At 43.1% G+C, this 144,179-nt stretch overlaps 7 protein-coding genes across 8 annotated transcripts in view; 5 read left to right on the forward strand and 2 right to left on the reverse strand.

Annotated features, from left to right (window-relative positions):
- LOC134321477 (zinc finger protein 420-like) overlaps positions 1-4,662 on the forward strand; it is an 8,559-nt gene extending 3,897 nt beyond the window's left edge. The window contains exons 3-4 of the mRNA XM_063003248.1: positions 773-972; positions 2,405-4,662. Coding sequence (XP_062859318.1) covers positions 773-972; positions 2,405-3,246 — 1,042 coding nt within the window. The 3' untranslated portion in view covers positions 3,247-4,662. The remainder of the gene's footprint in view (positions 1-772; positions 973-2,404) is intronic.
- A 2,885-nt stretch (positions 4,663-7,547) lies between these two features.
- On the forward strand, positions 7,548-15,360 carry LOC134322001 (sesquipedalian-1-like). Its single transcript, XM_063003867.1, has 4 exons — positions 7,548-7,591; positions 10,156-10,328; positions 11,966-12,284; positions 14,335-15,360. Exons 2-4 carry the CDS (start codon positions 10,248-10,250, stop codon positions 14,700-14,702), a joined length of 768 nt encoding a protein of 255 aa, XP_062859937.1. The 5' UTR covers positions 7,548-7,591; positions 10,156-10,247; the 3' UTR covers positions 14,703-15,360.
- A 13,035-nt stretch (positions 15,361-28,395) lies between these two features.
- Positions 28,396-34,933, forward strand: mylpfb (myosin light chain, phosphorylatable, fast skeletal muscle b). Of its 2 annotated transcripts, XM_063003868.1 has the most exons (6): positions 28,396-28,463; positions 30,043-30,138; positions 34,014-34,194; positions 34,300-34,378; positions 34,485-34,533; positions 34,628-34,933. In XM_063003868.1, the coding sequence occupies exons 1-6, from the start codon at positions 28,461-28,463 to the stop codon at positions 34,727-34,729; spliced, it is 510 nt and encodes a 169-aa protein (XP_062859938.1). In that variant the 5' UTR covers positions 28,396-28,460; the 3' UTR covers positions 34,730-34,933. The 2 variants fall into 2 exon arrangements, with proteins under 2 accessions (XP_062859938.1, XP_062859941.1); XM_063003871.1 differs by lacking the exons at positions 28,396-28,463; positions 30,043-30,138 and adding an exon at positions 33,085-33,144.
- Positions 34,934-38,875: 3,942 nt separating this feature from the next.
- pgap3 (post-GPI attachment to proteins phospholipase 3) lies at positions 38,876-50,582 on the forward strand. The gene is made up of 8 exons (XM_063003872.1): positions 38,876-39,174; positions 41,282-41,379; positions 42,965-43,117; positions 43,916-43,978; positions 45,436-45,497; positions 45,689-45,825; positions 47,704-47,908; positions 50,116-50,582. The coding sequence occupies exons 1-8, from the start codon at positions 38,964-38,966 to the stop codon at positions 50,177-50,179; spliced, it is 993 nt and encodes a 330-aa protein (XP_062859942.1). The 5' UTR covers positions 38,876-38,963; the 3' UTR covers positions 50,180-50,582.
- A 10,717-nt stretch (positions 50,583-61,299) lies between these two features.
- erbb2 (erb-b2 receptor tyrosine kinase 2) lies at positions 61,300-115,722 on the forward strand. Its single transcript, XM_063003250.1, has 27 exons — positions 61,300-61,539; positions 73,277-73,428; positions 76,645-76,813; positions 77,069-77,209; positions 78,930-78,998; positions 79,099-79,214; positions 79,707-79,848; positions 85,132-85,257; positions 85,553-85,679; positions 86,933-87,006; positions 88,128-88,218; positions 92,045-92,247; positions 92,430-92,562; positions 96,289-96,379; positions 97,034-97,188; positions 97,988-98,032; positions 98,364-98,502; positions 100,206-100,328; positions 101,422-101,520; positions 101,659-101,844; positions 103,679-103,834; positions 103,914-103,989; positions 104,875-105,021; positions 106,573-106,670; positions 107,093-107,251; positions 109,851-110,202; positions 111,528-115,722. The coding sequence occupies exons 1-27, from the start codon at positions 61,470-61,472 to the stop codon at positions 111,827-111,829; spliced, it is 3,741 nt and encodes a 1,246-aa protein (XP_062859320.1). The 5' UTR covers positions 61,300-61,469; the 3' UTR covers positions 111,830-115,722.
- A 3,603-nt stretch (positions 115,723-119,325) lies between these two features.
- On the reverse strand, positions 119,326-130,169 carry kcnh6b (potassium voltage-gated channel, subfamily H (eag-related), member 6b). The gene is made up of 11 exons (XM_063003981.1): positions 130,014-130,169; positions 124,525-124,986; positions 124,039-124,435; positions 122,672-122,871; positions 122,340-122,592; positions 122,015-122,208; positions 121,490-121,595; positions 121,137-121,406; positions 120,860-121,034; positions 119,695-119,893; positions 119,326-119,616 (listed from the first exon to the last, which is right to left on the reverse strand). The coding sequence occupies exons 1-11, from the start codon at positions 130,167-130,169 to the stop codon at positions 119,326-119,328; spliced, it is 2,703 nt and encodes a 900-aa protein (XP_062860051.1).
- Positions 130,170-134,747: 4,578 nt separating this feature from the next.
- LOC134322004 (translational activator of cytochrome c oxidase 1) lies at positions 134,748-143,787 on the reverse strand. The gene is made up of 6 exons (XM_063003873.1): positions 143,550-143,787; positions 142,337-142,608; positions 140,378-140,484; positions 136,036-136,169; positions 135,792-135,954; positions 134,748-135,133 (listed from the first exon to the last, which is right to left on the reverse strand). The coding sequence occupies exons 2-6, from the start codon at positions 142,602-142,604 to the stop codon at positions 134,924-134,926; spliced, it is 882 nt and encodes a 293-aa protein (XP_062859943.1). The 5' UTR covers positions 142,605-142,608; positions 143,550-143,787; the 3' UTR covers positions 134,748-134,923.
- Between the last annotated feature and the right edge of the window lie 392 nt (positions 143,788-144,179).

The raw sequence follows: 144,179 nt of genomic DNA on the forward strand, positions 1-144,179 counted from the left end.
AAGTCAGATAAGATTGAAATAAGATTTAGGGGTTTAATCTGCTGTAAATTCTATTGGTGGGTCATTTTTGACCCTTAAGTCAGCACAAGGGTTGAGCCACGTTAAGCTTTTTCTTTATAATAAAAGGTGTAAATGGAAAGAAAAATGCTTCATGTAAAAATTATTACTTTCCTTTTGGACAACAGCTTCATCATAGTAGTAACTGAAATCAGTTTGGTGTTCCTAGGTCGTTTCAGTACATTTACCCACATTAAGCATTTTTTCCATGTTAAGCATCTTCCTCTACACTTAATCACCCAGAATGATGAAGCGAAACATCAAAATCTGTATATTTTATTCACAAAAGTATTCAGATCACTTGTGTGTGTTTAAAATCCCAGTAGATCAGCAGATATGGGACAGTGGTAGCCTAGTGGGTACATCTTCGGGTTGGATTGTGGGTTCAAATTCCAGATCTGCCAAGCAGCCACTGTTGGGCCCTTGAACAAGGCTTTTAACTGTCTGGGCTTTAGGGGCGTCACCCTACAGTGGCTGACCCTGCACTCTGAATTCAGCTTCCAAAGAATCTGGGATATGCAGAAGAAGAATTTAAATGTACTGTACATGTGCAAATGATTAGATTAGATTAGAATGATAGATTACATTGTTAGTTGTTGATAAAGTGGTTTATTGGTGCATATTTGGCCTCATGTTAAAGTTTGGACACCTGTGATTTTACAAAGTGGAAGTAAGTTATAAAAACATCAGTAAATTGTTGCTTGTCTTGTTGAAGGAGCAGCAGCGTTTCCAAGCTGGAGCGTCTGAACTCTCGAGTGGTGAAGCTGCTGGAGGCGGCGGTGCAGGAGGTGCTGGAGGCGGTGAAGGAGACGGTGACGGAGTATCAGGAGAAAACGGCTCGGACTCACCGGGAAAACGTCCGACTGCGTCTGAGGTTACAGGACGCGCTGCACAAACTGGAGAAAGAGAGAGAAGGTGAGATCAGAGCTGCAGTGAGAATCTTATATTAAGAAGCGTCAGTCAAACACAATGTGGCCAAAAGTATGTGGACATCTAACCACTGGGCATTTAAAGAGACCATGAGCTTTAGAGCTTTATTATACACCAACTAGGCATAACATTATGAGCACTGACAGGTGAAGTGAATAACACTGATTATCTCTTCATCACGGCACCTGTTAGTGGGGGGGGGGGATATTATATTAGGCAGCAAGTGAACATTTTATCCTCAACGTTGATGTTAGAAGCAGGAAAAATGGGCGAGCGTGAGGATCTGAGCGAGTTTGACGAGGACCAAATTGTGATGGCTAGACGACTGGGTCAGAGCATCTCCAAAACTGCAGCTCTTATGGGGCGTGTCCCGGTCTGCAGTGGTCAGTATCTATCAAAAGTGGTCCAAGGAAGGAACAGTGGTAAACCGGCGACAGGGTCATGGGCGGCCAAGGCTCATTGATGCACATGGGGAGCGAAGGCTACTGACGAGCTGCTGTAGCTCAAAGTGCTGAAGAAGTTAATGCTGGTTCTGATAGAAAGGTGTCAGAATACACAGAGCAGCACAGTTGCAGGGCTGTTTTGGCAGCAAAAGATTCATAATGTTATGCCTGATCAGTGTAAGTAGTTGTCCTGACTCCTTTGGGAAGAATTGGAACATCGATTACGAGCTCTCGTCTAACATTAGTGTCAGATCTCACAACTGCTAATTTGACTGAATGGACACACATTCCTACAGACACATTCCAAAATCTTGTGAAGAGCATTCTGAGCAAAATGGACACGGTCTATTTTGGACACGTGATCTCTCTACACAGACGCATTTTACATCATCCTACACTCCCGAGAAGAGGGCGTGTCTAAATTCCTAAATCCCTTAAAATGCTCCTACTGAGACGCCTTGATTCTGAGTGATGATCTGACTGAATAACGAGGGAGCGTCCGACACTTCCTCAGCTCTGGAGGCAATCCCAGCATTCAGTGCGGCACGACTTTTCTCACAAAAAATGACAAACATAGTGGACGAATATAATGCGGAGCAACCAACGGAGTTCTGTTCACATGTAAATAAATTCTTACTGATGTTTAATCTGTATAAAGGTGTAATTATACAAGTGTCGTTTATTTGTAAATTCGGGCTCGTCTGGGACAGTTTAACCGTTTTCGGTACACGGAGGGAGGCGTTAGCTGGCGTGCTAGCGGGTTGTGCCGCCTCAGCCTGTTGGTTTGAATCTCCTGAGGCTACCTGTGTTAGCTTAGTAAGCTAAAACTGTGCGTCTAAATAATCTGCCTTATAAGTTCCATGTCTTATTAGAATCCTCTGTACTGAGGCAGCTGATCAGGGAGGCAGTAGGCAGCGAGGCAGCTCACCAGGTTTTCAGTATCAGTTACGTGATTTGTTTTCTTTATCTTGCAGTATCCAGCCTCGCCTCTGTCTCCCTGTCCGCCGGTCGTCCGTCCTCTCAGCCCGCGCCGACGCCCGAACCCCAGGACGTCCCCTGTTTGAGTCTGGAATCCGCCGAGGTTCAGACCGACCGTCCGCCTGTCAAACCCGATGAGGAAGAGGAGGAGATGTGTGACCTGAAGGTTGCGGTGACGCTCGCTGCTGCGTTTCCTCCAAAACCTGATCGAGTACAGGGTGCGGATTCAGATACTTCAGCTGCAACCCGTACAGCAAACCTGGACGTCAAAACAGAACCCGTTACCCCCGAGTGCTCGTCCAGACAGCAACAACCACCTCCACTTCCACAACAACAGCAGCAGCAGGAAGCACATCCGATCCCACAAGGAGTGGTTACCATCCCAAGCACCCTAACAAACCAACCAGCCAGGCAGGGGGACGTCGACACCAACCTGTACGCCCGGTCGAACCCCACTGCGCTCAGCAGGTCCCCGGGAAGCGGATGGGGTGTGGCGTCGGGATTCCTCAGACAGCAGCAGAGTCAGGAGGCGGAGGAGAACCACATCTGCCTCGTCTGTGGGAAGAGCTTCAGCCGCATCGGGAACCTGCGGACGCACCAGCGCTGTCACACCGGGGAGAAGCCGTACCGCTGCGTGGTCTGCGGCCGAGGCTTCACCCAGGGCGGAGATCTGAAGAAGCACAAGCGCGTTCACACGGGCGAGAAGCCGTACTGCTGCGTGGTGTGCGGCAAGAGCTTCAGCCGGGGCGAGAACCTCAAACGGCACCAGAAGATCCACATGGGAGAGAGGCTGTTCCGACTAGTGGAGGGAGACTCGTGGAATAGCCAGCTGATCTGATCCAGCCGGTTCGTTTTCTGTGACTGTAGAACGTTCTAGAATGTCATTAAACCTTGTAGCACGGCCTCCTAAAATCAATCCAAAGTACATGGAACAGTGGCCTATTTGCCAAGGTCTTATATAAAACCCAGACTGTCATCCTATGCTGAGAGGAAATTTTGAGTGGAGTTTGCATGTTCTCCGCGTGTCTGTATGGGATTCCTTCTGGAGCTCCTGTTTCCTCCCACAGTCCAAAAACATGCAGTCAGGTTAATTGGAGACACTGAGTTGCCCTATAAGTGAATGTGTGTGTGTGTCTGTGTGTGTGTGTGTGTGTGTGTGTGTGTGTGTGTGTGTCTGCCCTGTGATAGACTGGCGTCCCGTCCAGGGTGTTACTGTGTGCCTTGCGCCCATTGAAAAGCTGGGTAGGCTCCGGCACCCCACTGCGACCCTAATTGGATAAGCGGATAAGACAATGAATGAATGAATGAACATTGCTGGACACTGTCCACAGTCAAGCAAGCTCTTTTTTTCTCTGTAGACTTAGAGGCTGCTGTGGAAGAAATAAGCTCCTGCTCTTCTGATCTTCATCAGTGTGGTCACTGGTCAGCAACGACTTTAGTGGATCTTCAAGGAGCTTCTCGTTTGCCCGGTTGCTTCTAAGCTCATGACTGTGTAAAGCTTGCTTGACTGTGGACGATGAGCTCTGGGTTTAAGTAGCTTTTCATTCATTCATTCGTTCCTGTTTGCTGGTTCTTGGATATAATCCGACCAACATTCGCCACAAGGTGAAGGTTTGGGCTGTCTGGCGAACAAACTTGGCAAAGAGACCACTGTTCCATGTACCATTCAAATTAAAGCAGTCAATCCAGCCGTATTTATATGGACACTGACAAAACTCAACCGTAACCACTAATGATGGGTTAAGAGGACACAGATCTTTGGAAAAACTCAGTCAGTCATTGATTCATTCTGTACGTAAACACACGTATTCGATAAACTGACCTTTTTATAAACGCTAATTTGCGAATGTTTGTGGACTATGTTTGTTGATTACAGTTTTTGAGTAGCTTTTTATACAGTGTAAATGCAACCTGACCAAATACTTTTGATTTGCTGCATTACCAGAACACTTTACTTTTTTTTAGTCATATCCGATTCCACATTGCACTTGAGACCTCCGCCTTGTGTAAGACACCCATGCTCCTCCTCCACCACCTGTGCAGCCTCCAACCGCTTCTTTTCACCAGACAGCGAGGGCAGTAGGAGTCGCTTCATTCTCCGGACCTGGTTATTTGTGTCTGCAGGGTGGCCGACCGCGCTGGTGCCACCACAGAGACTCGAACCCAGGTCTCTGCACTGGAGGAAGAGTATAGTCAGTATTTTGTTTATCTAATAAAGTCACTTCCTAATAAAAGTAACATGTTGATCAGGTGATTTTGAGTTTATTTGTGTTGGATTTTAGGGTGCGTTACTACACATCGTTAGAACTGATTAAAGTAACTAATTGTGGTCAGTTTGATAACTGACTGCATTTCGGTGCTGAGATTTGGGTGTGAGGAAAAGTTTGGGGACATTTATGTGATTAGCATGAGATGTTGTGGGTGACCGATGTACAATGTATGAGGGATCTTTAAAAAGTTTCCTCACTTTTATATTTTGATTATAAGCGGTGAGGAATGAGAGGAGGAGTAATCGGTCGTGTCTGAGAGACGCTTGTTGGTATGGGCCGCTCAGGTGGCGCATCGGTAAAAACACACGCTGGAATCTCGAATACATCGTATCAGGTCTCGGCTCTGCCTGCTGGCTAAGGCTGAGCGTTGTTCAGATAAGGGTGGTATTAAGCCGGATAGGGTCTCTGTCTCATAACTGATGCAATTACGACCTCTGCTGGCTGATTGATGGCGCCTGCACAGAGACGAGAAAAGAGTGCTGTCAGGGTGTGTCTCTCCGTACACAACGCTGAGCTGCACTGCATTCGTAGATACTTCACCAGCTTGTTGGACATTGTATTTAAAATCCATCAGCTTTAATATGGAGTCGCCCAGCCATCATGTTTCATGAGATAGTTCAGTTAGAACGTGTCAGTTCAGATAAATGAATACAGTAGACCCTTGACTTACGAATTTAATTGGTTCTGAAGGGCTGTTCTTAAGTCAAAATGTTCGTTAGTTAAACCTATTTTTCCCATAAGAAATAATGTAAATATAATTAATCCGTGCCAGACCTCCCAAACCCCCCCCCCCCCACCTAACCTCTCTTTTTTGTTATATATACAAGTATGTTTTCCATTAAATCGTACATTATACGTAGAATAGACATTCCTGTAATAAACAATAATAAACAACAATACACAAAGTAGTACTGTACATAAACACACACATCACATTTCAGTACAGTACGTGTGCTGTATCATACACCATAATACATTTCCTTCTTTTTTTATAAAATGTATCTAACAGAAACAACAATCTCATATTTCTCTATTATTTCCTTCTTTATTTCAGTAGTGTTGTATTTCGTAGGTGTAATTTCACGAAAGAAAGAATACTTCACTGTCCCCTCTGTCTGATACACAGTGACACCTACTGGCAGGAATAATTATACAACAACGAATAGTAATTTTTTCATTTTCTCACCACTACGCTTCCTCTGCACCTTCTTTGGCTACATTTTAATATAGAATTTTTTCAAAATATAAAGAAAACACCGGAAAAACACCGTCCGCTGTCCGAATGTTCGCTCATTGTATATATATATATATAGAGAGAGAGAGAGAGGGACGCTCGGAGTGAACTTGTTCGTGACGTCACGCGTTTCACGAATTTCTGTTCGTAAACCGAAATTTCTTCGTACATTAAGTTGAAAAAGATTGCTCATAACGCGAAATGTTTATATGGTAAACCGTTCGTAACTCAAGGGTCGACTCTATTTGTACGGTGTTGTTGGATGGGAAGACCTGTCTCACAGGTAGTTCAACATTCCAATTCATCCCAAAGGTATTCAGTGGGGTTGAGGTCCTCCACACCAAACTCCTCAATCATGTCTTATGAAGCTCCATTCTTTGAGCTCCCTTTGTTGGACAGTCATACTGGAACTTGAAAGAACCGTCCATGTTTACAAAGCTGAAGCCAGTGATTTTTAATGTCATTAATACCTGTTAGCAGTACGTGTAACTGAAACACCTGAACTTAATTACTGGGAGGGGTGTGGCCCAGAGTAATCGGGGATTTTGTGTTGCCAGGTTTTTGTTGTTGAAGCAGTGTGTCCATAAAATTGTGACAAACGACCAAGTAGAAGCTGCACTAACCAATGAACGGACTCTCTGTCACCTTAAGTTTTTATTTCCTCTCAGTAAAAATAAACGGACTCGGGTCGAGCTGATTAAAATAACTGAACTTCCTCGTTTTCTTTCAGTGCAGATCAGATAAACCCTCAGACTCGTCTCTTCCTGCAACCTTTACACAAATAATAAACTAACAACTAATCTACATTATATGACATTACAGTAAAGTAGAATATATCTGAATAAATAAATAAATTCACTTATTCACTCATGCATTTACTCAATAACTCATTATTCATTCATTCATTTATCTACAGTAATGAATTCATCCTGCTCTCACTCACACATTCATTCACTTATTCACTCATTTACTCGCTCATTTACTTCCTCATTCACTCACTTACTTATTCACTAACTTATTTACTAATTCATTAATTAATTTACTCACTTATTTACTCATTTATTTATTTACTCATGCATTTACTCGCTCATTTATTCACTTATTCACTCACTTATTTACTCACTTATTTACTCACTTATTTACTTACTTATTCACTCACTTATTTACTCACTTATTTACTCACTTATTTACTCATTTACTTACTTATTCACTCACTCACTTATTTACTCCTTCATTCACTCACTTATTTACTCACACATTAATTCACTCACTTATTCTCTGACTTATTCACTCACTACTCATTTACACACTTAACTCACACATTCATTCACACATTCACTCACTTATTTACTCCCTCATTCACTCACTTATTTACTCCCTCATTTATTCACTTATTTACTTACTTATTCACTCACTACTTATTTACACACTCACACATTCATTCACACATTCACTTGATCATGTAGTCACTTATTCATTTATTTATTTACTTATTGAATTGCTTATATACTGATTTATTCACTCACTTATTCATTTACTCACTTATTTACTTACTCATTCACTCCCTTATTTACACCCTTACTTACTCAGACTGTGGGGGGTCGTGGTGGGCGTGGTTCCGGAACAGTTTACGGAAGTGAAAGTTGGACTCGGGCTGGTGTGGATTGAACTTTTACACGGTAAGTTATAAACACAACGGTTTTAAAACTCTGCTAAACTTTATATTTATTATAACACCAGATTTTATGGTACAATTTACAAAACCTGTCCTGTCATGATCTGATAATCAAAGTGTCTCTTACCGCGGTCTGAATCAGAAACCATTCAGTATCGGTTTAACTGCTGTTTTATCTGTTTAAATTATATACATGTCTTTATATTCATGATTATATTCATGTTGTTAAGTTTTAGTGAGTGTTTACATACCGCGGTGTGTTTATTCAATACTAACATGTTTACACAGGTCAGGATTTGTTGTTATTTATGGCGCGTGTAAATATTTATAAATACCTTAAAATATTAGATCTTATAAACATCATAAACACCTGTAAATATTTATAAATACTGTATAATACTAGATCTTTATAAACACCATAAACACCTGTAAATATTTATAAATACTGTATAATACTACATCTGTATAAACACCATAAACACCTGTAAGTATTTATAAATACTCTATAACACTAGATCTTTATAAACACCATAAACACCTGTAAATATTTATAAATACTGTATAATACTACATCTGTATAAACACCATAAACACCTGTAAGTATTTATAAATACTCTATAACACTAGATCTTTATAAACACCATAAACACCTGTAAATATTTATAAATACTGTATAATACTACATCTTTATAAACACCATAAACACCTGTAAATATTTATAAATACTGTATAATACTACATCTTTATAAACACCATAAACACCTGTAAATATTTATAAATACTGTATAATACTAGATCTTTATAAACGCCATAAACACCTGTAAATATTTTTAAATACTGTATAATACTAGATCTTTATAAACGCCATAAACACCTGTAAATATTTTTAAATACTGTATAATACTAGATCTTTATAAACACCATAAACACCTGTAAATATTTATAAATACTGTATAATACTAGATCTTTATAAACGCCATAAACACCTGTAAATATTTTTAAATACTGTATAATACTAGATCTTTATAAACACCATAAACACCTGTAAATATTTATAAATACTGTATAATACTAGATCTTTATAAACACCATAAACACCTGTAAATGTTTATAAATACTATAATACTACATCTTTATAAACGCCATAAACACCTGTAAATATTTATAAATACTGTATAATACTAGATCTTTATAAACGCCATAAACACCTGTAAATATTTTTAAATACTGTATAATACTAGATCTTTATAAACACCATAAACACCTGTAAATATTTATAAATACTGTATAATACTAGATCTTTATAAACGCCATAAACACCTGTAAATATTTATAAATACTGTATAATACTAGATCTTTATAAACGCCATAAACACCTGTAAATATTTATAAATACTGTATAATACTAGATCTTTATAAACACCATAAACACCTGTAAATATTTATAAATACTGTATAATACTACATCTTTATAAACATCATAAATACCTGTAAATATTTATAAATACTCTATAACACTAGATCTTTATAAACATCATAAATACCTGTAAATATTTATAAATACTATATAATACTAGATCTTTATAAACATCATAAATACCTGTAAATTTTTATAAATAAAATAGATCTTTATAAACATCATAAATACCTGTAAATATTTATAAATACTCTATAATACTAGATCTTTATAAACATCATAAATACCTGTAAATATTTATAAATAAAATATAATACTAGATCTTTATAAACATCATAAATACCTGTAAATATTTATAAATAAAATATAATACTAGATCTTTATAAACATCATAAACACCTGTAAATATTTATAAATACTGTATAATACTAGATCTTTATAAACATCATAAACACCTGTACATATTTATAAATACTATATAATACTACATCTTTATAAACACCATAAACACCTGTAAATATTTATAAATAAAATATAATACTAGATCTTTATAAACATCATAAATACCTGTGAATATTTATAAATACTGTATAATACTAGATCTTTATAAACGCCATAAACACCTGTAAATATTTATAAATACTGTATAATACTAGATCTTTATAAACATCATAAACACCTGTACATATTTATAAATACTATATAATACTACATCTTTATAAACACCATAAACACCTGTAAATATTTATAAATAAAATATAATACTAGATCTTTATAAACATCATAAATACCTGTGAATATTTATAAATACTGTATAATACTAGATCTTTATAAACATCATAACACTTTTATCCAAAGTGACACTTTTATCCAAAGTGACTTACAATTATGATTGAACACGATTTTAAGCAATTTAGGGTTAAGGGCCTAGCTCAGGGGCCCAACAGTGGCAACCTGGTGGCGGTGGGGCTTGAACCGGCAACTGTCTGACTTTTAGTCCAGTACCAATGGCAGGTTTTTGTGGTGTAAAATTCAGACCAATTTAAATCGTAGATGAGTAAAAGACGTGTAAAAATCAAACCTACAACACAATAAAGTGAGCAGTGATCAGTGTGTTTATAAATCCGATGTTGTTGTTTATGTCTCTCCAGGTTTTTTCAGACACACACACACACACACACACACACACACACACACACACACACATGGTGCGGTGCTGGTGTGAACTTGATGTGACCCAGTGATGAAGATCCATGGTAAAATTCTGCAGCATTACCTCGTCTCCTCTGGTGCACCTGATAAAGAAGGTTACCTCTACAAAAAGGTAACAGCACATACACATGTGGTCTGATGCAAAAGTTCTCACACCCCTGGTCAAAATACATGTGCTTCCCATTCATTCCACTGTAAAATAAAGTCTATAGTCGTTGTATTGTGCCTGTAAATATTAATAATAATATAAATAATTAAATAATACAAGGGATCAATAGTTTCTGCACTTTGATATTTTGGTTATAAGCGGTGAGGGTGGAGGAGGAGTAATCTGTCGTGTCTGAGAGACTGAGAGTCTGATTTTCACCTTTTTGGACCCCAAGGAAGCTTTAAGGGGAAGAACATTTTTATGTGATGATGATGTGAAAGCAGTGGTATTAAGAATATTAAGAATAAAATATTGATGTTAATAATAGGAAATTAACATTTTATCATTATTAAAAATTTTATTATTGGGCGCCCAGGTGGCGCTGCAGGATAATCCGCTAGCACACCAGCGCCGAGATTCTGAACTCCCGAGTTTGAACCTCATCTCTGCTACCAATTGGCTGGGCTCCCTCTAGCGTGCATCATTGGCAATGTCTGCAACAGACAAAATTGGCTATTTAAACTCTGCCGGGTGGGCAAAAAGACCTGACAAAAGTGGGCGGGGTCTATGACTCTGTGTAAGGAACCTGGTTAGTAGCCCTGTACAGGAAGTGGAGGAGCCCGGAGATCAGTGTGTGACTCTCCACGCGCAAATACTGGCCTCATGCTCAAATTTACCGAATGTGTGGTGAAGTAAGAAGGGTTGGTGTACTGTGCATGTGTTGGAGGGAGCGTGAGACAGGCAGAAATACCCTCCTTGGACACGACCGGAGTCTCCAGCAGTGGAAGATGAATTGACTACACTAAACTGGGATAAAAGAGGAGAAAAATGCATAAATAAAATAGCAAAAAAAAAAATATTTTTATTATTAATTTTTTATACATTTTTAAAAATAATTTATTTATTTATTTCACCAATTTCACTATCACCACCATTATAATTACTACATAACTTTTATTTATATACTCCTAGAGTTGGCAAGACGTTACCTGAATTTTTATCGGCACGTTTCAATAATTGGATGAGACAAAAATAAAGTGTTTTGACATCAAACACTCAAGGTTTCAGAAGTACTTTTATGATTGTTTGTTTGTTTGTTTGTTTGTTTATTAGGATTTTAACGTCATGTTTTACACTTTGGTTACATTCATGACAGGAACGGTAGTTACTCATTACACAAGGTTCATCAGTTCACAAGTTTATATCGTACACAGTCATGGATAATTTAGTGTCTCCAATTCACCTCACTTGCACGTCTTTGGACTGTGGGAGGAAACCGGAGCACCCGGAGTAAACCCACGCAGACACAGGGAGAACATGCAAACTCCACACAGAAAGGACCCGGACCGCCCAACCTGGGGATTGAACCCAGGGCCTTCTTGCTGTGAGGCGACAGTGCTACCCACTTAGCCACCGTGCCGCCCACTTTTAATTGGTACTTTCAACCTGGCCAGGCGCTCAACAGATACAATCGGCCGTGTCTAAGTAGAGGAAGGTTGGATAGGGTTTGGATAGTGATTTCTGCTGTCTGGTCAAGGCTCCAGGACAAGTAGTGGAGGAACCTCATGGTGAAAATCCGCATGGTGTATTTTGTTTTGCAGGGTGAGGTGAATAAATCGTACCAGAAGCGCTGGTTCACCCTGAAGGGAAACCTGCTGTTCTACCGGGAGCGCCGGAGCGAGCGCGAGGTCCTGGGCGTCATCGTACTGGAACGCTGCACCGTCCAGCTCTGCGACTCCGACGAGGATTTCGCCTTCTCCATTTCTTTCTACAGTGACTCGGAGGAAGCGGCCGACCTGCGGACGTACAAGTTCGCGGCCGAGGACCAGGCGAGTCAGGAGAGCTGGGTCAAAGCTTTACACTCGGCCCACCACGGCTTCCTAGCCCTGCTCGTCCAAGACCTGCACCAACAATACCTCGGTACGTCCACTTCTGAACCTTTCTAGTGTCGGTCAAAGCTCGGGTGAGCATATAAGGAGAGGACACTTGTGGTAAGATGGCAGCATTGGGCAAACTGACACCTGCACTGTGTGGGGGTTTGATTTTTTGGGGGGGGCGTTGACAATAACCTCTATCTTGGTAAGCGCATTTGGAAATGTTTATGCTGTTTCAGAATGAGGGTGAGACGTTTTAACAAGGCAGACGTGCTGCAGTCCAGTGATCTGTAGCTGTTGTGATGCTTCGTGGTGTAAAATGCAAAAACTCCCTCTGCAGCAGTAACATCTTCTGTTCTATCAGCTCTTTACCTGACCAACTCTCTTCTTTAGCTGCAGTTCTGTGTTTTGCTGAACTGGCACCTTTATTTGACACCTTGCAGGTCGTGCATTCTGCTTCTCAATGATTTTGACCAAGACAAAGACGCAGATTTTTTTCTGTAATTTGTCTGTAAATTTTACACCGATCAGGCATAACATTATAGTCACTGACAGGTGAAGTGAATAACACTGATTATCTCTTCATCACGGCACCTGTTAGTGGGGGGGATATATTATATTAGGCAGCACGTGAACATTTTATCCTCAAAGTTGATGTTAGAAGCAGGAAAAATGGATTGTGATGGCTAGACGACTGGGTCAGAGCATCTCCAAAACTGCAGCTCTTGTGGGGTGTGTCCCAGTCTGCAGTGGTCAGTATCTATCAAAAGTGGTCCAAGGAAGGAACAGTGGTAAACCGGCAGGGTCATGGGCGGCCAAGAATCATTGATGCACGTGGGGAGCGAAGGCTGTAGCTCAAACTGCTGAAGAAGTTAATGCTGGTTCTGATAGAAAGGTGTCAGAATACACAGAGCAGCACAGTTTGTTGCTTGTGGGGCAGCAAAAGGGGGACCAACACAATATTAGGAAGGTGGTCATAATGTTACGCCTGATTGGTGAATATTTGCGCTTTAGCATTTCTAAGAGAAGTGCGAGAAAGCGGGACCTAAAGAGGAAGGTGAAATCAAAGCAAAAACACACAAAGAATAGCGAGTGCAGACTACAAAAGCCGAATCCCAAACGATTTTGATGATTTTGGCATTTTTTTAGGTCCAAAAAAGAGGACATGTCCAGGAAAAAGAGGACGTATGGTCACCCTAGTCAAAGCCAGATTAGTCCAAAAACATTTTAGTGTATAATAAAAGCATTTTTAGAGAATCATGTGATCTCTTATAAGCTTTACATTTTGTCTTTGGGTCTGTTTGCATTCTGCTTCTTGACAGAAGAAAATTTTGTATATACACTGTATGGACAAAAGTATGTGGACACTTCACTGTGAGCTTGTTGGACAGCCCATTTAAAACCATAACAGCGTCCACTCTTAATGCAAGGTTTTCCACAAGATTCCTGTGGGAATTTGTACCCGTTTAATAAAAAAAATTTGTAAGGTTTGTTTTCAGTTTGACTAAGAAAGCTTCACTCACAGTCAGGGTTACAGTTCATCCCAGAGGTGCTTACTGAGACTGAGGTCAATGGCACAGTCATGCAGGAACAGGACAGGGCCTTCCGCAAACTGTTGGAAGTTTATAATTTATTTGATATAAGTGATTTTATACACCTGTTAAAACAAAGTCAATAATTAGAAGCAAAATTCCGCTAGCACACCAGTGCTGAGATTCTGAACTCCCCGGTTGGCAGTGTCTGCGGCAGACAAAATTGGCCACCGAGTCTGTTGGGTGAGAAGAGACCGGACTAAGTGGGCAGGGTCTTCAAACGCTGTGCAAGGACCCTGGTTAGTAGCCCGAGGTACCTGTGCAGAAGTGAAGGAACCTCATGTGTGAATCCACCGAAGCACGAGCAAAAAAGAAGGGGTCGAGAGACAGGCGAATATACCCTCCTCTAACACAGGTGGGATCCACAGCAGCGGAAGACTAATTGGCTACGCTACATTGGGAGAAAATGCATCAATAAATAGGAAAAATAAAATAATAATCAAATCTACCACTGTCGCTGCTTTTTAAATTTTGAAACAGCGATGATGTGTTTTATTTTTCTAGACGCAGCCGTGAGAGCTGGAGTCGACCCGGTGGACCGCTTGTCATCCACAGACACCGTCCATCACGTCCAGAGTGCTCAGAAATGTCCAGGTACAAGCTCGGTCTTCTACACGCAGTCCGACACTAACCGGGAGCTTCTGGCCTCGCCTCCCGTCGGCAGGCAGATGGGCAGACGGTCGCCCATACCCCGGCTCAGACGCCACGCCCACAACCCGACCCCGCAACCCGGGGAGTGGGCGGAGCCTCTGGAGGACTTCAGCCAAATGCACGAGCACTTCGGGCAGGAGGTGAGACAAATGGTGGCTGAATGGCGGAGGAGGAGAGCGGAGAACACGCCGACGGTGGAGGATCTGATCGATCTGGGATGAGCGGGGCGTGGTAGCGCTGGTTCTGTATGTGTAGCGCTGATCTAGTCTTTATATTTATGACGTGTTGTAGAGAAGATATTCGTCCCCTTTCTGATTTGCTCTGTTTCTGCATTTTTGTTGCACTGAAAGATTTCAGATCACTAAACAAAACTCTCGATGTTTCATGAGACTTTATTTCATTTAAAGAACTAAGTCAGCCAACTCCTATATAACCCTTGTGAAAAAGTAATTGCACCCGCCTGTGTTTTGTTTAAGTGTTGTTTTTTACCAGAAGTACATCGATGATCAATCAATCAAATAAAATGTAAAAAACAAGCACAGGCCAACATACTGCTCACTCTTTTCTTAAAGACCCACCAACACACCTCTCAGCAGTGGTCAGTTTATCTGAATGAAAGATTTTTAATGGTTTCACTAGAAAGGAGGGTTTTTAAATTTAAGCGCACTAATACGTCTGCAACTGCAGCAGCGTTCATAAACAGCCTACCCTACCGGAATCATCAATTCTGCCCCCATCAGAGCCTAAAGAGCTCGATCAGGCAACTCTACATTGTACAAGGAATTTCTCTTGCAGGTGCAGGTGTCAACATATATACATCCAATTACAAGCCCAAATCAGAAAAAGTTGGGACAGCATGGAAAATGGAAATAAAACAAAAACACAGAGTTTCTTACATTGACTTTGACTTTTATTTGATGTCAGACAGGATGAACCTGAGATATTTCATGTTTTATCTGCTCAACTTCATTTCATTTATTAATAAACATCCATTCCTGTATTTCAGACCTGCAACACATTCCAAAAAAGTTGGGACAGTAAAGCATTTACCACTTTGTAATGTTGCCGTTCCTTTTCACCACTTAAAAGACGTTTTGGCACCGAGAAGATCAAGTGATTTAGTGTTTCAGCTTTTATTTTGTCTCGTTCTTCCTGCAAACACGTCTTAAGATGTACAACAGTACGGGGTCGTCGTTGTCGCATTTTTCCTTTCAAAATTTTACACACATTCTCTATTGGGGACGGGTCAGGACTGCAGGCAGGCCAGTCCAGTACCCGTACCCTCTTCTTCTGCAGCCACGTCTTTGTAATGTGTGCAGCAGGTGGTTTTGCATCGTCTTGTTGAAAAATGTTGGACGTCCCTGGAAAAGACGACGTCTTGAAGGCAGCACATGTTGCTCTAAGATCTCAATGTACTTTTCTGTATTAATGCTGCATCACAGAGTGTAAATGACCTTTACCAAGGGTACTGACACACCCCCATACCATGACAGACCCTGGCACTGACACACCCCATACCATGACAGACCCTGGCACTGACACAGATCCATACCATGACAGACCCTGGCACTGACACACCCCATACCATGACAGACCCTGGTACTGACACATCCCATACCATGACAGACCCTGGTACTGACACACCCCCATACCATGACAGACCCTGGTCCTGACACACCCCATACCATGACAGACCCTGGTACTGACACACCCCCATACCATGACAGACCCTGGTACTGACACACCCCCATACCATGACAGACCCTGGTACTGACACACCCCATACCATGACAGACCCTGGTACTGACACACCCCCATACCATGACAGACCCTGGTACTGACACATCCCATACCATGACAGACCCTGGTACTGACACACCCCCATACCATGACAGACCCTGGTCCTGACACACCCCATACCATGACAGACCCTGGTACTGACACACCCCATACCATGACAGACCCTGGTACTGACACACCCCCATACCATGACAGACCCTGGTACTGACACACCCCCATACCATGACAGACCCTGGTCCTGACACACCCCATACCATGACAGACCCTGGTACTGACACACCCCATACCATGACAGACCCTGGTACTGACACACCCCCATACCATGACAGACCCTGGTACTGACACACCCCCATACCATGACAGACCCTGGTCCTGACACACCCCATACCATGACAGACCCTGGTACTGACACACCCCCATACCATGACAGACCCTGGCACTGACACACCCCATACCATGACAGACCCTGGCACTGACACAGATCCATACCATGACAGACCCTGGCACTGACACACCCCATACCATGACAGACCCTGGTACTGACACATCCCATACCATGACAGACCCTGGTCCTGACACACCCCATACCATGACAGACCCTGGTACTGACACACCCCCATACCATGACAGACCCTGGCACTGACACAGATCCATACCATGACAGACCCTGGTACTGACACACCCCATACCATGACAGACCCTGGTACTGACACACCCCCATACCATGACAGACCCTGGCACTGACACACCCCATACCATGACAGACCCTGGTACTGACACACCCCATACCATGATAGACCCTGGTACTGACACACCCCCATACCATGACAGACCCTGGTACTGACACACCCCCATACCATGATAGACCCTGGTACTGACACACCCCCATACCATGACAGACCCTGGCACTGACACAGATCCATACCATGACAGACCCTGGTACTGACACACCCCATACCATGACAGACCCTGGTACTGACACATCCCATACCATGACAGACCCTGGTACTGACACACCCCCATACCATGACAGACCCTGGTACTGACACAGCCCCATACCATGACAGACCCTGGCACTGACACAGATCCATACCATGACAGACCCTGGTACTGACACACCCCATACCATGACAGACCCTGGTACTGACACATCCCATACCATGACAGACCCTGGTACTGACACACCCCCATACCATGACAGACCCTGGTCCTGACACACCCCATACCATGACAGACCCTGGTACTGACACACCCCCATACCATGACAGACCCTGGCACTGACACAGATCCATACCATGACAGACCCTGGTACTGACACACCCCATACCATGACAGACCCTGGTACTGACACACCCCCATACCATGACAGACCCTGGTACTGACACACCCCCATACCATGACAGACCCTGGTCCTGACACACCCCATACCATGACAGACCCTGGTACTGACACACCCCCATACCATGACAGACCCTGGCACTGACACAGATCCATACCATGACAGACCCTGGTACTGACACGCCCCATACCATGACAGACCATGGTACTGACACAGCCCCATACCATGACAGACCCTGGCACTGACACAGATCCATACCATGACAGACCCTGGTACTGACACACCCCATACCATGACAGACCCTGGTACTGACACATCCCATACCATGACAGACCCTGGTACTGACACACCCCCATACCATGACAGACCCTGGCACTGACACACCCCATACCATGACAGACCCTGGTACTGACACACCCCATACCATGACAGACCCTGGCACTGACACAGATCCATACCATGACAGACCCTGGTACTGACACACCCCATACCATGACAGACCCTGGCACTGACACACCCCATACCATGACAGACCCTGGTACTGACACACCCCATACCATGACAGACCCTGGCACTGACACAGATCCATACCATGACAGACCCTGGTACTGACACGCCCCCATACCATGACAGACCCTGGTACTGACACGCCCCCATACCATGACAGACCCTGGCACTGACACACCCCATACCATGACAGACCCTGGTACTGACACGCCCCCATACCATGACAGATCCTGGCTTTTGGACTTGTTGCTGATAACAGTCTGGATGGTCCTTTTCGTCTTTGGCGTCCTTTTTTTTTTTTTTTTCAAAAAAGACCTGGAATGCTGATTCATCTGACCACAATACACGTTTCCACTGTGTGATGGTCCATCCTAGATACCTCCAAGCCCAGAGAAGTTGACGCCGCTTCTGGACATGGTTAACATAAGGCTTCTTTTCTGCACAGTAAAGTTTTAAGTATCATTTGTGCAGTAACTCTGTATTGTAGAGCTTGATAAAGGTTTGATAAACTAATCCCTCACCCATGTGGTTATATCAGCTAGTGTTGAGTGGTGGTTCTTGATGCCGTCTGAGGGATGGAAGATCACGGGGGTTCAGATTAAGCTTGCACCCTTGGCCTTTACGCACTGAAAATCCTCCCGATTCCTTGAATGGTTTAATGATATTCTGCACTGTAGCGGGAGAAATATGCAAAACCATTCAAATCTTTCTTTCAGGTACCTTGTTTTTATTTTATTTATTTATTTGTGAAAGGCTTATATATTGAGTCCTGAATTTAGTACAGTGAATCGAATCGTATTGAATCATGAGCTGAATGAACTGTTCCTTCTATAGTTAATAATACTGACTGTGGAGACCTCGGTGGGTGTAAACAGGTGGAATTGTATTACCCCTCAAACAAGGAGTGCTCAAGAGGATCAGAGGTCTCGGGGTCAAAGGGCAAATTGGGTTTTCAGTGTTAGGCAAAGGAGTGAAGTAATAAACTATATATGAAACCTGAGGGACACAATTCCTCAAACTCTTCCTATTCTGTAACTAAATGATTGGAACCAATTCATTCTTTGTCCCAAAAAGTAAAGTAAAGTAAAGTCTACTGGGTCATAAATACATGTACAACTTTATGAATGATTCATTTGTTGGTGTAAAGAGTTACAGAGTCATTATTCCTTATTATTTACTGTGATTTACTACAGCTGTTGACGTATCTGTTAATATAAACAGGGCTAGTATTACTGCATAAACCAGATAAAACATCAAATATGAAATAAAAGTCACAGTTTTATTTACGTTTTAATACCCTTCCAACTGTTTCTGATGTGTGGTTGTATTATAAAGCTTGTAGGTTGGGGAATGAACCTGGACCTACGATAAAGAGAGATGATGCTGCTATAACTAGTTACTTACTAGTTATTTACGTACTTACTTACTTTACTTAATTACTTACTTTACTTATTTTACTTACTTACTGACTTTAATTACTTACTGACTGACTTACTTACTTAATTTACTTACTTACAAACTTACTTTAATTACTTACTTTACCGACCTACTACTTACTGACTGACTTACTTTACTTACTTACTTTACTTACTTACATACTTACCTTAATTACTTACTTTACTTACTTATGTACTTACTTTACTTACTTACTTTACTTACTTACATACTTACTTTAATTACTTACTTTACTTACTTTAATTACTTACTATACTGACTTACTTACTGAATGAATTACTTTACTTACTTACTTTACTTACTTACATACTTTAATTACTTTAATTACTTACTTTACTTACTTTACTTACTTACTTTACTTACTTACATACTTTAATTACTTTAATTACTTACTTTACTTACTTTACTTACTTACTTTACTTACTTAAATAGTTACTTACTTTAATTACTTACTTTAATTACTTACTTTACTGACTTACTTACTGACTGACTTACTTTACTTACTTACATACTTACTTTAATTACTTACTTTACTTACTTTAATTACTTACTTTACTTACTTACATACTTACTTTAATTACTTACTTTACTTACTTTAATTACTTACTTTACTGACTTACTTACTGACTGACTTACTTTACTTACTTACTTTACTTACTTTAATTACTTACTTTACTGACTTACTTTACTTACTTTACTTACTTACTTTACTTACTTATGTACTTACTTTAATTACTTACTTTACTGACTTACTTACTTACTGACTGACTTTACTTACTGACTTACTTACTTACTGACTGACTTTACTTACTTACTTTACTTATGTACTTACTTTAATTACTTACTTTACTGACTGACTGACTTACTTTACTTACTGACTGACTGATTGACTTACTTTACTTACTTACATACTTTAATTACTTACTTTACTTACATACTTTTACTTACTTACTTTAATTACTTACTTTACTGACTTACTGACTGACTTACTTTACTTACTTACATACTTACTTTAATTACTTACTTTACTGACTTACTTTACTTACTTACTTTACTTAATTACATACTTACTTTACTTAATTACATACTTACTTTACTTACATACTTTTAATTACTTTAATTACTTACTTACTTTACTTACTTACATTACCGACTTACTTTACTTACAGTGGGGCCAAAAAGTATTTAGTCAGCCACTGATTGTGCAGGTTCTCCTACTTAGAAAGATGAGAGAGGTCTGTAATTTTCATCATAGGTACACTTCAACTATGAGAGACAAAATGAGAAAAAAAAAATCCAGGAAATCACATTGTAGGATTTTTAAAGAATTTATTTGTAAATTATGGTGGAAAATAAGTATTTGGTCAATAACAAAAGTTCAACTCAATACTTTGTAACATAACCTTTGTTGGCAATGACAGAGGTGACACTTTTCCTGTAAGTCTTCACCAGGTTTGCACACACTGTAGCTGGTATTTTGGCCCATTCCTCCATGCAGATCTCCTCTAGAGCAGTGATGTTTTGGGGCTGTCGCTGGGCAACACGGACTCCACAAATTTTCTATGGGGTTGAGGTCTGGAGACAGGCTAGGCCACTCCAGGACCTTGAAATGCTTTTTACGGAGCCACTCCTTTGTTGCCCGAGCGGTGTGTTTGGGATCATTGTCATGCTGGAAGACCCAGCCACGTTCCATCTTCAATGCTCTCACTGATGGAAGGAGGTTTTGGCTTAAAATCTCACGATACATGGCCCCGTTCATTCTTCCCTTAACACGGATCAGTCGTCCTGTCCCCTTTGCAGAAAAACAGCCCCAAAGCATGATGTTTCCACCCCCATGCTTCACAGTAGGTATGGTGTTCTTGGGATGCAACTCAGCATTCTTCTTCTTCCAAACACGACGAGTTGAGTTTTTACCAAAAAGTTCCATTTTGGTTTCATCTGACCACATGATATTCTCCCAATCCTCTTCTGGATCATCCATATGCTCTCTGGCAAACTTCAGACGGGCCTGGACATGTACTGGCTTAAGCAGGGGGACACGCCTGGCACTGCAGGATTTGAGTCCCTCTCGGCGTAGTGTTACTGATGGTAGCCTTTGTACTTTGGTCCCAGCTCACTGCAGGTCATTCATCAGGTCCCTCCGTGTAGTTCTGGGATTTTTGCTCACCGTTCTCATGATCATTTTGACCCCACGGGATGAGATCTTGCGTGGGGCCCCAGATCGAGGGAGATTATCAATGGTCTTGTATGTCTTCCATTTTCTTACAATTGCTCCCACAGTTGATTTATTCACACCAACCTTCTTGCCTATTGTAGATTCACTCTTCCCAGCCTGGTGCAGGTCTACAGTTTTCTTTGGTCTTGGCCATGGTTGAGTTTGGAGTCTGACTGTTTGAGGCTGTGGACAGGTGTCTTTTATACAGATAACGAGGTCAAACAGGTGCCATTAATACAGGTAACAAGTGGAGGACAGAAGAGCTTCTTAAAGAAGAAGTTACAGGTCTGTGAGAGCCAGAAATCTTGCTTGTTTGTGGGTGACCAAATACTTATTTTCCACCATAATTTACAAATAAATTCTTTAAAAATCCTACAATGTGATTTCCTGGATTTTTTCTTCTCATTTTGTCTCTCATAGTTGAAGTGTACCTATGATGAAAATTACAGACCTCTCTCATCTTTCTAAGTAGGAGAACTTGCACAATCAGTGGCTGACTAAATACTTTTTGGCCCCACTGTACATACATTACTGACTTACTTTAATTACTTACTTACTTTAATTTCTTTACTTACTTTACTTACTGACATTACTTTACTTACATACTTTTACTGACTTACTTTACTTACATACATTACTTACTTACTTTAATTACTTACTTACTTTACTTACTTACTTACTTTACTTACTTACTTACTTACTTACCAGTCTGACTGAACTGGGGGGAAGTTGAGTTATTTTGGTCTCAGCAGCTGACACTTTTCTTTCTGAGTAATCAGAATGGCAAACCAACACTGGTTTACTTCAGTGTTCTTCCTTCCTTCTTGTATTGCATTAGGAATGATTATTTAACCTCAACTAACATCGCCAAGCTAACATCACCAAGCTAACATCAGACAAGCTAATATCAGACAAGCTAAGAAAACATGAACAGTTTTACTTTATTAGATTACATTAATACTTATTAAAATGTATTACCGATAAAAGAGCTCTGATGATTCGTGAGATTTCAAAGCAACATGAGGCAACATGGTTCCAAACAGTCGGTGCTTAAATTGTAAGTCGTAAAAACAATTCAATGCTGTGCCTTATACGTACAGGCTATAGCTTGGCTTATTAGCTATTTTTTGGGCTACACCCACCACATCAACTTTAAACTGTAACCTGTAATCTGTTAACCTGTACACATCTGTTACCCTGTTACACATCCATCACTGGGAAAGGACCAGCTAATGTGTAGAGCAAGCCGTAATGGTCGCCAGAGTGTGTATGGGGATTGAATTTATGAACTGCGACAATGCAGCAGGGAAAATGCAAAAAGGAATCGATATATATATATATATATATATATATATATATATATATATATATACAGTATGTATATACAGTATATTGTTTATGCATTTTCTTCCTTTTAGCACGTCCAATTGCCCGAATGCGTCATGCTTCCACTTCTCTAATGCCGATCCCTTCTCTGATTGAGGAGAACAAAGCTGACCCACACCCCCTCCGACACGTGGGCAGCAGCCGTATGCATCTTATTACCTACACTTTGACTATGGCAATGCGGATCAGCCCTGTGTACGGAGAGACACACCCTGATCAGCGCACTCTTTTCTCATCTCTGTGCAGGTGACATTAATCAGCCAGAAGAGGTTGTAATCTCATTAGTTTTAAGAGAGACCCCATCCGGCTTACTGCTACCCCACCCCTATATGAACAACAGGCCAATCGTTGTTCACGTGACTGCTCAGCCCAGACGGCAGGCAGAGCCGAGACTCAATACGATGTATTCGAGATCCCAGCTCTGGTGTCCCAGTGTGCCGACCCTTTTAAACCCCTAATAATCGAATGTGATCCAGATCCGTGAACAGACCCTATAAATAATCAGATCTGACTCCGTTTCAACCTCGTACAGCCACCACAAGCTTTTTCCCGAAAAACCTGCTGTACAGCTTGCATATTAGAACCTGTAACATTTTGTACTTCATTTTGCTGTCTGTTTTACCACTGATGTGTCCTGGTCAGGGTCACAGTACCAGCAATTCACTGGTCACCACTCTTAGGTAAATTTTTGTATCTCCAGTTATCCTAATTGCAGGTCTTTGGACTGTGGGAGGAAACCAGAGCTCCTGGAAGAGAACATGCAAACTCCACACAGAAAGGACCCGGACCCCTCCACCTGGGAATTGAACCCAGGACCTTCCTGCTGTGCCACCACACATTTTGTACTTGTAATGTAAAATTCTACATATGAACACACATGGCAAATCTGTTTAATCACAAAACATCCCTTTTACTACTAGTGAAGTTTTATTTGTAAAACTCTATTAAGTTGCTGTGGGCGGCACGGTGGTTCGGTGGGTAGCACTGTCGCCTCACAGCAAGAAGGTCCTGGTATCGAATCCCCAGACGGGGCGGTCCGGGTCCTTTCTGTGTGGAGTTTGCATGTTCTGTGTGGGTTTCCTCCGGGAGCTCCGGTTTCCTCCCACAGTCCAGAAACATGCAGTCAGGTTAACTGGAGACACTGAATTGCACTATAGGTGTGTGTGTGTGTGTGTGTGTCTGCCCTTAGATGGACTGGCGCCCCGTCCAGGGTGTTACTGTGTGCCTTGTGCTCATTGAAAAGCTGGGATAGCCCCCCCCCCCCCCCCGACCCTGATTGGATAAGCGGGAAAGAAAGTGAGTGAGTATTAAGCTTGCTAAGTGCTGCACATAAACCAATAAAACAAACCACACCATCAGATTCCAAAAATAAAAACATCAAAGATGGTGAAAGGCTGACAGGTAAAAGTTAGTTTTCAGTAAAACCCGTGCAGCAGACCTGATAAATAAAGGTAGGTTCTTACACGGCCTTGATTCCACAACCGCACAGACACGAGAGACTGTGGAACAACCAACCAATCCTGAGGGGGGGAGAAAGGACCTGACATTTAAATGTATTTGTTTATCAAATCTAAGGTCATGGTCAAAAATACAGAGATAGATTCAACATTATTGCCATTGCTCAGTACAGGTACAAGGCAACAAAATGCAGTCAGCATCAACCATACCTATTTACATTGGTATTAGGTCTGTATACATAAAAATACAGTCAAGCCGGAAAGTCTGCACACCCTTTTACCTTCTCCACCTACATTTACATTACAGACTCATTCTATAATAGATTGAGTTCTTTTTTTTTTTTTGCTTTAAACATCTACACACAATCACCAATAATTACCAAGTGAAAACAGGGTTTAGAAAATATGCAATTTATTTTACTGACAAAAATGGTTTATTTAGGGGTTACATCTCTGTACACACCCTTTGATGCACCTTTGGCAGCAATTACAGCTTCAAGATGTCTTGGGAAAGAAGCTACAAGCTTGGCACACTTGTTTCTGGACATTTTTGCCCATTCCTCTTGGCCTATCCTTGCAAGCTCCGTCAGGTTGGATGGGAAGCGTCCACACACGGCCATTTTCAGCTCCTTCCACAGATGTTCGATTGGATTCAGGTCTGGGCTCTGGCTGGGCCACTCAAGGACATTCACAGACTTTCTCTGAAGCCACGCCTTTGTTATCTTGGCTGTGTGCTTCGGGTCGTTGTCATGTTGGAAGGTAAACCTTCGCCCCAGTCTGAGGTCCAGAGCACTCTGGAACAGGTTTTCTTTAAGGATCTCGGTGTACTTAGCTGCATTTATCTTTCCCTCTATCAGGACTAGCTGCCCCAGTCTTAATGTGTATATAATTGTGCAGATATGTATGAGGTAGACAGTTTATGTAAAGTGCAAGTGCAAATGATAATAAATAATAGATCCAGTGTGTAGTCCAGGGTGTTAGTGGTGTTAAAATCACCTCAAGATTTACATACTGTGATAATCCACCTGGCTTGTTTGGTAAATTGTTAGTAGACCTGAAGGAGAACCAATGAGAATAACCTCAGGTTTATTATCACTGAACTGAAAAAAAAAAAATGATTTGCCATCCAGTGTCCTCAAGTTAATCATTGAGACGCCTGAGAGAGAACAGATCAGCCTTGACTGTTGACAGAGATGTGTGAAATTGAATGTTGTGCTTTCAAATGATTTCGCCCAAAGGAAGCATGTATTGGAACAATCAGTGGACCGGGTATTGATCCTTGGAGAACTCCACTTCTGATGGGAGCCACAGTGTCCTCAAGTTAATCGTTGAGACGCCTGAGAGAGAACAGATCAGCCTTGGCTGTTGACAGAGATGTGTGAAATTGAATGTTGTGCTTTCAAATGATTTCGCCCAAAGGAAGCATGTATTGGAACAATCAGTGGACCGGATATTGATCCTTGGAGAACTCCACTTCTGATGGGAGCCACAGTGAAGAATAGATTATCAATATTAACAGAAAAGCTTCAGCACTGATTCAGCACTGTCCACTCGAGACCTACTACAGGCTCAAGCCGGCTAATGAGACGGTCATGATCAATAGTGTCTAATCCAGCACTAAGATCAAGGAGAATCAGGCTGGCACTATAACTAGAGCAGTTTGTTTGTTTAGATTCCTCCCCCCATCTGAATGTTGGAATCTCTCTGTGTTTGATTGGTGTACTCGACTGAAGTTTGGTGGAAAGCTCAGGCCATCGGCTCATCACTTCTTTTGACTTAATCATAAGATAATATGGAAACTTCAAATGTTCTGTATAAATATGTGTCAAGAAGTTGTTTTGTTTTTGAACATTTTTATGATATATTCGTGCTTTGTTGATTGATTTTAGAGTTAAATGAGTTGCATAATCAAAATTCTATGTCCACTAGTTTGATAGATATCTATATTCCCTCGGCTGCTCCCGTTAGGGGTCGCCGGCGGATCGTGATCCGCATTATTGATTTGGCACAGTTTTTACTCCGGATGCCCTTCCTGACACGACCCTCCCTATTTATCCGGGCTTGGGACGCGGCCGGGTACATATAGGACAATTCAGTGTCTCCAATTAGCTTGGCTGCATGTTTTTGGACTGTGGGAGGAAACCGGAGCACTCTGAAGGAAACCCACGCAGACACGGGGAGAACCTGGGGATCGAACCCAGGACCTTCTTGCTGTGAGGCGACAGTGCTACCCACTTAGCCACCGTGCCGCCCACTAATTTGATATGTTGAGCAAAATGTGATCTATAAAATCTATATAAATATTTATTCTATTCTTTTTTCTCAATAATAACGGTAAAGTATGATATTTTCTTCAGTATGTCTGTATCAACCGCTTTATCCTGGTCAGGGGGCGGCACGGTGGCTTAGTGGGTAGCACTGTCGCCTCACAGCAAGAAGGTCCTGGGTTCGAACCCCAGGTGGGGCGGTCCGGGTCCTTTCTGTGTGGAGTTTGCATGTTCTCGCCGTGTCTGCGTGGGTTTCCTCCGGGAGCTCCGGTTTCCTCCCACAGTCCAAAGACATGCAAGTGAGGTGAATTGGAGACACTAAATTGTCCATGACTATGTTTGATATAACCTTGTGAATCAAATAAACTTGTGTGACGAATAACTACCGTTCCTGTCATGAATGTAACCAATGTGTAAAAACATGAAGTTAAAATCCCAATAAACAAACAATAAACAATCCTGGTCAGGGTCATAGTGTGTCCGGTTCTATTGCCCGGCTGGTCGATAGAACGACTGAGATTTGAACCCAGTTGTCAGTGATGGTGAGCTACAGTAATGAACTACTGCACTACCCAAGCAAGTCTACGCTGCATTAACTCTACTGTAGAATTCTGCAGATAGAAATATGATTCATTTTGGACTGGTCAACATCTTAGTGGAATTTTAATAATTCTATTGGATCATATTCCTTTTAAAAACACACACAAGAACACCCAAGCTGGACTTCTGAGCATAATATTCTACAATCTGACTAGCCATAATGATAACAAGCCAAATCGAATTATCGAATTCGAATTATGTGTGTTTATCAAGAGCTGGAGGAGCTCTGGGCTGGTTTTCTTTTTGGATCTGAACTGGCGTCCGTTTTCAAACACACTTACGACACCCTGGCTGTGTTTATGTCATGTGGCTCTATTTATAGTTGGTCCATTCACAAAACAAGTGTTGATGTGAGGAGTTTTAATGAAATACCCACTAATCCATGATGGTAATGCCGGAGTCGTGTTGGAATTGATCAGGACAGAAAAAATCATTTAACACGTTTCGTGCTTGGCTCAAAGAAGGTAAAACATACAAGCAGCTCAATTTATCATCTTATTTACACGCTGTGAATCGACCCAGACCAGATACTAGTCGTCCTTCTCTCAAAGCCCAATCTTGATGTTTATAATAATCTAAAAATGAATCTTAATAAACTGAAGAACTTAAATAATACCCTGAGAGTCAGAGTGCTTACAAAAGTATTCGTCTCTCCTTATAAGTCCACACGCTGAACCAAACTGGGGCCAGAAGTGCAGGATTGAATTCACTCCATTCCAAGGCGTCTCGGTCCTATTTTGGCTGGGGAGGCGAAAGGTGACACTCGAAGCCACCGGCCCTCTCTGTTCCTTTCCCTTACTCTCTCTTTCGCTGCCAAACCTGACAGAGGGGCTATAGTTAGCCCTCCCATGCCAGTATATAAGTCCCATAGGGTCAAAATGTACATGTCAGTCACACCGTCTTGGCGTGGGCTTCTCCTCTCTTGACCCTTAAACTCCACAAAAGCTCAGAAGATGGTGAGTGTTCCTCGATGTGCCTTCAGAAATTTGGATGGAATTTACAGTGACAGTGAGAAGAAAGAATAATTTAATACTAAACAAGATAAACTAGTAAGACTTAGGAACCCTTTATAGCATAAATAAATACATTTTTTAACTGAAAGAATATTTAATTATCTGGTTAGATAATTTCTAGAGTGCTTTGTTATGTTATGGATAATCAGATCTAAAGAATTATTAATATTTTTTTTATATAAAAGCAAGCCAAGGTCTAAAATGTTAAATGTTAAAATATACTTTTTGAATAGAACTAGCAGTCTAAAGGTCCACATTGGCAGGTCATGTTTGTGTGTATCGCTTTCTCACCTCATTTGCATACACGTTTGAAGAACTTTAATTAAAATATTGTTTAGCATTTTAAAGGTTACACTTTTTGTGCTGATGTTGGAATGTTTGGGGTTTGTTTGGTGTGCTGTTTACTGTTCTTAAATTTGTTTAACTATTTGTTTGCGCTGCCCTCGTATCTAGATCATTTGCACAGATCCTCTAGTTTAACATCTTTAATTAAAATAAGTGTTTGTGGTTTCACACTGTTTAATAAATAGTTCTGTTTTCAGCATGAAACACTTTCGGTTTGATCATGACATGACATATCAAAAATAAGTCAACTAAAAGCAAAGACCATTTTTGTTTCACTGGTCTTAGATTAGGGTTAGAGTTGGGAGTGGGATTAGGGGTTGGGTTCAAAAAAAGTTCAACAATTTGTGTGTAATTTATAGCAAACAATAGCAAACCAAGCAGGACAGATTGTTGATGAACAAGACAAACCGATTGATTTGTTTGCTATTAAAATCTCCCACCTGACTGGGCATTTGTGGATATTGTTGCCAACGTTCTATTAATTTTAAATTGCCACTTTAAAACAGTAAAAATAAAATATTGCTAACTTTTAATTGGTTTGTTTACATATGTCCTAAAAATCCAAGCCACTATATCACACACATCTAGACTTTCTAATAGCTGCACCTCAGATAACTTCATTGAACCTTAATTACCTTAACATTTTTTTTAATAAAAATTGAGCTCCAGGTCAATTTAGGATGGTTGGCAACCTTATTTCTGGATGCGATCAGACCTTCCATGAATTAGATAATGAGATATAGGTCTACAGATCTGCCTCCTATGTCTAATGGTCAACAGTGTGGTTATTTCATTTAAAAAAGGCTACAGTTTCATAAACGTAGCTCTTGCTTGGTTGGTATAAAATTCTTTATATTATTATTTGGAAATCAATCAGGCTGAACCCAATTTCCTCAAAAGTATCATAAAATGGTGATCATCTTTACTGGTAGAGATTTTCAGTGTGCTCCTTGTTCTACCACTTTTGGGATACTCAGCTCTGGTTGGTTGTTCCAGCATGTTTTTCCTGGTCTAATCGAATCATCTAAACAGTGTTCTGATACACACACACATCTAAAAAATGGCTCTTCTTTAGGCACTGTGTGACGTCTACTGCTGAGATGCAAAGCATGACACATCCAAAACAGTTCATTCTTAGTTCTTGGTGTAGATTCTTAAGGAACTTTGTGTTTTCCAGGCACCCAAGAAGGCCAAGAGGAGGCAGCAGGGAGAGGGTGGCAGCTCCAATGTGTTCTCTATGTTTGAGCAGAGCCAGATCCAGGAGTACAAGGAGGTGAGACTGTAAACAGCATGTTCCTTACATTTTAACACTCTCACAAAATGTACTGTAACAAGCAGGGCTTTATGAGCTTTTAGGGGGCCTTAACTGAAATCTTAAGGTCAATAAAGATTCCTGTTAATGAAATAGAAATAAAATAACATAAAAAGAAATGACAGCTTTATGTTCCTTTAAATTCTGTTATTTATGTATGTTTATATATGTTGTATATGTTTTGTACCTTTATGAAATACGTTGCTTGGACCCCTGTACGATTGGGACATCCTAAGTAACTGCTTATACTGCTCAAAGCAAATTTAAATAAACTAATAATGTAGGAAATCCTACAAATTTGAGCTAGAGGAACCTTTACTTCCAACCACTTCAACTTACATAACAGACGGTACTATAAACGTAGTAAATAAAGGTAAATTTAGCTCTGCTGAGCAAGCAAACCATCATCTGACATGTTTACTCATGTACGTTTTAGGTCTGAGTTGCAGTAGGTCCCAAAACGTCAATGTTAAAAATAGTTTTTGCTAAACGTAAATCACCCCATTACTGTACAGAGGGGTGATTTATGTGCCCAAGCACTTAGCCCTTTTACCCCCCACCCCCCTTGTGTCCATAGTCCATTTGTAAACATTTAAAAGATAACACTTCATTTAATAATTTAACTTAATTTAAAGTCTACTAATTAAATATAAAATATCTCTTTGGAAGTAAAATTATTGGCTGTTGTTTAGTTCACATGTACTAATGTAATAGCTGGAGCCGATCATCGAGATGAGTCGATTCTTAGATTCAACCCATTTGAATTAGTCAGTTCACTTTAATGCTTCAGAGTCGATTTACGAACTCGATTCGGCTTCAATTCCAAATGTTGTACTTGGTACAAAACGTGATTCTTGGTGCTCCTGCATAATATTTGTTATTGTTTCACAGTAAATACTATAGACGGATAGCTAAAATGACTGAGACATTATCCGAAAAAGAGTCAATTATTTGATTCTTGGAAATAAAATGGAAAAATGATCCGTCACGGAGTCGGTTCCCAAATAGATTCAGCTCGACTCATAACCATAATATAAGTGTATGGCAAGTTAATGTTAGTTGTAAATATTTGTGCTTTATCTTGGATACCCCTTCAGAATACTTTAATATGGACGGGGCATGAAAACACAAATTGTTGTGTTTAGAGTCAATCCCCAAAAGAGTAATTAGCTGCGTCCGGAATCGCATACTTAGAGAGTACGTATTAGATTGGAGGAAGTATGCACTACTCTGCCGGTAAAAAAGTACATACTTTCAGTACAGAAGTATGCAGTATGCACACAACACTGATACGCACTGCATCCGCCATCTTACCAACGTCAAGTGATGACGTGCGACGTGATAATATCACCATGGTTACAGACTCATTACAAACTCCACTCGCCAAACTTTTGGATATTTATCGTGTTTTTGTTATTTATTCGTCTTTAAAATGTTTTATTTTATTTATCTTACTTACACTTGTAAACAGAGGAATCCGTTTTCCGCTATCTTTCTTGTTTCTTATTACGCTTCGAACGCCTACGCAGCTCCAGTTGCATTATGGGATACATTAACGGACCGCAAGTGTGCTTCGCTTGCATACTCAAACATGGCTGCCCAATAAGTAGGTCATCCGGGTACTTCTCGCGTACCTCTTTGTGTATACTGTGTATTCGGACATACTAACCGCTCTCGCGTACTCATTTCGCGTACTATTGAGTATGGAAGTATGCGATTCCGGACGCAGCGATTGTTTTATGTCGAGGAAGTCTCGGAGTCGATTCATTAAAGTGATTCGCCACCCAACTGAAATATTGTACGACGTTTGGATTTGTTCCTTAAAAAAGCTTTATAATTAGGATTAGCAAAAGCAATACTTCTTGGTTTTGTTTAGTAATTAAAAGTACTCGTCCTGAAAAATTTAAGCAGTACATTTTTTTTTTAAGAGGTCTCGGGGTCGATTCATTAAAATGATTTGGCTCACAACTAAAAAATTATACGAGGTTTGGATTTGTTCCTTTAAAAAAAACTTTATGATTATGATTAGCATAAGCAATACTTCTTGGTTTTGTTTAGTAATTAAAAGTACTCGTTATGAAAAATTTAAGCAGTACATAACATTTTTTTTATTTCAAGGAAGTCTCGGAGTCGATTCATTAAAATGATTCGGCTCAGGCGCCCAGGTGGCGCAGCGGGATATTCCGCTGACGCACCAGCACCGAGTTTCTGAACCTCCCGGTTCGAGGCTCGGTGTTGCCACCGGTCGGCTGGGCGCCATCTGGCGGGCATAATTGGCAGTGCCTGCAGGGTGGGGGACCGGACTATATGTATGTGGGTGGGTGGGTCTTCATGCGCTGTGTAAGGACCCTGATTTGCAGAAGAGACGCCCGTGCAGAATGCACGGACGAGAAGAGGAGGGCTGTACACGTGTAAAGAAGGCGTGGGGCAGCGGCGTGCTCTCCTTGGATGCAGGTCTGGTGTGCCTGTTAGCAGCGGAAGACAGATTGGAAGCGCTAAAAATTGGGAGAAAACTTGGGGAGAAAATTCGGAGGAAAAAAAATATAAAAATAAAAATAAAAAAAATTCGGCTCACAACTGAAATATTTTACGACGTTTGGATTTGTTCCTTTAATAAAACTTTATAATTATAATAAAAAGGCAATACTTCTTGGTTTTGTATAGTGATTAAAAGTACTCGTCTTGAAATATTAAAGAAGTACATAACATGTTTACTTGTGAGCTGAATTTTAGTTATTATTTCACAAAATGTATAAATCTAACATGACATGAACATAAAAAAGCAAGTTGATGATTGGACACGTTGCCCCTGTATAGATCTCTCCTCAAACCTTAAGCATTTTTAGTCTTTCTATTTATTTTTGGCTATATATGTTCGTGTTAGCAAAGAACATGCCATGCTAGCAGTCAGCACTTTCTCTTATGTGGGTCCAGATGACACTACTGGAATGTGCTGCCCAACAGCTGGTATGTACCACCATGTTTTAACCACAAGCAAAACTTACCACTAAAATGTGAAGATGTTTGGATTTTTACCTTAAAGCTCATCAGAGAACTTAAGCTTCTTTAAGGAACTAGTTGGAGGTGAATGATCATTCATAAAACATGTGAACATCAGTAATAGTTCTGGACGTGGAACAAGCTTAATCGATTTTTTAAATATCTCCACACTCGTGCCATAAGTTCCAGGACCAGTTTAACATCTCAGAAGAAAGATCTTAGCAGCTGCCAGCTTCTCAGGTTTCACTTCTTAGATTTCACAAACACCCAGAGGTGACACTTGGAGTTAGGACCATATCAGGAAACACACTTTACATACGCACTATATGGCCAAAAGTATGTGGACACCATTTAATGATTGAGTTTAAGACAGATGTTTTAAATCAGTAATACAAAATAAATTATTTGATTCAAATTTGTGACTCTTATATGGAAGATCTTCAGTGGCCTGCACAGAGCCGTGACCTCAACCCTAATTAACACCTATTAATTAATCCTAATGGTTTCTTTTAAACTAAATAGGCACAATTACCCCCATATACATGGTACAATCATGAAGAAACCTACTCAGAAAAGTGGAGGCTTTTATAGCTGCATATTAATGCCAGTGGTTTTGGAATAGGATGTCCAGCAAGCTCATGGTCAGGTGTCCACAAATTCTTGGCAGATAAAAGTTCCAGTATGTAACTTATGTTGATTTCCTAATTTTAATTGATTAAAAAAGGAACCTCTATATTGAGGACAAATAATTGTCATTACTTGTTTAGGAGGTGCCACCATTCAACTGAAACAAATTGAATAATGAATGACATCTGTTGTTTCCCTCATCGACACAGGCCTTTACAATCATCGACCAGAACAGGGACGGCATCATCAGCAAGGACGACCTGAGGGACGTGCTGGCATCCATGGGCCAGCTGAATGTGAAGAATGAGGAGCTGGAGGCCATGATCAAGGAGGCCAGCGGCCCCATTAACTTCACCGTCTTCCTCACCATGTTTGGCGAGAAGCTGAAGGGTGGGTTGCTCATCAGCACTTATGATTTATCTGTTTACGTATTTATTCATGGCATCACACAGCTGATCATCTTAAAATCTCACACTTGTTCATCACTTCTTCCAGGTGCTGATCCCGAAGACGTCATCGTAAGCGCTTTCAAGGTCCTGGACCCCGAGGCTACCGGCTCCATCAAGAAGGAGTTGTAAGTTTCCACTTCAGCCCACTGATCTGAACTGTTTTTTCTAAAATGGTTGACTGAACTGATCTGTTTTAAATAAACATTATTGATGAACGGTTTCTTTCTCCAGCCTTGAGGAGCTTCTGACCACCCAGTGCGACAGGTTCAGCGCTGAGGAGGTAACCTAGCATTGAATATCTTTTAAAACCTTGACATTGATGATGTATCATCCATTTCTAACCACAATAATGATTTTTTTGGGATCTATTTCAGATGAAGAACCTGTGGGCTGCCTTCCCCCCAGATGTGGCCGGCAACGTGGACTACAAGAACATCTGCTATGTCATCACACACGGCGAGGAGAAGGAGGAATAAACTCTTTCATCCACCATCTTTCTACCTCTTACCTTCCTACCCCTAATCAGTGCTTTCACCCTCTTGTTTGTACGACCAATGAAAGACTTTATCTCCGTTGCTGAGATCCTGAACTGGACGTCAGGTGGCTTTGAGATCGTCTGAATGTTAGTAGCGATGGAGCAAGTGGGATCATTTTCATTAAAAAAATAAAACAGTTTCATTCAGCTCGAACATCTTGAGTTTTTTCTCTCTCTGCTTTATTGTAGCACCTTCACAACATAATTTTAATACAGATCTTGAGTGCGTAGCTTCTTATTTGAAACCACCAGATGGTTCCACCTCTGTCGGTGGGGCTGCTTGACCCAGCTTTGATTTAGAGATTTAGAGCAGATATTTTTTCTAAATCTGAAGTTTTAGAAGCAGTTTGTGGGTTCTCTGTGTCTGAGTAAATAACGTATCACTTACATTTCTAGGTACATTTCCTGGATTAGTAATCAGAAGGTTGCCGTTTCAAGGCTCAACACTTAAGTTGCTATTGAGATTAATTGGAATTTTAAATTCACACTTTGAACCTCAAAAAAATTATTTTGACTAAATGTGCACAAATACCTACAGACATTTCTACACTCCAAATTTTTTTTATCGCACATCTCTAAATTAATGCCCATGGATTACAAATGTGATGCCCAAAAAGCTTATAATGCCCACATCATGTTGACCATATGGTCAGAAAATTGCACCACGTTTATTTCTATCATTATAAGCCTTTATGTCATTTACCTTTCAGCAAGGACTCCTAATTCCCTATGAACTATTACAATTGACTACAATCGATAACGTCTCTTTGCTCATATAAACAGGGCTTGTATGAGAGCACCTGCTACAATATATAGTACATTAAACAGACTCTGTGCTAACACTGAAAGCAGATTGATCTGAATTGTGAAATGAAATCCAAGAACAACCAACAAATAAAAAAATAATTTCAAAAATTAATTAGAAGCTGTTGTTTACAGTCAAGTAAGCTGTATCCCACTGGCGGCTTTGAGCCATGTGATCAGCAACATATTTTGAGCTTCTAAGCCCACAGCAATATAAAACACGCTTGACGTGTTTTAGAAGGTTTTTCTACATGGCGGACAGGTTTTTAATGGTTCTTGGATTACGTCTGACCACCCAGCATGGAACGAGTTTCTCAGCATAGGGCGAGTTTGTTCTATGTACTTTGTAATGGGTTCAGGCCATAAACCCTATTTATACTGATTTAAACCTAAATTTGCTGCTGATCTCATAAACATGCCTGGCAACCTCTAAGCCCATGGCAACATGAAGCTAGCATGACTGTGGACAGTGTCATTTGTGTTCTAGAGCTTTTCATTCCAGACAGACCGGTGATTAGTGGTTATTAGATTGCATGAGGTATGAGGTGACAGTTTGGGCTTTCCTACAAACCTTGGCAAAGAGACCACTGTTCCATGTCATGGTACCTGAAGTTGAAGTGGTTCAAAGGGACATATCTCTGCATATGGACACCCATCAGATGTATGAGGGGTGTCTGACTGAAATATTTTGAATAACTTGTCACTGAAGTGAGTGAGAAAGTGAGTGAGAGTTTACCTCTTCCCTCAGCATAGGCTGAGTTTGTTCTACGTACTTTGTAATGGGTGCAGCCAAACTGGCTTTATTTATACTCATTTTAACCTAAATTTGCCGCTGATGTCATGATCATGCCTGGCAACCTCTAAGCCCCCTAGTATTACTGTGGACAGTGTCACTTGTGTTCCAGCGCTTTTAATTCATGACAGACTGATGATTACTGGTTGTTACATTTCCTCACAGTATGAGGTGACAGTTTGGGCTTTCCTACCAACCTTGGCAAAGAGACCACTGTTCCATGCTTGTACATTTTTGCTATTACCCTCATTTTACCATATTTCTTTTAGTTTTTCATGCTCTTAATAATTCTTTTTATAGAGTAGTGTACCTTCTAAATTGTAGGGTATATTTTACTATATTTTCTTTTAGTTTTCATGTTTTAATTGCTTATCTCTCTTGTTTTAATTTCATATTTCCCAAATTGTAGGGTATATTTTACAATATTTTCTTTTAATTTTTCATGTTCTTAATTTTTTATCTCTCTTGTTTGAATTTCATGCTCTCTTAATTGTAACTAAATGTTTGCAAGAAATCTTTCTGAGGTTCTAGATCTCAGGAATGTTTTAATGCTTTTAATTTTTTTTTTCCTTATGTAAAGCACTTTGAATTGCCACTGTGTATGAAAGGTGCTATACAAATAAACTTGCCTTGCCTTGCCTTGCCTTGTACATGTCATGGCACCTGAAGTTGAAGTGGTTCTAATGGACATATCTCTGCGTATGGACACCCATCAGATGTATGAGGGGTGTCTGACTGAAATATTCTGAGTGAGTGAGTGAGTGAGTGAGTGAGTGAGTGAGTGAGTGAGTGAGAGTGTAGTTCCGGGTTCCTGTAACCAATACTGGAGTGAACCATCCAGACCTCCTCCCTCAGCATAGGCTGAGTTTGTTCTACATAATTTGTAATGGTTGCAGGCAAACTGGCCTTATTTATACTCATTTAAACCTAAATTTGCTCCTGATCTTATGAACATGTCCAGCAACCTCTAAGCCCATGGCAACGTGAAGCTAGCATGACTGTGTGAGGTGACAGTTTGGGCTTTCCGACCAACCTTGGCAAAGAGGCCACTGTTCCATGTTTGTGTATGTCTTGGCACCTGAAGTTGAAGTAGTTCCAAGGGACATATTCCTGCGTATGGACACCCATCAGATGCATGAGGGGTCTCTGTCTGACTGAACCATCCAGACCTATTCCCTCAGCATAGGCTGAGTTTGTTCTACGTACTGCAGGCAAACTGACCCTATTTATATTCATTTAAACCTAAATTTGCCGCTGATCTCATGAACATGCCCAGCAACTTCTAAGCCCATGGCAATGGAAGCTAGTATGACTGTGGGCAGTGTCACTTGTGTTCCAGAGTTTTGAATTCACAACAGACACCTGACTACACAGATACATTTCCTCACAGTATGAGGTGACAGTTTGGGCTTTCCTACCAACCTTGGCATAGAGACCACTGTTCCATGTTTGTGTATGTCTTGGCACCTGAAGTTGAAGTGGTTCCAAGGGACATATTCCTGCGTATGGACACCCATCAGATGCATGAGGGGGGTCTGACTGAAATATTTTGAATAACTTGTCACTGCAGTGAGTGCGTGTTCCTGTACCCAATACTGGAGTGAACCATCCAGACCTTCCTTATTTGGAAACTCAACGTGGTGTTCCGTACTGAACTGATACAGGACACATTTTATTCCGTATTTTTATCAATGGGAGAGAAATGCTGCAGATTAGACTGAGACTTCCACACTGGAAGAAGCTGAACTACAGCAAAATTACCCTAAGAAGAAATCTAGTTTGGTTAACTAAAATGACTTTGTGGAAGAAAATATCAAATTGACAGTGTACATGTGATATGAAATTCTAACAAAATATAATACAAAAAAGTAACATGCCAGCAAAAGATGCCACACAGTTGAGTTTATTTCAAACAGTGCCCACTTCTTCATGCACGTTGTTTTGCCTAAAATATGGTTCTACATAATTTGTAATGGTTGCAGCCAAACTGGCCCTATTTATACTCATTTAAACCTAAACTTGCTCCTGATTTCATGAATATGTCCAGCAACATCTAAGCCAATGGCAAAGTGAAACTAGCATCTGACAGACTGATGATTACTGGTTCTTACATTTCCTCACACTATGAGGTGACAGTTTGGGCTGGGCTTTCCTACAAACCTTGGCAAAGCAAAGAGACCACTGTTCCATGCTTGTTCATGTCTTGGCACCTGAAGTTGAAGTGGTTCTAATGGACATATCTCTGCGTATGGACACCCATCAGATGTATGAGGGGTGTCTGACTGAAATATTTGGAATAACTTGTCACTGGAGTGAGTGAGTGAGAGAGAGAGAAAGTGAGTGAGAGTGTAGTTCCGGGTTCCTGTACCCGATACTGGAGTGAACCATCTCTCAGTGCTTTTGTAACTGCGCCGAGTTTCGGTACATTTGAATGCAAATCTGTAACATCAGCGCATTCTTGCACAATATAGCTCAACACTGACCCGGTATGTGTCGGTAATTAACCCGGTTTACATGCATTGAGCTCGGATGGCCTGACAGGACACGTCTGAGTCGGGGTTCCAGTGTGGCGATCAGTATGGGCCGCGGTGTGAGTGTGAATGCACCGGTACTGACAGCACTGCTGCTGGCGGCACTGTCTGGGTTCCTGCCCGTAACTGTGCTCGCCTCACCGGGGGATAAAGAGCCAGTGTACCGGGACTGCGTGAAGCTGTGTGCCCGCACGAACTGTACTGGTGCCAACCTGCGTCGCTTCCAGTCTGACCAGCCTCCTTATATGAAGCTTACTGGTAAGATTTTCATAAATATCATGCATTGTATCTGATGTTACATTTTACACCCGCTTCCGGGTTGATCTTCCAGCATTGATGTTTGTTTCGCTTGTATTTTTGTGCTATGGAGTTGTTTTTTTCCCTATCCATTTTGCGACAAGCCCCGCCTGCCTTAGTGTGATTGGCTAGTGGAGTCCTCTCCTGCGCTCGGATTGGTTAATAGTTACCGTGCATGTAGTCAACGCTGTAGCTTCCACTATCAAAAATGCGCGTTTGTCGGTATTTCCAAAAGTATTTGGACACCTGAACATCACATCAACATCATCAATTCATCCAAACATCTTTCAGTAACTACTGATCTTGATCAGGGTCTCGACACTGGGCTCAATACATCCTGAAAGAGCCGAAATATACATACAGACTGATTCATTGTGGTGTAGAAAGTTCTAGTGTCCATTAACTTCTCTGTGAACATATAAACCGGGCTAATTTGACTGCATAGCTGTAAAAAGTGTACTTCTTATGTGAAACATGGTTATAAAAAAGCCAATACATCAGCAGGAACAACCGAAGATTAGGATTGAAAGAATTTAAAGCTGTTGGAACATAGACGACACTGTTCACAGTCAAGCAAGCTTTACATCGCCTCAAGGCTGGCATGCAAAAGAAGATGAAGCCTGTGCTGTTGGTTTAACTTCGCCCATGCTATCAGCTACAAATCTTATTTGAGCTTTAAGGTGCAGGTTTTGAAGCAGGTTCTCCTTGATTTCAGCAGCCTTCGAGCCCATGATGATGTAAAACTGGTTTGACTGGCTTGACTGGCAAGTGGTTCTTGAATTGCATATAACCATCTTGATAAACCCCCCGTAACTAATATATAAATTAGTTATATATATGGGCATATGTATTTAACTTGATCCCAGTTTGGAGTACTGGCATACTGATCCACCAAAAAGAAGCAGCTAGTGTTGATCCTGCAAGGCTTTAAGGTTCTGGGGACCTCGGTTAATACCCTACCCGTGGTTACCCTTTGGGTTTTTCTTCAGGTGCCCACCTCCACTAAGCATGCCACTTGGTGGATTGCTAGTGTCCTTATATCACCTATATATAGCAAATTTTTCATGCTCAAGGATGCTTTACAACATAAACACATTAGAGGTACAAGAAGTACAATCGGAACCATGAAATCACGACAGACCGGTGATTAGTGGTCATTAGATTAGACCTGACTATCCGGATATCTTTCCTCACAGTATGAGGTGACAGTTTGGGCTTTCCAACAACCTTGGCAAAGAGACCACTGTTCCATGCTTTTACATGCTTTGGCACCTAAAGTTGCTTTAAAAAGTGGTTCCAAGGGGCATATTTCTGTGTATGGACCTGTATCAGATACAATCGGAACCATGAAAACACAATGAAAACAAGTAAGTCTTTAATAGATGAACAAACTGACCGGATGGCAGACGCTGGGAAACATTGTAGTTGATTGTCCGGTTGATCCCACCATAGCGATGCGTAGCAGAGATGCCTAGTTATTCCAAGCAGTTCACACTGATTGTAAATCTTCACTTTGAGGTCCAGACAACAGTTCCAGCTACATAACTTAATTGGCACACACTCAAGCGTCATAATTGGAAGATACAAGCAAGTATTCCAGAGCAAATACCAACCACCTGGCCACATTGCCAACTTCACTGACCCTCTGTCCACAACACAACAGAGTCATTGGTCAGTGATTGCTAAGGAAGGAAATACCTACCAACCAGGCCGATAAGCGCAGTGCACTGGAGAGAGAAGACTTCAAGGCACAGCATGTATCAGATTGATTCTGGGGACACGTAGCTCTTCAAAATGCCAAACAGCCCAATAGATGTAGAATATGACCCCAAAAACAATCGAGTCCAGCAAACACAACCACACACACATAAGTAAATGACTGAGTGTGTGATGCCTTGCGATGGAGAGATCCTCGTCCATCTGTATCTTCAACTTTCGTCCAGAGTTCTCAAAATAGACATGAGAGCATCACAACCCTGATCAGGATACAGTGTTGGCTAAAGATGAATGAGTAATGAGAATAACTGTGAGTAATATAAATGACTGTGGAGTGTGTAACTCTTTGCAGGTTGGACATGTCGGGATGATTGTCGTTATCAGTGCATGTGGACGACAGTCGGGCTTTACCAGGCCGAGGGTTATCGAGTGCCTCAGTTCCATGGCAAGGTTGGTGTCAAAAATGTCTCATTATTGCCCAACGTCCTTGTGTAACCTTGTTAGAAAAACATGTAGATGTCTAGTTTATTTTGGGAATGAGTCTGTGTTTATATTTACTGTGAGGATATTTGGGTTTCAGTGAGAGGTTATCTAAGTCAGTATCAACCCTCTGGAGCATCTGTGTAGAACATCTGAAGATCAATATTCACAAAGATGATGATAAAATGTTTCAGAAGAAGGACCTCACACAGTGGCACTAAGATTTTGTCCATGATTTTTACAGCAACCCAAGCAACACGAACAATGCATCAAAACGAAACATACAATGAAATACACTTCATTAATAAATATGGTGGTGATCTGGTCCCACTGTGGTTTACAAGGTGTAACGTAAAGCTTCCACAAGGGGGCGTTCGTGTACAAGTTCTTTTTGCTTTTATGTGCCTGTGTTAAAATTCGTTTATTTAATTACAGTGGAACCTCGATTTAACGGACAAAATCTGGAAAACCGAATGTCCGGTCTGATTATTTAATATTCCCATGAGCAGTGTACCAAGACCAGTAGTTCAGTAATTGTCCACTAGGCGGCGCACGTCTCTCTCTGTTTACTTGAGTGAGAAGCTTTATTTTGACGGGAGTCTCGCTTTGTTCTCGCTTTTTTCTCTCTGTTTTATGCTTCATTTTTGCAAATTAAATCACAGTCTAGCACCAGCAGTGCTTTAGACTCAGAATAATAAAACTCTGAGTCCCCACTGTACGATCACAGTAAAACAATACATCTCCTTCACCTCAGTACACCTTCTGTACTACTGGGGAGAAAGTAAATAAAATTTCTCCCCAGCAGTACAGAACACCAGTTTTAATAAGTTTTACCTCACATATTTACAGATCTATTTATGTTGTTCATTTTACTGTTAATCATATGTGCATGTTTAGCACTTTTGTGGACCTTAGTGATGTGTTTTCATATATTTTCACGCCCCCTGTAAAAAACCTCGCTGTTTCGGACAGTCGCATTTTACGCACTAGTGCTCCTCCCTTTTAGTCCGTTAAATTGAGGTTCCTCTGTATTATTATTTTTGTCTGTGACCCATTTTTTTTGGCTCGTGACCCACCCAAAGGGTTCGAAAAACCCTGCCCTAGGGGACCTTTGTTATTATGATCACACAAAAACAACTCTGCTAAACTGGGTTCCATTACTTGACCGTATATGATTGGAAAAGTGTGATGTGGTCAAATAGCTTGTGTCCTTTTTTTTATTCTGGTGGCAAAAGATGATTGGCACATCGAAAGCCTTACTGTCTTTCAGGTTATGGTTAGCACACGTCACCCAGACAAGTGTGACGCTATTGGGTTCTTCTTTTTGCCAGCCAGCAGTGGTAGACCAAACAACAGTAGCGGTAGACCAAACCCAACCTTCTCTTTGTTAGACAAGGTCAATTATGTCTGTAGAACGACCAACAGGCTCCTGGCATGTTCTAGACTTGAACCCGAGTCTCATTGGTGGTGGACTGATATTTTTTGGCTTTGATTCTTACACATATTTATAAATCATTTTTGTTCAATAGTAATTCTGCCATGTTTTTGTGTTCAGTGGCCATTTGTGCGCTTCCTGTGTTTCGAGGAGCCGGCATCTGCGCTGGCATCACTGCTGAACGGACTGGCATGTCTGCTGATGCTTCTGCGTTACCGCAGTGCCGTGCCACGTCAGTGCCCCATGTACAACACCGTCACCGCCTTCTCTCTGGTGAGAACTTCCAGTATGTGTGAGCTGATGAATGTGTGTGTGTGTGTGTGTGTGTGTCTGCCATGTGCAAAAATATACAGCAGAAATTCAAGGGCCAAAAGTACGTGGACACCCCTTCTGTTGGTTGTGTTTCAGTCACAATTATCGTTCATGTCTTTAATGTCAAACACAGTCATGGACAATTTTGTATCTCCAATTCACCTCACTTGCTCGTCTTTGGACTGTGGGAGGAAACCCGAGCACCCGGAGTAAACCCACACAGACACAGGGAGAACATGCAAACTTCACACAGAAAGGACCCGGACCACCCCACCTGGGAAACGCTGTGAGACGACACCCTGTTCCTGTGTTAGCTGGGTTTGGTAAGTTTGGTGTGGAGGGAAGTTCAGTGGCCTGCAAAGAGCCCCGACATCAACCTCAGGGAACACCTTTGGGTTGAATTGGAATGTTGAATTTGAGCAAGGCCTTCTTTTAACCTTGGAAATATGAATTTCATTAAATGGCCACAATGTTTTGCAGACACACTTTAGAATTTAGCTTTTGCTTCTCTAGAAGAGTAAAGGATGTTAAAGCTCTAGACAGAAGGCCACAGTGTAGTTCTCATTGCTGAATACATCATGAAATCAATTCATGTAAAAAAATAAAAAAGATCAGATTGTGAAGGAGCTCTATTTTATCACCCAGGGTTTTGAAATAGAGTGTCCAACAAGCTCATTGTTTGGTGTCCACACACTTTTGGCCATATATTACTCATTATATTAAATGAAGTAAAGAAAATATGTATATTTTGTCTTTCAGGTGTCTTTGAATGCCTGGTTCTGGTCCACAGTGTTCCACACCAGAGACACATATCTAACTGAGGTACTGGTTCACACTGGAAAGGGAGGGGGGGGGGATAATTTCGGTACTTTTATGGACACGGGTTGAAAAATAGAATTCTGGTTCTGGTAACAATGTTGTGTTTGATGGATTGGTTGTACAACCAGCAGAACATATTGAGTTGAACTTGGAGTTTCCTTCTCTTGAGTCTCTGTGCAGGATTCTGTAACGTTTAATGCAAAGTCTATGAAGCAAGAACATTAACATTAAACTATAGTCAGTAGCCCTTAACTCACAATTGCCTCCAAGTGGCAGGAGTAAATCCTGACAGCAACAATCGTAGATTAGAGCAGGTGTGCCTGCTTGTGGCTTGAGATCTATTATTTCAGTTGACAGGTCGTCGTGATCTACTTTTTTAAAAAGGTTGGCCACATCATTTAAAAAAAAAATCTTCATAGTTTTTTTTTAAAAATGCGCTTCAGTTCCTATACTAATATTCAGCTTTACAGGACAAGCGACTGAAAAATCACACTGACCTTATTCTGATGATTTACGCTGAATGGTGTCAGGGCGCTTAACTTCATATGAATGTCAGATTGTTGGTAAAAATGTCTCCGTCAGCTTCTAACATTTATGAATGAAACAGCGTCTCTGCAGTGGACTTTCCTGAATTGAACCGTTTTTGGTTTCTTTGCGCTTGGTTGCGCTCTCATCTTCACAAACAGTGCAGGTTACAAAAGGAAAAATGCAAAAATGGCGCAAACTGGCTACTGATGAATGAAAAATTCATCAGTATGAATGGGCTGAGGTGTAGCCATGGCAACAAACCGCAAATTAAAGGCACAGTGGCCACATTTCATAATAACGTTGACCTGTTTGAACGAGGTGCGAACTAACAGCGAGCACTGCGATCGACATATTGGGCACCCCTGGATTAGAGGTTAGCAGATATCACCAGTTAAAGTCAAAAATCTTTAACGCTTGTTAACACATCTTTTTTTTTACCTCAGCTTCATTAATACAAAATACAACATCGTGCTAAAAAGGGAAAAAAGGGGGAGAAAATGCATAAAGTAAATATAAAAAAGTGAAAATATTAAATAGACCCAAAGCATAAAAACAAGATACAATAAGCAGACTCAAACATAAAACATAATACCGATCACGCCATAAAATAACACTCATGTGTTAAACATGGTGTTTAAATCCAAACATTTACATTTACATTTTCAGCATTTAGCAGACGCTTTTATCCAAAGCGACTTACACAATGAGCAGTTGAGGGTTAAGGGCCTTGCTCAAGGACCCAACAGTGGCAACTTGGTGGTGGCGGGGTTTGAACCGGCAACCTTCTGTTTACTAGTCCAGTACCTTAAGCACTGAGCTATCACTGGCAAACACACAGAAACAAACAAACCTCAGCTGTATTTCAAGATTAAATTAGAGAGCATTTATTGGTTACTGTGATTAACCACCTTGTTACTTTGTTCTTGTTACAGAAAATGGATTATTTTTGTGCATCAGCGGTCATCCTGTACTCCATCTACCTGTGCTGCGTCAGGTAACACTTCAAGTTTTGGTAAAGGCAAGAGGACCGGATGCTAATCACAATGCTAAAACGTGTTATAAGTTTATCATGTAGTGATGAGCTAACTTTAGCCGTTTATGCCTCTGTGTGTGTGTGTGTGTGTGTATGTGTGTGTGTGTGTGTGTGTGTGTGTGTGTGTGTGTGTGTGTGTGTGTGTGTTTTAGGACGCTGGGTTTACGAAGGCCTGCTGTGTCCAGCGTCATGGGAGTTTTTCTCATCCTGGCCTTCACCTCCCACGTCTCCTATCTCACCTTCATTAGCTTCGACTACGGATACAACATGGCTGCCAACGCCACTATAGGTCAGAACTGCTTCACAGCATCTTGTTAACAAATTACATTCATTATAAAAAGAGCTACGCTGGTAGACGGTCAATCCAAAATAGCGGAAGCGCCTGCTGTAACAGGGTACCAGCTAACGTCAGGTCCACCAAATTGATCCAGTAAAAAAATTACCAATGGTTTACAGTCAGTTTGAAGATCAACCGACTGTGTAAAGGTCTTTTGTGATTGTGATTTTTATTTCTTACCTGGCTCAAGCTCAACTTGCTGAAACAGCTAAAATCAAGTCAAGTCAACTTTATTTATATAGCGCTTTTTACAAAGCAGCTTTACAGAATCCAGGACCAACAGACCAAAAACCCCTGTTGAGCAAGCCGAGGGCGACAGTGGCAAGAAAAACTCCCTTAAAAGTACAGGAAGAAACCTTGAGAGGAACCAGACTCAGCAGGGACCCCCGTCTTCCTTGGGTGGCCTGGAGGATCATTTAAATAAATAGGATTTACACAAATCATGCAAACCGAAAGTTTCTGGGGCGTATCGGAACACCTGCCATCTGCAACCCACTAAATATTAGAGTTACTATTGCTGGTCTGTCTGAAAACCTGGTGAGCTACCTCAGTAGAGAGGATTCTAATAAGACATCGAACTCATAAATCAGATTATTTAGACGCACTATTTATACAGAGATTACGCCACCACAGTTTTAGCTATCTAAGCTAACATAGTTAGCCTCGGAAGGTTTAAACCGACGGGCTGAGGCAACACAACCCGCTAGCACGCCAGCTAACGTCTCCCTCCGTGTACCGAAAACGTTAAAATGTCCCTGACGAGCCTGAATTTACAAATAAACAGGAGTGTAGGATGATGTAAAATGTGTTTATGTAGAGAGATCACCAGGTTTTCAGACAGACCCCCTATGTGTAATATACAATATCTGGCCAAAAGTATGTGGACGCTTGACCATGAGCTTGTGAAGTCAGCCATGGAGACTTGACCCACAGTCAAGGTTCCAGTTCATCCCAAAGCTGGTTAAGTTCAGGCCTTCAAACTGTCACCTGTTAGCAGTGAGTGTGACTCAACACGTACATGTAATAATCAGGGGTCCACATACTTTTGGCTAAATAACAGACAGCTGAAAGTTGTCACAGCAGGTTGGAGAATTATTATTGTGCAGCTCTTTTTTTTTGCACAGCAGCCTCTAATCCCAGAGGGAAGTAAAGCCTGCTTGACTGTGCCCAGGGTCAGTTTGGTGGGTTTTTTTTTTTCTGGTGGCCCTTGAATTACATCCGATCACCCAGACAAAGTTCCTCTCTGCATATGGTGACAGTTTGGAGTTTTCTTGTTGACCTTGGCACAGGAGACAACTGTTCCATGTGCGTTCCAGTGGGTGCAGAGAAGCCGCCAGCTGCAGTCACTTATCATCACTAATGGAAGGTTTACGAGGCCCTCATGGTGGAGAAACTCGGGTTTGGGGCTCGTCCTTTTTCACTGGGAACCTGGACTCCATCAAGTACCAGGAGATTTCAAATGAAAATCTGACTGCCTCTGATAAGCATAAACTGGGATTCGGTTGGATCTTCCAGTAGGATTATGGTTTGAATTATGTGTTAATATCCTCACAAGAACTGGATCCCAGTCCCTTGACCTATACCCTTGACCCCTAGACTGGACTTTTTATCTCTCTGTTGCTAGGTGTTAGTGATGCGGATTCATTTTATTTGGATTGTGCAAAGGCTACGATTGGTTCAGATGCTCACTTGTTTATTGCACGTACAGCAAGTGTCCGTAAACTTTTGGTTTTTGAGGTGGTGGTTAGGAAACAGTGTCCAGTGTGAACATACCAGTAGAGCCTTTAGTTTCTGTTAGTGACGGTGTGCTGGTGGGCTTCTCTTCTTCAGGGTTGGTAAACCTCCTGTGGTGGCTGGGCTGGTGCTGGCAGAACCGGAGGACGTTACCGTACTGGTGGAAGTGTGCCATCGTGGTGGTGCTGCTGCACGGCCTGGCGCTGCTCGAGCTGCTCGACTTCCCGCCGTTATTCTGGGTGCTGGACGCACATGCGGCCTGGCACCTGGGAACCGTGCCCGTCCACTTCCTCTTCTACAGGTAGAGTATCTGCCCGCTCTTTATTTTCACTGTGAGTGATAAATGAGCCGATTCTGCAGCGTGTGATCTCACAAAGGAGCTGGAACGAACCTGGCTGGGAAGGTTGCAAGTACAACCCCAAATCAGAAAAAGTAAGGACAGTATGGAAACTTGCAAATGAAGGCATTTTTACATTTGATTTTTATTTTATTGCCGACAGAAGGAACCTCAAGATATTTTATGCTTTTATTGGGTCAGAATATTGTAATTTCATTTGTTCATTTACATTCATTCATGCATTTCTAGCCTGAAACACATTCCAAAAAGATGTGGGACAGGGGCAATTTAGGCTAGGAATTAGATAAAAAATGTGATTTTAAAAAGGTTATGTGAACAGGTGATCATGATTTGGTATAAAAACAGTATTCACACATAGTGCTTCTCCACCAAAAGAACCATGGTTCTTAAACCGGTTCTGTTCAGGTTTCTTAGAACCTTGGTGTTTTGTAGAGAACCAACCCGCGTTTCCACCAGTTTTTGAGAACCAAGCAGCGTCATCAACAGTGGGCGTTACACAACGAAAGTAAAGAGTAGTAACATGATGGTGGAGCGTGTAGATCATCTGTGGGGATTTGTGCTGTTGTTACAGATGTTTGTTTTTATGTAAAAAGCATCGATCGGCTGTTGGTGATAAGAAGACGTGACGTGTTTGTCGCAGTTGTTGTTTTCTTTAGTTTATTGACGTGAGAAGCGTTTTGTGCTTCGCTCTCACCGCTACTCTCGGCGCAAATAAGTTCCACGACACGAACAAACATCTGTGTGTTTATGCAGCTCGGGGTTCTGAATCCACTTCTTGGGAGAGTCGAAAAAGCTTCACGTAAAAAATAAAGCGTAACGTGGCTGAATGTACTAAAAGTACGACATAGAAACACTACATTTCTCACCATTATTACTGGTTATAAGTGCTCTGTACTGGTTATAAGAGCTATGTACTGGTTATAAGTGCTCTGTACTGGTTATAAGAGCTATGTACTGGTTATAAGAGCTATGTACTGGTTATAAGTGCTCTGTACTGCCCAAATTCATCGGTCGTTGTTTTAGTACAACAAGCCACGTTACACTTTATTTTTCACGTTAAGCGGTGTTCGTTCTGTCCGGGCCACTTTTACCACGTCATATCTCACAGTTCATCTTTTTTAAGGCGCTTTGAAAATATCAGCGGCAAACTGGCTCAAAATGTAATCAGGTGAACTTTAAAAGATAAAAATGCAGCATTAAGCTCCATTAGAAACAGCAGCACAGCGGTTTAGCAAAGCACCCAAACCTCGACACTTTGACACGCCCACCGATTAGGTCACGGTTCGCACTGAAAAACCAAGTATCCTGTGGTGCCAGATTAGACGCTAGTTCGCTGTCTGGAACCTCTTTTTTTCGGTGGAGACACGCGGAACCGGTTCAAAATCAAGTTCGCGAACCGGAAACGTTCCGTGTCGGTAGAAAAGGGGTAACAGTGGAAACATATACTGTGGTCAGATTTTTCAGTAGTCCAGATCTTTATTTGAAGAAATGGATGCTGTGTGCTTGGGACCAAAGATCCAGACTGTTATCAGCAACAAGTCCAAAAGCCAGGCTTTATTATGGTATGAAGTTGTGCCAGTGCCCTTGGCAAAAGTCATGCTTACTTCTGTGTTATTGAACAAAGTCTAGTCTATAAAGCAACAAGCGTGTTATGGTTATGCTCACTGGTGGTGGAGAATCAGATTCTTGGGACTGTTTTTTTTCTCTCTTTGGAAACCTATGATAGGCATGAGGGCCTCCATCAAGTACCAGGAGATTTCAAAATACAAATCTGGCTCTTACATGAGAGTTTAACTGGGCTGTGGTCAGATCTTCCAGCAGGACAATGAAACAAAACATCTGCAATGAAACAAATCTACTTGAAACTAGTTTCACAGAATCAAGCTTTTGCCATGAACCTTGCAGTTCGGTCCATTGGTCTTGACAGGAATCAGCTGAAGCTCCGGATCTGTTGGTATGGCACAAAGTTCCTTACCCCTAGTCCAAATCAAATAGTACCTGAGTTAAGGAGTCGCTCTCAAACTGTTGGTTCTGGGATCTCCAGGCTCCTCAGGTTTTGTCGGAGAAGACTTCCAGTTGCACAAGTCCCTAAATGTTACTTATTTTACTTGCTGATAATTTAACGATTCGGACCGTTTGCTGTTTTTCAGTTTCCTGATAGACGACAGTCTCCACCTGCTGAACACAGAGAAGGCCGGGGTCAAACTGGAATAGGAGGAACCCGTCTCGGACCCCCGCCTGCCCCGCCGTCTCCCACCGTCCCTCCGATCAGGACGGATTAGATCTCAAAGTTTGTTTGTTTACACTTTTTACCACACGGCTATGGACAGAAAGTTTGATTGAGCTTTTGATTGATTGCTTTGTGTTTTTATTTCCATTTTTTTTCTGCTTTGTTTGCCTTGAGTAGAGCGGCTACGATGCGGTTCGCGCCAAATTTACTGACGTGGGAACAATTCTTAGGGATCTTAGGGATCGTTTCAGCAATCAGAGGGGCCTTGGAGTGCAATTTATTACTTTTTATTACTTATTCATCTTTACATTTCTGACTTTTGTGTTTGATTTTATTTAAAACACTGTAACTTGTCCAGCAATCTGAATTTACAATTAGGGACATTAAAATGCCAAAATAGTTTTGTAATTTCTGAAATTTAGAGTTTATAAGAGAGAACAGGGACCTGGAGATTTGAAATGAAAGTCTGACTGCCTCTTACTAAAGGGCTTTGGTCGCATCTGCCAATTACATGCATCAAAATCCATATTATAATCCACATCGCTCCCCTATAATGCTAGATAATAGAGTCCTTCGTGTGTATCGAGAGTCTTGAAGGATCCGCGGCTGACTGGTGTAAAGAAGCGCCAGTGAGGGGGTCGGCAGAGTGCTCCCTGGAACTGGGTACATCAAAATTGGGAAAATGCAAAAACTGGGAGGATCCAAGTCAACTTGCTGTTGCTACTTTACTCTCACTAGGTGGCAGCAGCGAGCATTAATCCAATTCACACACAGTCACTCCACAGGTTCTGTGATCTGTACTGCAGCCTTGTCGATTTCTTTAGGTTTTATGGTGTTGTTGCTGTTTTATTTCATTTAATGTCACATTTATCACCCCGAATGCCTTCTGTAATGAAAACCAAAAGTATGTGGACACCTGTTTATGAGCTTGTTGGACGTCCCATTCCACAACCATGGACCATTAAGATGATATTTATTTATTAGGATTTTAACGTCATGTTTTACACACTTTGGTTACATTGGGTTTTTTTGGGAACTCACTTGCACGTGGGAGGAAACCAGAGCTCCCGGAAGAAACCCACACTGACACGGGGAGAACATGCAAACTCCACACAGAAAGGACCCGGACCGCTGCACCTAGGAATCGAACCCAGGACCTTCTTGCTGTGAGGTGACGGTGCTACCCACCGAGCCACCGTGCCGCCCCCATTAAGACTATAAAAGGCTTCCCACCAGATTTGGGGCTGTGTGCACAGGGGAAACCTCACCTCACCCAGGACCTCACCCAAACTGCTGCCACAAAGTTGAAAGCAGATCGCTTCACGCTTCACCACTGCTCATTCCTGGTCAGGGTTGTGGCGGTCCTGCCCCAAAACGATCAGGAGCACACAGCAAGCAGGACCCTGGATCTGGATGGGATGTGCATCCATTGAGGGGCCTCAAGCACATCCCCCTCTACTCAGACAATCATGTCTGTATGTACGCCTGACTGGCTGACAGCTCTAGGGATGCTAACCCTGGATCCCAGCAGTTGTGTGCTAGCATGATTTACTGCAATACCACCCAAAATCTTATTAATTTTATATAATGAATTTTATTTATTTTACCTATGTGCTGTAAATAGGAAGGAGTCCATATACTTTTGGCCATGAAGTGTATATTTAAAGAATGATGTTGTTGTTGTGTGTGTGTGTGTGTGTGTGTGTGTGTGTGTGTGTGTGTGTGTGTGTGTGTGTGTTTCACCTATGCCTTATCGTGTCTTGTCGAATTCATCATTTGTGTCTCTACACCAACCAACAGGGGTGTAACAACACACTGCATATACTGAAACCTGTGGTGCAAATGAAGGAAACTGAGATGAAATGAAAGTACTGGGTGCTAATCACTCCAATCCAAGCAATGTGAATAAAATCATATACTCGTATATTAGTGAATCGACTCTGAAGCTCTGTAAACCAAATCACAAACTCAATATCACAAACCGGATTTGGAACACAGCATGGTGAACCTCACCTGCTCTCAAATCCTGAAATCAAACGTCCTGAATGAAATTGTGAGAATCAATTCACAAAGCCAAGCATGAATTCAGTTCAGTCTCTAAACTCCGCATCATAATTCCTTTTCTTATATTTGGGATTGGGAATCAAATCATGAATTGATTCATAAACTCACCATCATTATTCAAATCCTGAACCCAGCTTAATGAAATTGTAAAGATAAATATTGTAAATAATGTTTTCAGCATCAGGAACTGAATGCGGAATAATGAAGTGATTCATGTCAAAATCATAATCTGATTCATGGACTCGCATTGTTATTTAAATCATAGATGATTTGTAAACTCAAAATCATGAAGTGATTGGTAAACCGAGCATGAACTCAACATCATGAGTCGATTCACAAACTCAGAATCATTATTTGAATCATGAACTCAGTATCATTCATTGATTCTTGAGATTACTGTCTCTTCACATCATGAACTGATCGATTTATATAAAAATCATGAACTGATTTATAAACTCGGCATTGTTATTTGAATCGTGAATTGATTTGTAAACTCAATCATTAATTGATTCATGAGCTCAGCGTGTCTTCACATCTTGAACTTTGAATCGTTATTCGAATCATGAACTCAGCATTAGGAATCATAAAAAATGGAACTCAGCATTGTTTTTTGAATCCCGAACGCAGAATTATGAAGCGATTCATAACAAAATCATGAACTGATTCATAAACTCAGCATTGTTATTTGAATCATGAATTGATAGGTAAACTCAATCATTAATTGACTCGTGAACTGAGCATCTCTTCAAATCATGAACTTAAGATCACGAGTCGATTTACAAACTCAGAATCGTTGTTTGAATCATGAACTCAGAATCATAAATTGATTCATGAGTTTAGTGTCATCACATCACGAACTTAAAAATGTTATTCGAATCCTGAATGCAGAATCATGAAGTGATTCATTTCAAAATCATAAACTGATTCATAAACTTGGTGTTGTTATTTGTATCATTTATTGATATGTAAACTTAAAATCATTTATTGATTCATGAACTGAGCATCTCTCAATCATGAACTCAACATCACGAGTCGATTCACAAACTCAGAATCAATATTTGAATCATGAACTCAGCATTAAGAATCGTCAAGAACTCAGCATTGTTATTCGAATCATGAACGCAGAATCATGAAGTGATTCATTTCAAAATCATAAAGTGATTCATAAACTCAGCATTGTTATTTGAATTGTGAATTGATTTGTAAGATTCAATAATTTGTTATTTGAATCCTGAACTCAGAAGTTATAGTCGTTATTTGAATCATGATCCTAGAATTGTGAACTGATTCATACACTCAGCATTATGAATCATGAAAAAACATGTTCTAGGTGTCAAGAACTCAGAATCATGATCATTAATTGATTTGTGAATTCAGGCTGAGCATTTCTTCAAATCTCCTAAAATCAACTCAACATCAGGGGTCGAATCCTGAACTCAGAATCATAAACTGATTCATAAACTCATCGTCTCTTCAAATCATGAATGAATTGTGAATCGATTGATGACTTCAGCACTGGGAACTGAATTGTAGACTCTGTACAGTAATTTGCTCTGTATACGTTTTATAAACCAAATTTTAATCTAATCAGAAATCGATAAAAGATCTGAGTGTATCGTTACACCCCTGTGAACCCCCCCCCAGACTGCCACCTCCTGGTGCCATGTCCATTCTCTCTGCCTTCTGAACAACACTGGTGTGAATTCTCGGGGGAGTAAATAAGCACCGTGTCAGAGTGTCTTTGTTTCAAATTGCCACTTGTGCACTTTTGTTTCTCTATGTGTGTGTGTGTGTGTGTGTGTGTGTGTTGGCGTGTTCAGCTGGTGGGTAAATATAGTCCCAGATATTTTGGAGTGGAGGGGCTCAGCGTCTGTTCATAACAGTGACCATGAGAACACGTCGAGAGTAAACAGACACGAGTGATTAAAGTGCAGTTGCAGAAAAAGTTTGTGAACCCCTCTGACCTGGATGTCCTCCTGCGTTGTGGTCTGAACTTCATCCCGGTGGTAATCGTGTACTTTTGTTGTCTTTACTGAACACGTTGACTAATCATTCACAATCCAGACTGAAAAAGTTTGTGAACCCTTGTGTCCAAGGCTTTTGTGTCCCTGTTTGGAAGAAGACAAAGGTTTGGATTTGACAGGAATGAGGAGGATTCCTTATTGACATGTAGACTAGTCAAAATAAACGCTGTACATTTGGATTATTAGAATATTAAAAAGATTAAACTCAGACTCACTCACTCACTTTCTTAACCGCTTATCCAATTAGGGTCGTGAGGGGGTGCTGGAGCCTATCCCAGGTTTTCAATGGGCGCAAGGCACACAGTAACACCCTGGACGGGGCGCCAGTCCATCGCAGGGCAGACACACATATACACACCCATTCACCTATAGGGTAATTCAGTGTCTCCAGTTAACCTGGCTGCATGTTTTTGGACTGTGGGAGGAAACCGGAGCTCCCAGAGGAAACCCACGCAGATACGGGGAGAACATGCAAACTGCACAGAAAGGACCCGGACCACCCCGCCTGGGGATCGAACCCAGGACCTTCTTGCTGTGAGGCGACAGTGCTACCCACCGAGCCACCGTGCCGCCCTGTACTCAGACTGTGTGGCTTTATTTATAAATACAACCCTATCTCTACAATCCTTCAGTCTTATTAAATCAAACACCCGACTGTTCATGGCACAGAGGTTCACAAACTTTTTCTTCCAGTTTGGACTGTAATTGACTGATTAATGTGTTGAATAAAGGCATGAAAAGTACGTGTGTGTGTGTGTGTGTGTGTGTTATTAATTCATGTACATTGGATGTAGATGAGACAATTAATGCACAGATATAACTAGGTGAGTGCAAAGGGTTCACAAACTTTTTCTCAGATAATGACCTGTCAAAATCCTGAGAGAAATCTTTCATGTCTTCAGCGGCTGATAAAGTAAAATGTATAGATATGTATACATACACCGATCAGGTATAACATTATGACCACCTTCCTAATAATGTGTTGGTCCCCCTTTTGCTGCCAATACAGCCCTGACCCGCCTTCGCTCCCCACGTGCATCAGTGAGCCTTGGCCGCCCATGACCCTGTCGCCGGTTTACCACTGTTACTTCCTTTGACCACTTTTGATAGATACTGATCACTGCAGACCGGGAACGCCCCACAAGAGCTGCAGGTTTGGAGATGCTCTGACCCAGTCGTCTAGCCATCACAATTTGGTTCTAGTCCATTTTTCCTGCTTCTAACATCAACTTTGAGGATAAAATGTTCACTTGCTGCCTAATATAATATACCCCCCCCACTAACAGGTGCCGTGATGAAGAGATAATCAGTGTTATTCACTTCACCTGTCAGTGCTCACAATGTTATGCCTGATCGGTGTATATTTATATATACTCTACCAGAGGGGATTGCAGGTCCTCATGGTAATTTGTACATGGTGCATTCTGTGAAGGCAAAAGTTTATGGATGTTTATAATTTTCAATTTTGTGATTACTTTTTTTTTTTTTTCTGTTTTACATGGCTGCCAACTTACTACATGTAAAACCTGTCAATGTCCAATAAATGACTCAGTAAATCATAAATAAATATATATATACACACGAGGGATCTTCAAAAAGTTTCCGCACTTTTATATTTTGGTTATAAGCGGTGAGGGTGTAGTAGGAGGAGTAATCGATTGTGTCTGAGAGACTTTCCACCTTTTTGGACACTTAAAGAAGCTTTAAGGGGAATAAGATTTTCATGTGATGATGATGTGAAAGCAGCGCTGCAAAACACATTTTTTGCTGACGGCATTAAAAAGTTGGTACGAAGCTGGAAAAATGCATGGGAAGGTGACGATGTAGAAAAGTGATGGAGTTTGTTTTTGAAGTTCTTAATAATTAGAGTTTAAAAAGTGCGGAAACTTTTTGAAGAGCCCTCGTATATGTATATATAGTGTGTGAAATGCAAATCAAACTCGAAATCAGTGATTCCAAAACACCCAATCTGTAATGTGATGCTTGCAACATCCGAGCACATCCGGTCTTTCACCCTCTACAGTACACGATATTATCAAAAGATTTAAGAGAAAACTCTACATAAGGACCAGGCTGAGAACCACTATTGAATGCTCATGATCTTCAACCCCTCAGACAGCAGTGCATTATAAACCAGCATGTTTCTGTGATGGATATCACCACAGAGATCACCCAGACTAACTAGAACCAGTCTTACCAGCATCCAGATCCTTCAAAACCCATCGGAGATCAGCCAGAGCAGCTGAGGCTGGTTTCCAGTTTGCTTTGTTTCAGCTGGGTTGATATAATGAGAATTCTGCAGGACAGGTCAGCGTTACCCCTGAGGTACAACGATACAGGGTTTAGCTGTTTGTTTATGTTATGTTACTTCCCTAACATGTTACCATGTGATGCATCTGTTCTTCTCTCTTCTGCTGCACCATACACAGATTAAAGTGTACAAAAAAGCTTTAAAAAGAAATAAAGTGATTCTGTATGAATGTCTGGTGTTTTTACTACCTTATCAGTCTCTAAAATACTCATCAGATTAATGCTCTGGTGGTGCACAACTGTAAAGACCTGGGTTCAAATTTTAGCCCTAACAAACACTTGTATCCAAAGTGACTTACATTTGTGACCCAGCAGTTGAAGGTTGGGGTTTGAACCAGTGACCTTCTAAACAGTAGTCCACTACTTTAGCTGCTGAGTGACCATTACCTCTCTACAGACACAACTGGGCGTGTCTGATGGAGGGGAACCGGATGTCACGTCCTCCTCCTTGCTGCAGCAGCAACTACTACTACTGTCTGGTTGATGCGTCTACATGAGTGGTGGATTATTATTATTTATTTATTATGATTTTAACGTCATGTTTTACACCTTGGTTACAGTCATGACAGGAACGGTAGTTACTGCTTACACAAGATTCATCAGTTCAAGTTTTTAATATCAAACACAGTCATTGACAATTTAGTGTCTCCAGTTCACCTCACTTGCACGTCATGTAGCCTAGCAGTTAAGGTACTGGACTAGAAATCAAAAAGGTCACTGGTCCAAGTCCCACCTGTGCCAGGTTGCTGCTGTTGGGCCCTTGAGCAAGGCCCTTAACCCTCAATAGTGTCACACTACTGTAAGTCGCTTTGGATAAAGGCGTCTGCTAAATGCAGAAATGTAAATGCCTTTGTACTGAGGGCAGAAACCCACTCAGACACGAGGAGAACATGCAAACTCCACACAGAAAGGACCCAAACCACTCCACCAGGGAATCGAACCCAGGACCTTTTTGCTGTGAGGCGACAGTGCTACACACCGAGCCACCGTGTCACCCGCATGAGTGGTGAAGGAATATAAAGAGAGAAAATTGATGGATGGATTGTTGTGATGAATTGGAACAGCTGCTCCTTGGACAGAATGAGCACAAATTCCCACAGGTTCTTAACATTGTTCTGAAAAACCATAGTTAAAAAATGAAGGTAGTAGTTAATAGCACATTACCACATTAATAGCTGTGGTTTAAGAACAGGATGCTCATTTTTAATTAGCTGTGATGCTGATCTGCTGTCCACATACTTTTGGTCATACAGTGTAGCGCCGGTGAAAAAATACACACTCAAACACTAATATACACACCGATCAGCCATAACATTGAATTCATTTTACCAGTTTTACTTACCATATAGAAGCTTTTTGTAGTTCTACAATTACTGACTGTAGTCCATCTGTTTCACTACATACTTTGTTAGCCCCCTTTCACCCTGTTCTTCAATGGTCAAGACCACCACAGAGCAGGTATTATTTAGGTGGTGGATCATTCTCAGCACTGCAGTGATACTGACATGGTGGTGGTGTGTTAGTGTGTGTTGTGCTGGTATGAGTGGATCAGACACAGCAGCACTGCTGGAGTTTTTAAACACCTCACTGTCACTGCTGGACTGAGAATAGTCCACCAACCAAAAATATCCAGCCAACAGCGCCCCGTGTGCAGCATCCTGTGACCACTGATGAAGGTCTAGAAGATGACCGACTCAAACAGCAGCAATAGATGAGCGATCGTCTCTGACTTTACATCTACAAGGTGGACCGACTAGGTAGGAGTGTCTAATAGAGTGGACAGTGAGTGGACACGGTATTTAAAACCTCCAGCAGCGCTGCTGTGTCTGATCCACTCACACACTACACCACCACCATGTGGGGGTCCTGACCATTGAAGAACAGCATGCAGAGAAACAGATGGACTACAGTCAGTAATTGTAGAACTACAAAGTGCTTCTATATGGTAAATGGAGCTGATAAAATGGTGTAGGATCAAGGAGGTGGTTTTAATGTTATGCCTCATCGGTGTATATATAAAGGAAACTGCGCATGTTATTTGCCCTAATTGCTCCTTTAATTATGGGCATGTATAAAAGGGGGTAGGAACTCGCGTATAGGCGAGATTTTGGCTGGTGCAGAAGGGGCGTGGGAGGAGGTTGAGCTTCTCGTGAAAGGAGTTTATTATTCCTGCCAGAGCGGGAGACACAATCAGGCTTGTGATCAGTGCATGCCATTGTAAACTGCTGGAATGCTGTTTGTGTGTGTGTGTGTGTGTATGTGTGTGTGTGTGCGTGTGCCAGAGAAAAGAAGTCAAACTTGTTCATGAACTGTCATAAACAAGCCGGAAAACAAGCTGCGATTGTGCACCAGCAGTACTTAATTAAGCAGTTAATTAGGCGAGTGCACAATCTCTATGGGCTTATCCAGGCTGGACCGATGGAGTGACCTCAGCCTCGTCCCAAATGGCTCCTGCTAGCCCCTTGTCAATGTGTGTAGGCAGCATTATTTTATACCACATGGCACCTTGTGGTAATAAAACCACAATAATACCCTGTTTTAGAGATATAATACTCAATTCCCCTGCATACTCTTGGCGCTTCAACCAGACCCTAGGAACACCATGGTGTTCCCTCCCTCAGACCCACCAGGACTCAAACCTGAGAGTCCAGAATCAAAGCTGGTAGGCTAGCGTATTAGACCGTTGTCTAAATATGAGCTGACACAGATGCTAAGTTCCTTTATTCATTTATTGACATTAGAAGACATGAACAGGAGGTTCAGGAGTGCAGACTAAGAAGTAGATCATCATGGCCATTATTCCTCAAAGACAAAGGTTTCTAATATTTTGTCCATCACGTGTGTTTACGTTAACTACTGTCATGTCAAAATGACTGAGGTGAATAAACTGTTATGTTTATGGTTGTATTTACTGTATATATATAATAAAAAAGGCCAAAAGTATGTGGACACCTGACCATAAGCTTGTTTATTCCAAAATCATTTGAAGGCTGAACAAGATTTTAAGGATGTCTGTGGAAACTGCTGCCCACCCAAGAGCATTTGCGGTGTTGAATCAGGAGCCCGAACTTATGGTCGCTGTTCTAATTCATTCTGAATGTGTTCGGTGGGGCTGAGGAGGTCAGAGCTCTGTACAAATCACTGGAGTTCCTCTATGCCAAACTCAATCAAAGCATGTCTTTATGAAGCTCGCTTGTGAGTCATGGTCATGCTGGAGCAAGGAAAGGCCTCCCCAAATCGTTGCCACAAAACTAAAAGCATATTATTTATCTTATAGAACTGATTGTATACTTTTAGCGGTGTGTGTACCTTAGGGTGACCATATGTCCTCTTCCTAAATTTTTTTGGACCTAAAAAATGCATCCGGGTGGGATTTCTAAATCACCAGAAATGTCCGGGATTCAGCTTTTGTAGTGTGCACACGTTATTCTTTGTGTGTTTTTGCACTGATTTCACTTTTCTCTTTAGGTCCCGCCTTCTCGCACTTCTCTTAAAACGTCCAAGCTCAAATTAAAATTCATAGACGAATAACGGTCGGGATCCTTCATCCATCCTCCAGAATGCACGACCTGCAAAGTGTCCAGTAAAGGTGCCAGTTCAGCAAAACACAGAACTGCAGCTGAAGGAGAGAGTTGGTCAGGTAAAGAGCTGATAGAACAGAAGATGTTGTTACTGCTGCAGAGGGAGTTTTTGCATTTCACACCACGAAGCATCATAACAGCTACAGATCACTGGACTGCACGTCTTACCCTGATTCTGAAACAGCGTGAACATTTCCAAATGCATGTACTAGGACGGTGGCTTAGTGGGTGGCACTGTCGCCTCACAGCAAGAAGGTCCGATCCCCAGGCACGATCCCCAGGCGGGGCGGTCCAGGTCCTTTCTGTGCGGAGTTTGCATGTTCTCCCCGTGTCTGCGTGGGTTTCCTCCGGAAGCTCCGGTTTCCTCCCACAGTCCAAAAACATGCAGTCAGGTTAATTGGAGACACTGAATTGCCCTATAGGTGAATGTGTGTGTGCGTGTGTGTCTGCCCTGCGATGGACTGGCGTCCCGTCAAGGGTGTTACTGTGTGCCTTGCGCCCTTTGAAAAGCTGGGATAGGCTCCAGCAAACAACACCCCCACCCCCCGCGACCCTGATTGGATAAGCGGATAAGAAAATGAATGAATGAATGAATGTACTAAGACAGAGGTTGTTGTAACGCTGTTATAGCATCATATTCTGTCAAAATACCTCTACTGAGGAACTATTTTATTTGTTGTTGTTATTATTGTTTAGGGCTGAATGCTGAATTGAAAGTAATACGATTATCTGACCATAAAGGTATTTGTTAGTCGCCTTGTTAAAATTTAGCTGTTTATTTATTAAACTTCAATAACACAGTTTTTGTGTCCTCTTTTTTGACAACCAAAATATGGTCACCCTATAATGTACCTGAAACACTCGAACTCAATCATTAAAAGTGATGTCCACGTACTTTTGGCTATGCAGTCCTATGTGTTCCAATGATTCAGTCACATTAAAGGAAACAGTCGCAGAAATGACCGAAATCCTGAAGCTAAACTTTTAACCTTTAAGGTGAGAGCGCGCCTCCTCCTCGGTCTGCTGTCGGGAGCGCGCTTATCGCCGAGGAGGCATGCGCGTCCTCGCGGTCGAAACTGACAACTCGGGAGCGCGCAGCGACTTTTTCGGCAGGAAGTTGTCGAGATTGAAACGGCAGAAAGAAACAACCGATTACGAGGACAGAAACCGAACAAACCCCAACAAACCAGGTCGTTTATTCACGGGAGAGAGTCGAGGAACGGCGGAGTGGAATTTAACGAGCTAAATGAGGCGAAATGGAGTGAAAATGGAGTGAATTTTGGAGGTGAAACCCGATGGAGGCGCTGAGAAGTTTTCGGTTGGTGCTGCTGCTATGTTACTTCTGCAGAATCACAGCAGCCAGAGGTTTGAGTCTCTTTATTTCGTTTATTCTGCTGTTTTTATCAAAACAGGACCAGATTTGGATTTAAATCTCATTTAAGTTCCTTTATAACCGGTCAGTGAAGCTAGTGGAGGTCTTAAGAGCCAACCGACTGAGTTTCACATTAGATCTGCACTGATATATCGTTCACTTATCACGATATTTAGTCCTTACAATTGAATCAGCTTTCTTATACGGTTCTGTTATTACCATATTAATTATATTTACTAATATTTTTATTTTTAGCTTTATTGTGAGATCTATGTTTACAGTAAGATCTGCACCGATGTATCGTTCTCTTATCGCGATATGAATGTATCGTTTTAAATTGCAATATTTTGTCTCACAATATGAAGTCCTTTACAATGAGATCTGACATGATGTATCTGTAGTTCTTGTGATATCAGTACCACTTACCATTATGCTTTATTTCACATTATTAGTTCTATCTGCATCATTGCATCATTCTCTTGTGTGCACTGATACTCTAAACAGCCATAACATTAAAACCACCTCCTTGTTTCTACACTCACTGTCCATTTTATCAGCTCCACTTACCATAAAGAAGCACTTTGTAGTTCTACAATTACTGACTGTAGTCCATCTGTTTGTCTACATGCTTTGTTAGCCCCCTTTCACCCTGTTCTTCAATGGTCAGGACCCCCACAGGACCCCCACAGGACCCCCACAGAGCAGGTATTATTTAGGTGGTGGATGATTCTCAGCACTGCAGTGACACTGACATGGTGGTGGTGTGTTAGTGTGTGTTGTGCTGGTATGAGTGGATTAAACACAGCAGCGCTGCTGGAGTTTTTAAACACCATGTCCACTCACTGTCCACTGTATTAGACACTCCTACCTAGTTGGTCCACCTTGTCGATGTAAAGTCAGAGACGATCGCTCATCTATTGCTGCTGTTTGAGTCGGTCATCTTCTAGACCTTCATCAGTGGTCACAGGACGCTGCCCACGGGGCGCTGTTGACTGCATGTTTTTGGTTGGTGGAGTATTCTCAGTCCAGCAGTGACAGTGAGGCGTTTAAAAACTCCAGCAGTGCTGCTGTGTCTGATCCACTCATACCAGCACAACACACACTAACACACCATCACCATGTCAGTGTCACTGCAGTGCTGAGAATGATCCACCACCTAAATAATACCTGCTCTGTGGGGGTCCTGTGGGGGTCCTGACCATTGAAGAACAGGATGAAAGGGGGCAAACAAAGCATGTAGACAAACAGATGGACTACAGTCAGTAATTGTAGAACTACAAAGTGCTTCTATATGGTAAGTGGAGCTGATAAAATGGACAGTGAGTGTAGAAACAAGGAGGTGGTTTTAATGTTATGGCTGATCGGTGTATATCGTTCTGTATAATGATATCTGTTTACTGTTAGATCTGCACTATCGTATAAATATAAATAAGCCGAGTTTGACTGCAATATTTAGAAAGTACATGGAACAGTAGTCTGTTGCCAAGGTCAGAAAAAACCCATACAGTCACCTTACGTTGAGAGGAAATTTGTCCGTATGGTCAGACGAACTTCAAGAACCACCAAGAAAAAACATGTCATAAATACGGAGCCGCTGGAATGTGGGCGTACACAGTCAAGCAAGCTTTACATCAGTGCGGGCGTAGAAGCTTCAGTAATGCATTATTTACTTATCACAATATTTATGAATATTTGTGTTTTATACAATAGGATCTATTAATATAAAATATCTTCTCTAATTTATCGTACTGGTATTGTGATATAGGTCAATTAGATCTGCACTGATATATCATTCTGTTATTGCAATATGATTGATTGATTTGATTGATTGATTGATTGTTGATCCCCAAAGTAAAATTGCAGTGTTACAGAAGCAATTCACACCACAGACACATCAGTATAGTGCCAAAAGGGTTTCAGTAGGGTTTAGTATCAGTCTGCTTCTGTTAGGAGGTTGTTTAGTATGTTCTTTTCCTTTGTGAATTTTAGTAAAAGGTTCTTCAGTAGATTGTTGTATTACATTATGGTTCTACGTTTTCTGGAGGGTTTTTCAGCTGGGTTCTTTTGCAGTAGTTTTGTGTGTGTTTTTCAGGAGGGGTTCAGTATATATTATAGAAACTATAATACTTTCTGTATATTTTTCTCTTCTGTAGTGTTTTTTTTCAGTACGGTTCTTGTTTTTTTTTAAATCCATTTCAGCATGCTGTTGCTGTTATTATTATTATTTGTTTATTATTATTATATTTTAGTATATTATTTTATTATATTCATCATTATTATTTTTTAGATATTATAACCAGTATTATGATAATTTTTATTATTATATTTAGTATTAATAAATCACTATTTATTATTTATTATATGTATTGTATTTTTATGATGATTTATTATTATATTAATTTTGTTTATTATCATTATTACTATTTCTAATTATTATTATATTTTAGTATTTATTTTAAATTTTTATGATAATTTTAATCATTATTATTATTATTATTATTACTCTCATATTATTACAATTATTTTTTATTATTATACTTATTGTATTTTTATGATAATGATTATCATTATATTTTAGTATTTATTGTTTTATATTAATTATTGTTATTATTATAATATTTATTATTAATAATAGTATATTTATTACAATTATTTATTATTATTATATTTATTGTATTTTTATGATTATTATTATATATAGTTTTTAGGATGATGATCATCATTATTATGTTTTAGTATTAATTATTTTGTTATATTATTATTATTATTTTTATGATACTTTTAATTATATTCATTATTAATGTTTTTATAATGATGATGATTGTTATATTTTTATTATAATATTTATTATTATGAATATGATATTTATTACATTTATTTTTATTATAATTATATTTATTGTTTTTGTATGATTATTTATACTTATTACATTTATTACTATTTATATTATTTATATTTTACTATTATTATTACTATTAGTATTTTATTTTAGTATTTATTATTTTATTATATTAATTATTATTCATATGACACTTTAAATTTGATCCATTAATAATATTTTTATAATAATTATGCATATTGTTATTATTGTTATAATATTTATTAATATTAAGATGATTAATTTATTACATTTATTGTTATTATAATTATATAAATTGTAATTTTATGATTATTATTATATTTATTTTTCATGATTATTATTACTATTATTATCAGTCGGCTGTACGGAGCTTGTTTTGAAATGTTTTGCTTTTCGTGCTTTGTGTTCGTTCAGGAAGATCAATCAGACTGTTTCAGTCAGATCTGAAAAGCAAATAAACACACACACACACACACACACACACACACACACACACACACACACACACACACACACACACACACACACACACACACAGAGTTTCCTGGAAGTATCAAAGGTCATTTGTTGAAACAAACGGTGTCAGAGTTCTGATTACGTACGGAAGAATGTTTTATATTTTACTCTCTCCAACCTGTGTGTGATACAATAATGACTGAAATATTACGTCATTTACGTTATTACAATTCTAACATTAAATCTTCTGGGTCATAAATATACGGACAGCAACTTAAAACATTTATTTGGTCTCTGTGCACATGTACATGGAACAGTCGTCAACTGCCAAGGTCGGAAAAGAACTCAGACAGTCACCCTGTGCTTAAAGGAAATGGGTCCGGGTGGTCAGATGTAGTCCAAGAATCATCAAGGAAAAAAGTTGTCATAAAAACAGAGCCACTGGAATGTGGGTGTACACAGTCAAGCAAGCTTTACGTCAGTGTGGGCGTGGACGCTTTACTGTAAGACTGAATGTTGTTGCTGATCTAATAAGCAAAGTGAAAGTACAGGCTTTAAGTGTTCCTGGTGATAGAAAGCTTGTTGGACAGTGGACAGTCAGCTTCTAATCTAACTAGTTTTTGCTGGTGCGTGGATTACAGTTAAACTGTCCACAGACGAGCAAGCTTTTGGGCCATGGGCTTCTTTCTTGCACAGCATCCTCCAAGCCAATGGGGATATGAAGCTTGCATGACTGTGGACAGTGTCGCCAATGTTTCATCTTCACATTTCAGGGCAGACATGTCTTGTTTTGGTGTATTTTGATCTTTCCTCACCTTGGCAAATGCACCACTGTTCCATGCAGCCTGTGGGTTCTAAAGTCCACGTTCTGTACAGAGCTTCCTGGACTTTCTCACCATGATGCTGCTAGCACAGTTCAGTGGTCCAAATTGCTGATGGGTGGGCTGAACTTTGTGCACCTGTGGTGATGTAAAGCTTGCTCGACTGTGGACAGTGTCACCTGACTTCCACCACAATGGCCTGTTTTGTATTGTGGTGATTGGAGTACTTCTGACCATTTGGACATATTTTCTCTCCAAATAAAAGGACGGTTGGAGGTTGGAGGTTTTTCCTACAGACCTTGACAAAGAGACAACTGTTCCATGTACTTGTAGTAGCGTAACCAACCTTGCCCTATTTATATGGACACAGAAAAGTCAGCCAGCTTAGTTGATCATTATTAATGATGATAGATAAGAAGGACACGGCACAAAGCCATGACATTCCGGAGCATCATAAAGCTCGCTCGACTGTGTACAGTGGGTTATAGCAGTTTGTAATTTTTACATTTGACCAAACAGGACAAATCTCCCGGCCTGAGGTGCCAGTCTGGGTTTTATTTTTGACCTTGACAAAGAGACCACTGTTCCATGTACTTGTATTAGTGTAACCAAGCTGGTCCTATTTATATGGGCACAGAAAAGTCACCAGCTATGGATGATCATAATTAGTAATGAAGGATTAGAAGTCCAGAGCATTATAAAGCTCGCTCGACTGTGTACAGTGAGTTATAGCAGCCTCTGTTTGCCTTTTTTTTTTACATTTGACCAAAAACGTGTGAGTTTGGGTTTAATTTCCACCTTGACAAAGAGACAACTGTTCCATGTACTTGTAATAGTGTAACCAGGCTAGCCCGATTTATATGGGCACAGAAAAGTCACCAGCTCTGGATGATCATATTTAGTAATGAGGGATTAGAAGGACACATAAAGCTCGCTCGACTGTGTACAGTGGGTTATAGCAGTTTGTAATTTTTACATTTGACCAAACAGGAAAAATCTCCCGGCCTGAAGTGCCAGTTTGGGTTTTATTTCTGACCTTGACAAAGAGACCACTGTTCCATGTACTTGTATTAGTGTAACCAAACTGGTCCTATTTATATGGGCACAGAAAAGTCACCAGCTGCATATGATCATAATCACTCACTCACTTTCTTAACCTCTTATACAATTAGGGTCATGGGGGGGGGGGTGCTGGAGCCTATCCCAGCTTTTCAATGGGCGCAAGGCACACAGTAACACCCTGGACGGGGCGCCAGTCCATCGCAGGGCAGACACACACACACACACACACACACACACACACACACACATTCACTTATAGGGCAATTCAGTGTCTCCAATGAACCTGGCTGCATGTTTTTGGACTGTGGGAGGAAACCGGAGCTCCCGGAGGAAACCCACGAAGACACGGGGAGAACATGCAAACTCCACACAGAAAGGACCCGGACCGCCCCACCTGGGGATCGAACCCAGGACCTTCTTGCTGCGAGGCGACAGTGCTACCCACCGAGCCACCGTGCCGCCCTGATCATAATTAGTAATGACAGATTAGAAGGACACGGCACAAAGCCATGACAGTCCAGAGCATCATAAAGCTCGCTCGACTGTGTACAGTTATACCTGGGTTTTATATTTATGGAACAGAGGTGTCAGTTTGGGTTTTATTTCCACCTTGGTGAAGAGACAACTGTTCCATGCGCTTGTAGTAATGTAACCAAACTGGTCCTATTTATATGGGCACAGAAAAGTCACCAGCTACAGTTGATCATAATTAGTAATGAGGGATTAGAAGGACACGGCACATCGTAAAGCTTGCTCGATTGTGTACAGTCACACCTGGGTTATATCAGCTTTTATTTATGTTATTTATTTACATTTCACCAAACGGGGAAAAAAAAACAGAGCCTGAGTTGTCAATTTTATTTTTCAGGTTTTATTTCTGACCTTGACAAAGAGACAACTGTTCCACGTACTTGTATCAGTGTAACCAAATGTGCCCTATTTTTAATGGGCACTAAAAAGTCACCAGCTAGAAGGACATGGGACGATTGTCCGTACCGGTGATCCGTACAGAGCTTCTTAGTCTTTCCTACACTAGAGCCTTGGTTATAGGGCTGGGTATCGCCACTAATTTCCTGGATCGATTCGATTCCATTCACAAGGTCCCGATTCGATTTTCGATTCAATTTCGATTCAACACATTTAGGCATATTTGAGTTACATTAACAGGTTTTGTTTAAATATGTACAGATGTTCAGAGAACGAATGTGATAATTGTACAAAGAACACTCATTATTAATAATATTTGTGTATTTTGTTTACATAAATAATTAATCCAAAACAGAAAACAGTAACATTCATTTTTTATTATTATTTTATATGTCTGACACGCTACAACATTGTAAATGTAAACATACACCTGGCTGTCGAACAGCTTATGCCAAGTTTATACTACACGACACTCTGATTAGCACCTGGTCGCTGTAATGTTCACACTACACGACTGATCGGTGATGGGGGGTTTTACATCTACACCATCTATCACCAGGGAGAATCACAGGCGAGCTTCTCTGCTCTCCAAAACTACGTTCTGTCACAAAAACACACGTGAGAAGTGACGAAAGGTTTAATGATACCACGTCCAAACATGCACATCAACAAGTAGCCAGAGATGAAAGTTTGTGCGCTGATGAAATAAATGAATCTGAGTGGATTTGGCAACACGAGCAGCATGGCTTGTTCTATAGTGAGTTGGAGGTTAATAAATATTTAGTTTTGTAGAGAACGATCAGGTCAGAAATACTGTAAAACTCACGTGTGCTGATGTATTCTGATAGAAACTATATTGCGCTCCACCACCTGTTTACAACCTCTCCCCTGTGTTTCCCCTCGCCGTTTCTCACATCGATCGAGAGCCGAGTTTTGATCGCAGAGCGAACACCGAGTTCCTCCCGAATCCAGCACCGACCCGTCGCCGAGCGAAAATCAGTGCAAAAAGTTGTGTAGTGGTCATAACCTGAGCTTCTGCCGTGCTGAACTGATGTGCAGGTCAGATCTCGTTGCATGAAAAAACACTGGCTGGTCACGCGAAATGAAAGAAGGTAACGGATTTCCGAGTGCACCGTAAAAAGGGGCGTATTTAAAAGATCGATCTCGCGTTTATACGAATCGATATCGGATCGTTCAAATAAAGATCGATCCGAATCGAAAAATCGATTTTATAAACCCACCCCTACCTTGTTATATGGGCACAGGAAAGTGACGAGGCTTCAGATTACATTCGACATTCTGCACCATCGTATGAATCGTTAAAGTTGCTGTGCTGGCAGATGGGTCCGGGCGAGCTGACCACTACTGTGTCAGAGGGGCGTGTCTGTAATTTTTGGGACGTTGTTGGAGTAGAGCGAGGAGTGTGTGTGTGTGTGTGTGTGTGTGTGTGTGTGTGTGGAGCTGAAGTATTTGGTTGTAGAGTGTGTGTGAACTCGTCAGACCGAAGGAATGCATGCATGCATTACTGCTGTATTCATGCTTTATGGAGCATTGTGTGTGTGTGTGTGTGTGTGTGTGTGTGTGTGTGTGTGTGTGTGTGTGTGTGTGTGTGTGTGTGTGAGACAGAGAGCGAGCGAGCGCGCTGGCTGATTCAGATCCGGTTCTTCCTGTCGGTTAAGCAATACTCGTTTGTTCCTGGGCTGCATGTGTGTGTTTATGTAGAACCTGAGTACACAATGCCAGGCCGGTTCGAGGCGGGTGGAGGTGCGACGGCTTACGAGCATGAAAACACACACGTAGGAAACGTGAGTGCGAGAGCCGTTCTGGAGATCCTCTGGAGATCCTCTGGAGATTCTCTGGAGATCCTCTGGAGATCACGTTTGCTGTGGAACGTGGGCTTGATGCTTTGATTTATCGCCACTAGATTCTCTCTCGCTGAACCTTTTGTTGTTGTCCAGAACGATGACATCAGCCCCGATGTCGTCATCACTCGGCGGTCATTCTTAATCCGTCGCTCAGCCCGGTGTGGGCGTGGCCGCTCTGGCCTTCAGTGCTCATTTACATACGAGTGTGTTTTCCTTTCTCTCTCTGTCCGTCTCTCCACTCAGCCTTTCATCCGTCCGTCCATCCAGACCGGTCCAAGGGGCGGCACGGCGATAGCTATGGTCAGGAAAGGGTTTCGGAGGTATTCAGGACTCCACTGAACCACAATGAGAGTCGTTTTCTTCAAATGGAAAAAATAGAACAGCAGAAAATCTACCCGGGAGTGTCTGACCTGCTTAAGTTTGTTTAAAGGTGGAAGGAGCCCAAAATTCATCTTGTGTTACGCACAATTAGTATCACTACAGAATGGAGCACAGCAGACCACGACGATATATTTCCAAAGAGCCGAAAAGAAAGTTGAACTATAGCAGTCCTCCTAGCAGGTTCCAGAGATATTTAGGACTCCACTGAACGACAATGAGAGTCATTTTCTTCAAATGGAAAATATAGGAAGGCAGAAAATCTACCCAGGAGTGTCTGACCTGCAGCAGCAGCGCCTCTTACTGTCTGGTTGGGTGGTGGAGGAATACAGAGAGTGTACTGGTGGTTGGGTGGTGGAGGAAGAGAGGAGGAGAGTGTAGTGTGATCCTCCGTACGCGCCGAGAGCCTCTGTAAGAATCCGTCGCTGGCTGGTGTTGGTTAGTTACTGGAAAGTAATCGAAGGTTCAAGGGCAGCGGTAGCTCAGTGGTTAAGCTCCTGGACTAGTAATCAGAAGGTTGTCGGTTCAAGCCCCACTGTTGGGCTCCTGGGCAACGCCCTTAACCTTCATTGCTCAAACTGTTGAGCATGGCCCTCAGCCCTAAATTGTTTTGATTGTATTCGGTCACAATAGTCTCCACTAAATGCCACCAATTAATGCGTGAACATGCAACCAGCAGAGGCCGCCAGAGTATACCAGGGAATTGAGTATGTCCAAATCCAGGAACCAATTTGAATTACAGTACAAGGTGACAAAAGGTGAAGCTTTGCCCCACAGTTAAACTGTCCACAGACGAGCAAGCTTTTGGGCCATGGGCTTCTTTCTTGCACAGCATCCTCCAAGCCCATGGGGGTATGAAGCTTGCATGACTGTGGACAGTGTCGCCCATGTTTCGTTTGTTAAGGCTTCACCTCGACACATGCAGTAGGTGGATTGGTTTCTCAGACCTGCCCCTATGATCGAATGTGTGATGCATTTTGATGGACCCACTGTGACACCGAGCAACAAGCCCTATTAATCCAGGTCATATTATAACCCCCCATACAGAAGGGTGCAGATTTTAGAGGGGTGTAAAATTCGGGATGGGTGCTACACACAATTAGGATCCTGACAGAATGGAGCACAGGCTTCATCTCTGATATCCAACCTCCATACATGTCAGCATGTCGATCCCCCGAAATACCCTCTCAAGGCTGTGTGTGTGTGTGTGTGTGTGTGTGTGTGTGTGTGTGTGTGTGTGTGTGTGTGTGTGTGTGTGTGTGTGTGAGTGGAGGGTCCGTCCACTGGCCTTGAATAGAATTCGAGTCACTTCCTGTCCCTCTCTTCGGTCCCCTCACACACTCGCTCTCTTTTGTGTCCCTCTTGCCTCTCAATTCGATCCTAAATATACACGCTACACACACACACACCCACACACACACACACACACACACACCGCCTCTGTTATTGCATACTTGTCACCCTGAAAGAAAGTTGGAATATGTGAGTCAGGAAAAGATTCTGATGCCATTTAAAGTCCGACGTTATATAATCATCTAGAGACGTAAATACTCGTTACTACACTCGTCACACCACTCACAGTCCGGCTAAAAGTTTCTACAGGAACACTATACCTATGTAAGAGCTGATAAAAAGCGGTCAGGAAAGGATTCCAGAGGCCCTTAGGACTCCACTGAACGATAGTAAGAGTCATTATCTTTAAATAGAAAAAAATAGAGCTGCAGAAAATCTACCCAGGAGTGTCTGGCCTGCTTAAATTTAAGTAAAGGCCAGGTGACAAGTCATCCAAGTCCCAGAGGAGCCCAAAAAGCTGAAGAAGACAGTTGCAGAAGCACTTAGGAAAGGGTTCCAGAGGCTAGAGCGTCATTATCTTTAAAGGAAAATATAGAACAGTAATAAATCTACCCAGGAGTGTCTGGCTTTCTTAAGTTTGATTAAAGGCCAAGTGACAAGTCATCCGAGGTCCAGAGGAGCCCAAAATTCATCTGATTTTGACTGAACGATATCAGCTGATTGTTCATGGACAGGAAAAGGAGAAGGACATTTCCAAAGAGCTGAAAAAGAAAGTTGCAGAAGCAGTTAGGAAATGGTTCCAGAGGCTATTAGGACTTCACTGAATGACAGTGCGAGTCATTATCTTTAAATGAAAATATAGAAGAGAAAATGTCTGGCCTGCTTAAATTCGATTAAAGGCTGTGTAACAAGTCATCCGAGTCCCAGAGGAGCCCAAAATTCATCTCATTCTGGGTTCCAAAGGCCTTTAGGACTCCACTGAATGAAAACGAGAGTCATTATCTTTAAATAGAAAAAATAGAACAGTAATAAATCTAAAAGGAGTGTCTGGCCTTCTTACGTGTGATTAAAGGTTAAGTGACAAGTCATCCGAGTCCCAGAGGAGCCCAAAATGTATCTGATTCTGACTGAACGATATCAGCTGATTGTTCATGGACAGGAACAAGAAAAGGACATTTCCAAAGTGCTGAAAAAGAAAGTTGGACTATAACAGTTAGGAAAGGGTTCCAGAGGCTTTTTGGACTCCATTGAATGACAACGAGAGTCATTGTCTATAAATAGAAACAAATAGAACAGTAATAAATCTACCCAGGAGTGTCTGGCCTTCTTAAGTTTGATTAAAGGCCAAGTGACAAGTCACCCGAGTCCCAGAAGAGCCCACAATTCATCTCATTCTGACATCAGCTGATTGTTCATGGACAGGAACAGGAGAAGGACATTTCCAAAGAGCTGAAAAAGAAAGTTGGACTATAGCAGTCAGGAAAGTGTTCCAGAGGTATTTAGGACTCCACTGAATGACAGCGAGAGTCATTATCTTTAAATGAAAAGAATAGGAGAGTAGAAAATCTACCCAAGAGTGTCTGACCTGCTTACATTTGTTGAAAGCGTCCCAAAAGAACCCAAAATTCATCTGATTCTGACTGAACGATATCAGCTGATTGTTTATGGACAGGAACAGGAACACTATACCTATAAAGGAACCACGGAAATTTACTACAAGCTGAAGAAGAAAGTTGGACTATAGCAGTCAGGAAAGGGTTCCAGAGGTATTTAGGACTTCACTGAACAACAATAAGAGTCGTTTTCTTCAAATAGAAAAAATTGAACGGTAGAAAATCTACCCAGGAGTGTCTGACCTGCTTAAGTTTGTTGAAAGCGTCCCAGAAGAGCCCAAAATGTATCTGATTCTGACTGAACGATATCAGCTGATTGTTTATGGACATTAAATCCGTGTTCTTGTTGTGACCAGGCAACAGAACGTTATTTGAGTTCAGGATTAGACGCGTACGGGTCGTCTGACTTTCTAATGTGTGTGTGTGTGTGTGTGTGTGTGTGTGTGTGTGTGCAGTATGTCTGGGTACAGATATGAAGCTGGCCCTGCCGTCCAGTTTGGAGAATCATTATGAGATGTTACGACTGCTTTACACCGGCTGCCAGGTCGTCCATGGCAACCTGGAGATCACACATCTACAGGGAACGCCGGACCTGTCCTTCCTGAAGGTGAGTGACCGTTCGGGCGGCCTGTCCGTGGGTGCACAAACTTTTGAGAGAAGTCTGTGCTCGACAGTGCATAACACGTACATCCAAACTATCCAAAACAGGTCGAAGTATAAACTATACAGCCAAAAGTATGTGGACGCCTGACCATGGGCTTGTTGGACACCCTATTCCAGTGGTGGGCAAACTATGCCAGTACCCTGCGTTTCAGTTAATTCCACTAGATGGCGTACTCCAAACACTACCCACCTTCACTAAAGTCTATCGTCTCTACACACAGATATACCCCCCACCCCCAATTTGCTACTGGCCCGGCCAGTCTTGTCAAATTTTAAAACCCAGTATGACCCTTGAGCCAAAACGTTGGCCCACCCCTGCCCCCTGTTCCAGAACCACGGGCATTAACGAGGAATACTTTGGGATTGGGGAAGAACATATGTGAGGTGAGGCACTGATGGACCTGGCTTACAATCCTTACAGTCGTGCTACAACAGGAAAGGGTGTGGCTAAAACACCTGAGCTGAGCTAACAGGAGGGGTGTCTACATACTTTTGAACATATAATGTACTTATAAATATAAAGCTGTAATGATAATGGAAGGTGCTTGAATTCATTCTGGTGTTCATCAAACCACCAGTAATGTGAGCAGTATGTACTGGGATGGTATTTGCACCAGAAGGTGCACCTGGTCCTGTAAAATGGCCTCAAAGCAAACAGATCTAACGATTTCTATCAGATGCTGCTCGTATCATTACGGCTCTTCCAAGGTACCAAAACTTGACAGCAGACATGGTGGGTCCAAAGCATCCTTTGGCTGTCCAGACAACTAGTGCTCAGAGATTCCAAGTTTACTGATCCCTACACCAGGGGTGTCGAACTCAAGGCCCGCGGGGGCAAATCGGGCCCGCCACGTCATTTTATGTGGCGAGAGCTTGAAAGACGTACGATTGATGTGATCAGGGGCGTCGTAGTGGGGTGAAAAGTGGGACTGAGTTACCAGGGCCCCAAGTCGGGGGAGGGCCCTTGAGGAGTCTGGAATTTTATTTTCCTTTAAATATTAATATCATTTAAAGATCACAATAAATGTTGCTAACTAATGTAAATGTAATGTTTTGGGTAAATAAATCGGTTGATTGATGGATTGACTTAGCCCACATATAGTGTCTGAGGACAGGCACCCTCACCCCTTGCACGAAATGGTTTAGTCCGCCTTCACCGGGCCAGGCGCATTTAATTTAGCGTTCATTCTGCTGAAGCGGCAGTGCGCGCTGTATCCGTGCTGTGCAAGACGATGCCCAATAAATCTAAATCCGGTTTTCAGAAAAGAAAAGAGAGACAGGAAAGAGAAAAAAAGAAATGTGGGAAAGCAACTGCTAACGAACTTCTTTCCCAAGAAAGGTGAGCGCAAATGTGAAAGCAAATAGCCCAAATTAAATAAACTCCTGTGGTTATAAAACGCTTCAACACCACCGCGACTGTCAGTGCTAAAAACTGCATAACACAACATTAGAAATAACATGATGCTTTATCTGTAATCTGAGGTCAACTCTAAATAAGTTTTTGTTTGCATAGCCTACCACACCATTGCAATAGTATACTAATTCGAAAATTTATTTAATATTTATTATTGGGCCATAACATAATTAGGCTAATAGCCTAACTTGGCTCAGTGTCATAGGTTCATAAGGATAGGCTGACAAATGAGTAGCAAAGTTAACTTGTGGAACGCATGGCACTCAGTTTCAGACACTGTTACAGAGGGTGATGCAGGAACACACCCCTCGTCTTCTCATTTCAATGTTTAGCACTTTGTTGAAGTCTGTTTTCCTTTTGCCTTTTTTTAATGAAAAATGACTAGTGAGTCAAGTTTTGTTTATCTTTTTTTGTAAAGAAAGACTTTTTTATTAATGTGGAAATCTGAAATGGCATTTTTATTTTATGTAATAAATAGGCTACTTGATAAAAAGCTGTTCTCTTCAGTTCTAGCTTTTAATCATTCTGCAAGTAAAACAGAATGTGAAGTCTTGTGTGATTAGGCTATTTTACATTAATGTGTGGTTAGATAAGTAGACTGGTAGTAAGCCCTTGTTGTTGGATAAGGGGGGGCTGGGGTGAGGCTGGGGTGAGGGGGGCCCATGGGCACTGCTTTTGTGCATAGGGCCCAGAATTTGGTGCTACGCCCCTGGTTGTGATGGTTCGAGTAGTTACAGAGACGCGCTTATAATTTAATGGGACACCTGCACGTTTAAGCGGCAACCGTTGACATCGTAGTCATGGCAACTAACGTTGACTTTGCTAAGAAGCCTTGTCACTTTTACGTGTTAGCGGGAAAAGAACGCGAGGTGGCGTAGTCAGTAGCGTAAACGATAATAAATAGACGTTAATTCTCTTACAGTCCAGTACAGAAGCATCGTCTGCAAGTAGCAGACGTTTATATTCTCAGTTGTTTGTGAATGTTTAGCGAGTACGTTACAGCGTTTCAGTTACAAATTTACCGTAATTTCGTAACTAAATACGGTTGTTATCGTTACTATAGTAATTCGTATTTTTAAACACAATGCTAACTTGTTAGCGCTATTTTACGTTTGGTTACATTTCATATTGTACTAACACAGTGTAACACTGTAACTACAGCTGTGTGCTTGTACTGTATTAAGTTTTTTATTGTTTTTATTGTTTGTATTTTGTAGTTTTACTCCATTCTGCTGCACACAGTGTATCACACAGCTGGGAAGCAATTAAAACCGACCTAACTGTATTTTGGAGGGTCTGTCTGTCTGTTTAACTGAGAAAGAGGGAAAAATTCTTAGCGAGGGCAGAACGATCGTCTTAAAATACACTGTAAAATCGTACCTAAACTGCATCTCCCACAATGCATGCCGATTTTGTGACCCGCAAAGTGATCGCATCCCACCACTAGTGGTAAAGAAGGACAATATAAATGTAGATATACGTTATAAATATACAGAATAAATTTGGCATTTCGACACCAAACACAGAATTTAGCCTCCAAGAAAAATAACACATTGTCCAAGATTTAAAAGGCGACTTCAATCACAGCAAAATACGTTACAATTGACCCTTTGAGGGCCACCGTAATGCAGATGTGGCCCTCTGTAACAGTGAGTTTGACACCCCTGCTCTACACTAACGTCTATTTTTAGCTCTTTTGCTTTGGAAATGAAAACGCAGCTGAACTTTCTTCTCGTGCGTCTGCAGGAGATCGTGGAGGTTCAGGGCTACGTGCTGATTGCTCGCGTCTCCGTGTCCGTGATTCCTCTGGAGAACCTGTGCATCGTCAGAGGCAGTCAGCTCTACAACTCCAGCTACGCCCTCGCCGTTCTGGAAAACTCCGGCATTACACAGCTCCGCTTCAGGAGCCTCACCGGTAAACGTCTCATCTGCAACTGAATTTCTGCAACTGTTGTTTCACTGTGACTGAATGATTGGAAGACATAAATCTCTGGTTCTGTCTGAAAACTGAACTCGGTGATTACGGCAATTAAGTCACCACAGTTTTAGCTTACTAAGCTAACACAGTTAGCCTCAGGCCATTCAAACCGACGGGCAGAGGCGACACAACCAACCGCGACTCTGACCAGGATGAAGTGCGCTACCTGACTCTGTGATTTGTCTTTTTCAGAGATTTTGCTGGGTGATGTTTACATCTTGGATAACCCAAAGCTCTGCTTCCCCAACCCTCAGAAGATCGACTGGAGGGACATCATGGCTGTTCAGGATCTAAATGTAAAGCTACAGCATCTACAATCAGCAACATCTCAGTGTGAGTATGAAGTAAAAATGTTCTCCACGTGTCTGTGTAAGACGTGCGAGTGAGGTGAACTGGTAACTACCGTTCCTGTCATGAATGTAACCAAAGTGTGTAATGCATGACGTAAAATCCTAATAAATAAAATGGGAGGAATATGTGAAGCAAAGTGTGTTCCTCCATATACAGTGTATCACAAAAGTGAGTACACCCCTCACATTTCTGCAGATATTTAAGTATATCTTTTCATGGGACAACACTGACAAAATGACACTTTGACACAATGAAAAGTAGTCTGTGTGCAGCTTATATAACAGTGTCAATTTATTCTTCCCTCAAAATAATTCAATATACAGCCATTAATGTCTAAACCACTGGCAACAAAAGTGAGTACACCCCTAAGAGACTACACCCCTAAATGTCCAAATTGAGCACTGCTTGTCATTTTCCCTCCAAAATGTCATGTGACTCGTTAGTGTTACTAGGTCTCAGGTGTGCATAGGGAGCAGGTGTGTTCAATTTAGTAGTACAGCTCTCACACTCTCTCATACTGGTCACTGAAAGTTCCAACATGGCACCTCATGGCAAAGAACTCTCTGAGGATCTGAAAAGACGAATTGTTGCGCTACATGAAGATTGCCAACACCCTGAAACTGAGCTGCAGCACAGTGGCCAAGATCATCCAGTGTTTTAAAAGAGCAGGATCCACTCAGAACAGACCTCGCGTTGGTCGTCCAAAGAAGCTGAGTCGCAGGGCAGTGTTCCAGCATGATAATGACCCCAAACACACCTCTAAGACGACCACTGCTTTATTGAAGAGGCTGAGGGTAAAGGTGATGGACTGGCCAAGCATTTCTCCAGACCTAAACCCAATAGAACATCTTTGGGGCATCCTCAAGCGGAAGGTGGAGGAGCGCAAAGTCTCGAATATCCGCCAGCTCCGTGATGTCGTCATGGAGGAGTGGAAAAGCATTCCAGTGGCAACCTGTGAAGCTCTGGTAAACTCCATGCCCAGGAGAGTTAAGGCAGTTCTGGGAAATAATGGTGGCCACACAAAATATTGACACTTCAGGAACTTTCACTAAGGGGTGTACTCACTTTTGTTGCCGGTGGTTTAGACATTAATGGCTGTATATTGAGTTATTTTGAGGGAAGAATAAATTTACACTGTTATATAAGCTGCACACAGACTACTTTTCATTGTGTCAAAGTGTCATTTTGTCAGTGTTGTCCCATGAAAAGATATACTTAAATATCTGCAGAAATGTGAGGGGTGTACTCACTTTTGTGATACACTGTATATATTCTATACTCACTGTCCATTTTATCAGCTCCACTTATCGTATGCGTTGTTTGTGTTGTCTGGGTCGCGGTAAAAATCATGGACAAAATGTAAGTCGGTTAAAAAGAAGGTGGCCTAAAAACCCTGGCCTTACCTAAGCCTAGCCTGTCCAGCCTAAAGTCTCAGAACGGTGATCGGTAATTTGTCAGATTTCCCAATATTTTACTAATAAACATTTAATATAGCTCTGTGAATATTGGGGAAGCTTCAGGATTGTACAGCGGTACCTTGATACTCAACGTCAGTTGGTTCTGGGAGTGGCGGCGAGTTTAACAGACATTGAGTTTTTAAGGTATTTTAAGGTATACAGAATGAAAATGGTTGAATATACAATAGCAAAGATGCTCAGAATTCAGAATCGATTCCTCATGACCCCGTGTCGTCTTCCTTCAGGTCCTCCTTGTTTCAGCTCCTGCAGCTCCAAAGCATGCTGGGGATCCACCGGTGACGACTGCCAAACACGTGAGCTCACCTGTGTTTCGATAGCTGTTTTGAAAGCAAGAATTTAGAAGTATCAAACACGTCTACATGTCGGCGTTTTTCTCTGCGTTTGTGTGTTCAGTGACGAACGTGCGCTGTACCTCCGGCTGTAAGCGCTGCAAAGGTCCGGACGCCAGCGACTGCTGCCACGTACAGTGTGCCGCCGGCTGCACCGGCCCCAGAGACTCCGACTGTCTGGTGTGTTTGTACTCGTATTCACTCTGTCATTAAGTACTGCTGTGTTTTAATGTCCAGACTGATATTGTGTTTGGAATTTTAAAACAATGAATCACCCAGTTTAGTCGCATTCAATTACTCGATCGTATTTCATTTCCTCTACTGCTGCAGACCTCCACTCCTGATCTGGATCAGTGTATGTATTGGTATGATTGCTCTAAAACTGTGATGCTCGGTGCCTCAAGGAGCCATAAAAATGCTCCTGCCAGCAGGTCTTCATGGTGAAGGACATATAATGTGTTTTTAACAGTTCGGCAGCAGCTGATCATGCGAGTTGTAGGATGGTTGGACCTACAGGACTTAGGACCTAACAGAGATCTGTTTATAGTAGATGAAGGTGGAAGGGAAGAAGCTTAGCATCTCTTGACATGCTAGTTCACAGTAGCATGATGAAGTTTATGTGTCGTCGGTCAATAAAATGTGTTCACGTTGTGCTTTTGTTTCCTCTTGCAGGCTTGCCGTCACTTTAACGACAGCGGGACGTGTAAGGACAACTGTCCTCCTCCCATGTTCTACGACTCCATCACCTTCCAGTCCAGGCCGAACCCCAACAAGAAGTTCAGCTTCGGAGCCACTTGTGTCAAAGAGTGTCCAAGTAAAGTCAAATTTTTAATCTATCGAACCTTCGTTTTAAATGTGCATTAAGAAAATCAGAGTGTGTGGGGCCTGGTAGGGGTCGCGGTGGTGCTGGCCCCACCTGGGAACACTATATGTGATACAGGAATGAACGACAGGGTGCACATTGTTCTCAAGGAGTCACTCACTCACTCTCTCACTCACACACTCACTCACTCTCTCACTCACTCACTCTCTCACACACTCACTCACTCACACACTCTCTCACACACTCTCTCACTCACCCACACACTCACTCACTCTCTCACACACTCACTCACTCTCCCACTCTCTCACACACTCACTCACTCACTCACTCACACACTCACTCTCTCACTCACTCACACACTCACTCACTCTCTCACTCTCTCACTCACTCACTCACTCTCTCACTCACTCACACACTCACTCACTCTCTCACTCTCTCACTCACTCACTCACCCACACACTCACACACTCACTCACTTACTCACTCACTCACTCTCTCACTCACTCACTCACTCACTCTCACTCTCTCACTCACTCACTCACTCTCTCACTCACTCACTCACCCACTCTCTCACACACTCTCTCACTCACCCACACACTCACTCTCTCACTCACTCACCCACACACTCACTCTCTCACACACTCACTCACTCTCTCACACACTCTCTCACTCACCCACACACTCACTCACTCTCCCACACACTCACTCTCTCACTCACTCACCCACACACTCACTCTCTCACACACTCTCTCACTCTCCCACACACTCACTCACTCACTCACTCACCCACACACTCACTCTCTCACACACTCTCTCACTCTCCCACACACTCACTCTCTCACACACTCACTCACTCTCACACACTCTCTCACTCACCCACACACTCACTCACTCTCCCACACACTCACTCTCTCACTCACTCACCCACACACTCACTCTCTCACACACTCTCTCACTCTCCCACACACTCACTCACTCACTCACTCACCCACACACTCACTCTCTCACACACTCTCTCACTCTCCCACACACTCACTCTCTCACACACTCACCCACACACTCACTCTCTCACACTCACTCACTCTCCCACACACTCACTCTCTCACTCACTCTCTCACACACTCACTCTCTCACTCACTCACACACTCAATTCAATTCAATTCAATTTGCTTTATTGACATGACAAATTTACATATTTGTATTGTCAAAGCTTACATTAGTATATATAAATATTTGAAAAAAAGAACAAGTATATACATAGAAAAAAAATGGTAATAAAATATTCATTATGTAATTAGACAATTATTCACACAAAAAAAAAGAGAAAATATTACTGTGTGTGTGGTGGGTGTGTGATGTGTGTGTGTGTGGTGTGTGTGTGGTGTGTGTGTGGTGTGTGTGCGGGGGGTGGGTGGGAGGATGATCTGGTGTTTCACTCACTGTCCCGGAGTGTGTGACACTCCTGTACATATCTGGCTGCGGTGGAGGCTGATGGTCCCTCTCCTAATATAATGGCCAGTTTCTCGCTGTCTGTCAGCGTTCTGAAGCCGCTCACCTCTCTTCCAAACTGATCAAAATATTTGTGTCTAATTGTTGTGTATTTTGGGCAGTTTAGAAGGAAGTGCACCTCTGTCTCAACCTCACCTGTCCTGCAGTGACCACACAGTCTCTCCTCTCTGGGGATCCAGGACTTTTTTAACCTGCCTCTCTCGATGGCCAGGCTGTGGTCACTCAGTCTGTATTTGGTGAGAATGTGTCTCTGCTTCGTATCTCGGACAGTGAAGAGATACGTGGCCAGGTTGTACTCATGTTTTAGGGTCAGATAGCAGTTCAGTCTGTTTTGGGATTGAGTTTGGGTTGTCCAATGTTCCAGATAAGTGTTTTTGAGGTGTTTGATAATTTGGGTGATCCTGATTGGTGTTTGGGAAGCAGTGCTGGTCAGAGAGTTAGGGTTGTTAGGGGTCAGAGTGTTGGGCAGTCTCTGGACCAGCTGACACAGGGGACTCTTTTCAGGGTAGAGCTCTTGGGATAGGAGTGCCTGAAACTGCAGGCTTGTTGTGGGACTGGATTTTAGGTGCATCCAGAATTTAAGGGCTCTTTTTTTAATATTAATAATTAATGGGTATCGGCCTAATTCAGCCCTGCATGCGTTGGTTGGGGTTTTTCTTTGTACATGTAAAATCATTCTGCAGAATTCTGCATGCAGGACTTCAGTGGGATGCTTGTCCCATCTAGTGTAGTCATGATGACTGAGTGGACCCCATACTTCACTACCGTATAGCGCAATGGGCAGGATTATACTATCAAAGATCTTTAACCAGATTCTAATTGGGATGTCAATCTTAATGAATTTGTTTTTAATTGAATAGAGGGCTCTGCAGGCCTTCTGTTTCAGTGCATCCACTGCCAGACCGAAGCCTCCTGAGGCGCTGATTTTGAGCCCCAGGTAATCATAAGAAAGGGTGTGGTCTAGGGCGGTGTCTCCTAGATTAAAAGTATATCTGCTTTCCTGAGATCTGGCTTTCTTTTGGAAGATCATGATTTTAGATTTATCAGGATTTACTGTCAGGGCCCAGGTCTGACAGAACTCACTCACTCACTCACTCACTCTCTCACTCACTCACTCTCTCACACACTCACTCACTCACCCACACACTCACTCTCTCACACACTCTCTCACTCACCCACTCACTCACTCTCTCACTCACCCACACACTCACTCTCTCACACACTCACTCACTCTCTCACACACTCACTCACTCACCCACTCTCTCACACACTCTCTCACTCACCCACACACTCACTCACTCTCTCACACACTCACTCTCTCACTCACTCACACACTCACTCACTCTCTCACTCTCTCACTCACTCACTCACCCACACACTCACTCTCTCACTCACTCTCTCACTCACCCACTCACTCACTCTCTCACTCACTCACCCACACACTCACTCTCTCACACACTCACTCACTCTCTCACACACTCACTCACTCACCCACTCTCTCACACACTCTCTCACTCACCCACACACTCACTCACACACTCACTCACTCTCTCACTCTCTCACTCACTCACTCACCCACACACTCACTCTCTCACTCACTCTCTCACTCACCCACTCACTCACTCTCTCACTCACTCACCCACACACTCACTCTCTCACACACTCACTCACTCTCTCACACACTCACTCACACACTCACTCTCTCACACACTCTCTCACTCACCCACTCACTCACTCTCTCACTCACTCACCCACACACTCACTCTCTCACACACTCACTCACTCTCTCACACACTCACTCACTCACCCACTCTCTCACACACTCTCTCACTCACCCACACACTCACTCACTCTCTCACACACTCACTCTCTCACTCACTCACACACTCACTCACTCACTCACTCACCCACACACTCACTCTCTCACACACTCTCTCACTCACCCACACACTCACTCTCTCACTCACTCACCCACACACTCACTCTCTCACACACTCACTCACTCTCTCACACACTCACTCACTCACCCACTCTCTCACACACTCTCTCACTCACCCACACACTCACTCACTCTCTCACACACTCACTCTCTCACTCACTCACACACTCACTCACTCTCTCACTCTCTCACTCACTCACTCACCCACACACTCACTCTCTCACTCACTCACCCACACACTCACTCTCCCACTCTCTCACACACTCACTCTCTCACACACTCACTCACTCTCCCACACACTCACTCTCTCACTCACTCACCCACACACTCACTCACTCTCCCACTCTCTCACACACTCACTCTCTCACACACTCACTCACTCTCCCACACACTCACTCTCTCACACACTCACTCACTCTCTCACTCACCCACACACTCACTCTCCCACTCACTCACACACTCACACACTCTCTCACACACTCACTCTCTCACACACTCACTCACTCTCTCACTCACCCACACACTCACTCTCCCACTCACTCACACACTCAATCACCCACCCACTCACCCACCCACTCTCTCATTCACTCACTCACGCACTTACTCTCTCACACACACACCCACTCTCTCATTCACTCACTCACTCTCCCACTCACACACTCACTCACTCTCTCACTTACACACACACCCATTCACTCACTCTCTCACTCTCCAACCCACTCACTCACACACTCACTCTCCCATTTGCCCACCCATTCTCTCATTCACTCACTCACACACTCACTCTCTCACCCCCACACACACCCACTCACTCACTCTCTCTCACTCTCTTACTCACACACACACACCATTCACTCACTCTCTCACTTTCCCACTCACTCACCCACTCACTCGCCCACCCACTCTCTCACCCACTCACTCACTCGCTCACCCACTCACTCTCACTCACTCACACACACACTCACTCTCTCACCCACACACACACCCACTCACTCACTCTCTCACTTTCCCACTCACTCACCCACTCAATCACCCACCCACTCTCTCATTCACTCACCCACACACACACACACACTCACTCACTCTCTCACTCACACACACCATTCTCTCACTCTCTTACTCACACACACACCATTCACTCACTCTCTCACTTTCCCACTCACTCACCCACTCAATCACCCACCCACTCTCTCACTCACTCACTCGCTCACCTACTCACTCTCACTCACTCACACACACACTCACGCTCTCTCTCACACACACACCCACCCAGTCACGCTCTCACTTTCCCACTCACTCACCCACTCAATCACCCACCCACTCTCTCATTCACTCACTCACATACTCACTCTTTCACACACACACATCCACCCACCCACTCACTCACTCACTCTCTCACTCACCCACTCACTAACACGTGGGCATAAATGTAAAGTTGGCGTTTTCTTGCCCCCTCCCACACACACTGTTTTGGCAGAGCTTGCTTCAACATTTTGAAGAGTGTCTGTGGAAATTTGTGCCCATTCAGTGAAAAAAATGTAAGGTCAGGGACTGATGGACAAGTATGGCAGGCTTGCAGTTGACGTTCCAGTTCATCTTAAAGGTGATCCATGATATATGTGCCATGCTGGAACAAAAAACGGCCTTCCCCAAACTGTAGCCTCACCATATATACACCATACACTATTGTACACCATATATATATAAATATTAGCAATGAGTGAGGCTAAAACAACTGAACTCGGTCACTATGAGTGGTGTTCTCATACTTTTGGCAACAGTGTGTGTTCCTTCCACCCAGCATTGCTCTTCCTGTCTTTCTGTAGAGAACTATTTGGAGATGGAGGTGGCATGCACCATGGTTTGCCCCAAAGCTAACTTCGAGGTCATCAGCAAGGAGAATGGTCAAGAGACGCAAAAGTGTGAGAAGTGTGAAGGAGAGTGTCCGAAAGGTACGAGTGCACGTGGTGCTTCTTCTGACCATCAGAATGTTGCTAGAGCAGTTGGCTTAGTGGTTGAGGTTCTGATCTATAGACCTGAAGGTCAAGGGGTCTGACCCCTGCTCTAGTTCGGCCCTTGAGCATGGCCTGAACCCTCAGCGATGGAAATTTGGAACTGCTTCATCTAGCTGACTCCTGCTCTAGCATCTTCTTCGATGGTTCCAGATGTGGAATACAATCTCGCTACTGTCTGTTATCTGCTCTACCTAAAATTGAACAAGCAGCAAACGCTGTTGTCCTTCCTCAGCATGTTATGGACTCGGGATGGGAGGCCTCCAGGGCGTGACGGCTGTGAACTCCACCAACATCGACTCCTTCCAGGACTGCAAGAAGATCTACGGCAGCCTGGCTTTCCTTCCACAATCCTTCCAAGAGTAAGTTTGCACCCCTTAACAGGTTTGAATATGAGACGAATCTACATTGGTGTGGAATAAGCGTCAGATCCAGTCTGAAAGCTTCACATGTATCTGTGTTTATCTGGATTTTTCTCCCTGTTTCACTTTTAAACTTGTGTTACAGCTCGAGCTTCTGAGAAATTGTGAAAATCACAATCAGCTTCTCCCAGAGTCTGAAACACTTATCGTTAAAAAAAAGATTCTCTGTCCTGGCATTGGTCCCACAACGCAGGGTCCGCTCTTGTGAACAGTCTTCTCCATTTGGCGCGGTCTAGGGTCCTTGAGTGTTCAGTTGCAAGGCTGTTCGGGCCACTGAATCTGCCTTGCTCCACATGACGTGTCCATACCAGCGCAGCCTCGCCTCTCTCATCTTCACTTGGATAGGGGCGAAGCTCAGACGTTTCCGGACGTCCTCGTTGGTGATGTAGTTCCACCTCTTTAGCCCCAGACTCCACCTGAGCATCCCCATCTCCATGACATGGAGGACTTGCTCGTGTCTTACAGATGCTGGCCAGCACTCTGTGCGATAGAGGGCCACTAGGCGGACGACGTTCTTGTATATTTTGGCCTTAAGATGATCGGGTGTATGGCGGACGCAGAGCACTCCTGTGACTTGGTGCAACCAAGAAAAAAATAAAGCTTGATGTGGTTTTATGTAGTAAAAGAAAGAGACAGGCGCACTAAACTTCTCTTCATTATTACTGCTCATAAGTTCCTCCACTAATGAAATTCCTCACTCGCTGTTTTAGTAAAATAAGTCACGTTAAACGTTGTTCGTACGGCCTGAGTTTCTTTTACCGTCTCATATGAAACAGTTCGTCTCATTGGAGGAGCTCTGAAAAGGTCAGCGGCAAACTGGGTCAAAGTTCAACCACATTCTATAGGAAACAACGACACAGCCGATGCAGAAGTTGTTTTGCCGCTTCTCATGTGAATGCGCCCTGGGAGGGTTGCTCAACAAGGAGGGTAGCGCCAGTAAGGGCATCTGACTTAACAACAGCCGCAAATCAAATATGCATAAACAGGGCATTAAGGTATTGGACTAGTAATCAGTTACCGGTTCAAGCACCACCACTGCCAAGTTGCCACTGTTGGGCCCCTGTGCAAGGCCCTTAACTCTCAAAAAACGATCCGCTGGTGTTTTAAACCATAACCAGTTCACACAGTTTACAAATACCTACCAGTATCGCCTTCCTCACTGCTGCTGATTGACTAGAACATTTCTCCCACAGCGATCCCCTCCGAAATATTTCTGGCCTGCAGCCGAGTGACCTTGAGGTGTTCAGGAATTTGGAGGAGATCACAGGTAGGTTTTTTTATGCACTCGTTTAAGAATCGAACAGAGGTTCAGCTGCTGGATCAACTTGTTTGTTTACATTTTTCTATATACTCTGATCAGCCATAACATTAAAACCACCTCCTTGTTTCTACACTCACTGTCCATTTTATCAGCTCCACTTACCATATAGAAGCACTTTGTAGTTCTACAATTACTGACTGTTTCTCTACATACTTTTTAACCTGCTTTCACCCTGTTCTTCAATGGTCAGGACCCCCACAGGACCCCCACAGAGCAGGTATTATTTAGGTGGTGGATCATTCTCAGCACTGCAGTGACACTGACATGGTGGTGGTGTGTTAGTGTGTGTTGTGCTGGTATGAGTGGATCAGACACAGCAGCGCTGCTGGAGTTTTTAAATACCGTGTCCACTCACTGTCCACTCTATTAGACACTCCTACCTAGTTGGTCCACCTTGTAGATGTAAAGTCAGAGACGATCGCTCATCTATTGCTGCTGTTTGAGTCGGTCATCTTCTAGACCTTCATCAGTGGTCACAGGACGCTGCCCACGGGGCGCTGTTGGCTGGATGTTTTTGGTTGGTGGACTATTCTCAGTCCAGCAGTGACAGTGAGGTGTTTAAAAACTCCAGCAGCGCTGCTGTGTCTGATGCACTAATACTAGCACAACACACACTAACACACCACCACCATGTCAGTGTCACTGCAGTGCTGAGAATGATCCACCACCTAAATAATACCTGCTCTGTGGTGGTCCTGTGGGGGTCCTGACCATTGAAGAACAGGGTAAAAGCAGGTTAAAAAAAGTATGTAGAGAAACAGATGGACTACAGTCAGTAATTGTAGCCCTACAAAGTACTTCTATATGGTAAGTGGAGCTGATAAAATGGACAGTGAGTGTAGAAACAAGGAGGTGTTGATCAGTGTACATAGACAACAGAAACAACTTTCCTAAGTAAAGTATAAGAATAAAGAATAAGTGAATAAAAGACAGATCACAACCTTTCCTGTCATGAACATGGTCCAGGGGCAGACATGGCATTAAAAACTAAACACTAAACTCATGTAGATTTACATATTTATTAGAAGCCAATGCTTACTTGGGCTCATTTTCTTTTCTTCCTCCAGGCTACCTGTACATCGATGCGTGGCCGAAGAACCTGAGCGATCTGGGTGTGTTCGAGAATCTGACGGTCATCCGGGGACGAATGCTCTACAAGTAAGATGTAAACTGGAAAAGTTCTCCTGCTTTTAGGCCCCCTTCCCCCCCATCTCCCCAACAGCCTCCTCTCTTTACAGAGCAAACACAGAACCATTTTATTTCTACAGGGTGTCCGAATATAAAAAATAGCACATCGGTACACATCACATGCGGCTGTGTGTTTGTTCCTGCTCATTTTCTGGGAATGTGTGCACTGTGTAGAGACCTGAGACCCGTCCAGGAGGGTCACTGACTAGCACGTGCTTCTTTCCACCTCTGTGAAGCCACTGCATTCTTACAGAAATTCTCTGTATTACACAACAAAACAAGGGCGCTCAGGTGGCGTAACGAGTTCAAATCTCAGCTCTGATACCGGCAGGCTGGGCGACTACACGTACAATGATTGGTTCATTCGTAGGGAGGGTGCCGGAGGGGATTTCTCATACCTGATGCAGTTATGACCTCTGCTGGAGGATCGATGGCGCTGCACAGAGACGATTGATAATGGGATTAGGGTGTGACTCCAGTGGTGTATAAAGTACCTGAAGTCCATACTTGAGTAAAAGTACAAGTATCTTACCAGAAATTTACTTTGATAGAAGTATAAGTCACCTTTTAGAATATTACCTGAGTAAAAGTCTAAAAGTCTCTGATGTTTAATGTACTTAAGTATCAAAAGTAATTTGATATTAAATGTACTTAAGTATTAAAAGTAGAAGTAAAAGTAAATGCTGTTAGTATAAACAGAAGCAGTCATTTTGAAAATGATGAAGATTGTTCTTTTAAGCCTGTAAACCACCTTAACAACCTTTTTCTTCCTTCCATCTGAACATGATTTGTGCCAATTCATGATTATAATCAGCTGTTCACATCACCTATTTGAAATCACATCATTATTTAGTTTTTTTTTTTTTTAACCTTATTACTAGCCCTACATTTTCCTGTTCCAACTTTTTAAGAATGCGTTGTGGGCTTAAAATGCATGTTTATTAAGAATTGTAGTGAAGTTGACCAGACAAAACACGAAATATTTTGGGTCCATATAAGATGGAATAAGAGTCGATGTAAATGTAAAAAACACTGCATCTATTTTATTTAAATTTTTTATACTGTCACATTTTTTATTTAGGTTGTACATTCAAGTCATAGATACTGTATACATCCCAATAACCAAAAACAACAGAATTTTGGCAGAATTAATTTGAAGCAAAATTTTAACAAAACGTGGCACTTTTAGCACTTTAATGATCTGCTCAACCATTAGTTTAAATCGAAATATATGGGTAAAATAATCTGTATTTAAATAATCTTTTTTGGGCCGTATCTACTCCCTGATTGACGTGTTAAACTCAAAAAATATTGGTATTCTTATTTTAAGAAAACACCATATCTAACTTATGTGTCAACTAGAAGTCTTGTTGAGACCATTAAAGGGTTAAAGATGTGCTGCATGTTCCTCAACACCATGAATCTTTCCTCTGTCGGTGTAATACAGAAGTTATCTGAGGAAATATTTGTCTGTAGGTGAGTTTTTATAAATAATGGACACGTCTTCATGTCTAATTTAGTGAAACATTTTATTTGTGGTTCAAATGTAATCGAAAATGGTAGCTAGATATCTGAACAATGTTAATGCTAATAATAATAATAATAAACAATGATGCTCTGGATTTACTTGCCGATATTTCCGAATCTTTGGGTGAACGACGCGCTTCACTCTGTTTGTTTACACATGCGCAGTAATGTGTTTAACCACCGATCTCATTTACAAGCGCAGATTCGCCAAACCTGCGTGCAGTCTGTCACACATCTCACATCGTTTAGCTAAAAAATTCTTGTCGTTTTATTTTGTAGTAACGAGTAACGAATTTGCATACGGCAAATGTATCGGAGTAAAAGTACACAATTTCTTCAGGAAATGTAGTAAAGTGAAAGTTAATGATATTTTTTATACTCCAGTGAAGTACAGATACTCCAAAAAACTACTTAAGTACTGTAACGAAGTATTATTACTTCGTTACTATACACCACTGTGTGACTCTCCGTGTGCAAAGCTGATCTGCATATGAACTCACCTCATGCAGGTGAAAAGATCCAGTCAGCAACTGCTCACGTGTCGGAGCTCACGTGTGTCACTCACGACTCACCTCGATCAGGTGTGAAGGTCAACATCAGCAGAAAGGAAGTGTAGTGCAGTCGGGTAATTAGATATGACTAAATTGGGAGGAAAATTGGGGGAAAGATGCACAACAAGAGCTCAGCAGATGTGGGAACACCTTTGAGTGTCAGAACCGCATTGCAGGTTATCATCGAGTGAAGTTCCTTGGGATAAAGGATTAGATTGTATGTAAACAGATGCCTGTGGCCTTTTTGTCGCTGCATGATGTATCAGCTTGAGTGGTGGAGGAATACAGAGTGAACAGCGTGTTTCTCCATAAATTTGTACATGTCAAGCAGGCTAATGAAATGGTTCATGGTAGGGATCTCCGTTATCGGAATCGGGGCCGATCAAGGCATTTTTTAACTGATCGGTATCGGCTTTACTAATGCCGATCATAACCCGATCTTTTGTTTTACGTCAGCATGTCCGCTGTGTGGAAATACTTTAAATTGGAAAGTGAAACAAGTCCAACAGCGGTGTAATGTCTGTAATGCGAGCGTTTCACGAGGCGGTAGAAGCAGAGCTGCGTTCATTACTGTAGAATTTTACTATTTATATGGGGTGTGAGTCAAGGATCACAAAACAATAACTTTTAATCCCAGTATGAAAACGTCAGGACCAGAACATACAGCTTTTACGAGTTTACGTGTTACAAGACTGAACGACATCTTAGTATAAAGCACTCTGATTGGCTTAGTTATGTAACCGAGCGTCGTAGTGATGCACTCGCTTAATAAAGAAATAAATACACGCTATATTCACAAATTGTGGGAGCATTTAACACTTTATTAACTTCTTCTGTTACGGTACCGAATAGCGGACAGCCAGAGCCGAGCACGCTATCCCATGCACTATGGAAGCCCCAAAGGGTGAAAACACACTCACTTCGCGTAGAAACGTCCTTCAACTCATTGTCACAATACAAGCACTTTAAGAACTGACTTTCCTTCATCACAAAAGAGTGACTTTCCATTTTATTTTGGTATTCAGGTTTTACTGTAATGCTGTTAAGTAACTTATTTGTTTTTTTTATATTCAAGTTAAGCTGCTACACCACTTGTGAGTGGAGATTTCTGTTCATTTTTAGTGTATCACTGCATTAAACAGAATTATGTTCTTTGAATGTAAAGTTCAAAGTGAAACTGTAATTATCTCACTTCATTTTGAGTGTTCTAGTTTCACTGCTACAATGCTGCACTAAGTTTGTTTATTTTTATTTTGTAAAAATAAAAGAACATTAAGCAATAGCTTGGATGCAGGCAATTATTTTCCTACAGCACTGCAGAGCTATTCAGTTGTTAAACATGTACATTGGATTAATTTGAATAACTGTAATGTACTTGAAGTGTGCACTGTGTGAACAGTATTATCTAGTTCTTATCTAGACAATATCCAGAAAATACAAGTATCGGTTTGAGACTCGGTATCGGATCGGGATCAAAATTAATGATCGGGATCGGGAACAAAAAAACGTAATCGGGACATCCCTAGTTCATGGGAATAAATACTTTTCAGCGTAGTTGTATCTGTTTCAGTGCTAGCTCTGGTGATTCTTTTGTGGCAGGGCTCAGAAGGCTGTAGGTTCAAATCCCCAGCTTGTGTTTGCTTCTACATTAAACAAACCTACCTGGCGAACAAATCCATCATCTGTCTGTTTCTTTTATTTTTTTTCTCCTTATTTAGGGGGGTGTTTTCTCTCGGGGTGCAGTCGCTACACATCGAATCTCTAGGTCTGCGATCCCTGCGGAGCGTCAGCGGCGGCTTGGTTCTCGTCCACAACAACTCTCGTCTGTGTTACTCCTCGTCTCTACCCTGGTCCTCTCTGCTGTACTCGAATCAGGAGCTCAACCTCATCAGCAACAACAACCAGGACCCAAAAACCTGCGGTAAGAACCAAAATCTTAGCACTGAGAATCTCCAGCTTGATTCTGTGTTTGATTCTTATTGAATGTATATTTTGAATTGTTGTCCTGCTGAAGATCTCCTGGTACTTGATGGAGTCATCTTTCTCCTGTTCGGAATAGTCCACCACCGTTCACATTTTCTTTTACCGCTTGTGTGTTTTTAGAGGCAGAGAATCACGTGTGTGACCCGCTGTGTGCAAACAGAAGCTGCTGGGGTTTCGGGCCGAGCCAGTGTGTATCGTGTAAGGCATTTCGACGTGGGACGGAGTGTGTGGAGCAGTGCAGCATTCAGCAGGGGTGAGTTATGCCTACTTTACACAACACCATTTTCGCCCTGATTTTCCCAGCTGCCACATCTAGCGGAGGCAAAACGACGTTCACTTGGGGATCGAAAGCCGGCTCTCGGTCGCTGTGTGTGAACTGTTCAACGACTCGATCCAAGCGGCTCGCCAAGCGCTCGCAGACTCGAGAAAATATCTAGCATGATAAATATCTGGACCTGTCGCCGACTCAAAGTCCTGTAGTGTGTGTGTCTAACCCTAGATTCCTCCTGATGATAGACGGTGTAGTGTGTGACCCCCTATCACCGATTAGTCGCGTAGTGTGAAAGCCACAACAATTTACAAGACTCCTGATTACAAGAGATCCAGTCATGTAGTGTCAACTGTATAGCCGTCTGTACACGTTGAAAGTCGTGCAGTGTGAACTTAGCATTACTGTTCCCATGTCATGTTCCATTGCAAAATACCCAGGCAGCCAGGTTTAAGCATGAGGTCAGGAACTCCCCAAAACAACCAGAGTTCCACTGCAGGTCAGAAACGCCCCAAAACAACCAGAGTTCCACTGCAGGTCAGGAACGCCCCAAAACAACCAGAGTTCCACTGCAGGTCAGGAACGCCCCAAAACAACCAGAGTTCCACTGCAGGTCAGGAACGCCCCAAAACAACCAGAGTTCCACTGCAGGTCAGGAACGCCCCAAAACAACCAGAGTTCCACTGCAGGTCAGAAACGCCCCAAAACAACCAGAGTTCCACTGCAGGTCAGGAACGCCCCAAAACAACCAGAGTTCCACTGCAGGTCAGGAACGCCCCAAAACAACCAGAGTTCCACTGCAGGTCAGGAACGCCCCAAAACAACCAGAGTTCCACTGCAGGTCAGAAACGCCCCAAAACAACCAGAGTTCCACTGCAGGTCAGAAAGGCCCCAAAACAACCAGAGTTCCACTGCAGGTCAGGAACGCCCCAAAACAACCAGAGTTCCACTGCAGGTCAGAAAGGCCCCAAAACAACCAGAGTTCCACTGCAGGTCAGGAACGCCCCAAAACAACCAGAGTTCCACTGCAGGTCAGAAACGCTCCAAAACAACCAGAGTTCCACTGCAGGTCAGAAACGCTCCAAAACAACCAGAGTTCCACTGCAGGTCAGGAACGCCCCAAAACAACCAGAGTTCCACTGCAGGTCAGAAAGGCCCCAAAACAACCAGAGTTCCACTGCAGGTCAGGAACGCCCCAAAACAACCAGAGTTCCACTGCAGGTCAGAAAGGCCCCAAAACAACCAGAGTTCCACTGCAGGTCAGGAACGCCCCAAAACAACCAGAGTTCCACTGCAGGTCAGAAACGCTCCAAAACAACCAGAGTTCCACTGCAGGTCAGAAACGCTCCAAAACAACCAGAGTTCCACTGCAGGTCAGAAACGCCCCAAAACAACCAGAGTTCCACTGCAGGTCAGAAACGCCCCAAAACAACCGGAGTGAGTTCCACTGCAGGTCAGGAACGCCCCAAAACAACCAGAGTTCCACTGCAGGTCAGAAACGCCCCAAAACAACCAGAGTTCCACTGCAGGTCAGAAAGGCCCCAAAACAACCAGAGTTCCACTGCAGGTCAGGAACGCCCCAAAACAACCAGAGTTCCACTGCAGGTCAGAAACGCCCCAAAACAACCAGAGTTCCACTGCAGGTCAGGAACGCCCCAAAACAACCAGAGTTCCACTGCAGGTCAGAAACGCCCCAAAACAACCAGAGTTCCACTGCAGGTCAGAAACGCCCCAAAACAACCAGAGTTCCACTGCAGGTCAGAAACGCCCCAAAACAACCAGAGTTCCACTGCAGGTCAGAAACGCCCTAAAACAACCAGAGTTCCACTGCAGGTCAGAAAGGCCCCAAAACAACCAGAGTTCCACTGCAGGTCAGAAAGGCCCCAAAACAACCAGAGTTCCACTGCAGGTCAGAAAGGCCCCAAAACAACCAGAGTTCCACTGCAGGTCAGAAACGCCCCAAAACAACCAGAGTTCCACTGCAGGTCAGGAACGCCCCAAAAACAACCAGAGTTCCACTGCAGGTCAGAAAGGCCCCAAAACAACCAGAGTTCCACTGCAGGTCAGAAAGGCCCCAAAACAACCAGAGTTCCACTGCAGGTCAGAAAGGCCCCAAAACAACCAGAGTTCCACTGCAGGTCAGAAAGGCCCCAAAACAACCGGAGTTCCACTGCAGGTCAGAAACGCCCCAAAACAACCGGAGTTCCACTGTAGGTCAGAAACGCCCCAAAACAACCAGAGTTCCACTGCAGGTCAGGAACGCCCCAAAACAACCAGAGTTCCACTGCAGGTCAGAAACGCCCCAAAACAACCGGAGTTCCACTGTAGGTCAGAAACGCCCCAAAACAACCAGAGTTCCACTGCAGGTCAGAAAGGCCCCAAAACAACCAGAGTTCCACTGCAGGTCAGAAACGCCCTAAAACAACCAGAGTTCCACTGCAGGTCAGAAAGGCCCCAAAACAACCAGAGTTCCACTGCAGGTCAGAAACGCCCTAAAACAACCAGAGTTCCACTGCAGGTCAGAAAGGCCCTAAAACAACCAGAGTTCCACTGCAGGTCAGAAAGGCCCCAAAACAACCAGAGTTCCACTGCAGGTCAGAAACGCTCCAAAACAACCAGAGTTCCACTGCAGGTCAGAAACGCCCTAAAACAACCAGAGTTCCACTGCAGGTCAGAAACGCCCTAAAACAACCAGAGTTCCACTGCAGGTCAGAAAGGCCCTAAAACAACCAGAGTTCCACTGCAGGTCAGAAAGGCCCTAAAACAACCAGAGTTCCACTGCAGGTCAGAAAGGCCCCAAAACAACCAGAGTTCCACTGCAGGTCAGAAAGGCCCCAAAACAACCAGAGTTCCACTGCAGGTCAGAAACGCCCTAAAACAACCAGAGTTCCACTGCACGTCAGAAAGGCCCTAAAACAACCAGAGTTCCACTGCAGGTCAGAAAGGCCCCAAAACAACCGGAGTTCCACTGCAGGTCAGAAAGGCCCCAAAACAACCGGAGTTCCACTGCAGGTCAGAAAGGCCCCAAAACAACCAGAGTTCCACTGCAGGTCAGAAAGGCCCCAAAACAACCAGAGTTCCACTGCAGGTCAGAAAGGCCCCAAAACAACCAGAGTTCCACTGCAGGTCAGAAAGGCCCCAAAACAACCGGAGTTCCACTGCAGGTCAGAAAGGCCCCAAAACAACCGGAGTTCCACTGCAGGTCAGAAAGGCCCCAAAACAACCAGAGTTCCACTGCAGGTCAGAAAGGCCCCAAAACAACCAGAGTTCCACTGCAGGTCAGAAACGCCCCAAAACAACCAGAGTTCCACTGCAGGTCAGAAACGCCCTAAAACAACCAGAGTTCCACTGCAGGTCAGAAAGGCCCCAAAACAACCAGAGTTCCACTGCAGGTCAGAAACGCCCCAAAACAACCGGAGTTCCACTGCAGGTCAGAAACGCCCCAAAACAACCGGAGTTCCACTGTAGGTCAGAAACGCCCCAAAACAACCAGAGTTCCACTGCAGGTCAGAAAGGCCCCAAAACAACCAGAGTTCCACTGCAGGTCAGAAACGCCCTAAAACAACCAGAGTTCCACTGCAGGTCAGAAAGGCCCCAAAACAACCAGAGTTCCACTGCAGGTCAGAAACGCCCTAAAACAACCAGAGTTCCACTGCAGGTCAGAAACGCCCTAAAACAAACTTCACTCATGTGTCTTGTTGTCTGGTTTAGTTCCATCAGAGAATTCATCAACGGTTCCTCCTGTGTTTCCTGCCACCTGGAGTGTCGCATAATCAATGGGTCCGCGTCCTGCACCGGCCCGGTAAGAGACTTTACTGATTTATTTCTTTAAAATTTATACACATACAGTGAGGAGTAAAAAAAGTAATTGCCCCCTTTGTATCGTTTAATGCATATTTACCACACTGAATGATTTCACATCAGTGAATAAAACATGATTGTACTGCACAATTTCACCATTAAGGTTTCTACAGGAACACTGTGACAACATCAAAAGCTTTACATCCTTTTTGCTTTAAATCATTCAGTATAACCGAAATGCAACGGCAGAGGGAATCAAAAGGGTGCAATGACTTTTTCACAGCACAGTTTGTTCCTACTCAGTGTTATTTATTATTGTTTTAATTATAAGTCAAAGGTATTGAGACACCTGACCATGAGCTTACCATAACATTATTTCGAAACTGTTAGCATTAATATGGAGTGTATCTGCAGGAATTTGTGCTCATTCAGTAAAAGGTCTGGCACTGATCCTGAACGAGAAGGCTTGGCTCGCGATCCATCTCCAGATTAGTGAGCTTGAGGTCCGAGCTCTGTGCATAACCAGATGTCAAACCACGTCTTTAGTACCAAGAAAAGGGCCTTCCCAAAACTGTTGTCACAGAATTAGAAGCGTGTAACCGATAAACGATGAACGATGTGTAAATTGTACCGACGGAATGTTTCCCCCCCCCAGAATGCGGACGACTGCGTGGAGTGCCTGCATTATCAGGACGGCGACATGTGCGTGAAGCGCTGCCCGAGCGGGGTGAAGGAGGACCAGCACACCGTGTGGAAATATGCCAACGAGAGCGGGCACTGTGTGCCCTGTCCTACAAACTGCACCGTCTCGTAAGCATGCTGGAGAAATTCTGACATTTTACTCTTGAACCAGAATGAAAGTGTCACATTTAGGTGACGATCAGTTAATGATTATACACTGATGGTCTCTGGTGGACCCAGACGTCTGTGGGTGATTCATTTATTCATTTATTCATGCATTTTCTCCCTTTCTTTCCAAATTACGTGTGCGCAGTCCCTCCACCCTTTCTTTTTTGCCCATGCCTTGGTGGATTGGCACATGAGGCTCATCCACCTCTGCACAGGCGCCTCGGTCTACTAACCAGGGTTCTTACACAGTGTTTGAAGACCCCACCCACTTTTAAAGCACTAACGATGGTATAGTTACACACTATGCAGGAAATCACTCACATGTGCTTTGTAAACCACCTGTCGTCATAGAAAAATAAAGAAATTCTTAGCTACAGCCATAAAAGTGTGAACGCTAGCATTTTTAACGTGTTGAACTTAAACTGTGTCCTAAAGAAAATGCAGCAAATACAGCAGTATTTTAAAACCTCCTCTGAAAGAACTGAATCAAATGTCAGGCCTATTTCTCAGTCAGTCATTTGAAACACTAGGCTATTAGGGACGTCAAGCTTGTGTTGAGGTTGAAACTCCTCCCTCGTTTTTCAGTCAGATTATCACTCAGAATTAAGGCCCCTCAGTAGGGGCATTTTAAGGAATTTAGAATTTAGACACGCCCTCTTCTCGGGAGTGTAGGATGACGTAAAATGCATCTATGTAGAGAGATGACCAGGTTTTTGGACATAACCATTGATTGACCAAAAGACCTTTGGTTTCTTCACAGGTGTTTGGAGGACAGTCAAGGGTGTCCAGTTCACCTGAAAACTGGGTAAGCTCTCTGAGTTCTCATACACTACATGGCCAAAAGTAATTGGACGCCCCTTTTGATTATTACCTGAGTTCAGGTGCTTCAGCAACACCCTGTCAGTTGTTTGCAGTAAATCCAGTGCTCCAGGACTAAATGGGCCCAAATCCCCACAAACACACTCCATAATCTTTTGGAAAGCCATTCCAGAAGAGTGGAGGCTGTTCTGAATGAATGGCCATGGCTTTGGAATGCTGTGGTATTGTCATGGTCAGGTGTCCACATACTTTTGGTCTTTTCTCCTCGTATTTTTGAGCCAGTTTAACTTCCTGCTTGTGTTTTTTGTCGTTGGCAGGCCCGGCACCACCATAGCTGCAGCGATCGGCGGTGTGGTTCTCTTCCTCATCCTGCTGACTCTGCTCGTCTTCTACCTGCTCCGACAGAAGAAGCTGAAGAAGAAGGAGACCCTGAGGAGAATAGAGCAGGAGCATGAGGTCAGAGACACAAAACGTTCTCCCCTGAATAAGAGCGAGACGCTGTCCACAGTCAAGCAAGCTGTAGCTCACCATGAGCTTAGGGGATGCTGCTTAGGAATGAAACCATTTGTTCTGTAATTGACCCAGCATGTAAATGTACTCGATTAAGACCCCTGAGTGGTCAGCTGCCTGTCTGCCTGGTAATGCTGCTTCATAATGATGCCTTATAATGCCAGCTAATGTTGCCTCCTTATAATGCTGCCCCATAAAGCTGCCCCATAATGCCACCCTGTAATGCTGCTTTGTAATGCTGCCCCATAATGCTGCCTCTTTGCAATGTGGTCTCATATTGCCGCCTCGTAATGCTTTCCTGTTATGCCTCTTCAAAATGCTTTCCCATATGCTGCCTTGTAATGCTGCCTCGTAATGCAGGCTTATAATGCTGCATCATAATGCTGCCTTAAAATGCCAACTAATAATGGCTTCTCATAATGCTGCCCTATAAGGTCGCGTCATAATGCAGCCTTGTAATGCTGCCCCATAATGCCACCTTATAATGCTGCCCCATAATGCCACCTTATAATGCTGCCTCATAATGCTGCCCCATAATGCCACCTTATAATGCTGCCCCATAATGCCACCTTATAATGCTGCCTCATAATATCACCTCATAATGCTTCCCCATAATGCTGCCCCATAATGCCACCTTATAATGCTGCCTCATAATGCCACCTCATAATGCTTCCCCATAATGTCGCCTCATAATGCTTTCCTGTTATGCCACTTCAAAATGCTCTTTCCTAATGCTGCCTCATAATGCTGCCTCATAATTCTGCCTTATAATGCTGCCCCATAATGTCACCTCATAATGCTTCCCCATAATGCTGCCCCATAATGCCACCTTATAATGCTTCCCCATAATGCTGCCCCATAATGCCACCTTTTAATGCTGCCCCATAATGTCACCTCATAATGCTTCCCCATAATGCCACCTCATAATGCTTCCCCATAATGTTGCCTCGTAATGCCTCCTTGTAATGCTGCCCCATAATGTCGCCTCATAATGCTTTCCTGTTATGCCACTTCAAAATGCCCTTTCCTAATGCTGCCTGATAATGCTGCCTCATAATTCTGCCTTATAATGCTGCCCCATAATGTTGCCTCGTAATGCCTCTTTGTAATGCTGCCTTCTAATGTCACCTCATAATGCTTTCCTGTTATGCCACCTTATAATGCTCTTTCCTAATGCTGCCTCATAATTCTGCCTTGTAATGCTGCCCTGTTATGCCACCTCAAAATGCTTCCCTTATAATGCTGCCTCGTAATGCTGTCTCGTTATGCCACCTTTTAATGCTGCCCCATAATGCGGCCTCACCCACATCCCAAACGGCACCCTGTGTGTAACTATACCATGTTATTGTAGGCAATACTGATACATTAGGCATACTATTTAGCACAGTAGTGTGCAATTTGGGACACAGCCTTCCTCAACTACCATCATTTCTTTAAGCTCTGTCTTCATGTGATGTGATTGGCTTATAAAATTCACTGAAAATAAGCTAAGTTACTGGTACTGTACTGGATTGTGTTGCGTCATGACTGGTGCTTCACCTCAGTGGCCTCTTAAACAGAACTGGTTTATTGTTTTGATTTATCGATCAGAGATGATTGGTTTTGCGTTTCCCTGAACGTTCCTCCTGTACTGTGTGTTTGGACTGCAGCTGGTGGAGCCGCTCACCCCCAGTGGAGCCCAACCCAACCAGGCTCAGATGAGGATCCTGAAGGAAACCGAGCTGAAGAAGTTGAGAGTTCTGGGATCTGGAGCTTTCGGGACTGTCTACAAGGTCAGCGGTCGTGTTTAAACAGCTCTGCGTACCAATCAGTTAGTCACAGCTAGTAGGTGTGGTTCGTCTAGTTGATACCAGTAGATACAGGCAAGTGACAAATTAAAGTAAAGGCTAGATGTGGCTGTAGGCTTCGGAAATAGGCCGCCTAGGTATGGAGCATATTTGGGGGCAATATTCTTGTTAAACATATGCTCTCTATATTAATCTTTATATGTTTATCCATAGCCCATACTGATCAATGAAGTAAATGATGTCTACAGAACTGTGTCCTCCCTATAACTATTTATAGACTGGATTTTAGTCATTTATTACAGTTTATGTAGGCAGGCGTACGTTCTTATTGGATGGATAAAGGTTAATGCTCTTAGTATTTCAATAGGATGTCCTAAACAAGCTTATGGTCGGGTGTCCACATACTTTTGGTACCATGTACCAGTTTTGGCCATGTCTTAAATTGCTCCCTAATGCCTACCTGATCCGCTGCCTCAGTAGAGAGGATTCTAATAAGGCATCAAACTCATAAGGCAGATTATTTAGACGCACTACTTATACAGAGATTACACCAATTACGTTGATTACACTGAGGCGGCACAACCCGCTAGCACGCTGGCTAACGTCTCCCTCCGTGTACAGAAAACGGTTAAACTGTCCCTGACGAGCCTGAATTTACAAATAAACGACACTCGTGCACCTTTATACACATTAAACATCGATGAGAATTTATTTACATTTGAAAAGAACTCCGTTGGTTGCTTTACATTCGTCCACGATGTTTGTCATTTGTTGTGAGAAAAGCCGTGCCGCACTGAATGCTGGGATTGCCTTCACTGCAAGGAATTCAGTCAGATTAGCATTTAGAATTAAGACGCCTCTGTAGGAGCATTTTAAGGAATCGTAAGTATTTAGACATGCCCTGTTCTCGGGAGTGTTGCATGATGTAAAATGCGTCTGTGTAGAGAGATCACCAGGTTTTCAGACAGACTCAAGGTCTTTATGGGCATCACACATCTTTGACCAGGATAAAGTGGTTAGTAAAACTAAAGGGATGAAAAAAAGCTCTGACCCTGTGTTTTGCTTTTTGCTCCTGCAGGGTATCTGGACTCCTGATGAAGACAACATGAAGATCCCAGTGGCCATTAAAGTGTTGCGCGAGAACACCTCACCCAAAGCCAACAAGGAAATCCTGGACGTGAGTCAAATCTGTCACTAAATCTGTCACCAATAAAACCATACCAGTTACTAACCTGTAGAACTCAAAATTCCAGGATGTCCACATACTTTTGGCCCTATAATGTAGTTACAAGTTAAACTTATTGTGTGTGTGTAGGAGGCGTACGTGATGGCGGGTGTGGTCAGTCCGTACGTGTGTCGCTTGCTGGGAATCTGTTTGACCTCCACCGTGCAGCTGGTGACTCAGCTCATGCCGTACGGCTGCCTGCTGGACTACGTGCGTGAGAATAAAGACCGGATCGGGTCCCAGTACCTCCTGAGCTGGTGTGTACAGATCGCTAAGGTGAGTTCGCGACTCCTCTTTTCGACCACCAGGGGGAGTTCATTGTACCCCGGGGAGGAAAGTACATTGAGGAGACTTGATGCTTGTCTTCCTTGAGTTTTAGTGCTTAGCCACTTTTCCAGCTTTATCCTACGTTCAGACCGGCAGTAGTTTTCACCTCGTTACCAATAGAAAATGCCGTGCCAGTACTGCGTCACTTTCTGGCTGGTATCTGCCGAGCGTAAAGATAAAAACTGTTTGACCACAGATCAGACGTGTTCCCGCTAAAAATAAAAATCCGGAAGGGAAATCGCCCGTCTGTAAATTTCATCCCTGTGTAGTCCATCACTGTCTGTAACAAGAGAACTGGAAGTTTAACTCTGCGATAGGGTGGCTCGGTGGGTAACACTGTCGCCTCACAGCAAGAAGGTCCTGGGTTTGATTCCCAGGCGGGGCGGTCTGGGTCCTTTCTGTGTGGAGTTTGCATGTTCTCCCCGTGTCTGTGTGGGTTTCCTCCCACAGTCCAAAAACGTGCAGGTGAGGTGAACTCGATACTAAATCGTCCATGACTGTGTTTGATATTAAAAACCTGAACTGATGAATCTTGTGTAACCAGTAACGACCTGTCCTGTCATGAATGGAATGATGAATGAAAGGATATTCCACTAGCACACCAGCGCCGAGATTCTGAACACTTCGGTTTGAGACTCGGCGTAGCCATCGGTTGGCTGGGTGCCATCTAGCCGGCATAATTGGCAGTGCCTGCAGCAGACACGTTTCCTCTAGGGCGGGATGACCGGACTATGTGTCTTCAAGCGCTGTGTAAGGACCATGATTAGCAGATAGAGAGGCGCCTGTGCAGAATGCATGGGTGAAAAAAGGGTTCCGCTAAGGGCTGAGTGCGGGTCAGAGGGGGCGTGAGCAGCAATATACCTCGACTATATATATCGACTGCAATCAGGGATCCACCAGCAGCGGAAGACAAGTTGACTACGATAAATTGGAGAAAAATGGGAGAAAATGCAGAAATAAAAATGAATGAAATCAAAGTGTGTAAAACATGATGTTAAAATCCTACTAAATAAATAAATAACCCGCGAGTCTCTTCCACCTGTAGTAGAAACTGTTGAACCAAAAACGGAGCTTACAGTTTGACGTTGGCCAAGATAATATATGTACCATCATGTACGTCACATTGCTTTGCTTTAAATTTGCATGAAGTTCAACTTTTTAAAATTTTTTGTTAACGTTGCTTCGACCCCCGACACCAAAAATCGCCAACTTTATTTTAAAACGAACAGTGGCGCCGTGGAATATTTCCGGAACTCCCCGGTTCAGCTACCGGTCAGCTGGGCGCCATCTAGCGGGCACAATCGGCGGTGCCTGCACACAGAATTGGCCATTGGTCTGCTGGGTGAGAAAAGACGGGACTAAAAAGGGGACGGGGGCTTCAAAACGCTGTTTAAGGACCCTGTAAGGACCTGAGGCGGCTGAATAGAAGTGGAGGAGTATGGAGATGCGAATCCACCGGGGTATGGGCGAAAAAGAAGTGGTCAAGTGACTGCACACACGTCAGAGGGGGCGCGGGGCAGGCGGATATACCCTCCTCGGACGACTGAAGACTGATTAATTACGCTAAAAATCAGGAGAAAGGGGAGAAAATGCATTTCTTAATAAAAGCTGGTCGCTCGATCGCTTCACATTGCTGCCGGTCTAAACATGGAGTAACGCGTGCAGCCTTCTGACCTGCCTGTAGAAGAACGGCATTCTTGGAACCTGCTTGCTTGCTTTCCCTCAATGTCTGATGAACAGAACACAAAGCACATTTATAAGTCACCTGCATTCTCACCCTCAGGGAATGAGTTACCTGGAAGACGCGCGACTGGTTCACCGAGACCTGGCGGCCAGAAACGTCCTGGTGAGAAACCCCAACCACGTGAAGATCACAGATTTCGGCCTCGCTCGGCTCCTGGACATCGACGAGACCGAGTACCACGCAGACGGAGGGAAGGTGCGTGCGGCTCCGAAAATATATAGACGCGCTGTGACACACCTGTAACATCTCCTAACCACGATCACTCACTCCACAGGTGCCGATTAAATGGATGGCGTTGGAGTCCATTCTTCACAGGAGGTTCACGCACCAGAGCGACGTGTGGAGTTACGGTCAGTATCCGAACGTCCAACGTGGTCAAAAGTATGTGGACGCCTGATCATGGGCTGTTGGACATTGTGTAATAAAATGCAAAATTTTGTAGTCGTAGTGGCTCAGCTTTGTGTACGGAGAGCCACACCCCGATCAACACAATATTCCTCGACTCTGTGCAGCACCATCAATCAGCCAGCAGAGGTCGTAATTGCATCAGTTATGAGGAACCCTGGTCAGGCTTTCCCACCCTGTGTAAACAATGTTGTGTAGGTTCCCAGCCCAGCCGGATGGCAGAGCTGAGATTCGAAACTATGTGTTCGAAATCTCAGCTCTGGTGTGCAAGCATGTTTTACCGCTGCGCCACCTGAGCGGCATCTTGGACATTTTGACTAACCGATTGCTAACTGAATTGCCGTAGGATTGGTAGGACGCCTCATAATGCCAATTAAGCAGCTACATGAATGAAAAACGTTAAATCGCTGAACACAAACATTAAAGTTTGAATTTCATGACAAGTTGCATGTTACACGGGAAAATGTTTGTCAGCCTTACATGAGATATTGAAGTGTGTGTTGGGGAATTTAGTCACTAATGTTCACGTTGCAATTATGCGTTCTGGAGGATTTAGAACCAAGGCCTTCCCTAAACTGTTGCCACCAATTTGGAAGCAAATAATATTTAAAAGATTTGATTTTATGCACCTTTTAGCAACAGGGTGGGGCTGAAACACCTGACTTCAGCTGTATTTTCCTATCAGTTCTGCCAGACTGCCAGAATTTCCATAACTCGATGCTTTCACCACCGTATTTCACAGTGATGTTTTTATCTGGTTTTTTTTGTGGGTTTGATGTTCCACTGCTGGGTTTAACGTTCTCTCTGCATGGCTTGTGTTTGTGCCTCAGGAGTGACGGTGTGGGAGCTGATGACTTTTGGCATGAAGCCCTATGACCTGATACCAGCGCGGGATATTCCCGAACTCCTGGAGAGAGGAGAACGACTCCCGCAGCCTCTCATCTGCACCACCGACGTCTACATGATCATGGTCAACTGTGAGTGTGGGGTGGAGGGAAAACACAGTTCAGTGTAGCCGTGGGTCCAGCAGGGTTTCAAAAGCATGCTAGCATGATATAACAAGGTCATGACAAGGTCACAGTCAGGGCTTTGAGATCTCTCAGCAGGTATTTTATTACATGCATCACATGGCCAAACGTATGTAGATGCCCGATTAAGATTTTGTAGAATATCTGTGGGAATTTGAGCCCATTTCCTCCCAAAGGTGTTTAAAGATCTTTTCCCAAACTGTTGCTTCAGTGTTTGAGTCGTATCATTTATTTATTTACATTTACATTCATTACCATGCTATAAGCCACACCCACCTTACAGATACTAACTTTTTGGGTATACAATTACTAAATTTACACACACACACACACACACACAGGACCCCACTGATCAGATATTATTTGGGTGGTGGATGATTCGCAGCGTCGCTGACAATAACATGGTAATGACATGGTAGTTTGTTTTACTGAGTATGAGTGTAGCAGGTGCAGCAGTGTTGTTGGGATTGACACCTCACTGTCGGTGCTGGGAGGAGAACAGGGCTCTGACCAAAATATAACGCCTCCAGCATCATGTGAACAGAAAGTGTTTTTATGAATGAATAATTGAATGAGTGATTGGATGGGTGGATAAATGGATGGATGAGTGAATGGACTAATGATGTTTCTGGATGGATGGATGGATGGATGGATGGATGGATGGATAGATAGATAGATAGATAGATAGATACAGATGGATGGATGGATGGATGGATGGATGGATAGATACAGATAGATGGATGGATGGATGGATGGATGGATGGATGGATGGATAGATAGATACAAATAGATGGATGGATGGATGGATGATGGATGGATGAGTGAATGGACTAATGATGTTTCTGGATGGATGGATGGATGGATGGATGGGTGGATAAATGGATAAATGGATGGATGATTTTTATTGATGGATAATTGGTTGGATGGATGGATGAATGAATGGACTAATGATGTTTCTGGATAGATGGATGGATTAATGGATGGATGGTTAATTGGATGGATGGGTGCTTTTATGGATGGATGACTTGTGGATGGATGAATAAATGGATGGATGATTTTTATTGATGGATAATTGGTTGGATGGATGGATGAATGAATGGACTAATGATGTTTCTGGATAGATGGATGGATTAATGGATGGATGGTTAATTGGATGGATGGGTGCTTTTATGGATGGATGACTTTTGTGGATGGATGAATAAATGGATGGATGATTTTTATTGATGGATGATTGGTTGGATGGATGGATGAATGAATGGACTAATGATTTTTCTGGATAGATAGATGGATAAATGGATGGATGAATAGATGTATGGATAAATAGATGGATGAATCAATAAATGAATGGATGGGTGATTTTATGGATAGATGATTTTTCTGGATGAATAGATAAATAGATGGATGAATGAATTAATGGATGGATAATTGGATGGATGGATGGATTGACTCATTTGAATGACTGAATGTTGGATAACTGAACTGATCTGATCTGATTGAAAGGTTGGAAGATCGATCCTGAGTCTCGACCCAGATTTAAGGATCTGGTGACTAACTTCAGCGCCATGGCACGAGATCCTTCACACTTCGTCGTCACCCAGGTACAAGATCGTTCAGGTCTAAAGTTTACATTCGATCAGACTGATCAAAAATACACAGACAGCAACTCGAATGGTTTGTGTGATGGTGTAGAAAGTTCTAGAATGTCATTTAGAATGGACCAGACCACTGTTCCAGTAGGTGGCCGCAGTCGAACCAGCTTTATTTATATGGACACTGAACAGAAAGCTTCCTGCTGCAGTTTTATTCTTCTTCTTTTAATCCATAAAACTCTGTATTTAGTGGTTGGCATATGTACATAGTCACCATTAGTACCAGTCCTGTTGATTGATCTATTGGTGTCAGTTTTAGAAATTAAGAAATAATGGTTTTGTTCGTGTCTAAATGTAAAAGTTAGAGATTATGACTAGATTATGGACTCAGACTTTTGGGCTGATCAGTAATTTTGTTTCTTCTGTTGCAGAACGATCTGAGTCCGTTTGAGAGCGAGTTTTACCGGACGTTGCTGGAGGAGGAAGGCGGGAACGTTAACGAGCTCCTGGACGCCGAGGAGTATCTGGTTCCTCAGCCTGGATTTTTTGAGAACGCGGCGAACGGGCCCAGTCGACGCCAGTCTCACAGGGTCAGTCACCACGTCTGCATTCCGATGCCTCTTTCTGCTTGATATTTGATAAACCATAGACGTACATCATTATGTTCAGTGAGTGAGATTCCTCTGGCTGTGTCCTGGTAGACTGACTAGCAGATTGAGTCTCTACCGACTGAGTTTCAGTTAACTGGATTTCTACAGACTGAGGAGTCCTAAAACCTGGTGAGCTGCCTTGCTGCCCACTGCCTACCTGATCAGCTGCCTTAATAGAGAGGATTTAAAAAATTCATCGAACTTTAGAAGGCAGATCATTCAGACACTCTAGTTAGACAGCGATTGTACCACCGACCGTCCCCGCCCACCGCCTGTTTTTGCTTACTAATGGCTAGTTCACACGATAAGATTTTTGCCCAGACTTTTGCTCACCCACAGGTCGCCGCTAGATGTGGCAGCTCGGAAGCACCTCGGTGTTCGCTTGGGGATCTAAACTCGGCTCTCGATTGATCTCGACCCGAGTGGACTCATATAAAATAAAAAATATCTAGCATGTTAAATATCTGGACCAGTCGCCGATTCAAAATCCTGTAATGTGAAAGGTGTTGTGATCAGGTTGCGAGTGGCAGCGAGTGCTGTGTCGAACTACAGCCAATGAGAACACAGGATATGGGGTGGGGGGAAACCCGGGGGAGAAGGAGGAGTGTAAAAACCTGGGACAGAGGTGTAATATAGTTTCTATCAGAATACATCAGCACACACACATGCTTTACAGTATTTTGTGATCTTATCATCCACACCAAACCATAATACCGACACTGCATTGCAAATAATATTTATTAACCTCCAACTCACTACAGAACAGAAACAGACGCCCCCTGCTGGTTGCATAGCCAAATCCACTCTGATTCATTTATTTTACCTACTTGATTTTACGATGCACACCAGCGCTCCAACAGCTCAGATCGCTCGCTACTTGTTGACGTGCATTTTTAGACGTGGTATCACTAAACTCCTCGTCACTTCTCACGTGTGTTTTCGTGACTAAAAGTAGTTTGGGAGACCAGACAGACTCGACTGAGATCCCTCCTGGTGGTAGATGGTGTAGTGTGAAACCCCCCTATCACCGATCAGTCGTGTAGTGTGAAAACCACAATGACTTAAAAGACTCCCTAGTGCAAGAGATCCAGTCGTGTAGTGTGAACTTGAGCTAATTCAAACCAATGGGCTGAGGCGACACAACTCGCTCCGTGTACCGAAAACGGTTAAACTGTCACTGACAAACCCAAATTTGTAAATAAATGACATTTGCTGATTTTCATACTGTCATACCGTCTTCAGAAAATACTGCGGTATACGGTATTACCGCGCGGGGAGGGGGACGGGACGGGGTGCGGACAAACTTTACAGTGTAATCACAGTATTCAAATGTTTTATTACACAAAGTAAAACAATCAGAACGCCAGACATTGCTTATCCGATCTGATCTATAATAAATATTGTACGCATAAGTGTAAATGCGTCTCTGGAAGCCGTTATATATATATTTTTATTTCTGCGCAGTAATCCACCCATTCAGCTTGGCATCAGTAGAGGGAATTAATCAGTCATAATGAGAGCTGTTTATTGTTGAAATTTAAATCCGAAAACACTTTTAATATCGCGGAGAGAGTGAGCGAGACACACACACACACACACACGCACACGCACACACACAGAGAGAGATTAAGCCGTAACCGAGCTACAGAGAGAACATGCAGAACAAGCAGTGCTAGTAGTATAATGACAAATAATTGAGAAATAAACTTGTTTAATGATGTTAAATCTGATTATTTCATGGCGCTTATGTTTTAAAGCAGAAACAAACAAACACGGGCACATCTCTGCACAAGAGAGGATTGTTCTGAAACTTAATGCGATGCAACCACATCATGTCTCTTCCCTGGAGTTTCCTTTTAAAATAAATATTTTTTCTCCTGTAAGTGTTGTTTGAATTAGGCCTACATTTAAGGCAAGGTAGCAAAATTTGCATGATCGTTCATCATTGATATTAATATCAGGGGGTCTTATAGTTTACCCAGTAGCGCCTCTCGAAGAACGAAGAGCCATTTTTTTGAACGGCTCTTTAAAAGGAACCGAGCCATCCGGCTCCCGTCAATTCCCATCACTACAACCAATCAGTGAGCTCCAACCGCCTACCACTCCCACCCCTCCTTAACTGTGGATGTGCAAATGTCTTAAAGTCTCAGTTTTCAAGGTAGACCTGAAGCAGAAACGGGGCACTTCACATTTTTAAAATACCGCAATACCGTCATACCGCCCAACCCTACATGTACAACTTTATACAAATTAAAAATGAACTCGCTTGCTGCTTCGCTTCTATTTGCATGTTTTTTTTTTTTTTTTTAGAAAAGCTGGGATTGCCTTCACAGCTAAGAAACCACATGATGCTCTCTCGTTGTTTGGTCAGAATATTGGTCAGAATAAGGCGTCTCAGTAGGAGGCGTCTAAGAGTTACAGCCTTTTTCTCACAAGTACGTAGGACGACGTGAAATGCTGAAAGCTCACTAGGTTTTGCGACAGACCCAGAGTCTCTACAGACTGATTTTTACAATCCTGTTATGTTTTCTTCCTACAGAGCACAGAAATGATCCTAGACACAGACGGCGCGAGAAATGCGCGGAGCATGCACTCGTCCGTCAGCACGCTGGGGCGCGCTCTGTACCCCGCCCTTCCCTCAGGAGCCACCGCCAACGGGACCTGGGCCGGCTCTCAGTACCGCTCGCTGGCCAGGAGCCAATCCCACTGCTCGGCCGGGGGCCAGTCCGACAACGTGTTTCTGGACGGCGGCAGGGACGAACCCCCCTCCAGCCCCGGGCGCTACAGCAAGGACCCCACGTACCCCGCCTACGTGGACGGAGAACTGGAGGTGGACGGGCCGATGAGCTACCTGTCACACACACTACCACGCAAAACACACACACAGCAAGGTGAGTCTGAGGAGGGCTGGGCCGTGTGTGTGTGTGTGTGTAACTGTTCTTTTTCTGTGACTGAATCATTTGGACACTTGTTTTCTGATGATCAGCTTAGTGGCAACAGTTTGGGGAAGACCCTTTCCTGTTCTAGCATGACTAACACATGGTTTGTTGAGTTCAGTGTGGAGGAACTACACTGGCCTGCACAGAGCGCTGGTTTCAATCCCATTGAACACTGTTGGGATGAATTATAATGCTAATTTTAACTCTATAGGCACAAACTCCCATAGACACACTCCAAACATCCAGAAGAGCAGAGGTGGTTGGTGGAACAGCTCTATAATAATGACCTTACTTTTATAATGTGACGTCTAACAAGCTCATGATTAGTTGTCCACATACTTTTGGCCATTTAGTGTTACTGGGGGGTGGCTCGGTGGGTAGCACTGTCACCTCACAGCAAGAAGGTCCTGGGTTCGAGCCCCAGGCGGAGCGGGGATGTTTGCATGTTCTCCCCATGTCTGTGTGGGTTTCCTTCGGGAGCTCCGGTTTCCTCCCACAGTCCAAATACATGCAGTCAGGTTAATTGGAGACACTGAATTGCCCTATAGGTGAATGTGTGTGTGTGTGTGTGTGTGTCTGCCCTGCGATGGACTGGCACTCTCGTCCAGGGTGTTACTGTGTGCCTTGCGCCCATTGAAAAGCTGGGATAGGCTCCAGCACCCCCCCTCCCACGGTGGCTCTGTCGGTGGCACTGTCACCTCACAGCAAGAAGGTCCTGGGTTCGATCCCCAGGCGGGGCGGTCCGGGTCCTTTCTGTGTGGAGTTTGCATGTTCTCCCCGTGTCTGTGTGGGATTCCTCTGGGCACTCCAGTTTCCTCCCACAGTCCAAAGACATGCAGTCAGGTTAATTGGAGACACTGAATTGCCCTATAGGTGAATGGGCGTGTGTGTATGTGTGTCTGCCCTGCGCCCCGTCCAGGGTGTTACTGTGTGCCTTGCGCCCATTGAAAAGCTGGGATAGGCTCCAGCACCCCCTCACACGAACCCTAATTGGATAAGCGGTTAAGAAAGTGAGTGAGTGAGAATTTTAACAGGCACCTAAAAAATTTAACTTGTACATGAATGCCGTCTTGTGGAGGCTTTATGTTAAACCTTGTAAACCACAGTGGGACCAGATTTTGAGACCATTTTTATTAATTAATTATATTTTATTTTGTTTTGATGAATTTGATGCGTTTTGATGTGTTACCTGGGTCATAGTAAACTTCACAGACAAAATGTTAAAAACCCTGACCTAAACTTTTAACTTCATCTTTATGTATCTGTATTTTTTTAAGAGTACGTGAATCAGGACGTCCACTACGAGAGGGCGAGCACGCTGCCCCGCAAGTCCACCGAGAGGCGGATACCCAACGGCCTGAGCGTGGGCCGGAGCGTGGAGAACCCCGAGTACCTGGTTCCTGCCGCGCCCGCCTTTGACAACCCGTATTACCTGGATCTGGTGGCCAAAAACGGGGCTCCCCCGGGCGGGGCCGCGGCGCCTCCCAGGCGGGCGAACGGCTTTGTGACTCAGACGGCCGAAAACCCAGAGTACCTGGGACTGGCTGAGACCTGGAGCGGGCAGAGGGAGTGCACCTGAGGGACGGTCCGAAGTGAACGGGTGAATGATGGATGAGTGAGTGGGTGAGTGAGTGGGTGAGTGAGTGAGTGGGTGAGTGAGTGAGTGGGTGAGTGAGTGAGTAACTAAAATGTGCGTTTTTTTCACTACGTTTATTACAAACGGACGTATAATCGAATGTGGTACGAGCTAACGCGGCGCATCTAAACGGTACGAGTCGACTGGGACGTTTTTTAAGACGACGTGAACGAAGCTTCTGAGAATGTATGAAACGAAATACACTGGATCCGACGGGAGGAACTACTACAGTCCGTGTTGTGAGAATATTTTTCTGTCCTCCCTGCCGCTCTCTCTCTCTCTCTCTCTCCGCTGCACTACAGGAGTCGTTTCCCGGGCCTCGCTGGAGCAGCTGTCCTTTTCTGAATGTGTGGGGCTTTGTTTTCGGATCAGACGGACTCTGTGAGCGCTAAACGGGGGGCGCGTTTATAAAAAAATGAGCCACGATGATTGATGTTGTAACACTAATCCTGAGGTGCGTTGTTGTTTTTGTGTTCCCGTCACGTCCACTATTAACTTTAGGACCAATTAACACTATCAGATCATGTGACCTTCTATAGATGACTGGAATGAAGTGAGGAATTTATGATTTATTTACATTTATGCCGTTACGCACACGCTTATATCCAAAGGGGGGTTATGGGCCACACTTATGCCTGGTTCACACTACATGATTTTCGCTCGCCGACTGGTCACCGCTAGATGTGGCGGCTCGGAAGCAACGGGGCTTAAAACTCGGCTCTCGATCGCTATGTGTGAATTGTTCAACAACTCGATCTGCTCGGCGACTCGAGAAAAATATCTAGCATGTTAAATATAAACCGGTCTGAGACGCAAAATCGTGTAGTGTGAAAGGCGTCGCGAGCAGGTTGCGAGTGGCAGCGAGTGCTATGTCGAGCCACATGAACATCGATTGGCCTGTTGTTCAGATAGGGGTGGGATTAAGCCGGATAAGGACTCTATCATAACTAAAGCAATTACGACCTCTGCTGGCTGATTGATGGCGCCTGCACAGAGACGAGGAAAGAGTGCTCTCAGGGTGTGTCTCTCCGTACACAACGCTGAGCTGCACTGCATTCGTCAAAGTGTAGGTGACAAGATGCATACGGCTGCTGCCCACGTGTCGGAGATGGCGTGGGTTAGCTTTGTTCTCCTCAATCAGGGCGGGGATCGGCATTGGTGGAGAGGAAGCATGACGCAATCGGGCAATTGGACGCGCAAAAAGGGGAAGCTGAACCATCATACCCACACTGCATTGCAGAACATATTTATTAACCTCTAACTCACTACAGAACAGAACAGACGCCCCCTGCTGGTCGTGTAGCCCAATCCACTCGGATTCATTTATTTTTCCTACTTGCTTTTACGCTGCACATCGCATTGTTGACGTGCATTTTTAGACGTGTTATCATTAAACCCCTCATCACCTTGCATGTGTTTTCGTGTCAAGACGTAGTTTGGGAGACCAGACAGACTCGCCTGAGATTCCTCCTGATGATAGATGGTGTAGTGTGAAGCCCCCATCACTGATCAGTCGTGTAGTGTGAAAATCACAACAACTCAAAAGACTCCTGATTACAAGAGATCCAGTCGTTTTTATTTCTTAAATTTTATTTTTCGCTCTGTTATAAGTTGATTCTTCTCAGCGTTTACATAATCAGCTTGCTAAATTAATTGGTTTTCATGTTGTCTTTGTGATCTTTAAACACTATTTCATATGCACGTTTATTCATCTGTCGCTTCTTTACACCAGCCAGCGGTGGATTCTCTTTATGAACCTTTATGTTCCGCCATCGCTGGCACCTCAGGCAGACTGCAGGACTCACCGGTCACTGTTGCAGCCCCAAATACAAACAGTTGGGGCTGTCAAACGCCGGCTATTCATGTTGTAGAAATTATTCTCGATGCTGCCGACCCCAAATTTGAATGTAAGAATTTACACTAAAAAGACGTCCAGGTGGCGCAGTGGTACGAACTCATCGGTTCGAATCTCAGCTCTGCCATCCGGTTGGACTGGGCGACTACACGAACAACGATTGGCTTGTTGTTCATCCAAGGAGGGAGTCAGAAAGGGACCTCATAACCTCATAACTGATGCAATTACGACCTCTGCTGGCTGATTGATGGCCACTGCACAGGGTTGAGGGATAATGCTGATCGTTCTCCGTACACTAGGCTGATCCGCATATGAACTCACCTCGTGCAGGTGAAAAGATGCAGTCGGTACTGCTCACGTGTCGGAAGGCGCGTGTGTCAGTCTCGCTCTCCTCAATCAGGAGTGGAGATCAGCACCAGCAGAGAGAAACTAGATACGACTAGAAAAAAAAGACGTCCTTTTATTGTATTAATACCAACACAAAGTGGAAATCTATTCACCAAATTTAATTCATCCTTTGGTACATCCTTATCTTTCCCCTTTTTTTAGATGAATAATCATGAATGTAATGCTAATTATTTTGGGAGACTCGCTCTGTAGAGCAGAATGAACGTTAGCTTGTTGAATCCTGACTCGAATCCTGACTCGCCGTCGTGCATGTTAAGTTTCTAGACCTCAGACAAAACAGAGCAGCTTGTGTTCCAGATTCAATCAAATGGGGGTCTAGGAGGGGCAGCATATATATTTTTTAATAAAATGAACACCAAGCCAGTAACGTGCCAGTTCTGACATCTCAGAAACCTTTTATATTTACTTTTATAAGTTTGGATTGAGGCAAACATGGACAATTGGGACATTATTGGACAAAAATGCTTCGCATTAGACATTTTCTATACAGAAAAAGCAATTAAATAAGTGTATTTTCTATATTTGGGCTGTGTGATGCAAATAAATGAAAATTGAAATGAGGTAAATAAATACACTGTGTGGCAAAAGTATGTGGACACCTGAATATGAACTTGTTGGACATGACATTCCAAAACCCTGGACATTATTGTAGAGTTTTATAACAGCCTCGAATCTTCTATAAGGCTTCAAACAAAGATTTGGCAGTGTTTCTGTGGGAACCTGTGCCCAATTCCGTCAGCAGAGCATTTAATACAAGTTGGACCAGAAAATGAAATAATTCTCTAAAACTGTTGGGTGTGAAATGTAGAGATGCAACTTGTATACGTACTTAATCATTAGACAGGGTGTCCAGATACTTTTGGCACTAAAATGACAAAATGTGTTTAAATCTGTTTAATGATGGGACTAAAATGAAATAAATGCTTATTATTATTATTATTATTATTATTAAGTTTTAGAGGAAATTATGTCACTGTATCAGTACAGATTCCTACAAATATGATAAATTAATTTGGAGATTTCATTCAGTTTTATGTTCTTATATTATTATTTTCTGTATGAATGATTTGAATTCAGATTTTATTTGAAGTCGTAGAGCCGCTGAACCCTGAGCTCTCTACACGGTTTGATTTTTGTTTGCTGAGAAGAGTCACGTCTGAATAATGAAACGTTGTGGTGGAGGAGATGAAACCGAAAGCATATTGAAGGAGTTTGTACAGTTGAAGTCTCGTCTTGTTGTGTCTGATCGTTGCTTCTGTGTGTTCTGGATGATTTGATGTTCCGCTTCTGTACAGATTCCTGCAGTCGGAGGGAATCTGAGCTCTGATTATTTTGATTGGTTTCATTCAGAAGTGAAAATTGAGAAAGTAAGAGTAGTGAACAGTTGTGGGCGTCTGTATAATTTTGTACACAATGTTCATAAAAGCTGGTGTTTGGTGTCTTGTGTAAAAGTATCAGAACCGTCGGTCTGTCTGTATTTTATTTTATTGATTTGATTATTATTTTTTATTGTGAGGGTTCTTTTGTAAAACAGTAATAAAATATCCTAAATGTGTCCAATACCTTCAAAAAACACTGTTTAAGTTTTATTATTATTTTATTATAAAAAAAAAAAACTTTTTAACACCAAAAAACACCATTATCTGGTGCTGTACAAACATGGTGCTTTACACCAGGAAGGAAAGAGAAAATAGAGAAAAAAATTAAATAAAGTAGAAAGAAAAAAATAATAGACAGAAGAGCTACGACAATACTAGATACTGAAAAATACTGATAAAGAGGTAAAGGAAAAAGATAAAACAAATAAATACAGTAAAATTTAGATTAATACATTGGACAAAAGAATAGAAAACAGAAATAAAGTAATAAAAATGTAGAAATAAATCAAAAGATTTGAAGAATTTAAAGAAGAAAAAAAGTTAAAATTACTGAACAGAAAAATAAAAAAGATGGAAATAAAAATGTAGAGAATAAAACTGAAATATAATAAAGTTATAAAAATAGAAGATTAAAAGAAGAAAAAGAAATAATAATAGAAATGTAATTTATTTATGCATATATAAAAAATAGACAATTAAATAAGAAAAAAAATAAGAAAACCTTCATGTATTACATCTATAAATAAGTTGAAATCAATAAAACTCGAGGGTGAAATAGGAACATATCAATAAAAAAGAAGAGTGAAAAGAGAATTGGTTTCAGGGACTGAACTAAAAAAGTAAAAGAAAGCTGGAATCAAGAAGAAACACATTTGGTAAACAAATGTATTTAATAAAATTTTTTATTATGGAGTGCAGTAAAAACATGGTGCTAGACCAAATATTAAATAAATAAATGTAGATAAAAGTAAAGAAACATAAAATGAAATAGAAAGAAAAGCTAAAATAATGCTAGATACAATAAAGCGGAAAAGGAAAAGGACTGATGTTGAAAGGGAAAAATATTAGAAGAAATACAGTAAAATTTAAAAAAAAAAATAGAAAAAACAACATATAGATAAATCAAAAGATTTAAAGAAGAAAATACAAAACAATAACTGAAACATAAATATTGAAAAAAAGAAAATGTCATGTATTACATTGATAAATAATTAGAAATCAATAAAAATAGAGGATGAAATAGAAACTTATAAATAAAAGAAGAGTGAGGAGAGAACTGGTCTGAGGGACTGAACTGAAAAGTTAAAGAAAGCTGAGAACTAGAAACACATTTGGTAAACAATTTTGATTTAATAAATGATTACATGTGTTTATATTAGTAAAATACAGGTGAGTAATGTTGTAATAAACAACATTCAACATCAGTCGCTTGCTCTGTTGCTTCATTAAGCACCGTGTATAAACGTTAATCCTCTTCAATAGTCCACAGCGACACGGCTGTTCTTAGCAACAACAGATTTGAGGGTTAAAGGTAAACAAAGCAGCTCATTTGCACAGCAGGAGCACAAAGTGTCGTGTTAAATGAGCTGAAGAAAGCCGATCGTAGAGCAAAAGATCTTTCATTTTTTAATATATATGTACAGTGTATCACAAAAGTGAGTACACCCCTCACATTTCTGCAAATATTTCATTATATCTTTTCATGGGACAACACTATAGACATGAAACTTGGATATACAGTAAGTTAGAGTAGTCAGTGTACAGCTTGTATAGCAGTGTAGATTGACTGTCTTCTGGAAATAACTCAACACACAGCCATTAATGTCTAAATAGCTGCAACATAAGTGAGTACACCCCACAGTGAACATGTCCAAATTGTGCCCAAAGTGTCAATATTTTGTGTGACCACGATTATTATCCAGCACTGCCTTAACCCTCCTGGGCATGGAATTCATCAGAGCTGCACAGGTTGCTACTGGAATCCTCTTCCACTCCTCCATGATGACATCACGGAGCTGGTGGATGTTAGACACCTTGAACTCCTCCATCTTCCACTTGAGGATGCGCCACAGGTGCTCAATTGGGTTTAGTCCATCACCTTTACCTTCAGCTTCCTCAGCAAGGCAGTTGTCATCTTGGAGGTTGTGTTTGGGGTCGTTATCCTGTTGGAAAACTGCCAGTTTTCGAAGGGAGGGGATCATGCTCTGCTTCAGGATGTCACAGTACATGTTGGAATTCATGTTTCCCTCAATGAACTGCAGCTCCCCAGTGCCAGCAACACTCATGCAGCCCAAGACCATGATGCTACCACCACCATGCTTGACTGTAGGCAAGATACAGTTGTCTTGGTACTTCTCACCAGGGCGCCGCCACACATGCTGGACACCATCTGAGCCAAACAAGTTTATCTTGGTCTCGTCAGACCACAGGGCATTCCAGTAATCCATGTTCTTGGACTGCTTGTCTTCAGCAAACTGTTTGCGGGCTTTCTTGTGCGTCAGCTTCCTTCTGGGATGACGACCATGCAGACCGAGTTGATGCAGTGTGCGGCGTATGGTCTGAGCACTGACAGGCTGACCTCCCACGTCTTCAACCTCTGCAGCAATGCTGGCAGCACTCGTGTCTATTTTTTAAAGCCAACCTCTGGATATGACGCCGAACACGTGGACTCAACTTCTTTGGTCAACCCTGGCGAAGCCTGTTCCGAGTGGAACCTGTCCTGGAAAACCGCTGTATGACCTTGGCCACCATGCTGTAGCTCAGTTTCAGGGTGTTATCATTCTTCTTATAGCCCAGGCCATCTTTGTGGAGAGCAACAATTCTATTTCTCACATCCTCAGAGCGTTCTTTGCCATGAGGTGCCATGTTGAATATCCAGTGGCCAGTATGAGAGAATTGTACCCAAAACACCAAATTTAACAGCCCTGCTCCCCATTTACACCTGGGACCTTGACACATGACACCAGGGAGGGACAACGACACATTTGGGCACAATTTGGACATGTTCACTGTGGGGTGTACTCACTTATGTTGCCAGCTATTTAGACATTAATGGCTGTGTGTTGAGTTATTTTCAGAAGACAGTAAATCTACACTGCTATACAAGTTGTACACTGACTACTCTAAGTTATATCCAAGTTTCATGTCTATAGTGTTGTCCCATGAAAAGATATAATGAAATATTTGCAGAAATGTGAGGGGTGTACTCACTTTTGTGATACACTGTATTTATTTTTGTTTATACATTTTCTCCCCTTTTTCTCTCGACTTTTTAGCATATCCAATTACCCGTTTGCATTACGCTTCCTCTCTACTGATGCTGCTCTCCACTGCTGATTAAGGAGAGCGAGACTGACACACGCCCCCTCCGACACGTGTGCAGTACCGACTGCACCTTTTTACCTGCACGAGGTGAGTTCATATGCGGATCAGCTTTGTGTACAGAGCCACACCCTGATCAGCATTATCCCTCGACTCTGTGCAGGTGCCATCAATCAGCCAGCAGAGGTCGTAATTGCATCAGTTATGTATGAACAACAGCCAATCATTGTTCATGTAGGTACCCAGCCCAGCCGGATGGCAGAGCTGAGTGTGCTAGCGTGTTTTACCGCTGCGCCACCTGAGCGCCAAAAACTTTTAAACTTTCTCTGTTTACGTGTCTTCTGTATAAAAAAACAACTAAACGGCAGCGTTAGCGTTGCTAGTGTTTCTCACAGTAACCTGTGCAGTTCAGTCCACCTCCTTCCCAAAGAAAGAAAAAAAAAGCCCAAATTCTGGAGATTTTAATTTTAAGAATCTCACTGCTTGATGGATAAGACCGGGTCGGAAACGTGTTTGTGAATCTCCGCCGGGTGAGTCGAAGCGTCGAGATTTCCCGGCAGTGAGGAGAAACTGAGTGAAGCGTGAAGCCGCGTTGAATCCGTGACGCTGGTAGCCGACAGGAGGGCGTGGTTCACTGGAGGCTTCGTCTCTGACCTGAGGTATCTCGCACCATCCTCGTGTTTATCTGCCACCACCGTCACCTGGATGGAGCTGATCTGAGAGCCAGACGACTTTGTTTTAAAGTCCGAATCAGGCCGGGCGGGGCTCTGCTGGGGTACAAGGACGGAACGTTACGTGATGCAGTAAAATGAGCTCTGCAGTGAAGAAAGAAGGAAATCTTCTACCTGAATGATCGAGGTCCTGCTCTCCAGTTGGATGGGGTACAGGTTGTACAACATTGGTGCACTCGTTCCATACAGGATGGAGGGGTCTGGGCAGGGGGTGCATGGTGACACGGAGCTGTATGCAGGGGGTACAGGGGTCAGCTGTCTCTGGAGAAGCTGGAGGATCACGTTGATGTCTGCAGTCATCCTCGCCTCAAGCCTAGAGGAATACGAGTGATCAAAGTCCAACCAGCCAAGAGCTGGACTTCAAGGGGAGAGACTGGAACCTTTGGTTTGGTAAAAGCACCAGCTTGGGCACTTAAAACCACCTCCTTGTTTCTACACTCACTGTCCATTTTATCAGCTCCACTTACCATATAGAAGCACTTTGTAGTTCTACAATTACTGACTGTAGTCCATCTGCATGCTTTGGTAGCCCCCTTTCATGCTGTTCTTCAATGGTCAGGACCCCACAGGACCACCACAGAGCAGGTATTATTTAGGTGGTGGATCATTCTCAGCACTGCAGTGACACTGACATGGTGGTGGTGTGTTAGTGTGTGTTGTGCTGGTATGAGTGGATCAGACACAGCAGCGCTGCTGGAGTTTTTTAAACACCTCACTGTCACTGCTGGACTGAGAATAGTCCACCAAACAAAAATATCCAGCCAACAGCGCCCTGTGGGCAGCGTCCTGTGACCACTGATGAAGGTCTAGAAGATGACCGACTCAAACAGCAGCAATAGATGAGCGATCGTCTCTGACTTTACATCTACAAGGTGGACCAACTAGGTAGGAGTGTCTAATAGAGTGGAAAGTGAGTGGACACGGTATTTAAAAACTCCAGCAGTGCTGCTGTGTCTGATCCACTCATACCAGCACAACACACACTAACACACCACCACCATGTCAGTGTCACTGCAGTGCTAGGAATGATCCACCACCCAAATGTAGTGGTCCTGTGGGGGTCCTGACCATTGAAGAACAGCATGAAAGGGGGCTAACAAAACATGTAGAGAAACCGATGGACTACAGTCAGTAATTGTAGAACTACAAAGTGCTTCTATATGGTAAGTGGAGCTGATAAAATGGACAGTGAGTAGAAACAAGAAGGTGGTTTTAATATTATGGCTGATCGATATATTTTGCATCACTAATTGAATCTCAACACTCGAGCTGCGTTTACCTGTTGAGCTGGCTCTGCAGTAACTCCAGCCTGGACTCCAGATTACTTGGATGCTCTTCTGCAAAAGGAGGCGGATGGTACGAGGCTTGGACCGAAGAACTATGGCGTGAGTGCTCTGCATACTGCGTGGACCAGCGATCAGGCCAGTAGCTGTAGAGTCCTGGGATATGAGCTCCTGTTGAGGATGTACAAAGATTTACAGTCAACCTTCAGACCCGTGATTGTGAATCCTTCATGATGTGATAAAATGGAAATCACGCTTTGCCTGTATGCCTACCTCTGTCCAGACCGGGCTCCATACCCACCCCTGATTTGTTGCAGGGCGGAATCAGGCGTACGACGGACGGAGGGTGGTCCTGGGGGTCTCCTTCAGGAGTGTAGACCTGGCCGCGGGTGAGGGGAGGCTTGTTGAGGTTCTCACTAGACTGAGACTTTGAAGAACTGCAGCTACACAGGTCGTCCCAGTGGGTCAGAGTGCCGGCGCAGACGTGACGACTCGGGCCTGTACAGGTCTGAACCGGATAGGAATCTTCTTGATCCATCCCGTCTGACCAATTAGAAGAAGAAGAAGGCTAAGAAGGAATGGTTTGCTGATTTTAAAGCTTTGGGACTATGGCACACTTGGATTACCTGGCCTGTTGCGTCTGTCTAGCGAGGTTCTGTGGCGTCGTGGCTGACTGGCATGATAATGGCTGCTGGTATCTTCAGCGTGTAGCATGTGGAGAACTGGATCCGCCTGATCCATGACAGAATTCACGTTTAACTTACACATAAGCATGGTATATTCACAACAGACATTTACTTCTGATGGATCTTGGGTATAAAGCATGTTGGAAGCATAATTGACTTGGATGTCCTGTTGTATGGTCACAAGATGGGCCTGAAAGGTTCCTGAGTTTCTGAGGATGGCTTTGACACCAACCTGGCAACCAGCCAGATGTTTACCACAACTTCCAAAGCCAAAAACTCAAGATGTCAGCTCTGAATTTGTTTGGTAACAATTAGATCGAAGCATCATAATGAAAGACTGGATGGTTGGATGGTTATGTCCAAACCCAGTTACTCCAAACATTTATAAGGTCATACACAACCAAACTAACAACAGTAACCAAGAGGACGTGACTTGGCTCTGGTCAGTTTGTTCTACATGCTTACTTCTCTAAGGTTGAAGGTGATCTCCAGGTTCCTCCAGAAGCTCTCAGCAAAGGCCGGGTACATATCCAGAACTTCCAGGAGGTCGTCTATCTGGATTCTGTGGAGGTCACAGTAGGTGAGCGTCCTGACGTCAGCGTTGCAGTGGCCAGGCTCCGCGTACAGGTGAATGGACTCGCCGAAGATGTCGTTCTTGCCTGAGAAGAACGCATTCACAATTAAAAGTCTGCCTTTGACCTGCAGTCACATCAACACTTCTTTAAATTTAGATCTGAAGTGAACAAAGGTGCCGAACCAAATTTTGTACGGTGTGACTGACGGTGCTCACCGAGTATAGCAAGCACCACCTCGCTGCAGGAGACCTGAATGGACCCATTGGAGATAAAGTACAGGGTGGTGAGGATATCACCGCAGTTATAGAGCGTATCTCCTGGCGGTGAGTGGATGGTCTTGAAGCGCATGGCGAGTGCCCTCAGACAGGCTTTGCTGGCGCCTTTAAAAGCCTTGCAGTTCTGCAGCAGGTTGCGATTCAGGTGCAGACAGATGTCGGCCTGGAGGCATTCAGGAAAGCCCTTCAGAACCTTAAGCAGGACATAAACAAGGTCAGACTCAGTGCAGTACAACTACGAGATAAATCCAAGGATGCATGGTGTCTCTTACTGCGTTCATGTCAATGCCGTTGGTGTAGGACCACGCGTGCTGGAAGTACTCCTCGAGCCTCTGCCTCAGACCTCCAGGTATCTGATGGAAGCGGATGAACTCTTTGACCCTCAGTAACTGCGTGTGGTAGCGTGTGGTTCCAGAATACAGGCGCTGGATGATGGCTGAGACGTTTCCAAATATGCTGGCGTACATGAGGGCTGGGAGAGCGGAGAACAACTGATCAAACATCCAACCAAACATCCAGGACCAGGTTTCAAGAGTGACTGGACCTTCAATTTGATAAAAGCCTGAGGTTTTGGGAGGAAACAAGCTTATTATAGGTCTTACGTTGTAGCCTAGTGGTTAAGGTACTGGACTAGTAATCAGAAGGTCGCTGGTTCAAGCCCCACCACTGCCAGGTTGCCACTCAACCCTCAATTGCTTAGACTAGACTATACACTGATCAGCCATAACATTAAAACCACCTCCTTGTTTCTACACTCACTCCACTTACCATATAGAAGCACTTTGTGGTTCTACAATTACTGACTGTAGTCCATCTGTTTCTCTGCATGCTTTATTAGCCCCGTTTCACCCTGTTCTTCAATGGTCAGGACCCCCACAGGACCACCACAGAGCAGGTATTATTTAGGTGGTGGATCATTCTCAGCACTGCAGTGACACTGACATGGTGGTGGTGTGTTAGTGTGTGTTGTGCTGGTATGAGTGGATCAGCAGCACTGATTGAGGTTTTAAGCACCTCACTGTCACTGCTGGACTGAGAATAGTCCACCAAACAAAAATATCCAGCCAACAGCGCCCTGTGGGCAGCGTCCTGTGACCACTGATGAAGGTCTAGAAGATGACCAACAGCAGCAATATATGAGCGATCGTCTCTGACTTTACATCTACAAGGTGGACCAACTAGGTAGGAGTGTCTAACAGAGTGGACAGTGAGTGGAGACGGTATTTAAAAACTCCAGCAGCGCTGCTGTGTCTGGTCCACTCATACCAGCACAACACACACTAACACACCACCACCATGTCAGTGTCACTGCAGTGCTGAGAATGATCCACCACCTAAATAATACCTGCTCTGTGGTGGTCCTGTGGGAGTCCTGACCATTGAAGAACAGCATGAAAGGAGCTAACAAAGCATGTAAAGAAACAGATGGACTACAGTCAGTAATTGTAGAACTAGAAAGTGCTTCTATATGGTAAGTGGAGCTGATAAAATGGACAATGAGTGTAGAAACAAGGAGGTGGTTTTAATGTTATGGCTGATCAGTGTATTGGCTAAATGCCGAAAATACTAGCCAATCATATTTCATTAATTTTGGGATTTTCAGTGGAACTCGTATCTCATAAAGTGTGGAAGAACTTACAGCCAATGAGCATGACGCAGATGGAGAAGATCTTTTCCGAGTTGGTGTTGGGCGAGACGTTTCCGAACCCCACACTGGTCAGGCTGCTGAAGGTGAAGTAGAGCGCGGTGACGTACATGTCTCTTATGGAGGGTCCTGAGCTGGCGTCGCTTTCGTTATATTGCTTCCCGAGCTGGTCGGCCAGGTTGTCCAACCAGCCGGTCTTCATGTAGGGTCTCTCGACGTGCCCGATGGCGTACCAGATACAAGCCAGCCAATGAGCGATCAGCGCAAACGTACACATCAGCAATAAGAGGACTGCAGCTCCGTACTCGGAGTATCTGTCCAGCTTCCTCGCCACGCGGACCAATCGCAGCAGTCGTGCCGTCTTCAGCAGACCAATCAGAGTGGTTGTTGTCTAAGCTCAAGACAAAACAAAGCAGCGTTAAAACATCATACACATTTGTGTACACACAGTTATGTCTGGAGACCGCCGAACATGGTCACCTCGTCTGAGCCGGATCTGAAGATGAGCAGATCGAAAGGAAAGGCGGCCACCATGTCTATCAGGAACCAGCCTTTGATGTAGTGGATGGCGATGCGCCTGGGATGCGTCACCACCTCGTCGTTCTGGTTGACGTACGTGGTTCGGAAGCTGATCACGATGTCCACGATGAACAGAACGTCCACGATGCCGTCCACCACGTTCAGAGGGTTGCAGGCGAAGCCGCAAGTTCGTCCCCGATGCCTCGACAGCTCGTTGAGCAGGAAGGCGGCCGAGTAAGGCGTGAAGACGGCGGTGTAGAGAACCAGCAGCAGGATGATCCAATCCCAGACTGCTTTAAAGGGGCTGTAGTGCAGCATGATCCACTTATTGATCTCGGGAGTGTGGAGTTGGTACTCGGGCAGCACACTGGCACCCAGCGACAGTGCCTGTAAGAAAACAAGGGTTGTGATGGCTGTAAAGTCCTTTAAGGGATTCAGAAGGAGTCTCAGTTTTCTTTTTGGGGTTATTCTTAAAATATCTAAAGCAGCATAAAATGTGTCTGCCAGATGGTTCATCTACAAGTTGTAGCTTTCCTAGACCTGTTAACCATTTAAAGAAGCTTTAAAGTGCAGAACCAGGCACCAAGGTTGCTCAGCGGGATATTCCGCTAGCACAGGGTTTTTCAAAACAATGGGCAGCAGAGAAAAATAAGAACAATTTAATAAACTTGGAAACGCCCCCTTGTGGAGGCTGTATGCAGTGATGGCATAGTTACCTTGAAAAAGTAATCTGATTACTGATTACTGATTACTCCTTTAAAAAGTAACTTAGTTACTTTATGGATTACTTGATTTTAAAAGTAACTAAGTTAGATTACAAGTTACTTTATTAGTTATATAATGCGCAATATTTCTTTTGCAATACTTTATCATTTGGCTGCCAACTTGTGTGTACTGATGAGACTCAATTGAATCCCAGAACATGCTAGTGTGAATGCATGGAAAACAAATTTTAATTTTCTTTCAAGAATATGATACAGACTGACCAACACTATTAAGCCAAATCAGCATTGAAAATTGACTTTACTTTTAATAGCCTTCTACAATGCTGGAGCTTCTTAAAACGGAAGATTTTCTTTTAAATAGAAGTGTTATTTACCTGCTATTAAATTGTTTTCCAACAAAATCCGCCCAATTTGGCGGATAATCGCCCAATCTGGCAACACTGGAATGCGCAGAGCCAGCTGGCGCTTTTACTCGTAGCGCGCCACGAATACTACTAAATAGTACTACTGTACTTCTGTAATTGTGTTGGTGGTTGACATTTATGTTGAGTGTGTTACTGCACTGTTTTGGTGAAGAACTACTCATCTGAGGTGCGCTGCTCCTGCTACTAAGTAACGCGTTACAGACCATCAGTGGCTGTATGTTACATCTTGTATCGAGAGAGTAAGATGCATTGTTTGCCACGTAAAAAATCATGGACAAAATGTGGGGCACCAGCGCTGAGATTTTGAACTCTCCTGCCGGTCGGCTGGGCGCCCCCTGGCAGGCACACTTGGCAGTGCCTTCAGCAGACAAAATCGGCCGCTAGTCTGCTTGGTGGGAAATGATGTACTAAAAAGGGTACAGGGTCTTCGACTCGTGACTAGCAAAAAATGACTTGTAGACAACAAAAGTCAGCAGCATGTGTTAACTTTAGTTACGTGTGACAATTATATATATATATACAGTATATCACAAAAGTGAGTACACCCCTCACATTTCTGCAGATATTTAAGTTTATCTTTTCATGGGACAACACTGACAAAATGACACTTTGACACAATGAAAAGTAGTCTGTGTGCAGCTTATATAACAGTGTAAATTTATTCTTCCCTCAAAATAACTCAATATACAGCCATTAATGTCTAAACCACCGGCAACAAAAGTGAGTACACCCCTAAGAGACTACACCCCTAAATGTCCAAATTGAGCACTGCTTGTCATTTTCCCTCCAAAATGTCATGTGATTTGTTAAAGTTACTAGGTCTCAGGTGTGCATAGGGAGCAATTTAGTAGTACAGCTCTCACACTCTCTCATACTGGTCACTGAAAGTTCCAACATGGCACCTCATGGCAAAGAACTCTCTGAGGATCTTAAAAGACGAATTGTTGCGCTACATGAAGATGGCCAAGGCTACAAGAAGATTGCCAACACCCTGAAACTGAGCTGCAGCACAGTGGCCAAGATCATCCAGCGTTTTAAAAGAGCAGGGTCCACTCAGAACAGACCTCGCGTTGGTCGTCCAAAGAAGCTGAGTGCACGTGCTCAGCGTCACATCCAACTGCTGTCTTTGAAAGATAGGCGCAGGAGTGCTGTCAGCATTGCTGCAGAGATTGAAAAGGTGGGGGGTCAGCCTGTCAGTGCTCAGACCATACGCCGCACACTACATCAAATTGATCTTCTGAAGTCTCTACACAAGAAAGCCCGCAAACAGTTTGCTGAAGACATGTCAACAAAGGACATGGATTACTGGAACCATGTCCTATGGTCTGATGAGACCAAGATTAATTTGTTTGGTTCAGATGGTCTCAAGCATGTGTGGCGGCAATCAGGTGAGGAGTACAAAGATAAGTGTGTCATGCCTACAGTCAAGCATGGTGGTGGGAATGCCATGGTCTGGGGCTGCATGAGTGCAGCAGGTGTTGGGGAGTTACATTTCATTGAGGGACACATGAACTCCAATATGTACTGTGAAATACTGAAGCAGAGCATGATCCCCTCCCTCCGGAAACTGGGTCGCAGGGCAGTGTTCCAGCATGATAATGACCCCAAACACACCTCTAAGACGACCACTGCTTTATTGAAGAGGCTGAGGGTAAAGGTGATGGACTGGCCAAGCATGTCTCCAGACCTAAACCCAATATAACATCTTTGGGGCATCCTCAAGCGGATGGTGGAGAAGCGCAAAGTCTCGAATATCCGCCAGCTCCGTGATGTCGTCATGGAGGAGTGGAAAAGCATTCCAGTGGCAACCTGTGAAGCTCTGGTAAACTCCATGCCCAGGAGAGTTAAGGCAGTTCTGGGAAATAATGGTGGCCACACAAAATATTGACACTTCAGGAACTTTCACTAAGGGGTGTACTCACTTTTGTTGCCGGTGGTTTAGACATTAATGGCTGTATATTGAGTTATTTTGAGGGAAGAATAAATTTACACTGTTATATAAGCTGCACACAGACTACTTTTCATTGTGTCAAAGTGTCATTTTGTCAGTGTTGTCCCATGAAAAGATATACTTAAATATCTGCAGAAATGAGAGGGGTGTACTCACTTTTGTGATACACTGTATATGATCCAACATCATTCTGATCGTGTCATTTCTGCTCTCTAATAACGCCTGAACCTGCAACGCACGCAACGGGTAACTGTTCCAGCCAGCTTCTGGTGTAGTGATGAAGCGTCGCTCCCTACTCCCTCCTTTGGATTGGAATCTCACTTAAAATTGTGGAATACCCTACGTAGTGCACTTCACTGGAACAGCTGGTGTGAATGGAACGCTCCTACAGAATTGGCGCTAATGGTTGAAAGAACTGCTTTCTGAACCAATCAGACCTTCTGATTGTAATTGTTAGTAAGAAATGCTGTTATTCGTATTTATTCAGTTTGCGTCACACAGATGATTGTTAATGAAACGCTTGATCGGCTTTCTAACGAGTTCGTGTTTTACTTCACAACCGGGAAAAGTTTGGAGGTTTTTAATTATAAGCACATTTACAAAATAACGAATTCTATTCCTAATGGGACACACGCTTATAAATTTAATAGCATCTGGAGGAACAGAAGCTCAGGTAAGCAGTGGTTATGGATTTTTTGCTGTGTTTTGGATTTTGGCGCTGTGCCATGATTTATCGAGCGCTTTTGTTTTGCAATGAAAACAAAACGTATCGGTTGAAGCTTTTAACTGGTACCTAGGAAAGTAAAGGCACGAAGTAAAACGGCTAAATACAGTCGCTAATCTGTTGTTTTTTATCTGAATTTACAGATTATTTGTTTATTTCTGCGCTACATTTCCAATATATGTTTTGTGTTTATTATATTGATTTGTGACTCTAGCCTAAAGACTTGTGACTTGACTCTGACTCGTATTTTGTGACTTGTGAACATCTCTGGAGGAACGTGGAGATCAGTGCGTGACTCTCCATGCGCGAGACCGGCTTCATACAGGAATCCACCGAAGTGCAGGCGAATAAGAAGGGCTCGATGGAAGCGAACCTCGGACGCAATCAAGGTCTCCAGCAGCTGGGAAGAAAATGTGTAAATGAATAGAGTGAGGAACCGTTTACCATCCATGTCTCTTTTCCCTAAAATGTCCTGCAGAAACGTCATACAGGCAGCACAATACCAACTCTACTGGCAGATGCCGGACAGTCGCATGCTACCTTACTGGTCTGGTGTTTACATTAAATTGGCTGGTAATAAATGCACGGATGAGTTGCATAGGTTTTGGAATAAAAGAACATCATCACTAAACAGCACTTGCACCATAGGGTGCACTTGGTCCAGTAAAATGTCCTTTTTGTCTTACCAATCATTGGACCCGAAGGTTTTCTGATATTTCCATGAGATGACTGTCCATACTATAATGGATTTTTATCGTTTATTACTGTAGGGAACGGACACTTTGAGATGAACCTCTTGAGTTACTGTGTTACTTCTCTGTGACCGCCTTCACTCTCTTTACAGACCAAGTACTTTGTCTGAGAAGGTTCAGAGGTCACGTTGATTGATTTCCCATCATCGTGACGAGCTGTTGTGATGTGATGTGCACCCTTGTGCTGATTACTTTTTACACACTGACTGCTCATTTCCTGTCCTAATGATCTTTCCATCGGCAGAAGTGGACCGGTAATGAAGCGCTCTGGTCATTTATGTTGTCTTTCAGTGGACTGTTAGGAACTTCATTCAGCTTTAATTGTTCTACAGGGACCGACTGAGACTCCAGAAACCCAAAACAATAAATTTTTTACATCAGTGGCATTTAGCAGATGCTTTTATTCAGAGCGACTTACAATTGTGAGCAATTAGGGGTTAAGGACCTTGCACAAGGACCCAACAGGGACAACCTGGCAGTGGTGGGGCTTTAACCGGCACCTGCCTGATGACCAGTTCAGTACCTTGACCGCTGAGCGACCTCATTGGAAGTAGGGTCAACCCCCAGGAAAGCTTTAATTCTTCTCTGGACGGTTTGTCTTCCTCAGTAAGATTTTCTGGTTGTTTAAGGGATTAGATTAGAAGATGTAGATTGACTCCAAGCTCCAGAATTTCTTATAAAGGGTCAGTGGGTAATTTGGTGGACCGTAAAAGACACTTATATCCTGGAATAAAAGAACATCATCACAAAACTGCATTTGCACCAGTAAATGTCCTTTTTTTCTACCAATCACTGGACCCAAGGGTTTCCCGATATTTCCATTAAATGGCTGTCCTTACCATAACATTGTATATACATGTGATATAGTCCTACCTGGGTGACCTTCTCTGTGACGTTCTGACCGTGCTCCTTTACTTTGGGAACGGTCACAAGGTCGATATTGTGAGTGGAACTGACAGAAAGGGAACGCCTGGGCCGGCTGAGGCTGAAGGAGAACGCTGGGAAGCGGTTGGCAGCTCTGCACTTCATCTGCTCGACATTGAGAGTGAAGCTCAGCACGTCAAACCTGCATCATCATGAAAAGAAACAGAAGATCAATCAAGAGAAAAAAAGTCAATCTGAATTGGCAGCTGCTGGAACTCGGGCGTCAGTGTTCACAGTTGAGCAAGCCTTACAGTAGTGTTCAAAAAAATAGCAGTCCAACACCATTAACCTGATGAATCACTGTTTTTAGTAGAAGTGATATTTCTACATAGCAAAAAATTCACTCGAAAGTGTAGTAGAGTAATGAAAACAAAACAAACCCAACAATTAGGACATGCATCCCACTCATTCTGAGTAATTGAAGCATTGATTGAAAGGGGCTTGTTCAAAATAATAGCAGTGAGGAGTTCAATTGGTGAAGTCATTCATTCTGCAGAAGAACGGGTGTCAATTTTGGCCCTTATTTAATGTAGGAGGGAGGCAAATGTTGCACAGGTTGGTCATAGCGCATTTCCTTTTGAAATACTAGGTAAAATGGGTCGTCCAGACATTGTTCTGATGAACAGCGTACTTTGATTAAAAAGTTGATTGTAGAGGGAAAAAACATACAGAGAAGTGCAGCAAATTATTGGCTGCTCTGCTAAAATGCCTTAAAGTGACAACCAACACCTGAAAGATGCAGAAGTAAGCGTGGAACTACTGTTCGAATGGATCAGAGAATAGCCAAAATAGCAAAGGTTCAGCCAGTGATCACCACCAGAAAGATCAAGGAACATCTGAAGTTACCAGTAAGTACAGAAGATGATTAAGTGAAGCCAATTTACCAGCAAGAACTCCTGCAAAGTCCCGTTGTTAAGATAAAGACGTGTCCTGAATGGGTTCAAATTTCCCAAAGAACACATTGACTGGTCCAAAGAGAAATGGCTCAACATTTGTGGACTGATGAAAGCAAAATTGTTCTTTTTGGGTGTAGCGGACGTAGACAGTATGTCAGACGACCCTCGAGCACTGAATTCAAGCCACAGTACACTGTGAAGACAGTAAAGCACGGTGGTACAAAATGATGATATGAGGATGTTTTTCATACCATGGTGTTACGTCTATTTATCACATACGAGGGATCATGGATCAGTTTAAATATATCAGAATACTTGAGGAGATCATGTTGCCCTATGTCAAAGAAGAAATGTCCTTAAAATGGGTGTTTCAACATTACAATGACCCAAAACATCTTGGTTACAGACAAACAAGATTGAGGTACTAGAGTGACCAGCACAATCCCCTGACTTCAGTCCCATAAAGAACTTGTGGGCTGAAATCTGAAACGTGTTTTTTTGAGGCAAAACCCAAAATTGCAGAAGAACTGTGGAATGTCGTCTAATCATCCTGGACTGGAATACCTGTTCAGAGGTGCCAGAAGTTGGTGGACTCCATGCAACACAGATCTCGGAAACAATTGTTATGCCACTAAATATTAGTTCAGTAATTTAAAGTAAAGTGAAACCTCAAACATTTTTTCATGTTATAGATACATTTTTTTAGTTTTTAAAGAAAAATGCTGCACTGCTATTATTTTGAACAGCCTAATATTCATTTTTCTTAATTTTCTGTAAAGGATTAACACAAACTGGCTACATTTAGTTAATGTTTTGATTTAGAATTGAAAGTGGAGTATTTTCAGTGCATTTGCATTTATGGAAATAAAAGTTATTATAATGATTTTGTGCTTTATTCTCTTTTTTAAAGTCACTGCTATTTTTTTTAACACTACTGTACATCACCAAAGGCTTCTGGACAAGATAGAAGAAGCAGTGAGGCGTCTTTAAGGACATTGTGATATACAGTAGAGCTCGCTTGACTTTGGATGGTGACACCCAGGACACAAAATAAAAGACATAATAAAAACCTTCAAACTTCAGTTGCTATGGCGTTATTTTGACCCAGCACATTTCCCCCCAATTTTCTCACTAATCTAGTCGTGTCTACATGACACGCCCCCCTCCGACACGTGTCAAGTACCGACTGCATCTTTTCACCTGCACCAGGCGAGTTCAGATGTGGATCAGATTTGTGTACGACGAGACACGCCTTGTCCACATTATCCCTCGTCCCTGTGCAGACGCCATCAATCAGCCAGCAAAGGTCGTAATTACATCAGTTATGAGGTCCCGTTCGGCTCCAGCCCTGCGAACTAGTCAATTATTGTTCGCTTAGGCGGCCAGCCTGCCGGTAGCAGAGCTGAGATTCAAAACGACTGGTGTGCAATCGCGTTTTACCGCGGCACCACCTGAGCACCAACCCCTGCTTATTCACCTTTACTTTGGTGGATTCACACACTCATCTCCATGTTCCTCCACTTCTGTACAGGCGCCTCAGACTACTAACCAGGGTCCTTACACAGCGTTGGAGACCCCGCATCCTTTTTCAGTCCGATCTTTTCCCACACAGCAGACTAGTGGCCAGTTTTGTCTGCTGCAGGCATCACCAATTTGCCCGCTAGGGGGCGCCCATCTGACAGCAGAGCTGATATTCCAAGAGTTGGAGAGTTTAGAATCCTAGTGCAGCTGTAAAAACCCAGAATGAACTTAAGGAACACCAAGGAACTCAAATCTGTATCTAAAGAAAAGTCGCAGGAAAATGCATGATAATCCCAAATGCAAACATGGTGGAACTCCTGTGCTAAACATCTGTTGATGCTAATATCACAGGGACGTACTTTGCACTATGCTACGTTCTCCAGGACGGAGGCTGAGAACCTTTTTGGAACAGAACTTCCAGTAGAATATATGACGGGTCGAGCATTACAAAATCACAAACCTCACCAAAGAACGTGGTTATTTCCCTCCGTCTGAGTCTGGTCCTCCTGCTGCAGTAACAGATCCAACCTCAGATGTTGCAGAATCCGGATTTATTTCTGTTGTTCAGGAGCTGGAAGAGTCATCCGGTTGCTCCTGATGCCCTCGGTGCCAGTGTTGGCACTATTTTCTGTCCCACTGTGAATTGATCAATCGCTCATCAGAGCTGTGGAACGCAGCTCACACCCACCAGATCAATGACACATAAAGAGCAGATAAATAATGAAGATAAACTGATCAACTCCGTAACATCTGAAATCTTCTCTGTTAAAAGTTTTATAAGCATTTTATTATAAACTGACCCAGATTTATTACTGACCTACAGGTCAAATTAAACAGAGACAATGAAAGTGAAGTGCTGATGTCTGATGCCCAGTCGATCGATGTTCGGGGCAGATATGGGACTGGACTGGGTGGGGTTATCGGCGGGGTATTGACCGAGTGGACTCACATTTTTATGTGGTAGGAGGACGTGTGATGTGAGCCTGGTTTAAACATGCTGACCTTCAGTAACAGCACTGAAACCTTTCAACCTGGAACCAAAAATGAAGTGCCAACAGGTGCCCGGGTGGTGCAGCGGTCTATTACACTACCCCAACACTGCCGAGAACCAGGATTTGAATCTCAGTGGTCCTATCGACCGGTCAGGCGTATATACATATGGGACAGTGGTAGCCTAGTGGGTTGAGCTTTGGGCTATCAACCTGAAGATTGGCGGTTCAAATCCAGGCTCTGCTATGCAGCCACTGTTGGGTCCTTGAGCAAGGCCCTTAACCCTGTCTGCTCCAGGGGCGCCGTACGATGGCTGACCCTGCGCTCTGACCCCAGCTTCCAAACAAGCTGGGATATGCGAAGAAAGAATTTCATTGTACTGTACACATGTATATATGAGAAATAAAGTATATCTATCTATATCACAGACATGATTGGTCCCTAGAATGATGTGTAAGAACTTTTAATGCTCCACAGCTTGGACGTTGCAAACTCACTGGCCAGTTTTAAAGCGGTGACCTGACCAGGCATCTGGTTGTAGTTTCATATTATGTTCAGACATGGGCGGGACTAAGCCGGATAGGGTCTCTCTCTCATAATTACTGCGATTACGACCTCTGCTGGCTGATTGAGGCGCCTGCACAGAGACGGGAGCATCAAGCTTCCTGCTATGAGGCAACAGTAACAAAAACAGTAAATACAGCAAGCTCAGGTTTCTAGCCAGTGTTGCTATGCTTAATGCTAAGTTTAATGCTAAATGCTAATGCTAATAATAATAATAGCAGCTAGCATTCAGTCTGTTCTATGTATGCTAACCTGATGGTACATTCTGAAGTATTGCTGTTCCACCGGGGCTCACTAGATCAGCTCTAATTATTGCTAGCTGCTAGAATTAGCTACGGTAAAATGCAAGCTCATGGTTCTAGCCAGGGTTGCTATGCTTAATGCTATGCCAAATAATATGCTAAATGCTAATGCTATGCTAAATTCTATGGATGATAATGAAAATGATAACGGAAGTTAGCATTCAGTCTGTTCCCCCTGGGCTCGCTACATAAGCGCTAATTATTGCCAGAGCCATGAAGTCGCGAGCTAACGAGACACAAACGGCGAATACAGCAAGCTCAGGTCTCTAGCCAGGGTGGTATGCTAAATACTATGCTAAATGCTAACGCTGGGCTAATTTTGATAGTGATACATTTGGGAATTCAGCACGAACAAATGAACGACGCTATGAGGCAACAGTGCTACAATGCCCGAGAAATGAACAGACGTGTTTTATTATAAATCTACTTTTATTTTGAAGACACAATTAGCATAAATACGCGGACGGCCTGCTGAAGGCCTGCAGGTTTTCGCTCCAGCCACGACTTCCGAGGACAAGGAGGTGATGGAGGAGAAGCTTCAGAGCTCCTCCAGGTTCTGTGAGTTCATCTCACGCGGTCCTTCTGCTCAGTCCAGCGGCTGGATGTTGTCCCAGACTCGGACCACGTCCGGATGATCGCTGAGAGCCTCCAGCAGGGAGGCGCTGGAGTCCAGCAGGTCCAGCGCTAGAGGAGCGGTGGAGTTAGCGATGTACTCCACCCCCGCCGACAGGGTGCGAACGCCCAGAGTCTCCAGCGCCGCCCGGACCGCCTTCATCGAGTTCATGTCACAGACGAACTGGAAAAGGAACGAAGAGCGATGAAGTCGAGCGCTAACAAGAGGAAACGGTAAATACAGCAAGCTCAGGTATCTAGACAGGGTTGCTATGCTTAATGCTAAATGCTAATAATAATAATGATAATAGCAGCTGGCATACCGTCTGTTGTCCGTATGCTAACTTGGTGGTAGAGTCTGAAGTATTGCTGCTCCACCTGGGCGGTTAAATTCTAATGCTAAGTTACATGCTATGCTAAATGCTAATGTAATGCTAAACAGCAGCTAGCATACAGTCTGATCTTCGTGAACGGCGAATACACAAAGCTCGAGTTTCTAGCCAGCGTATGCTACGTATGCTAATGCTATGCTGAATGCTAACGCTGGGCTAATTATAATAATGATACATTTGGAACTTCAGCACGAACAAATGAACGGTTGTACTCGACATGCCTTTAGCTTGCTAGCTCACATGCTAAGTAAATGCTAAATGCTAACAGCCTGTTTAGGTTTGATTATGAAAGGCTGGCTCACGGCCGTTATTCCGATTCGTCCCAAAGGGGTTCTAGCTACGGAGATCCTCCACACCGGCTTAGCCAGGTCCATAAAGACGTGGTTTGGTGGGTTTGGTGTGAGGATCTCCATAGCTAGAACGGGAAAGGTCCTTCCCTAAACTGTTTACCTGCAGAACGGGTTTCTCCTCGTCGTCCTCGGCCTCGTGCACGTCCTCGGCCCCCGACTCGATGGCCAGCTCCAGCGCCCGTTCCATCGTCATTCCGCCCCTGTCCGCCGCGATCACGCCCTTCTTGTCGAACTGGTGCCGCGCCCCTTCACACAGCGCCCCCCTGTGGACAGAAGTACCGACGTTATCGCATTGGCGTTATAGCATCGTAGCCTAGCGGTAGCGGCGGCGGACGCGGACCGACCCGTTTTTGGTCAGGACGTGTTTGATGCTCTGGTGCGAGCGGGTGTTGTTGTCCGTCACCACCTCGATGAGCAGCATGGATCCGCCGGGTCCTCGCGCCTCGTACAGGTAGCGCGCGCCGGCCTTCGACTTCTCCTGCGCGACACAGAGGCTAAAAACGTGACCTTTGACCCTGTTTCCATATATCTATATACCTGTACACTGCCTGGCCAAAAAAAAGGTCACACACTGTAATATTTGGTTGTAGCGCCTTTAGCTTTGATTACAGCACGCATTCGCCGTGGCATCGTTTCCACGAGCTTCTACAACGTCACAACATTTATTTCTGTCCAGAGTTGCATTAATTTCTCCCCCAAGATCTTGTATTGATGATGGGAGATTTGGACCACTGTGCAAAGTCTTCTCCAGCACATCCCAAAGATTCTCAATGGGGTTCAGGTCTGGACTCTGTGGTGGCCGATCCATGTGTGAAAATGATGCCTCACGCTCCCTGAACCTCTTTCACAATCTGAGCCTGATGAATCCTGGCATCGTCATCTTGGAATATGCCCGTGCCATCAGGGAAGAAAAAATGCATTGATGGAATAACCTGGTGGTTCAGTATATTCAGGTGGTCAGCTGACCTCATTCTTTGGGCACATAACGTTGCTGAACCTAGACCCTGACCGACTGCAGCGACCCCAGATCATAGCACTGCCTCCACAGGCTTGTACGGTAGGCACTAGGCATGATGGGTGCATCACTTCAGCCGCCTCTCTTCTTACCCTGATGCGCCCATCACTCTGGAACAGGGTAAATCTGGACTCATCAGACCACATGACCTTCTTCCATTGCTCCAGAGTCCAATCTTTATGCTCCATAACGTTTTTGCCGGTTAGCCTCACTGACAAGTGGTTTTCTTAAGGCTACACAGCTGTTTAGTCCCAATCCCTTGAGTTCCCTTCACATTGTGCGTGTGGAAATGCTCTTACTGTCACTATTAAACATCCCTGAGTTCTACTGGAGTTTTTCTACCATTTGATTTCACCAAACGTTTAAGTGATTCAAGATTTTTTCCCACATTCCTTCCTCAAAGATGATGCCCCCCCCAACCGTCCTTCCACTTTTTAATAATGTAGTAGTTTCAGCTTCTCCTTAGATGTTTTCTCTGCTTGATGCATGCCAATAATTTTATCCTTCTGAAACGGATGAACATCTTTTCCACGACCACAGGATGTGTCTTTCCACATGGTTGTTTAACAAATGAGAAGCTACTCACTGCATCAGTTAGGGTTAAATAACTTGTTGCCAGCTGAAACATAATCACCCATGCAGTAATTATCCAATGGGAGGCTCTTACCTATTTGCTTAGTTAAATCCAGGTGGTGACCTTTTTTTTGGCCAGGCAGTGTATCCATATATACGTATATACAGTGTATCACAAAAGTGAGTACACCCCTCACATTTCTGCAGATATTTAAGTATATCTTTTCATGGGACAACACTGACAAAATGACACTTTGACACAATGAAAAGTAGTCTGTGTGCAGCTTATATAACAGTGTAAATTTATTCTTCCCTCAAAATAACTCAATATACAGCCATTAATGTCTAAACCACCGGCAACAAAAGTGAGTACACCCCTTAGTGAAAGTTCCTGAAGTGTCAATATTTTGTGTGGCCACCATTATTTCCCAGAACTGCCTTAACTCTCCTGGGCATGGAGTTTACCAGAGCTTCACAGGTTGCCACTGGAATGCTTTTCCACTCCTCCATGACGACATCACGGAGCTGGCGGATATTCGAGACTTTGCGCTCCTCCACCTTCCACTTGAGGATGCCCCAAAGATGTTCTATTGGGTTTAGGTCTGGAGACATGCTTGGCCAGTCCATCACCTTTACCCTCAGCCTCTTCAATAAAGCAGTGGTTGTCTTAGAGGTGTGTTTGGGGTCATTATCATGCTGGAACACTGCCCTGCGACCCAGTTTCCGGAGGGAGGGGATCATGCTCTGCTTCAGTATTTCACAGTACATATTGGAGTTCATGTGTCCCTCAATGAAATGTAACTCCCCAACACCTGCTGCACTCATGCAGCCCCAGACCATGGCATTCCCACCACCATGCTTGACTGTAGGCATGACACACTTATCTTTGTACTCCTCACCTGATTGCCGCCACACATGCTTGAGACCATCTGAACCAAACAAATTAATCTTGGTCTCATCAGACCATAGGACATGGTTCCAGTAATCCATGTCCTTTGTTGACAAGTCTTCAGCAAACTGTTTGCGGGCTTTCTTGTGTAGAGACTTCAGAGGAGGCTTCCTTCTGGGGTGACAGCCATGCAGACCAATTTGATGTAGTGTGCGGCGTATGGTCTGAGCACTGACAGGCTGACCCCCCACCTTTTCAATCTCTGCAGCAATGCTGACAGCACTCCTGCGCCTATCTTTCAAAGACAGCAGTTGGATGTGACGCTGAGCACGTGCACTCAGCTTCTTTGGACGACCAACGCGAGGTCTGTTCTGAGTGGACCCTGCTCTTTTAAAATGCTGCATCATCTTGGCCACTGTGCTGCAGCTCAGTTTCAGGGTGTTGGCAATCTTCTTGTAGCCTTGGTCATCTTCATGTAGCGCAACAATTCGTCTTTTAAGATCCTCAGAGAGTTCTTTGCCATGAGGTGCCATGTTGGAACTTTCAGTGACCAGTATGAGAGAGTGTGAGAGCTGTACTATTAAATTGAACACACCTGCTCCCTATGCACACCTGAGACCTAGTAACACTAACAAATCACATGACATTTTGGAGGAAAAATGACAAGCAGTGCTCAATTTGGACATTTAGGGGTGTAGTCTCTTAGGGGTGTACTCACTTTTGTTGCCAGTGGTTTAGACATTAATGGCTGTATATTGAGTTATTTTGAGGGAAGAATAAATTTACACTGTTATATAAGCTGCACACAGACTACTTTTCATTGTGTCAAAGTGTCATTTTGTCAGTGTTGTCCCATGAAAAGATATACTTAAATATCTGCAGAAATGTGAGGGGTGTACTCACTTTTGTGATACACTGTATATATCACAACACACACACACACACACACACACACACACACACACACACACACACACACACACACACACACATAACCTGACTGCACGTCTTTGTACTGTGGGTGGAAACCGGAAGCGCCTGGACACGGGGAGAACATACTAACTCCACACGCTCCTCCTGGGAATCGAACCCAGGGCCTTCTTGCTGTGAGGAGACAGTGCTACCCACTGAGCCACCCATCGTGCCGCCCAGTCGATCAATTCTGACGTTTTGATGTATTGTGCTGAGAGCAGGAGACCTGGCATTCCTAATAAAGTAGCAGCAGCAATTACAATTTGTTTGATGTTTGTAATAATTGTAATTGCTGCTGCTACACCGCAATTTCCCTTCGGGGCTCAATAAAGTGAATCAATCAATCAATCAATAGCACCGGCCACTTTATTAGGAACACCAGGACTCCTGCTCTCAGCACAATACATCAAAATGTCAGAATTGATCGACTGGGCGGCACGATGGGTGGCTCAGTGGGTAGCACTGTCTCCTCACAGCAAGAAGGCCCTGGGTTCGATTCCCAGGAGGAGCGTGTGGAGTTAGTATGTTCTCCCCGTGTCCAGGAGCTTCCGGTTTCCACCCACAGTACAAAGACGTGCAGTCAGGTTAAGTGTGTGTGTGTGTGTGTGTGTGTTTTGTGATGGACTGGCGACCTGTCCAGGGTTTCCCATCTTTTACCCGGTGAATTGGACCCACAGCGACCCTGACCAGGATAAACCGGTGGTAAAACATACAGTGAATAATTGAATGATCTGATCGACTCTGGGACACCACAGCAGTCTGCTGGGGAAAAACATCAAGTGAGCGGCAGTTCTCGATTGATTTGATCTAACTGGATGATTACACTGTATGTAACACTGTCGCCTCACAGCTAGAAGGTCCTGGGTTCGATCCTTTCTGTGTGGAGTTTGCATGTTCTCCCTGTGTCTGTGTGGGTTTCCTCCCACAGTCCAAAAACATGCAGTCAGGTTAACTGGAGACACTGAATTGCCCTATAAGTGAATGGGTGTATGTGTGTGTGAGTGTGTGTATCTGCGCTGCGATGGACTGGTGCCCCGTCCAGGGTGTTACTGTGTGCCTTGCGCACATTGAAAAGCTGGGATAGGCTCCAGCACCCCCCCGCGACCCTAACTGGATAAGCGGATAAGAAAATGAATGAATGGATGGATGATTACATGAGTAAGCAGGTCGTCTGATGTTCCTACTGAAGTGACCGGTGAGCATTTATGGAGAACCAGAAGGACTGTAGTTCACTTACTGCCCCTTTAATAGCAGCTTCTACGGTGGCTTTGGGTAGATTTTTGTTCCTGCACTGCTCCACAAGCTGAGCCAGAGAGATGTTGTACTCCGGGTTCGATCCTCCCTCTGAAAACCAAAAGAAACCACAAACAAAAGGGTCAGAGTTGACCGTGACAATGCCAAGTTTCGAAGTTCAGAATCTCTGTGCTGGTGTGCTAGCGGAATATCCCACTGTGCCACCTGGACGCCCAACAAACATTTCTAAGAGAGGAAACAGTGACACTGGAAAACAGAGCATGAGCAGAAGTCAAGTGTTAATCATTGGAAATAACTGCTTCATCCTGATCAAGGTCAAGGTGGGTAGGGCCTCTATGGAAACACTATGGAAACACTGCAAGGGTGGAATATAACATATTTGTATAACAATATGTAAAAGTATTGCTAATAATTACATGTATATATTACATTCATAATAATATATATTTGATTATTATTATGTAGGGCAGTGGTGGCCTAGTGGTTAAGGTACTGGACTAGTAAGCAAAAGGTCACTGGTTCAAGTCCCACCACTTCCATGTTGCAAAATGTTGGGCCCTTGAGCAAGGCCCTTAACCCTCAATTGCTTAGACCAATCGCAATCGACCAGTCGATCACAGAGTGCACGCTGGCAGATCGCACCTTATTCAAACAGGTCACCGTGATGGACATAAAATGTGGCCACTGTTTCTTTAATTTGAGGTTTGTTACCATAGCTACACCTCAACCCACCTAGGTTTTCATTCATCGGTAGCAAGTTTGCGTCATTTTTGCATTTTTTCTTTTGTAACCTGAACTGTTTGTGAAGATGAAGGTGCAACCAAGCGCAAAGAAACCAAAAACGCTTCGATTCAGGCAGGAATGCTGCAGAGACGCTGTTTTATTCATATGTGGAAGGACGGAGCTGACGGAGAAATTTTAACCCTCAATCTGGCATTTATATGAAGTTAAGCGCCTCTGCTGGACTCATGACTTGACTCGGACTCTAGCCTAAAGACTCGTGACTTGACTCGGACTCTAGCCTAAACACTCGTGACTTGACTCGGACTCTAGCCTAAACACTCGTGACTTGACTCGGACTCTAGCCTAAACACTCGTGACTTGACTCGGACTCTAGCCTAAATACTCGTGACTTGACTCGGACTCTAGCCTAAACACTCGTGACTTGACTCGGACTCTAGCCTAAAAACTCGCGACTTGACTCGGACTCTAGCCTAAAGACTCGCGACTTGACTCGGACTCTAGCCTAAAGACTCGCGACTTGACTCAGACTCTAGTCTAAACACTCGTGACTTGACTCAGACTCTAGCCTAAAGACTCGCGACTTGACTCGGACTCTAGTCTAAACACTCGTGACTTGACTCAGACTCTAGCCTAAAGACTCGCGACTTGACTCTGACTCTAGCCTAAAGACTCGCGACTTGACTCGGACTCTGGCCTAAAGACTCGTGACTTGACTCTGACTCTAGCCTAAAGACTCGTGACTTGACTCGGACTCTGGCCTAAAGACTCGCGACTTGACTCGGACTCTGGCCTAAAGACTCGTGACTTGACTCGGACTCTGGCCTAAAGACTCGTGACTTGACTCGGACTCTAGCCTAAAGACTCGTGACTTGACTCGGACTCTGGCCTAAAGACTCGCGACTTGACTCGGACTCTGGCCTAAAGACTCGTGACATGACTCGGACTCTAGCCTAAACACTCGTGACTTGACTCGGACTCTAGCCTAAACACTCGTGACTTGACTCGGACTCTAGCCTAAACACTCGTGACATGACTCGGACTCTAGCCTAAACACTCGTGACATGACTCGGACTCTAGCCTAAACACTCGTGACTTGACTCGGACTCGTATTTTGTGACTTGTGAACATCTTTGTCGTATCTTATATTATTGTATCAATAAATGATTACATTAAAAAACAGACAATGAATATTTAAAACCTCTGACGGCGACTCTGATCAGCATGGTATACTTGGCGATGACTCGCGCCCGGGCAGCATCTTTAGGGATCTTGATGTCTTTGACTTTGGACCATTTGTTGTGACCGGCGAGGAGCACCGAGCACACGTGGACAGATCGGCCTGCTGAACACGGGAACCACGGTGGAGGGACGGGCGAGACACCGAGGCAGGGAGTCCTGTGTGGGTTCAGCTTAGGTTTAGGTGCGAACCTGTACAGAAGAGCACGCAACACCACTCCACCCGCCATCACCCTTCAGCACAAGAGGACAAAACAAAGCACAGAGATATTACAGGTTAAACATGATTAAACACGTGATGGTGGACTAAAGTATTCAGACAGGTGAGGTAGGGAATACATGTGGCTCAGTTTAATAAATGCAGCCAAACTAGTCCTATTTATATGAGCACAGAGAACTAATCACTCACTTTCTTAACCGCTTATCAAATTAGGGTTCGTGTGAGGGGGTGCTGGAGCCTATCCCAGCTTTTCAATGGGCGCAAGGCACACAGTAACACCCTGGATGGGGCATCAGTCCATCGCAGGGCAGACACACACACACATACATTCACTTATGGGGCAATTCAGTGTCTCCAGTTACCCTGACTGCATGTTTTTGGACTGTGGGAGGAAATCGGAGCTCCCGGAGGAAACCCACGCAGACACGGGGAGAACATGCAAACTCCACACATAAAGGACCCGGACCGCCCCGCCCCTCCTGGGGATCGAACCCAGGACCTTCTTGCTGTGAGGCGACAGTGCTACCCACCGAGCCTGTAACTGTGTGTTAGTACATGTAGCTGTTCCAGTCATTCAGTCAGATTGAGTGAATCCCTGAAATCCTGACAACTGTTCCATGCTCCTTACAAGTGCATGTCAACCCTTGAGCTCAACTATTAACACGGCGTGCAGAACATTCAGCACAGTCAAAAAATAAATCACAAATCTCATCGCGTTGGGTGTACCAATAATACATAAATAATAATAAATAAATAAATACATAATAAACACAGCACCCAGAATGCACTGCGCAGTGTCTCGGGGACGTATCGGACAGTAGAGAGGTTAAGTAAATAGCGACACTAAATAAATACCGTGCCATCTACCATATACAGCTTATTTAGAGTTATATAGAAAATTATGCTAATAACAATAATAATAATAAATAATAACAACAATACATAGTTTACTTACAGCTGAGCGACATTCACTTCTGTATAGGGCAGTGATAGCTCAGTGGTTAAGGTACTGGACTAGTAAACAGAAGGTTGCCAGTTCAAGCCCCGCCACCACCAAGTTGCCACTGTTGGGTCCCTGAGCAAGGCCCTTAACCCTCAATTGCTCATTGTAAGTCGCTTTGGATAAAAGCGTCTGCTAAATGCTGAAAATGTACAGAACCAACACTCATCACGCTCACACAACCCGAACACTTTTAACTGTAACACCCTGGTTCTTACTGCCAGAATAAAAGCTCTCCGCTTAAAACACGATTTTATTTAACTTTTTATTTATTATTTATTTACATTTTTCATTTAATTCGTTCTATTTTAATGCATCAAATATAATATTTTATGTCTTTTTTCTCTTTATCTTTTTATCAAAATAGTAATGAAATTTTTCTTTATATTCATTTAATTGTTTATTAGTATATTTGTTCTGTTTGTTTTTCTTTATTTACTTTCTGTCTTATTTATTTGTTCATTTATTTTTATTTGTTGGCATTTTATTTTTTTCTTATTTGTTTTTGTAATATATTATTTGTTTTATTTGTCTTTACTTTTCATCTGTTTTTTTATTGTTTAATTATTCCTTTCAGAAATTAAT

Source organism: Trichomycterus rosablanca, chromosome 10, assembly GCF_030014385.1.
Source record: "Trichomycterus rosablanca isolate fTriRos1 chromosome 10, fTriRos1.hap1, whole genome shotgun sequence".
In the NCBI taxonomy this organism is placed as follows: Eukaryota; Metazoa; Chordata; class Actinopteri; order Siluriformes; family Trichomycteridae; genus Trichomycterus; species Trichomycterus rosablanca.

Excerpts from the sequence above, each read along its gene's own strand:
- erbb2 (XM_063003250.1), top strand. The coding sequence starts at position 61,470 with ATGGAGGCGCTGAGAAGTTTTCGGTTGGTGCTGCTGCTATGTTACTTC. Across the intron at positions 85,680-86,932 it reads CTTCCACAATCCTTCCAAGA|CGATCCCCTCCGAAATATTT; the intron begins GTAAGTTTGCAC and ends TTTCTCCCACAG. Across the intron at positions 101,845-103,678 it reads GGTGTGTACAGATCGCTAAG|GGAATGAGTTACCTGGAAGA; the intron begins GTGAGTTCGCGA and ends TCTCACCCTCAG.
- pgap3 (XM_063003872.1), top strand. The coding sequence starts at position 38,964 with ATGGGCCGCGGTGTGAGTGTGAATGCACCGGTACTGACAGCACTGCTG. Across the intron at positions 41,380-42,964 it reads TGCCTCAGTTCCATGGCAAG|TGGCCATTTGTGCGCTTCCT; the intron begins GTTGGTGTCAAA and ends TTTTGTGTTCAG. Across the intron at positions 43,979-45,435 it reads GAGACACATATCTAACTGAG|AAAATGGATTATTTTTGTGC; the intron begins GTACTGGTTCAC and ends TTCTTGTTACAG.
- LOC134322004 (XM_063003873.1), bottom strand. The coding sequence starts at position 142,604 with ATGGCGGGTGGAGTGGTGTTGCGTGCTCTTCTGTACAGGTTCGCACCT. Across the intron at positions 135,955-136,035 it reads CACGTCCTGACCAAAAACGG|GGGGGCGCTGTGTGAAGGGG; the intron begins GTCGGTCCGCGT and ends TTCTGTCCACAG. Across the intron at positions 135,134-135,791 it reads AGGAGAAACCCGTTCTGCAG|TTCGTCTGTGACATGAACTC; the intron begins GTAAACAGTTTA and ends TTCCTTTTCCAG.
- mylpfb (XM_063003868.1), top strand. Across the intron at positions 30,139-34,013 it reads AGATCCAGGAGTACAAGGAG|GCCTTTACAATCATCGACCA; the intron begins GTGAGACTGTAA and ends TCATCGACACAG. Across the intron at positions 34,379-34,484 it reads GGCTCCATCAAGAAGGAGTT|CCTTGAGGAGCTTCTGACCA; the intron begins GTAAGTTTCCAC and ends TTCTTTCTCCAG.
- kcnh6b (XM_063003981.1), bottom strand. The coding sequence starts at position 130,169 with ATGAAGTGCAGAGCTGCCAACCGCTTCCCAGCGTTCTCCTTCAGCCTC. Across the intron at positions 124,436-124,524 it reads TCAGATCCGGCTCAGACGAG|ACAACAACCACTCTGATTGG; the intron begins GTGACCATGTTC and ends TCTTGAGCTTAG. Across the intron at positions 122,593-122,671 it reads ACGGCATTGACATGAACGCA|GTTCTGAAGGGCTTTCCTGA; the intron begins GTAAGAGACACC and ends GTCCTGCTTAAG.
- LOC134322001 (XM_063003867.1), top strand. The coding sequence starts at position 10,248 with ATGAAGATCCATGGTAAAATTCTGCAGCATTACCTCGTCTCCTCTGGT. Across the intron at positions 10,329-11,965 it reads AAGGTTACCTCTACAAAAAG|GGTGAGGTGAATAAATCGTA; the intron begins GTAACAGCACAT and ends TTTGTTTTGCAG. Across the intron at positions 12,285-14,334 it reads CCTGCACCAACAATACCTCG|ACGCAGCCGTGAGAGCTGGA; the intron begins GTACGTCCACTT and ends TTATTTTTCTAG.